Source organism: Rattus rattus, chromosome 12, assembly GCF_011064425.1.
Source record: "Rattus rattus isolate New Zealand chromosome 12, Rrattus_CSIRO_v1, whole genome shotgun sequence".
In the NCBI taxonomy this organism is placed as follows: domain Eukaryota; kingdom Metazoa; phylum Chordata; class Mammalia; order Rodentia; family Muridae; genus Rattus; species Rattus rattus.
The window spans coordinates 16,047,152-16,191,330 of record NC_046165.1 but is presented as its reverse complement, the minus strand read 5'-3'; positions in this window follow the sequence as shown (position 1 = coordinate 16,191,330).

Genomic DNA, 144,179 nt, shown 5'->3' with positions numbered 1-144,179 from the left:
CTGGCACAGTGCAGCTGCATAGAATTAAGCAATTAATTAATAGCACGCTTGGTTCCAAAACGGATTTGAGGTAGTTTATGGGAAATACATACCATAAGATAACAAAATATCAGGAAAAGTCTAAACACATTTTTGAGCAAAATTGGAAACTATCATCTGGACCCGCTACGCAGAGCATGAGGTCCGCAGAGGCGTGCTATCGTGTTTGCGTTACTACCCTTGAGCGACGGAAAAATGACAGTTTCTGCCACTGGATAGAAAATAACATTTCGCTGTTTTACTGAGCATGCTTATGTCGAGCTCTAATTCCATATTTACAAACTACTTGCAGCTTGTCAAAATCATAGAATTACTGTTACATTTCTTTTTGTTTCAGATTTTGCCCGTAAGCATAGCAAATTAAAAAATAAAGATGTTGCTTGTTACTGCATCTCATGCTGTGTCCTCACAACCAAACTACATCTTCCTTTTAGAACACCACCCCCATGGGTAATCACAGGAAAATCAGTCATTGCTGTTGTCATCGTTGTTGTCGTCGTCGTCGTCGTTGTTGTTGTTTTACAGCCTGCTAATGGAAAGACAAGTTTTGGGTGTAATTCATCTATAGAGTTAATATGTAGCATAACGTCATAGTTCAAATCTAAACTTTCTCTAAGAAATCAAATATTTTTGAAAGCATGGGATCAGAGTATTTTTAATATTGTCTTCCATATAGATAGATATGCATAGACTTTGGGGGAAATTTCAGAATTAAGTTTAAGGGCACTTCTAGATTTATCCTTTGGTATGCTCCTGCCATGCATACAGTATCAAGGTGAGATTAGTTACTAATAAATGGTTCAGCTTTTTGCTCTAATAAATGCTTTCCTTTTTGATTGTCTACAAATGTTCATGGACAGCAGCTGCTTTACAATTTTTTGTAATGTCTTACAGATCAGTATACATTTGAATTCTTTATGTAGCTAATAAAAAATCTTAAGACTACAGTACAACGGATGTTAAATTTGAATTATTTCACATGTACAAGTGGGTGAAGCACATACGACAACATCTTCAGTCACAGTTTATTGTAGGTTCACTATGTTTGCAATAGGCATCTGTGAGTTCTTTTAAAAAATATCTTTCCAGTGATCCGTTAGCTTGTAGAGGGTCTTTCAAGAGGTGCCTAATACTATGAAATTTCCATTTTTAAGAAGAAATAGATTCAATGTTCTATTAACAGAAATGTGATCATATTTTAGACCAATATATTTTATTCTTAAAAATCATTGTGTAAGCTTTATATGATCTTCCTACAAAAGCTGATATATGTGAAGTAGCATGATAACTAGGGAAATTTATTAATTATGTGAAAGATTTCAGAATGATATATTTTATGGCATATATAAAACATTTTGCTTGTATAGAAAATAAAACAAACATGAGACAGGAAAATAGGATATTAATATATGATAAAATGAGTGAATAATTGTACAGATTCAAACTTTAAAAACTGTATTGTAATTGGTGATCAAGAGCTGATACATAAAACATAAACCGGGAAAGGTAATAACAATTGAAATGTAAATAAGAAATACCCAATTTAATAAAGATGGAGAAAAAAAACATAATGGAGGAAAATGTGTCAAGTACAGTGGGAACAAAAATGATGATTAATATAAAAATACATTTTAATCTGCTTTTTATGAAATAGTGAAGATATTTAATTCAGTCATTTTCTTGAGATAAGAGTCTCACTATTTACCCAAGGTTTTTCTAAAATATGGTATACTTCTCAGGATCGTCGCCTGAAAAGTTTCTTTGGGGTTTGTATGTGTGTAACACAACACCTCTGATCTCCTGTCGGTCCATGAAGTTAAAGAGAGGTGATGTGTACAGAGAAGTTCAAAATCATAAGTCAAATCAAAATGGTTTAGTTTTCAAAATGGTCTAGTAGTTTACTTGTTTTTTGACTGTGTATCAAATGGTTAAAAAAGACAATTTTAAAATAGATAAACAAAGCCCATTTGTGTACCTCGAAACTTGGTTGGAGTTTCTAGCCTTGTTTATGATGAGAAAGTCTGCAATTTTTTGTGGTTAAGATAAAATCATGTTAGAGTTCAAAAAGTAAGTAGGGAAAATGTACAAAAGCTTAAATGAACTGAGCTCAGCGTTTTTAAAGTTAAATGTATTTAGTTAATTGTGTGTTTTCTCATGTGCCCATGCCACAGTGTGCAGAGGTCAGAGGGCAATTTGCCAGAGTCATTCTCACGGTATGCCAGGAGAGTGCCAAGGCCTTGTGGTTTGAAATTTAATTCTGCATATTTAACTTGGAGTGCCTGTGGATGCCATGAATGTACAAGGGACACATTATGGGGTAAGTTTATACCAAGACAGAAGGGCATTAACACAAATTGGAAACTTTTTTGTTGTTTCCCCCAACTTTACCTGAATTTGCTTCTCTATTACTGATTCTTACTCAATTGTTTTGGTTTTTGTATGTTTGTTTGATTTTGTTTTTGTTATTATTATTGTTTAAACAATTAGTTTGAAAATCCCAGCAGAGAGATTAGACAAACAGCCCTAACCCTAGAAAAGCACATATTCACGATTGATATCGACTGGCAAAGGAACAATCATTGTTTTCCAATGGGTGACACTGGGTAGATCATCCACATGCCAGGGAGGTACCAGGCCCAGGGCTGGTTGGCCAACACAAAACAAACTCCAACTTTTTTGTCTGCATTTTATTTTGGTCATTTTTGTTTGTTTTGTCTGAATGAGTTGTTTGTTTATTTTCTCTTTTGTTTTTGCTTGTTTTTTAGAGAGACAAAATGAAGATGGGGAAGTGTGGGGGATCTGGAAAGAGTAGTGGATTAAATACTATGATCAAAATATGTTATGCATTTTTATTAAAAAATGATAGATTTAAATAATTACAGTATACACACTATAGTAAAATCTACTCTCATACACACCAAGTTGTTAAAATAATATTAACAAAATAATATCTCCATAGATTGTAAGAAATATTTACAAAGTATTTTCCTATAACAATGCATGAAATAAATAGTAAATGAATGCTAAAACAATACAGTGTCTGCCCAAGAAATGCTGCCAGTTAAACTGAGAGTAAGAAATATATTGAGCTTCAGTGAATAAATATATAAAAACATTTAAAGCATGTTATGGGCTCCTCTTTATCCACAAATTGTCAGAAATCACTAAAGCATTTGTCAGTTAAATGTATTGAAAAATACACACTTAATGTTCCTGAGACTCATGACAAAGTACTGAAACAAAAAAAAATATAAACAGTATATGCTACATCTGAACATTGCGATATTTTCATATCATTTCACTAAGAATGTACATTCATCCTAGATTCTATTTTTAGAGGTATTCTAATGTTCAAAGCAATACCAGTAGTTTCTGGGATTCATTTGAGGATTTGGGTGGCACGCATGTCCTGGTAAAGAACACATGAATGAATTCAAGAGCATGATTCATGATTTAGAAGACAATGATGTTGTAGTGATTGCAAAGACGAAAGCTACAGCTGCTTTGTCTGGGATTGCTGTCTCGGGACTAATGAGCTGCTTTTCGGATTCTGTGATAGCTCGAAGTTTGTATAGTGGTGCATCTGCATTTTAAACATAAGGAGTTTCCTAAAAATGCTAAAAATGAAATGCCATATGATCTCCCCAACTCACTTCTGAGTATGTATACAACGGAAACGGAATAGTATATCGCAGAGGCAGCTGCGTTCTCTAATTCACTGGGAGCTTCATCTACCTGTAACAGCTAGAGTATGAAAATAATCCCTGTTACCATCAGTGAATGTCGATCAAAATATGGCATAATATATAATAATATGTAATAAATATTAGCATAACCTTCATAGAATACTATGCAGCCTCTGAAAAGAAATAAACTGTCATTTGTGATGGTGTAAATGGAGTTAGAGAAAAATCATGCTAATTGAAATACAGGGACAGAATGACAAGGACTGTGAGCTTTCCTCACAGTTCAGAAAGAAGAACACTCAATATGTGGGGCTGTGCGATGGCACAGTAGGGAGAATGTAGAGATACGGCCTAATTGTGGATGCCAAGAAGTGCATGCTGACAGGAGCCATCAGACAGCCATGGCTGTCTCCTGGGATGCTCGGCTAGAGCATGACAAATACAGTGGAGGATGTTTGCAGCCAACCATTGGGGAGAACAGGGTCCCCAATGGAGGAGTTAGAGAAAGGACTGAAGGAGCTGAAGGGGTTTGCACCCTCATAGGAAGAAAAACCACATCAACCAACCAGACCCTCCAGAGCTCCCAGGGACTAAACCACCAACCAAAGAGTATACATGGAGTACCCATGGCCCCAGCTGCATATGTAGCAGAGGATGGCCTTGTTGGGCATCAATTGGCCTTGTTGGTCCTGTGAAGGCTTGATGCCCCAGTGTAGGGGTATGCCAGGGGGGGGGAGGAGGGAGGGAGTTAGTGGGTGGGTGAGAGAGCACCCTGATAAAAGCAGGAGGAGGGGAATGGGATAGGGGGTTTACAGAGGGGAAACTGGGATAGGGAATAGCATTTGAAATGTAATAAAGAAAATATTCAATAAAAGAGAAGGAAAAAGCACGCAGTGAATGTTCTTATGAGTGTTCCTGAAGACAGTGGCCAGGGAACCACATATGTGCGGTGCATTCACTCCCTAACCGTTTGAGAACAAACCTCTCAGTGCACCTTAAGCTTGGGTTACGGCCAGCAAGACTGAGATAATCCTCCTTCTGTCTCTGTCTCTGTCTCTGTCTCTGTCTCTGTCTCTGTCTCTGTCTGTTTTCCACTTTGCTTGGTAATCAGAAATCCTGCTGGACTCTTCAACCTGTGTGCAAGTCAAAAGGACTCATCTCAACATGGCTGTATACAAACCATCCTAAGCCGATGAGTTGTCTCTGCCAGCCCTGAAGCATCATCGCGTTTTGTCTCCATGTGGGCTAATTGTAGTTATAAGCAACACATTGTATAGTCTAAAACCGCTAAATTACTAACCTAGTCATTGAAATAATTTTTTTCCAGAAAAAATGCTGGTTAGGTGACAGATATAGTTTATCTCTATCATTCCAAAACATGCAGGTCGAAAATGACATTTGTGCTCCTTAAATATACATACTTATTATTTGCCAATTAAATTTTTGAAAAATTAAAGCCAAGGCAAATGGCTTCAAGATGAGTCATTTGCTGCCCTCACCAGGATACTACAACATATGCAACTAAAATTCACTGAGAAGGATTTTGAGTATTTCTTTGGAGATAGTTCATTCCTATATGCATCCAAATATCATTTTATACTGATGGCTCTAATGCACGTTTAATATTTCTTCGTTCAATTATCCACTCATCGTTTTATACCATTTGAATCCAAGGGACCGGAAGTGTAAAACCAAACTATGTCAAAACAAGCAAACATTACTTTAAAAATGTGATAAAAGATATTTTGTAATAATTTAAGATTTATGGATGGAGATGTGTTTATTTTGCATAGTCTAATACAATAACATGGCACGTGCCATTAAATTAAAAAATGAAAATGGACATATATTTATTTCAACATCAGCATGTTAATAGATATGTCTGTTTTCTGCTAAATAATCCTCACCTATATTACACTTATTTAGTACCTGATACACTCCTTTAAGAAGAGTGTGGAGAAGTGTTGAGAGTGCATCTCCAGTTTTTTTTTTTTTTTTAATTCTTTTTCATCTTAGACTCTTATACAGTATAATGGGAAATCCATCATTATTTATACATTTTTCCTAAATGGCTCATTTTAAATCTCATTTTGTATGGTTGTTTCTTGACTTTCAAATTAGTAAGACCTCTCAGTCTCCTCCTTTTCTTTCTGCCTTTCTTTTGTGGTGATAATTACACTGCTTGCTAGCCATTGTCTACTAGGTCAGTAGCCTTCCTGGAACAAAAACATTTGTATTTTGTGTTACCGTTATTTGTATAATTGTATTTGTTTTTAATCTCCAGATACTGCTATCCAGCCCCTCAGGTCAGTGTCATTGAAAAGTAAAGTCGGACACTCTGAGAAGCATACAGTCCCTGGTTGCAGCCCTCTGATGCCTTGTAGAGTCTCCTCCTTGAACAATAAAACAGGAACAATGCAAATCTTTCCATGTGATACACCCACACAAACTGCAGCCACATGGAGTGAACCAGGGAAAGTCTTAAATCACATTTTCAGATTTTAAAATTGAATAATTAATAAAGAAAAGAACCGTATACAGTGGTTGAAAAGCAAAGCAGAATTTAACAGGCTAGAAAGAAATGATTCCTGAATTATTTCAAGAGCTTTACAATTCTAAACAGAAGATATTTCAGAGGGACTGTTAAGGAGTGAAAGATCTATCTTACAGTTACAGCCAATGTTATTACTGTCGAGTTGAAACTTCATTTTATTAATTACTCTATTCTTTTAATGATTTGCATTTTGTAACACTCACATGTATGTAAGAATAAAGAAATATGACTATAAACAAGTAAGTTATATGACAAGTTAAATACATAAAAATTAGGTTTGAAGCTTCAACAGTTGAACCATTAAGCTTAATTTCTTTGGTCAAATTGTAATTTTTCTTTAGAGTTACTAGTAATTATTTCCATTGTTCAGATGTTGTGTTCTATTGAGAACTAACACTGCCAAATAATAAAATTTAATTATCAAGTGGAGAAAGGATTACAAGCAGTTTTAAGTCGGAAATTTAAAAAGTGGCAGCATTTTGATCCACTCAGAGTTATAATGTTAATCAATTAGTCATATTCAAGATATTCATACTTCATAAACTACACAGAACTGTCATACTAATGTTCACCTTATTACATATTTTACTATGTAATAATATCTGTCTTTTCTTGCTAATTTCCCCAAATAATTTGCCTTTCTTTTTTTAACTCTGCTTTGAATTAAGTTTATTTTAACTGTTACATAAAAATACAAATTATATGGAAGTGTGTAGCAGTGAGGAATGGGGAATGGGGTGTAGTCACTAGAAAGTCCCAGATGCCAGGGACTCAAGATGTTCCCAGGACCCAACAGGGATGATATTAGCCCAAATGCCCAACAAAGGACAGATAGAGCCTGCAGAGACCATATCCAGTGGAAAGGCATGGCCCCCTGTTGAGGAATGGGGCCACCCACCCATCTCAAAAATATTAACACAGAATTGCTCCCGTCTAAATGAAATACAGCGACAAAGAGTAGAGCAGAGACTGAAGGAAAGGCCATCCAGAGACTGTTCTACCTAGGATTCTGTTCCATCTGCAGACATTGAACCAAGATTCTATTGCTGATACCAAGAAGTGCTTGCTGACAAGATCCTGATATAGCTATCCTCTGAGAGGCTGTGCCAGAACCTGACCTATACAGATGAGGATGTAGGCATGTAGGCCAAGTATCATATGGAGCATGGGGACCCCAATGGAGGAAGAAGGACTGCAAGGGTTAGCAATCCCATAGGAAGAACAATATCAAACAACCAGATCCTCCCAACCCCCAAGAACGAAACCATCAACCCAAAAGTACACACGGAGGGACCCATGGCCCCAGCTGTATATGTAGCATAGGATGGCCTTATCTGGCATCAATGGGAGGGGAGCCCCTTGGTCCTCTGGAGTCTGAATGACCCGGAGTAGGGAAAAGCTAGGGTGCTGAGGTAGATGGGTGTTTGGGGAGCACACTCATAGAAGCAAGGAGGAGGGGAAGGAGATGGGGATTTTAACTGGGAAGGGGGCTAGCATTTGAAATGCAAATAAATAAAATAAGCAATAAAATAGAAAATATAAATTGCAATACTAATTTGTGTGTCCTGTGATATTCTGACACATATGTATGTTGTGTAAATATTAAATGAGCTAATACTTGCCTACCTCCTCAAGTATTTATTTCTCTTCATTATGACAGCATTCAAATTTCTTTATTCCAGTCTTTCAAAATACATATCACTGTAATTTGCAGACAAGCTGCTGGGCAATGAAACACCATAACCACTTATTCCTATTAAACTGCAATTTACTTAATTTGATCAACATGTTCCCATTTTACTCTCCCTAGATTCTCTCTCTGATCTTTGGTAACCCCAGTCTACTCTGAACTTTTATGATTAGAAACAAATGAGTTAAGCCTCAGATATCTGGCTCATGTCACTTAGTAAAGCACTGATCTCTCTCAGAGTATGAGAAGTCTTTGTTCGTGTTTATAGATAGATAGCATTAAATTTGTACAAAGTATTTCACAGTTTTATTACCTATTCATTGGATGACAGATTCTTATGTTCATTTTCATACTTGGCTGTTGTAGATAATGCTGCAACAAATATGAAGGTAATGATATTTCTTTGACATATTGGTTTAATTTCCTTTGAATACATACCCAGAATTCTAGATCATGTGGCAGTTCTGACTTTAATTTTGTGAAGAATCTCCATATGTTGTCCATAATAGCTGTGCTAATTTATGCTTCTATCAGCAGTGCACTAAAGTTGAGTTTTTTCCTCCATTTTTATTTTTGGTTTTTATTATAATCAAACTAACTGGGATGAAGATGCTGTGTGATTTGATTTGAAATTTCCTAATTATTTTTTATGCTAGGCATTTTTTCCTATTCTCGTTGCATATTGTATTAGTTATTCTAGATTTGCTGTGGTAAAACATCATGAATAATGCAACCTATGGGAAGAAAGGTTAATTTGGCCTTTCAGTTTCAGAGGGGTGCGTTTTCATCACTATCACAGCTGGGTAGATTTCCAGCAGGCAGGTATAGGGGCTGGAACATCAAGCTATAAGGTCATACTTTAAGCAGCACAGTGGAAGCAAAATACAGAGAGCAAATTGAACTCTCAGAGCAAACCTCCAGTGAGTGATACATGGCTTCCAACAAAGGCACCCACCTAGCCTCACAAACAGCACCAACAGCAAGAAAGCATGCAGATCCCCTAGACCCTTGAGCACCTCTCATTGAAACCATCACCCTTATTGGCAGGTCTTTTATATGTAAATCTGCAGAGTAGTACTTTCACTATGCATGGGCTTACCAACATACCAAAGTCATGCTATCAAGTATCTTCCCAGGAGATACTATGTGTGCTACTTTTCTAAGGTAGATCATTATAGTAGGCATTTAATAAGATTCTCATTATTTTAATATTACACCAACTGGGAGGAAGTACAAATGGAGTAACTGTATATTTTTGGACTATTTTTATTCTAAAAGTTTATCTTCTTTCTTAAAAAATATAATTCCATTCATGACAGGACCATACAATAATTAATCAATTTGAAATGTCTTAGGCCATGACCTCTATAACGCTGGTTATTTTGTTGTAGTGATTGGGAGAGAATCCAGAACCAAACAGCAAATAAACCAATACGGCTAATGAACTACAAGATAGCCCATACTTTCTTAACAGTGTATCCAATATTCAATATACAATGACTAGGTAGGATACTCCCAAGTCAAGTATTTTCAGCTCTCTATTATTTAATTCATTTTATTGAGACATGGTGATTTTCAGTTCATCTTAACTACAAATTACTATCAAATATGGGCAGTATGCTTATGCAGAAGACTCAATGGTTAACATTCTTGACTCACAAGCTGGGGCAAAGTCCTCATGCCCTATGTCAACCTGGATGCAATCATGTGGTAGAAACACAAAACTTCAGAGAGCCTGGTATAAGTTAAGACTGGCAATAAGATACAATGCCTCAAACAAGGGGGAAGTCAAGGACTGAAACCCAGTATTATCCTCTGACTTCTAAAAGTGAACACTAGCATAAACTAGGCCCCTTTTACACACAAAAACATAAACGTCTGGGGTGGGAGGAGAGAAGGATAGGTAATATATTAATGATGTTGCTAGGTAATAGCACGATAAACTGATATTTTATTGCTATTGCAGAGGCAAGAAGTTTAATAATGGAAAATATGTCTCTGCACCATTTAGCCTCTATATCAGCAACCATATTCAGTGTACATAAATGTTCTATCATTTAGTCTTGTCCTATAATAGTGTACAATATGACTCAATGCTGGTTTGGCTCAGTTCACTACCTATCAGCTGGGTGTTCCTATTTTGGAACAATTTAAATGGATTGCAGTAAATGAGACTAATTAAGTCACCCATTCATGCAAAGAACACAGAGTACTGTCAAACTCTTCAGTCAATGATATGCTGTTATCATATTTCCTTGCCTTTGTAGATAATGTGAGGATTTGTAAAAACATGTATCACAATTAGAGATTTTTCCCCTGAAAGGGGCTGCTATACAAGTATAACGGCTTGCTATTATTACTATGTTTTAAGTAGGAGTAATAAAATGTTGCTTACACGAAACCATGTAACAAATTACCCTGGCAGTGTTAACAGTTCATTAGAGCGCCAATGAAGAGAAAATGGTTAATTTAATTTTGTATTTAACATTGTGATATGGGAATAAGTATAACGTGCTCATTGTAAAAAGAGCTGACTTTTGTTTTCATATGTAACTCTATATGTCTAAAAGTTTAATTTTCTTCTGTCTAAAGAAGGTTGAGCTTTATAAAACAGGAAAAGATAAAATTTCCTGGGGATGTACCCTTCATTTTCTGAAGTTATTGCATGTACACTAAATGTTCTAGCCTGCATTTCAAACCCATTCTTCATGGGATCTACACATTTATTTTTAATGAAAAGGCATACAATAGAGGCAGAAAAAAAAAGTCAATGGGTGATGCTTTTTCTTTCTTTCCAGTAGATTGACAGTTTTCCTTGGTGCCAATTATCTGCCATAGTAAATAAAACTCATGTCATATTGAGATGACTCATCCAATAATGTCAAACACTTGGAACATTTAAGTACATAAACAAATGAATTTAAGCCAGTCACTCATTTGGAAAAAACAATACCATGTCTCTCTCTAAAATGTGTTCAGGACTGCCACTCAGATTTCATGTACACTAATTTTAGATATAATGTTGACTGAATTATCTTAATTGCTGACAGAATTCGTAGTTCCTTCAAAGCTACAAATTAGAACTTTTATAATTGTATGTGTACATACAGATCAAATATTAGGAGATATGCTAAACCATTGTTCATCATATGAACAATGGTATAAATGGTATGAAGTCAATAATCCAATGCTGTGAAAAGGGAGTATTGTTCAAGTTCACAACGTGTTGTACAAGATGAGATAAGAGTAGCCACAGGAAACCTCAGACACACAGCCTTTGTAGAATGCTAAGAATTAGCAGGGAGATGTGGGGCGCTTTCCAGTTGGTGAGTGACATGGTATGACTTAAACTGTTAAAGAAGCATTTCAGATTCCAGACAACTGACCGCAGGAGCCTGGGGAGTTGAGATAGATGTTTACCTCCCTTAAAGAAAGTTAAATATGAGATGTTGTGAAAACAACATTATTGATATAAAAAATGGCAAGTGTATTACTTAGCATAGGTTATCACATATAATCCATTAAAAAAAAACATGTATTTAAATTTTAGAGAATATTCCCCAGAATATTGTGTGGCAAACTTTACTGCATCTTTTTTTTTTCTTTCTCATGCATAAGTCTATACTTCTTCACCACACACCATTAGGTATGCAAATCTTCACTCCCATTGATTCACAGTTAATTATTAAGTCATGCAGATTATGTGTGTGTCTCTGTATGCTTCTCGCGTGTGCGTGTGCGTGCGTGTGTGTGTGTGTGTGTGTGTGTGTGTGTGTGCGCCAGAGGTCAATATCAGTTGTCTTTTTCAATCAACTATCACATTGATTTTTGAGACAGAATCTTTGCTTGAACCCAGAACTCACAAATGCAGCTTGAAGAGCTGATAAGAGAGAATCGGATCTTTTTCCATCTCAAAAGCCTTGCTTTTGTAAACATGGTCGCTGAAGATGCAAGATGAAGTCCTTATGTTCTCAACAATGATTTTACTTACAGGGCTATCTCGTCAGATTCCAATTATTAGTTATTATACGCAACAGTAATACATACACATATACATACAACACACACACACACACGCACACACACACACACACACACATATATGTATGTATGTATGTATGTATGTATGTATGTATGTATGTATATATCATATTTGAGTTTGGTGGAGGTCTAAGTAAGATATAGGCATTTAATCTTTAACCAGAAAGCTATCTCACTACCCACATAATTGGTAAAATTGGAAAGATTAGTTTTCACTTGTGAATACTTTCCAGGATGGATAATTAAAGGAGGGTATATTTTAAAATAACAACATACAGTCCATAATATCAGTCTTTTGGAATGCAGCCACTTTCCCTGTATTAAAGTCATGGTATTTAAAAAAAAAAAGTTGTTTCAGTACATCAAGACTCAGCAGAAATCCATGGAAACTTAACTGATGTGGAAGGATCACAAGAAAAAATTTTTTAAAAAAATATGTTGCAAGTCAAAACCTAGAGCAAGTATGTAAATCACCCAACAAAGTAGAACTGTAGATGTTGGGTAAAGGAAGAAAGAGAGAATCAAACAAAGGGGAAAAAAGACACAGCCAAAGGCTGATAGAGTTGTATACAAGACATTTGGTACAGGCAAATAGTATTTGGATACCAATATAGTTAATGCTTTTGAACCCCAATTATGAAATGTGTTGCGCTATGGTAAAAATAAAATACATTCTGTGATGTCTGTTATGTATAATTGAAGAACTGGGTGATACATGTTAGATTTAGTATAAAGATTACAATTTACAAGTATGGAATCCTGGCATGTGCAGTATCTATCAAACACTCAGAAAGTTAAATACTGAATAGCCTGGTAAGAGAAATCACTCAGAACCAAGTCCCATCGTGCATGCCATTGGGAGATGATACCTGACTTCATCAAGTGTCACATTACCATTGAAATTTAAAATAGATACATAAAATAAACTAAAATACCATTTTGCCGACACTGATAATCTATAATCATAAAGATCATACATGACTGGACAGTTCTGGGTATTACCCCTATTATTTCAAAGACGAAGTGTAGGCTACAATAGAGTACATTCTGTCCTAAACTCCTTGCACCTTCTAGTGTCACCTAGTACTACTGCACAGTGCTTTCATCGCCCTGCCTGGATTCATTTGCTTCTTTCTAATGTGTGACTCCTCTATTTTTATGTTTGCTAATGAAAAATTTTTTTCCTGACCATTTCATTGGCTAGAAATATTAAAGTTAACCTGACTTCATTCAGTTACTACTCACATCTTTCCACAAACTAAATTCCCCCACTTTCCCCACATGGCCTTATCAAGGTTATATGACTTTCTTTTCTAGAGTTCCTTTTTGTTAATATCTTTGCTCAGACTTTTAGCATCAGCCAAACCTGTTATGATTCCCATCCAGCTGATATCCAGGGTATGGATTCTAAACTTATGAATCTGTTATTCAAGTATCTTCACTAAGGCAAGGGCAATTATATCATTTTCCTTTGGAGAAGTTTCTATGATGCCCTGTTATGTACAAAATACTTGCTCAAGTCCTTTATAGTATATCTCAATTACCAGAATCTGAAGCGATTTTACATTATTCTCTCTTGAATCCAAATAATCTTTCAGTGTGTACCTGTTAATCACTAATCACTGCATAACTGATTTCTGAAATTTGTGAGCTATTCACATTGCTCCTCTGACTCAAATCCAAAGAATTTGGAATCCTTCTATTTATTTTCCATAAACTTAACATTAAAAAACCTTCAAATTTCTTTATTTCAATTAAAGTATGAAAGAAAATTTAGCTTTCCTTTGCTCAAATATTACAGAAACATTTATGTATTTTCAAATGTAGTAGGACTTGAACTCTGGTCCTCATGCATGGTAAAACAATACTGTGTTCAGGAATTATAAATTCAGATGATTTAAACAAGAATTAACATAATAAATCTTAGATATTTATGTCTGTGACAATGCCAAGTAAATATTCTTTTAGTTAATAATTTTATGAGTTTGAATTATTCATAAAGAATATAAGATATATTATATAGTGGAATAAATTGGTACTTTTTAATATGCCTTTGTAACAGGACACAGTTAAAGGAATTACTCATTTCCAGGTCCCTCCCACCAAAATGAAACAGGAGACTTAATTCATGCCAACATTCACTTTAAGTTTTAACAGTGCTTCAATAGAAATGATATCATGCAGTAATCTCATTCTGCGACTACCTTACTTTGCTCAACATTTTGAAACATCACATGTAGTATTCTAAGTAGTTAAAACGTACTCATTTTTTCTGTGTCATTGTTTATCCATTATTGAATAGGTGTGCTACAATGAAATTTTCCCTTCTGATATTTAGAAATACTGTCATTGATCACAGTATTTATATTTATCCAAGCTTCTTGGTTTTGTGGAAATTCAGTAGTATTTGGATGGATTTGCTACATAGTAAGGAACAATACAGTGGAGTCAAGAGTGTGGGACTTTCTTCACTATTGTTTGACTTGTTAACAGATTGCCCAAATGCTTGTGACAGTATAGTCTTTGACCTCCTCCAAACTAGAGAAAATGGTGGTGACTTCTACACAACCTACTTTTATTTTAAATTCCTGTCTTTCCTATTTCCTATTGCATATCCAACGATATCAAATATTGTTTTGTTGTTCTCTTTATCCATATGAACTTCATTCTGTTATATAGTGAAATATAGTTGTATCAAAACTCTCCTCATTTTCCCTCAAGTGTATCATGCTACAATCTCCATACCTTTTTGTTGTTATTGACAACCTACTAAATTCAGGTAACGCTGCCTATGTATGCATGCTGTTTGTCCAATTACTACACCATGGAAATCCACCCACAAATCATGATTTCCCCCTCTCCAACCAAACCTACCAACAGTCAAACTTCCTCAAAAAAGATGGGAGCTGAGTTAATCTAGCCCATCTAGAATTTGGTTGGTTTGATCTTATGTTGTTCTTGTACATCTAACCGTAGCTGCTGTGAGTTTATGATTGTGATGGTCATGTCATAGCACCAAGAAAGTGTTTCACAGCACTAGTGACGTTGTGGTAGATCTTAAATTCCTTTGATTTATTCTTCAATGATAGTCTCTGAAACCGTGGTGATCGTGGGATTATGTCAGTGTCCCGATTATGACTAAGCATTCAATATCCTATGTTCATCGCTTTGCCCAACTTCTTTCCATTGACTGCTACCCGCTGTAAACAAGTTGCTTGATGAAGGTTGAGAGCAACAGACATATATATATATATATATATATATATACACATATTTTTAGAAGGCAATTTGGCATAGTGAGCATTTAGAAAACTAACAAGATCAGATTCTACACTAGGATCCATGACCTCCCCAGCCATAGACGTTGATCAGGATTATAACACCTGACTTAAAATTTTCTCCTGTGAAACAGACTTCAGATCCATTCAGAAAACACCTAGTTACTTCTTAACGGTCATGCCCATAGCAACACCAGTGTACACATTTGCCTGATTGGTCATTATTTTAACAAAGATGGTATAGTGTCTTATAAAATCACTGGTACCCTTTCTCTCCCAGCATTCAGCAGAGAACCAGACAGCACTATGAAAACTAACTGATGGGGAAAATTGTCCTGTCAGTTTGATATTTATTTCTCTTTGTCCAGCAGCCAAACTGTGAATTGTCATCTGAAATACAGTTTTACTATGTAGTAGGTATAGTGGGTAACCAAAGGTAATGGTAACAGTTTGCATTGTTTCAAACGCCCATGGTGTCTCCCTGAAAGAGTTAAGTATCTCAAACACTGAAATTGCCATAGCTTTATTCACAAAGAACACATAGGCAAGAAAAATTTGAAAATCCATCAAAGCCAAAGATTTTGTTGTTTGTTTGTTTGTTTAAGAGGCTAAGTTTATTAGACTTTAAAAGAAAATGCCAGGGCATTTGACCTGGAAATCTCGGCAGCAGGTTTGAAGAGAAGATTGAGGAAGGGAAAAGTGTCATGTCCTCTGAGTTAAGCCAAGATGAAAATCAGGCAAATTGTGCAGAACCAGCCACATATTGGGGAGGAAAGTTTCAGAGTCAGAATAAAGAAGGTCAAAGTTATCTTATAGAAGCTCTGTTCTTTTTTTTTTTTTTTTTTTTTAGCTCTGTTCTTTTTAAGTTTTCTTGTATACATCCACAATCATTTAAGTTAACTTAGGTAATTAGTGAAATCAACTGTGATATTTCAAAAAAGAAAGTAACAAGTTGACACAGCCCTGTGGATGTATAATATTATTCTTCCTAACTGCGTTGCAGTGAATTTTCTTAAATGGTTTGGTGACAAAATGAAGAATAATATTCAAGACCTCAGTCTGATACAGTATTGTTGAAGTTGATTCTATAAAAATTACCAAATTATAAGTATTATGAGATACCATGCAAATTACAAGAAATAAATTGCCAATATTCATTTAAGTATTTTAATAGGGAACACAAATAAAACAATTTCCTTAGTTTTCTTATAATGTCTATTTCATACTCACTAGCAAAATAAAAATATTTAAAGTTCTTCATTGAGTTTCTCTTATGGTTAATAATTAACCTGTCTTTATCCTGTTGTAAAACTAACAATAATAAACTTCTATTTACTAGTGGTCTGAACTCTTATAGTTGTTAAGAAATCATTCCCAACACATACATGCTTAATTCCAATTCCTTCATAACAAAATTGGAGCCAACTTCCTCAGTGTTTCTATCCCCTAAATTAGGCTCATTAGAAATTTTAAACTCAGACTTGAAATTAGATTCCTCAAGATTTTTTGATTATCATTTCTATGAATTACTTAATTGTTTATGACTTATTGTTTCCTATTTACACCTAGTATATTTAATAAAATACAAGCACGCATGCTCTGCTTATTCTAAAATTTTCTGGTAATATTTCCCTAATATTGATCTCATTTTTTTCTGTCTTTTTAAAAAAACCCACTTAACCAATTTTTACTATTATCAATGCCAAAACATTGTATTTTAGATCTATAAAGCTGAAAGTCATTTTAAATTTTTTCTAGTTGAGTTTATATGATTTGTACAGTTAAAGAATGCCAGTGTTTTAAAAAAAAGTCCATTCAAAAATATGCATTACATTGTGGAATAGAAGTAGGAAGACTGTAAGAATCGAGTGATCAGGGAGTTTCCTCTGAGATATTTGTGTCCTAGTAATATCAGAAGTTACACTCATAAATTCTCACTAACATGACTATGTAAACATGAACTACCTAAAGGCACCGTCAATAGACAAGCTAAGTGCATAAATGTATGGAGAGGGAGTGGATAGAAGTTACCAGCATTCACCTGTACACAAACTACATGCAACAAAAAAACAGTGAGAGCAAGAGCAATGTCTTCTCCATGGTCAATCTGCTTGTCCAATTTGTTAGCCCTAAAAACATTCGTACAATTCAGATTGTGCACACTGAGCATATGGCATGGATATGTTTTAAAATATACACATATGTGTATTTGTATTTATGTATACATATAGAATGATTAATAAAAACAAGAGGACATTGGAAAGAGAGAAAGGAGAGGTATTCGGGAGTGCTTGAATGAACAAAAGAGGGAGGGATATGATATAATTGTATTATTCTATCAAACAAAACAAGTAATAAAAAGAATGAAACACATAGATGCCAGCAGGTAACAAATACTACATACATCTGCATTTTTTCTACTCTAGCTTTCACATAATAGTGAACTGCATCTACAATATTCATTCTTCTAGTTTCCATTGATTTTTTTGAAAATAATAGTAAAACCATTATATAATGAACTACATAACATAGAATGTGGAGAATGCATCCATCTAATCTGTAGTTAGTCAACCAAATGGTTTTAATTTTGAAAGTAAATCTGCTCTATTTATCTTTAATCTTCATGTTTTTAAAAGGTTTCAGTGTCCTTAGATTTTGACAAGAAATATCTTTAATATTATAATTCTATCTTATTGATCATAGATACATATCTTGAAGTCAAACACTCTACTTCTAATTTTTGTGTATTTTGACCATATGTCAGCCATTCTGTAAGAAAATAACTTTGAAAATAAAACAAGTTGATACTGTCTTTAAGTCATGTCAATTTCTGCAATATCCTCGTAGTATTTCACAGCCCCCCCACAATGCTATCTAAGCTATCTCACTATTTATATCTACCTATATTTTATGTGTAAATAGCTAAAGTTCAAATCTACCTCGTGAATCATTTTTAAAGTGTTGCAATTATGTATCATCAAATGTTAGCAAATAACAAAATCAAAAGGAAGAAGAAATAAAAACACAAACACTAATGCATAATGCTTTTAATGAACTCATCAATAGAACAGAGAGCTCAGAGAAAATGCTTTTCCAAGAGTAATGCTAACATGGAGCCAAAGGTCAAATTGGGAGAAGCCTAGCTAAAACACAAAACAGGGAAAAAAGATTGGCTTGGAAACAAAAGGTGATTTCAAAAGATACAAAATATATGTATACAAATATGAAATGAATATACATTTCAAAAAAAGATAATGGTAAAATAGTAAGCCTCTGATCCCACAAACTTTAGAGAACTCTCTCTCTCTCCTCTCTCTCCCTCCCTCACTTCGTCTCTCTCTCTCTCTCTCTCTCTCTCTCTCTCTCTATATATATATATATATATATATATATATATATATATATATGTGTGTGTGTGTGTGTGTGTATATATATATCCTATTGTATATCTATCATATTCAGATGGAGAAAAACTAAATGCAAACTGAAAATCTTGAAATAAGTTAGACAACAGGAAGCCCCTAACAGGGTCACTATAGACCAGGTTCATTTCTCATAAGCTATGTTCAAAGGGTATGACTTTATCCTTTTCAAGAGCAGTTCAGAGGAAGTTAGAAGATGAAAAGCTCGTCTCAAGAAAGTGATTTCAAGATTGAAGTCAACAAACCATATCAATTCAAAATTCTAGAGGAAGTCTTCCCTTGGCTTTGTTCAGATATTCAATTTCAGTAACATTTCTATTCTGCACACTCTAAATCCACAGTAATAATATGATTAGCCTGTGGTGAAATCCATTCAAGTAAACATACATTTTAGTTCAATGTTGCATTCAATTGAGAATATTTGGCATGGTATTTTATAGTCTTTTGTATATATTTGGAAAATGTATTTATTTTTACGATTGAATTTGAACACATCATTGGGAGGGTGAGGAGATCATATGTTATTACCAGAAAACAAATCGTAGGGTTTGGTTCTCTCCTTCCAGCAAGTGAGTTCCATGATTCCACTCAGATTATCCAGCTTGGCACCAAGGGACTCCACCCACTGGCCTATGTGTGTATTATTTTAAAAATCAAACCATGAAATGAAGAGCTTTGTGGTTTCACCAAGCTAGAACCTTGGGACATCTAGAGACTTAATTGTTCTACTCTCTTGAGGGCTACTGAAAAGTAAAATTGAGCAAGAAAGTCAAAAGATATTACTTGAGAGCTAACACATAAAAGTGGGATGTTTTAAGACATATTTTATTTTCAAAGAACCATAATAATTTAATTACAGTCATTAAGGATGAAAAATTTTGATTTTCACACCTTGTCAGAGTGGAAGGCAAGGAAATAATAGGCCTATCATTTGTCAATTTGCCTTCAAAACATGTTACATTATAGATTTAAAAATAATAACATGTTATAAAACTGAAATTGGTAGTAAATTTTGAAACACATATTTTTTTCTTTTTAAAGAAAAAGTAATTGACTTTGTATCACTAATTAGAATACGTGTCTTTCATACTTGTTTCTAAGAGGTTATAATACTTTAAAACTGTTTTTTATTTTGAATAACAATTAGGGAAGATTTTCACAGTTGGTATGAATTATATCAAACTTCCTCACCTTAGCAGATGACACTGTCAAGATAATCTCCCCTTTCTGACTAAGAATCTACATTATCCGTTATCACTAATATATCAGGTAATTTCTTCACATTCTTTTCAGTCATTTGATGTTCCTCAGTTGAGAATTCTTTCTTTAGTTCTGAACCCCATTTTTAATAGGGTTATTAGGTTCTCTGGAGTCTAACTTCTTGAGTTTTTTGTGTATATTAGATATTATTCCTCTATCAGATGTCAATAAAGATCTTTTCTCAATCTGTTTGTTACCAATTTGTCCTATTGACAGTGTCCTTTGCCTTACAGAAGCTTAGCAATTTTATGAGGTCTCATTTTTCCCTTTTTGATCTTAGAGCATAAGCCATTGGTGTTCTGTTCAGGAAATTTCCCCCTGTGTCTATGTGCTTGAGGTGGAAGTGGGTGGGTGGGAGTGGGGGTATCCTCCTAGAAGCAGAAGGGGAGGGGTATGGAAGAGGGGGGAAAGGGGATAACACTTGAAATGTGGATACATAAAGTATCTAATAAAAAATTTTTAAAAACATATTAGATATAGTAGAAGATTCACGAGAGAATTATGGAGGACAATGGAATTGTAAAGTGGAAGTCTCCAGGAGTCCAGTATCATTACTTAAATGAAAACCTTCCTGAGAGACATTATAGTACGCTGGACAGTTTCAATAATGCAGAAACACACTAAATTAAACCACTATGTTGTATCACTGACATTTGAGAACCGTATAGTTACCTAATATTAATCACATTATCAAGACAATTGGTTAATATTCTGCTGGGAGAAGAAAAGGAATGGTCTTTCATTCACTGGCCATGTCGTCATGTGTAATTAATATAATTGAGTTTTTTAGATTCATTATAAAAACTGTTGGTAACAAAGATGAGAATGGTTAATTGAGGGGAGGGTGACTCTAAGTGACTAAATTATGATATATGTATGTGAAACTGTAAACAACATTTTTAAAACTCGAGATTCCTATGGTTTTGATAATTATTATTTAGAATCTACTATGTCTTTAGCACATTCTGAGAATTATTGAAAAAGTCATGAAACATTTTTCATTTTTCTTCTTATTTTTTTTAAATTCTTTAATCTATTTTTATAGTCCAGATATTATCTCCCTTCCAGGTTTGCCCTATGAATGTTCCTCATTCCATCCCTACCATACCCTCACCCTATCTCCAAGAGGATGTCCCCACCTCTACCCCATCATACCTCCCTAATCCCTGGAGCATCAAGTCTCTTAAGGGTTAGGTTCATCTTTTCTCATTGAGGCCCAGCCACGCAGTTCTCTGCTGTATATGAGTCAGGGGCCTCAAATCAGCTGCTATGTGCTGCCTGGTTGGTGGTTCAGTGTCTGAGAGATTCCTGGGGTTCTAGGTTCATTGAGACTGCTGGTCTACCTACAGGATTGTCCTCCTTTGCAGCTTCTTCCAGCCTCTCCCTAATTCAACTACAGGGATCAGCAGCTTCTGTCCGTTGGTTGGGTCTAAATATTTGCATCTGACTCTTACAGTTGCTTCTTGGGCCTTTCAGAGGACAGTCATGATAGGTCCCTATTTGTAAGCACAACATAGCATCAGTAATAGTGTCAGGCCTTGGAGCATCCCCCTTGAGCTGCATCTCAATTTGGGCCTGTCCCTGAACTTCTCTCCTCAGGCTCCTCTCTATTTTTATTCCTAAGTTATTTCAGACAGGAACGATTCTGGATCAGAGTTTTTGACTGTGGGATAGCAAATCCATCACTGACTTGATGCCCTGTCGTTTTACTAGAGGTGGACTCTACCTTTCCACTGAAGGGTATCTCATCCCTTTTAGTCCTGAGAATCTCACACCTCCCAGGTTGCTGATACATATTAGAGGGTGTCCCCACCTCCTAACTCCTGAGGTTGCCTGTTTTGATATTTTTCTGCTGGCCCTCAGGGTTTCAGTTCTGTTCCTCCCCACCCTGCCCCAATGCCTGATTATGTTCCTGTATTCCCTTTCCTGTCTCCTTTCCAATCCATATCCCTCTCTCCCTTCCCCTTTCTTGTGGTTGCTTTCTTCTTCCTCCCAAGTGGGACTGAGGCACTCACTTAGACTCTTCAGCTTGTCAGTCTTGTTGAGTTTTGTGGATTATAAGCTGAGAATTCTGTACTTTTGGCTGAAAAGCACTTAAAGAAATGTTCGAAGTTCTTAGTCATCAGCAAAATGCAAATCAAGAAGATACTGAGATTCCACATTACACCAAAAAAACGGATAAGATCAAAAACTCAGGGACAACACATTTTAGGGAGGATGTGGAGAAAGAGAACACTCCTCCATTGCTGGTGAAATTTTGCCCCACCATGCCACAGGGGCACGTGTTCTACTCTGTTTATAGTAGCTTTGTTTGTGGTGGCCAGGAGCAAGAAACAGCCCAGATGTCCCACAACAGAAGAATGGATACAGAAAATGTGGTTCATCTACACAATTGAATACTGCTCAGCTATTAAGAATGAGGACATCATGTGTTTTTGCAGGCAAATGGATGGAACTAGAAAATATCGTGAGTGAGGTAACTCAGACCTCAAAGGACATGCATGGTGTGTACTCACTATTAAGTGGAAATAGTTTGCTTTTTAAAGTACTAATTCACGGAACAGAATAATTCACAATGAAAGTAGAAAAGTACCAAAATATTTACAGCCTGTAAGGCTCTAAATTTTAATTCTGTATAATTTGACGATTGTATTGCTTCTTCTCACTTTGAAAATAAGAAAGAGATGGCCATAGAAATGAAGCTTTAATCACGAGATTTGGATTCTTAGAGGCTGATGGATGACAAAATTATCAACAGGTAACTTCTTATGATGTCTACCTTTTATCTAAATGAACAAAGACAGTCTTTCACCAGAGAAATACAGCAAGCAACCTGTGTCAGTAAAGTTATGTCGTAAGCTGTGCAGCTTAACATTTCAGGGTCAGTGTCAGTAGATTTACTTATTTCGGCTCTGGTCTTGGCAGTGTTTGTTTCCTCAGAGTTTGTGTCTATGATTTTCTACATAGAGTGAAAGATAGGTTTGGAACCAAATTTTAGTTTGCCTGTTTTTCTATTTTAACTTTTGGCAATGGAAATTCAAAGTAGGTTTTGACAAAATACTTTAGTTTTATGGATTAGAATGTTTAACTAAATTGCCTTTTATTTTAGATTTCATACGACCATGTTATAAATCCAGCCTCTACCTGTTTTTGCATAACCTATATGGATGTCACATGCTATAATGATTGAAAGTAGAAAAGAAAGAATTCAAATAGACACTGATCTGTCCTTAATTCTGTTTTTATTTGGGGGTGGGGTGGGAGGACACAAATAATTTAATCTACCCAGAAAATCGCACACAATTTTTTTTCCTTTTCATTCATCTCACAATGTTTATTAACTCTCCACTGGTATGAGGGAAGCTAAATTGTTACGTATCAAAGAATATAGAATGAAACCCAAAATTTACTGATATACTGACAAAAGATTGGGGCTGAGATATGTTTAGGGGATGCAATACTTGGATTTAGTTAAAGGGCAAAATAGAGATAAGTTGAAATGTTACATGAGATCCTAGGGAGGTGACCCTGTTGTTGTTTTATAACTAAAGCAGCTATAATCAAAGATCAAAGGACATCATATAATTCCCTAAATATGAACAAGTGAGATGATTGTCATGAGTGTCATGAGAAGAGTGGATTGGACTCCAAGGTAAAAGTCTTGGGAGGGAAAATCAGGTTTCATTCATTAGAATACTGGTTCATAGTAAGAGCACCAGTGGAAGGGGAAGCCCTTGGTCCTGCCAAGACTGAACCCCCAGTGAACGTGATTGTTGGGGGAGGGTGGCAATGGGGGAGGATGGGGAGGGGAACACCCATATAGAAGGGGAGGGGAGAGGTTTGGGGGATGTTGGCCGGAAACTGTGAAGGGGAATAACAATCGAAATGTAAATAAGAAATACTCAAGTTAATAAAGATTAAAAAAAAAAAAGAAGAATATTGGCTCATAGTCATCAGCAAACTGATTTTGCCCCTATCCGAGTTGGTGCCTTGGAAACATTTTCTTTTCCACTCATAGCAAAAGACAATTTCCTCAGTAAAAATCTTTCATCATTTTGCATCCTTTCCCCCACATTTCCTGTGTTGTCGGAGCTGTTTACTTTCACTGAAAATTGCCCTCTTCCCTGACCCATCTGGTAAATTCCTACTCACATTTAAAAGTAACTTTAGATGCTTTTCCCTACAGAGTCTTTATGTGTTTTCACAATACTTACTCTCTACCTCTACTCGCCATATTTTATTTACAATAATTTGTTCACACCTGCCTCTCATTTTATTGTGGGCTCTCTGAGGGAGGGTGACACGTTCTATTCAGCTTTTATTTTCCCTCTTCGACATCAAGCATAGAACCTGGCACATGGATTACATCAGTAAATACTGATGGTTAACAAAATGAAAACCTACTGTTCCCTTTCAATTGAAGGTTAAAGAACTCTGCTTAACCAAGAGGCCTCTTCTATAAATAGAACTGTTTTCATTATATATTCTGTTGTTCTCTGACCTCTGTATATTTCTCATGGAGCTTCTGTTTCTTGTTATGCATCGTTGGTTCTTTCTTTAGTATTAATATGCTTTGTCATATGCTGGCAATTGCTTTGTTGTAAAGAATGTAGTATATGACGGCAAAAATACAGAGACACAGTAAATGCTGTTATTCATGTAAGACTTTAATCTCTGTTCTTTTCAGAATTTTTTTCTGCTGTTTAAATTTTATGTCCTCTAAGAAATTATTAAGGAGGAAGTCTCAGTCCCTCTGTTCCCAAGTTCTTAACAAATACACATTTTCTTTAACAAAGTAGGTAGCCTCACTTATTTGAGTCACTTTTATGTGCGTGTGCTATTAGCACATTCTTGGTATTTTATATTACCTTCCATATAATGTAAACATCTGGTCAGATTGTTATGTGTGCAATTATTAACATTCATTGCACTTTAGAAGACATTACTGCATATCAAAAGTGAATGCTGAACAAGGAATCTAAATTTAAATAGCTTTCACTTGGTTTATTTTGTAGCACAAAAACAGGCTTTTCATGAATAAAATATTCTGAGGAAGTAGAATTGTAAAGGAACATACTTTTCTCAATTTGTTTTCATTCAAAATTATTTTCTCTTACTTTTGACAGAAACTACAATCAAGAGTGAGAAAAACATTGTTATTTAAAATCAGCAAAAATTGCCAAAGCAGCTATCTAAATATTATCATTAAAAATAAGGTATTAATGCAAAAATAATTTTAAAACAAACAAAATAGTTTATAGTTTATATGCCTAGATTTTTTTTTCAAACCCTAAGTTCACATAGGCAGAAATCCCATAGAAAGACAGAATTGAAAACCACAATATATGCACAAACGATCTTTAAGATTAAAAAGTAAAATTAAAGCAGATGAAGAACCTCCAAAAATGCCTTTGCGATTGTATTATGTTGGCCATCTACCACTGGGCATGGGGATAGCCTTTAAGACCTTTTTGTATACAGTGAGACTCTGCTGAAACTGACTGAGGAGAAACTAATTTTTCATTCAAGAGCAAGTGATCATTTGGAGGTAGCTTCTGGGGCAGAGATGGGAGTTGTGTCCACTCCTTTGCCAATGCTGGGGTCCCATCTAACACACACACACGTGTGCATGCTGTCACAGTTTCTATTAGATCAACATACATTCATAGGTTCTACTGTGTTTAGAGGGCCTTATTTTCTTGGTGTCCTCCTTCCTTTCTAGCTTTTACAACCGTAATGGAGAGGATCTGATATGGATGTACCCTTGAGCACTGAGTATCCCAAGATTTCTCTCAGGATGATGTCTACCTATGCGACTCAGTGTTTGTTCCCATTTACTACAGGAAAACGTTTCTCTGGTGAGAGCTGACCAAGATACTGATCTCTGAGTATATCACAATTAGGAAACATTATTGAACATTATTGAAACATTTCTTTACCAGAACAATAGTTTTTGATATTTCCCTAGGTGCACAGCACAACCAGTCTCAGGTTCTTAGCGAATCAAGCAGTAAAGCGTATGGATTCCTTCTCATGGAGGGAGCTTTAAGTCGAATCAGATGTTGGTTGATTACTTCCACAAGCTTTGTTCTGCTACTGCACCAGAACATAGTGCAAGCAGGTGACCATCAAGAGGTTTGTAGATTCAAGAGTTTGTAGCTGGTTTGATGTTTACTTTGTTCTTTGGTTCTAGGTAGTAGACAGCTCAACTTCTCCATATTCAAATGTCTGTGTAGGTAGGTGTTTTCTAGATAGAATGTTATCATACAAACTGCATGGTTTCTAGCCAATTTCCTGACTCTTAAGTATTCTATTTTTATTTTCAATTGTGAACATATGTAGACTGCCTTCATTATAGGGCCACTGCTTCTTAAGGGTATGCCTAAGATCACAGACTAATATATCTTAAGCATACAAAGAAAATGAGTAAATGTGAGTCAGTCTGGTTAGTTTGATATAAAGAAACCCAAACTTTAAATTTTTTTAAGGGTAAATTATTGCTGCTCTTAGATTTTCTACTATTTTGACAGTAAATTTAGGACAACAATTATATAATGATATTTTGATACTGCTTTGGCTCACTCTAATATCTAGACAATTAAGATATATTTTGGTTAAATTTTTAAACAGGTACTAAACTAACAACACAAGTAATTCTTTAAAAAGTGATTCCAATAATTTTTATTACATGTATTCACATTAGTTAAATATCATGTTTAAGTTTGTTTTGTGCACAGAGACATGCTAAATTTTAAATTTCAGCGTCTTTTTGTTAACATAAGAAATTGTTCTGGAGAAATTGGGTCAAGATGCATTATACAAGAGAAGAATCTATTTTCAATAAAAATTGCAAAATAATGTATAAAATATATTTCAATAAGTATTAAAATTATGAAAGAAAAAGTGTTTTTCTTTATTATATCCCACCCAAATCTCCAGCACTTTATTCCATTAATAAACCTTTTAATCATTCAAAATAAATACACATTAAATACCTAGAAATATGCTTGTGAATATAGGAGCATACAAAATATGACGTGGGACTTCTCCAAGTCACTGACTGCTCTACACCTATTCTATGTATAATTGACAGTGTCAGGAGAGCTGGCAACAGCCTTTCAAAGAGACAGAATGAGAGTCAGCTGAGATCCTGCATAGAGCTGGTGGACAGTGTCTCGGGTACATATTGGCAGTATTATTTCCAGGACATTTCCCTTTCAAAAAACATTGTCAATGGCTCATAAACACAGGCATTCCTCGGGGAACCATGATAACCTTAAATGACCATAGAGCGGAAGAAAACAGTGGAGATTTTAGAACTCTCATTTATAATATTGTCATTTTGTTCATGAAGCAGGATTCCCTCCCCCACCCCAGGCTTCCTGCAGAAATAGTCCTTGGTATAAATTATGAAGCTAAAGGACTGTATAAAAGATGCTATTTCAAATTTATAATGACCTAAATTTTTGATCGTTTCAAGCATAGTGTAGGATCATGTTGTTCAAACAGGTATGAGAGAGAGAAAATTCGCAGGTCTTTGTAATAATATCAGATTTAGCAGACAGAGGGTACATTGGCCCAATCTAAGCAAGCTAAAGTATGATCAGATGTCAGTTAGAGAATGCCACTTCTTTCCTTATTAAATTTATTTTGTATTCTTGGCATTTGCAGTGAATAATCTTAATATATTTTCAATATTGCAAAAAATTATATTAAACCTCATAAATGCTATAGAAAACGCCTTCTGCCAATTGTCAACAATTAGAGTCAAATGTGGTAACTTTCTACTTTTGAAGTCATTTTTTCCTTGTGATGTCTTTGAATGATAAAGATGCTCAATTTGTGAAGTATATGGCCTGAGAGACATGGATTTTAAGGATTATTTTAAGCCATTGATTAAAAGGCCGATATCTGTTCGTTGAAGCTGGTGTACTCCTTAGCAGAAACATATGTAAATCCCTAGGAAGGCACATCAGAAGGCTTGGCTTGTTATTACAGAAGGACTGCCTGTTTCTTTAAAAGAGAAGGGACACTAGAATGACTGTATGATGATTAGTTATTTGCAGCACTAAAGGGAATATGGAGGTGAGAAGGTGGGAAAACATAGACTAAGAGAAAGACTCAAAATCCCCGAATCGCTCTAAGTAGAGAGAAGCTGGAATCAGATTGTAAGGATGTTGGGGATTGGGTTGAATGCTTTCAATTAATCTCATCCCCCAAATCAGGGGTCTGTGTGCCCAAACGCTGAAGGTCCTTGTCCCCAGTTGCTTTTGATCATCAATAATGAGCCACTGGCCAATGGCTGGGCAGACTAACGTGGGACTTGGAGATTTGTTCGGGCAAAGAACCAGGGAAGAGGAAAGGGGAAGAAATCAGAGGTTGCTATTACTGGGAAGAAGAAAGACCTGACCTAAAGGCCCACTCACAAGGGTCACTTCTCCTATTGTGTTTTGGGTAGCAGAGATGAAATATAGATTTTTTAAAAATATGTCAACTCAAGAGTACTTAGAAAGGAGTGTTTACTAACAGGAAGAACGATTAAAACTACCCAGCCTTTAAGCTAGTCAAGTCATATTACAATTAACCGGTGTGTGTGTATGTGTGTGTGTGTGTGTGTGTGTGTGTGTGTGTGTGTGTGTGTGTGTGTGTCCATGCACTTTTCATTCGCGAATCCAGAGTGCTTTGGTGGGTGATTGGGAGCCCAAACCTCTGGGAGCACAGAGCAGTTAGCTAAAACTAATGCTACAGGAGAATGTTTGCAAAGTTAATACACTCAGATTTCTGTACAGGAGTACTAGAATTTAAATGATTGAGAATAAAATGATAAAAACATAGAACTTATACACAAAGTTGTGATGAAATGATTTCTGTAACAATCCTACACCCATTAAGATGATTGAAGTCTAAGAGGAGAAAATGAAGTAGTTGTAAGAACAGGAAGCTTCAAATTTGTTCAACGCCTATGTTTATGATTGCTTTTGTATTATAAGAAAACTTACATGAAACAAGTGACGTGGATGTCTATGTCAAGTTTCCATAGATCATACTTATATATTAAAGAATATAGACAATCATAAAGCTTCACTTGGTGGCACATGCCTTTAATCCCAGAATTTGGGAGGAAGAGGCAGGCAGATTTCTGAGTTTAAGGCCAAACTGGTGAACCAGCAACAGGGGCAGCACTACACATAAAAACCCTCATCAAAAGTCAAATCTGCACTTACTCCACTCAGCTACCATTCATACATTTCCAGCATTGTATATAGAGGACTTGCTTCTTCATTCTTAAAATATTTGGCTGAAAGAGATAAGTCTTGGTGCTTCCCATTTTCTAGAGAAATTATCACAATTATATAAGGCTAGTCAAAGATGAAAAGAAACAGTTGAAAAATTGAAGTACAGAATTACATTCACATGCCATGAAGTGAGGAGTCAGAGGCGATAGTAGTTTATGTCACTTTTCAATAATCACCTGGAACTCTTGTAGAAGATTATCTTAATTAAGTTAATCATGGTCAGGAAACCCACCCACTAAAGGGTACCATTGTCTGGACAAGAATGTTCAACTCTGTTAAGTGGAGAAAGTGAGTTCAGCCCAAGAACTTGTTCACATCTTCCTGAATGAGGATCCAAAGTGAATTCCTGCTGCAGACTCTGATGCTGGGAGTTCTCTGCTCTGATAAGTTGTAACCACCAGCTATGAGTAAAATGAATCCTTCCAGTTTTAACTTCCTTTGTATAATTATACTATATAGAAGAAAATTCACTCAGGATGTTCTGGATGGTTCTCAATATCTCTGTCTCTATCTCCCTTGGTCTCTCTCTCCCCTCTCTCTCTCCCTCCCTCTCTCCCTCCCTCTCTCCCTGCCTCTCTCTTTCTTTTTCTCTTCTTCTCTCCTCTCTTTCTCTCTCCCTCCCTTCTCTTGTTTTGTTTTTATTTCCTTTATCTCTTCCTCACTTCTTACCTGATTTCTTTCTTTTCTGTATTTCACTTTCAGATGTGAAAATATGATATGGGTAGTCTTTTTGTTTGAAGCTTGGCATTGTTTATATTATCAAGCAGCTCAATGTCATCTGGAGTCTTAATTTTAATGGAGACTCAGGGAGAAAAATTAGCCTTTAACTTTATACTTATGTTTGAGCAGATTATTTTCAGGAAATCATGCACTTGATGTGCTAGAAATCTAATCCCTTGTATATACAGAAAAAAGGTGCCATATGTCTCATTTTTCACAACCTGGATTGAAAGTGTTGTTGCTCTATTCGTTCTTTTACATTTCATAGAGCATATTGCACGGTATCCATCCAGCAATAAGCCATGCTGTAAAAAAAATTGAAAAAAAGCATTGCCATAGGCATTTCATTTAACTGATTAGGTATGAACATGTACATTTAAAGAGTGCTATGTATTAGGATGTGTTTTGAACATTAAGAGGTGTTTGTGGTACACAGCATGGAATCCTGATCTTTCTGGTTTCCTTTTCTCACCTTTGGAAATTAGTAAAAATAAGCCAATTAACAAACAAAAAAAATCCTTCAATTTACAAAGTATCTTCAAATCAATTCTTTTGTAAGCCACTGGATTCTATTTTGAGACAGTATAGGAAGAGATTTTTCTTTAAGTGTAGATGAAATTCATACTGTAGCTTTGATCACAGGATCCAGTTGAGTTCAAGACAAACATGTGCCCTAACTGATATCTGCTACAAACTTTTCAAAAGAATTAAAGAATTTTCCAAATTCAATAAATAACATAGATGTGGATCATTTAAGAAGTTTTATAAAACCAAATATTCTCTACAGTGGGGTTATGCATGTGTATTGGATTCAAGAGAATGTGAGAAACACTACATCGAATAGGAGGATAACTCCTCAACAAAGTCTGCTAAATGACCAATGGACTTAATTTCCCTAATCATCAAATAGATTGCTAAAGCATGTGCACTGTTCTCCTTCCTACCATCTCACTAGGAATACCTTTCACTTCCACAACTTTGAAAAGACTGTATGAAATTTCCCATTCTATATTCTTTCTTCTTCAATATACAGAAGAATAGAGGCTATCATTGTTTTATAAAATTTATTCTTAGGTAGTTAACACGATTCACAGTGTGATGACTTGACCCAGGGAATGGCACTATTAGAAGATGTGGCCCTGTTGGAGTAGGTATGTCACTGTGGGTGTGGGCTTTAAGACCATCATTGTAGCTGCCTAGAAGGCAGTCTTCTGCTAGCAGCCATCAGATGAAGATGTAGAACATTGAACTTCTCTTGCACCATGCCTGTCTGGACACTGTCATTTTCCTGCCTTGATAATAGTGGACTGAACCTATGAACCTTTAAGCAAGCCCCATTTAAATAATGTCCTTATAAGAATTGTTTTGATCATAGTGCCCATCCACAACAGTAAAACACTAAGACACACAGCACCCCTTTTTCATTTATTTATAAAAAAAAGCAGAACTATCAAGTTAAGTCTAGCAGTTTCCAGGATCTAAATCATTGTGATGGCAATAACAAGGGTGAGATGGTACAGAATATATCTTATGTAGAAATTTCTCATGTAGCTCAGAGTGATATGTAGAGAGTATAAATGGATGGATTATCTCATGTTTTACTACTTTAAGTGATAAATTATGTTCAAATGTTATGTCTGAACTATTTTCCTTTATAAAATATTTTATTCATATGTTACTATTTAACCTTGATTATATGAAATGTTTGAGTTCTTCTTTGATTCTCTGATGTTTCAGAGGAAATAAAAGACTGATTCTTCTTAAAATCTTTCCCAAGATTTTGTTTACTATGCCATTCTATATAAGGCTCCTAGCCACCTCTGCCCTAAAACCTATGTCTTTTATTCTTGACATAGAAGTATAACCAGGAGAGAATGGAGAAATGCTTTCTCAGTGATGAGGAAAGCATGCTGGTCTTTCAGAGGACTTGAGTTCTGTTGCAAGCACATGTTGAGCAGCTTTTGTGGAATAGAAATTTACTTTTGGTTTTCTCAGTTATGTTTTCTTACCTCCCCACACACACACACACACACACACACACACACACACACACACAGAGAGAGAGAGAGAGAGAGAGAGAGAGAATAACATTGCTTACAATAACAAAATGTATTTGATCACTTTCATTGTTTTCTTAATTGTATTTAGAATTTTAAAGATCGTGCTCTTAGCCATTTAACCATAGGCCTCCATGCTCTAAAGAAATACTTCCAAAAATGATAATATCCTATATCTTCTTAAAAATGTGTCTCTGAATAGAATGTGCTGCATGGCCTAGAATATTTGGTAAGAGCAACATATACTTCTGTCTTCCAGTGTAGGTGTAAAATTTTAAGAAAATGCCACAATATTTTGAAATCATCTGTTTTGTTTTTATCTTTCCTAGAAAAATTCAAACTTATACATACATTCTTTCTATGATAAATACTGTTTCTTGTCTGTAAATTCTGTAGAGTGTTACTAGAGGAAGTATTAAATTGCCCCATGCATTTGCACACTAAAATTGCTCTGTAACCTTCCCACCAATTGTCCTTTCCAAACACTGACAAAATTTAATGAGTCAGCTGATGAGAGGCAGGGCAGGGTTATGCAGCATTTCCAAAATGTGGTTTATGATCTAATATTCCTGGGTCATAAAATCAATTATGGGTGTATGTGACCTATTTTAACAAAATTAAATCTAACAGTCTCACATAGAGTAGTCCACAAAATAACACAACACAGAAGCATTCGATTATAGAAAATTCACAGTACTGAAGCTCAATGCTGGACCCCAGGACCAGATAATGTGGTTTGTCATCTGGAACTAAGGAAGACTTATCTAGAGGCAAGATTTGAATGAATGAAATTTTATCTTCCTAAGTATTTTTGATGTGTGTGAGAAACGGTGAAATCAGAATGTGTTTGTTGACATTTTAGTTTATATAGTATTTTCCTAAATATGATGATTTAAAGGCAGCATTCTATTATTATTTTCTTCAAATACTTAAGCTTTATTTTTATTGTTCCCATAATTATTACTCTGTTTTTGAGTGTTTTTTAGTAATGTACATGCATATTTATAATAATACTAATTTTTAATAATAATTATTATTAATATGATAATCATAAACAAAATACTGTTGAAAGCTTTTGTTTGTTAAAAATAAAGAATTTGAAATGGCATAAACAAGCACAGGTAATAACCATTTTTTGTAATTTGTCATTGCAACCTTCTTACTGATTTGAGGATTTGTTCTTGGATAGTCTCTTCTGTTCATCTTCTGTTAGCCTCATAGCATGTATTCACCCAACTTCAACCATTCCCTCTTATCATTAAGTGATGTGTCTCAGCGAGTGTTTTTAAAAATTTAAGATTTGCTTATTTTATATTTCCTCCCATGAACATTTTGCTTCCATATAAACAAGTGCAGCATTTCCAGAACTCTTAACTGAAAAGAAGACATTAGAAGATGAGGGACAGGAGAAACAGAGAGATGTATGTGGGTGTTGGAATCAAATTGGAGTCTTCAGAAGAACAACGGTGTGCTTAACTACTAAAACAACTCTAATCCTTACTGTCCAATTTCGACTATGATAATAGAGGGTATAGGCATAAAATATTTCATGTTTTACAAATTGGCCATCAGTAGCAATATATGCTTTCTATTAATTATGAATTCATAATCATGAATTCATTATGTTTAAGCAGCTACTATCATTCATGACTTTCCTGTTACTGGCAGCCTTGGGGTCCATTATTTTCTGCCTCTTATACTTTCTTATTTTGTAAGGTTTCTGAGAGTTATAGAATTACCTCTGTTAGAGTCTATTAGTCGGAATATACAAGATAGCTAAGTTTCTTTACAAACTTACCTAGCATATAGGGGAACCTGTGTTCCATTCTAGCACCAGAATGGGGAAAACAATAAACAAACAAACACAATCAATATTTCTATTTGCCAAAACAAAACTCAGGTCGAGTCTATATTTAAACACAGAGGAATAATAGTCCCATGTTTTCACTAGAAAATTGGGACAAATTATGACCATCTTTAATTTACACAGATTAACAACAAAACCAAAATGTGTCTTATCTTTTCTAGAGGAATGGACAGAACAACAACTACCTTATAATTTGTCGCAAGAACAAAATGATTTAATTTACATGCTTAAGTTGAAGTCTTAGGATTACAAAAGCCGAGAAATTCAAGATAGTTGCTGAGAACAAAAGTATTGTAAGTAGTGATGGAATAAACCAGATTGTAAGGTAGCCCAGAGTTTAACGTAGATAAGTTAAAATATTACTAAAAGACAAAAGTGCTGGTGTAGCTTCCAAAGGAGATATAGTTGAAAACAGAGAGACAACATTCAGGCAGGAACTTGAAGTTAGCATTCTAGCCTAGTCTTGATCAGAGGTGGAAAAGGAGATTATTCTTCATCTTTGTTCCATCCTTGTTTTTTTGTGTCCTGATAGAACTACGTAGGCCTGAGCCTAAAAGGGAAACACGTTGGCAAAGTAACCTAAGAAATGTCACCTTCAGAATATATTCTGCTTTGAAGAAGAGCCACCTAAGAAAACAGTAGAAGAACAAACAAAATGTCGCACAGGAGGAAAAAGGTTAATAACACAGAGAGTGTGAATCAATTATTGACTCATGTTTTGCCAGTCATTTATTTCAATCAGTTGCTTTGTTTTTGTACAGTATGCTAAAACTTTAGCTCTTTTGTATTTGCTGTGAGTGAATTTCTTTAGAACACCTAACATAAAAGACTATCACCAGTACAACCGATTACTCTCCAGAAGTTGATGGTAAGAACCTACGGTTAAAATCGCCATATATTTGAGTCACAGGCCATAGAGACAATCTTATATGGATCTAGAAGCTTTATCCTAATGGCAGTCCTTCAAATGGTTGAGAAGTGCTGTGTAAACAACAGGAAGGGAAATGCAACCATCAAATTTACTCAACCGTATCCCTAGTCAGCTTCAATGAGGTCTGGCTGGGCAAGACATTTTTTTTTTTTTGATGAAATAAGTCATGCACACAATGGAGAAATGGAGTACTCAACTTTTTTCCTGACTACAGTTAAGGCCTACTCCACAAGATATAACCCAAACCTGATGTCATTGTAAGATCAAAAATCTGTAGCTAGACATGTCCTTCTTCTTAGGGGTGAACCTATTACTATCATTGTGTGAAACTGACATACTATCAGAAGTGGAAGCTTGATCCACTTGCAAACACCATGCATGAATCAGCAGTGGCAAATCAATCTGGCCCAGGTCCTCGGAAGCACCAAAATGCCACAGAATACCACCCGAAGGTCTTCGGTGGCATTTCTATCTACAAAGTCACAACAAATGACTAGCAAAGAATGGGAAGGCAAAACTATACTATACAGCATCCTTAGTGAAGATCAGCACCAGCAAAGTCCAAGGATGATCAGCAAAGAAGGTAAGGTGAACCAACACCACGCAGCCTTGTCCATTGTCTGTTGAGTTATATTTATACCCTTTCCAAACAACACATATTCTCTCAAGCCGTCCTCCCTAGCAAAACATCATGTGCCCCCTTTCCAGGCTGCTTCTAGAAAAACACCACATGTTTGTTCTCAGCAAAACATCCTCTCATAAGACAGTTTCCTGAAACACATCACATGACACAACTGAGTCTCCAGAGAAATCAGAAATTTCCACTTCACTAACCATTTTGTTCCATGCCAGCCAGCTACTTCATATTGTGACTCTAAGATGTCTACTTATCATTGACAGAGAAGTGGCTTGGCTTAGAACAAAGACAACTGTACCACATAACCTGTTTTGTTCAGCATGAAAGTTCTGTATGAGGTTTGCTAGTCTTAAGAAATCCCAAAAAGCTTTACATAAGACCTAGAAAATGAAGGACAATATGAACTATTATTCCTAAACTATCTTGAGTCAGATCTGACCAATAGACAGCCCTTCCTATACCTATGTATGCGCTCGCTCTGGTTTTTGTGTCTGACACTGAAGAACGCTACTAATAATCCAAAGGTTATTATAATTCCCATGCTTTGTTATGTCAATGTTCTGAAATTCCCCTATTCATCACAATCTATCACCTCCCTTACCTTTCTCAGGACCAATTAGCTTAAAGGTTAGTTAAAAATACTTTGGCTTGTGAGCCAACTGATCGCCTCCTTGCCCTTTCAACATTTGAACCTGTTTTTCCTATAAGATTTCTACCCTGAGAGTAAAGTAGTATCTCAATTAGGCTTCTGAGTCCTTTTGTGGCCCTAAATGTTCAGTATTAAGGTGTGCATTCAGTAAACTATTCTTGCTTATATGGTTTGATGAGTGGTGATTCCCAGCCCCCAACATTGAGGAATGTTCGCTATGAAAACCTTAGGTCCAAGCATGGTGGTACACATCTTTAATCCCAGAAGACAAAAGCAAGTAGATTTCTGAGTTCAAGACCAGCCTGGGATGCAGCAATCTAGATGATGAAAGCCTAGGTCTTGGCATGGTGGAACATGCCTTTAATTCTAGCGTTCGGCAGGCAGAACCATCTCTAAGTTCAAGATGTCTCTCTCTACAGCACAAGTTCCAGGATAGGCAAGCTTAGACAGTGAAGAAATAGGAAAACAGAAAGCTGGTGTTAATAGAATACTGGGGCCATGTCCAGAGGCATAACTAGACAGCTTCAGCCATGTGGCTCTGTCTTTAGAGTCAAGCAGCTAAGGTCATGAGATACTTATTCCTGTGATAATCAATAGGGAGCATGGGGGAATTATTGTATTAATATGCAAATCCTCAGAAAGTAGTTCATGCAAAATAAATGTCTGGGCTTTGGTCTGCAGAGAGCTCTCTTGAGCAGAACAGAGAACTATGAGCTTGCATCCATCATTGTCTCTCAGCCATTTCTCCATTGCTCTCCAACACCCTTACCTCAGGACTGTTAGGGTGCATGACTCACCCCACAAACCACACAAACATCAATCTCAGTCAGACAGGGATGGTTTATTGAATGCACACCCTAATACTGAGAGATCGGGGTCATAGCTGAGGCTACAGCAACACACATTTCTTAGAACAGGATTATAAAGGAAAACACACACATACACACACACACACACACACACACGCACGCACTACAGGAACAAGAAGTGTTGTTGGTTAGTCAGCTCTGATTCAAGATATTTTAGCTAGCTAGAGAGAACAGTTGTATCTGTAACCTTTATTCAGGTTGACAGTAAGTGGAGCTTATGGTTGTGGAATTTATCTATCTATCTATCTATCTATCTATCTATCTATCTATCTATCTATCTCTAGACATATACATTATATATATATATATATGTATATATATATTTCATTCTCTTTAGACATACCAGGAGAGGGAAGCTGACTTCATTACAGATGCTTGTGAGCCACCATGTGGTTGCTGGAAATTGAACTCAGGATCTTTGGAAGAGCGGTCAGTACTTTTAACCACTCTTAACCATTGAGCTATCTCTCAAATCTTAGAACATTCAGATCATAACAAGGTATGTAGTCATCCTAACCCTGCTCTGAGTCAAGTTAATTTTCTGTCAGTGACTGACAGGCATACGGCAGCAAAACTTTGAGATAGCTGACAGGCATGGAACAAAATGACTACAGCTATGCTGGAGGTGGGGCACACCTCGAAAAGGAGCCTCTCTTTACCTGAGGCTGGTCCGCAGCAAGAAAGTAAATTCTTTGAAAAACCGATCAATTCACAGTAGTAGCAAGGATTTAATGCTTAGAATTATTTTTAAGAAATAGTAATCTCTCTGTAACTTGGTATATATAAGTTATAGAACAGATACATCTTTTCAAGTACAAAATATTGTGTCTCACTTTTAGAATTGAGTTGAGAAGGGAAGGAGCATGCTAATATCCTTAACTTGGAGGAATGCTTTCTAAATCTCTTTGAGAAGCTGATGTATGTGGATGTATTAAAAATGACAATCAAGTACTCTGGATACCAATGATTAAATTCCCTGATTAATCTTAGAAACATTCTCAATCAGTCTTTAAGCAATATGAATATAGATTAGCTATTACATTTTATTGCAGTCTGTAAGTATAGAACATACAAATATATACATATATATATATCACTGCCTGATTTTACATAGATAAGTATATATTAAAGTGTATAAAATACATTTTTTCACTGATATAAGTATCATCTCAGAGGTTTATTGCTTAATAAGCTCACTCTTTCTACTTCTTTCTCAACTGACATAAATTGGTTCAACTCAGCTGTTCAGGCTCAAACTGCTTTCCAGGGTACATCGCTTAATCTGACTGTTCTCAGCTTCTCACTGCTTGACCTCAAACTAACTCTGGCTATTTCTAATCTTCTGCTTCCTTCTTATTCTCTGGCTTCAGCTGTCTTTGCTGACCTCCACGGAACTGTATGAACTCACTAAGGAACTCAACTGCACAGCACTGCACTCACTGTAGCAATTCCCAACTCCACTGTGCTGAACTCAGCTGACTGAACAGAAGTGCCCTCTGTTTCCCTGTGCTGCTCTTCAATCGCTTTCCTCCTGAGAGTAGGGCGTATCCTATCTGACTCATTCTGTCAGATCTTTCTCTGATGTTACTTTGTGTCCTCTTCAATTAGAAGTCATTTGTGTGTGTGTGTGTGTGTGTGTGTGTGTGTGTGTGTGTCTGTGTGTGACATTAAAGTTATGTACTTAAGGATTTAGCCAGACTGATTAAAGGTATATACTAAGGTTGTGTCTGAATACCAGCAAGATCACACTGTCCTACAAGGTCTTCGGTTGTGATCCAAGTAGTCTGGATTAAAAATTCCTCTACACCAGTGGTTTAAATTTCTTGCCATATACACTTCGACAATTTTATGCATTTTACTCTGACATATCTGTATAAGCTGAGTATTTTTTGGTCTATGTGTAATTTGGCTAAGTTCAGTTTTATGCAAAATTTCAGAATTTGGTCACAAACACTAATGACTATTGACACATTTTAATCAACTGAAGAGTCAAAGCATTAATTGTAAAATGGATGTACTAGATGTATGAATTTTCCATGTGTTCTATCTAAAATTTTTTGACTTTATGACCACTCAAAGTATTTATGGTCATTCAGTCAAAATTTTAGAAAAGAGAGAACTTAAAGGAAAGAGAATAGATTTTTCTGTGAGGGGTAAAAACTGCAGGACAAGTAGGCCACACCATTAAAGGGAATCTCAATGAAACTGCATTACCAGGTTTGTTACAAGACCATTGTAAAACCACATGTTTATCAAAACTTAAAAATAAAAAAGATTATCACAAACTTAAAAAGCAATACATACCTTTCTCTGATAATTTATAAAGAAGAAAGGGCACATATTACAGTAGAATACAATTGCCACAAAAGAAGCTCTCTTCCGGTTTCTGCTCAGTGAATGACAAGAGTGAAGTTATCACATGGAAATGAACTATAAATAAAAAATACTGTCAGATTCAACAAAACATAATTTCAAAGGGAAACATTTTCCTTTTGCACACATAAAGTAGAAGATAAATCTACCATTGTTATGGTAATTGCAGCTTTATGCATCAAACTTCCAGATAGGGTTATCTGTAGGTTTAAGAGAGTTAATGTTGAAGATATTAAATGCAAGCATAGCTTATATTAACCTTAGACCTTTAAAGGGAACATTATAAATGTTTATCCTAACAATACATACAGACAACCCCATCAGACATTTAACAATTAGAATGTTTGCTCTCTCTCTCTCTCTCTCTCTCTCTCTCTCTCTCTCTCTCTCTCTCCATCATTTTCCTGGAAAGGGTTGTAATTAAAGGGATCCTTTAGGAGTAAGAGTAAATCTAAAATTCTGATTATGGCAAAGTTAGGAAATAAAATTATTTTTGTACAAATAAGCATTGAAGCACTTATTTGCAATTCTGAATGATAAGGGGATTATTATTCTTGATAAGATGAGGATCATTTGCATAACTTGTATTCAGGAGATTAATATTTTATCTCTTCCAGTATATTGTTTAAGAAAGACCTGCATTTTCCTATGTCATTTCTTTTATACTCATCAGAAGTAATTTTTGATTCAAGGAAGAAAAAGACACTAACTCAGACACTCAACTAGTATCTAAATTAATTACTTTTCTCTCTTTTCTTGCCATTATGTCAAACCTTTTTGATGAAAAAAAATACCAGTATTCTTTCTTCTTCTTCTTCTTCTTCTTCTTCTTCTTCTTCTTCTTCTTCTTCTTCTTCTTCTTCTTCTTCTTCTTCTTCTTCTTCTTCTTCTTCTTCTTCTTCCTCTTCTCCTCCTCTTCCCTCCTCCTCCTCCTCCTCCTCCTCCTCCTCCTCCTCCTCCTCCTCCTCCTCCTCCCTCTTCTTCTTCTTCGTCTTCTTCTTCCTAGGAACCAGGTGGTCAGCGTATCTGACTCTGATCTCAAGGATCTTCTGTACCAAGTAATGGCACAATGCATAAACAAACGCTGTGCTCTTCCTATAGGTGAAAATCCGAGAAATGTTGTTAGTCTGGTGTAGTTGTCAGGTTGGACTTTGTATTATCCTTCAGTCTGTATAATTAATACCACAGTGTAGCAGCCTGCTGTCTTACGATGTCCTAGAGTACACTAAAGGAAGCTATCACAGTGGACATCTCTTGGTCAGTGCTGGACTATCATGTATCTCTGTAGAGAAATGTGTAAGTATGTTGAATTTGCCTAAGAAGAAAAATATTATCCCCCTTAAAATGTAACTTTTTGGGTGCTTTTCTTTTTCTTTGACTCAGAAAGAACTCTTGTATTTTAACAACGTCCTTCCTAAGACCTGAAATAATGATCCCATTAATCTTTTTCTGGTATTGCATATCCATTGTTTGACAAACTTGAGGCAAGCCCCAGGCCCCAGCTGCCTTAATTCTGTATATGTATTGCCTCCTTGAAGCACCTGCCATGATTTCAGTGGTAGATAGAGATTTATAATTGAAGATGTACTAGAAAAAGTCTCAAAATGAATGAGACCAGGTAAGGAAGGTAATCTGATCAAAACAAGTTACATACTTGTTCATATAAATAGTATAAGATTGTCACAAATACAATTCCAAACATGTTTTAGAGTTTCAGATGCATGGAAATCAAAAACAATGTCCAAAGACAGGGTTTTTTTGTTAACTGTGAATTATTCACAATTTGATGATATACGTTGGCATACTTATACATGTAGGCATGGCATTATATATTTACTTATAATACTGAGTCATAATTGATTGAGCATCCCTTGTATTTTATAATTTTATTTCATGAAAATTATAAAAATATAATAGTTAAATGTAATTTATAGAAAGGATTAAACTAGAATTTTAAAAACACTGAGCTTACATTTCATTGGATATCTAAAGATTACAAGTAGAAAATGTATTTATGTATTTCATCAATTATGTAGGTTGAGTGATATAATTATAATATAAACATGTGGCCCACTGAGAAAATTGATATAATATTTTATTTGGAACTGTTATGGAAGAATTTTATTATTGTCATATTGGTAAAGAAACTACTAGGTTCTAAGTAAAGCACAAGCACAAATTATTAAAACACAATATCTGAATCTCTTGATTAAAAAAGTAATCAATGTTAACTGGATTATTTTTAATCAAAAACATTAAAATTTTACTATAATTTGATTCTTTTTGTGTGTTCTCAATCAAGATTATGATGTGAAAAAAACTGAACCCCTTATACATACATAGGTGACATTTCCTAATTAGATGATATGTAATTAAAATGCCGATTGTCCTGTGACAGCAATACTTGTAATTCTCTTTTCATAAGCACAGACAACAGGTTTACAGAAAGTCATAAATTCACTTGATATTTGAGAAACCTGACATCAGCGAGACTCGGGAAGAATTCATTCCAGTGCCAGATAGTTGGTCACCTGGCATGACGCTCACACAACTCTTGACATGACTGAAAACTACTGTACAGAAGATTAATTGTCATGAAAAATTCTAATGTTATCACTAATTTTCTTTGGATTCTTAGTACAATTTCATCCCACTTTATTCTACTTTGGTTCAGCTACACTAAGTCCTTAATGGTAATCTGAATTTTTCTTCTAATGAACTATGTAAGTACTATTGATATTTCTTTGTCTTTCTAGTCAAAACTAAGCTTTGCATCATACAAATATGTGGCTTTTCTCTTGTAACTTCAGTGTAGAATGGAATGATCAACATCATTGTCCTTTCGACTGACTTTTTAAATCATCATTCTCCTGATGTGGCTCCTCCCATTCCAGTGACTAAAAACCTATAATATCAACATTTAAAACAGGTAGCAGGTACGGCCTTAGAATAGCAAGATATTTTTAGCATTAAGGAACAAATATATAAATCTAAATTTATATAAAGTAGTTTCATCCTAACTCATCTTCAGTTGTTTAGTACACGAACTTGCCTTGTATTTCCAGAAAATGTTGACTATATATGCCACAATCTGTGAAAAAATGGCCATGTGGGAGAATAAGAGGCTTCTAATTGCTTAAAATATATTTTTTTCTGTTTATTGATTAATTAAAAACTGGTATCAAGTGGCCCTAGCTTTTTAATATATAGCCTTTCTGCATTTGAAATGTATCTGCACATAGACATAAGTCCGTTTATTTTTAAAAGCACCTTTCCAAACCCATTTCGGCAGAAAGTATCAGGACTAGAAATAGCACGTCAAGCTGCCAAAGCCATTCTGTGGAGTCATCAATAGGACAGTCTGTGGCACCCCTAATCTACCCTGGAGGAAGTGAGCTGGCATTTGGAGATTCCCAGAAAGACTAGGAATCACAAATGTCAGGGTGGCCATGCCTCTGCATACACCATCTTCTCTCAGGAAAGTCAAAAGGTCAAAGAATGCTTTTTTTTTTTCATTCTGTAAATCCAGATTGTCATAATTCCTTCCACTTAGAGCAAAAAAACAAAAATATGTGAATAGTAAAACATTCACACTTATATTTCATATGTTTTAAAATATGAAACGAAATTGACATGAAGGAAGAATTAATTTTTAAAATCTATTCCAAACATGTTGTAAATTTTACAAATAGCCAGTCTGAGCATCATGAAAGAGACCTCCTTTCTCTAAGTCAGCAGAAGGTGTTATATATTTTTCTCTAAATTATTAGATTGTCTGACCTTGAAATTGTCAAAATACTTTCCAATTAAATGAGGGTGTTCATATGATCAGTTGTAGATGATGTATCGTGGACTTGATGAATGCTAAATTATGAATGCATGTTGGAGGAATGATTTCTGGGGTAAAGCTAGAAGCTGTATAAAAGTCATATTGAAGTGATGACATTTAACAAACTGAATGATACAAAGAGGAAAGACTATATTTAAAAATAAATATATGTGTGTGCATATGTGTGTGTGTGTGTATGGTAGAACTGCAACACACATACACACACACACATATATATGATATACATATACATACATACACCTACATACATGTATACATACATACATCATACATGTCAATCACCAAAAGCAAAAGAAATGACTGTGCTTGAAGTTTTATGTAAAATCTCTCACTAATGAACACACATATCTTGCAGAAAGATGGAAAATATTAGAATATTTAGGATATTAAATACTCTAATAACATATCAGAAATTTAATTCTTGAAAAATTCAAATAAATACTTTTAATTGAAATATTTGACAGTATTTTATTTATTTAGTAGATCTTTCTGCTTATAATGCTTTTCAGCAAAGTAAAATATATATTTTTTCATCTTTGTTAACTTGGGTATTTCTTATTTACATTTCAATTGTTATTCCCTTTCCCAGTTTCCAGGCCAACATTCCCCTAACCCTCCCCCTCCCCTTCTCTATGGGTGTTCCCTTTAAATCTAAAATATATATGGATTTGTAAATTTTTCTTTTATATATTTACTAAGCATGACAGTTAAAAGAAGATCGATTGTCCATGTGGTAGAATGTATGTATTTACTTGGGATCACCTTGTAATATTTCCATAGTAATCGGAGGAGTATCCATTTGAAAAATTTCTGAGTAAGCATAACATAGTCTGCTCCATTTTCTATGGCTGGGAGAAGAAAGGACTCAGTACTAGGAGTATATATTTTATATTTATATATAAATAGATAGATAGATATGTAGGTATATAGATATCTATATCTATATCTATATCTATCCACTCTCAAACATGACTGCTTCCTTTTGTATGTATATATATATGTGTGTGTATATATATATATATGTATATATATATGTATATATGTATTTGCCTTTTATACATTTGGAAATGAAATGATGTTTTATTTCTTCAGTTGATGGGATGAGAGGATGAGAGGAGAGCCACCCAAGCTGTGGGGATACATGTCTTGGACTGAGTTGTGAGCACTCCAATCTCTATTCTAATAATCTCTAAGCCTATTCCTTGAAGCTTCTAGTCTCTGTACAATCTAATCTTCCAACTGATTCAATCCAGCTTCTCTTGGCTTCTCATCGACTTGCTCTTCTTGGCCTCATACTAACATGAGCAGTATATTCTAATCTTCTGGTTCCTTTAGATTCTCTGGCGAGCTCTCTGTTAATCTATGTTCGCTTGTTCTCATCTCTCATGGTAAAACTGTCCTTATAAATTGCCACGCATCACACACCACTGTCTCGCTGCCTCTATTTCCAATGGGGTTCTCAAATGAGTTGGGTGTATCCTATCTCCGACACATTCCGTAAATTTTTCCTTTGATTCATCACTTTGTCTGGCTCTCAATTAGAAACCACTTTCAAGCATGAGTGATTCCTTCTGCAAACTAACCCTTCCTTTACTGTTAGGGATTAAAGGTGAATGCTAACTGCATGTCTGTATTCTGGCCAGATGATACTGTAACCTATGACGTGTCTGCATTCCGGTTGGATCATATAGATCTGCAAGGTCTTTGGATGGGATCCTGCCAGAGAGAACAATTTGCCAGATTAAAATTCCTCTACACAGAACCGAGGAGATTTCATGAAGCTCTAAATTCATAACAAACATTGGACAGATACAATGAAATATGAGGGATACTTCTTAATACATATACATTTTCAATGATTTTCTCGACAAGTCTATACATTTCTTTCATAAGTAAATAAATTAGATCACATAAATTACATCACATCAGAAGCTAGTAAATTGTCTATTTATTATTCAGACAACACTTTCTCCTTTTTGGATACCTGGTTTCACTAATTAGCCAAATGGTGATTCCCCCCTAATATTCCTGGCTGTTTATTCCGAGTATGATACTGCAAAACATTTAACCTGGGCTGGCAACCAGCGCCCAAATCCACACTGTCTGGTTAAGTTTCACCTCAGTAAGGGACATCTTGGATGCTCAGTGTTATATCGTCTGCGCTCACATCTGATGGCACATTGAACTTAATGTTTCTAATTGTGACTCACTATTCACTGGGGTTACTGTTTCTCATGTCAGCTTTGAATGTTGAAAACAAATGCAATTAATTTTGATAATGAACACAGATAAGTTTGTGAACAATTACACTGTGTAATACACAGATATAAACAACAGCATTTCTACCTTGCTATTGGGAACTTAATGACTAGCATTGTTTCCCATTCTAAAACAATTATCCTAGGAAACAATTCTCAAGAAATTAATATCAAATTTTCAGTACCAATTTCCTTATGCAATTAGATACCTTGGATGCACTCATACACTTCTACGCCGAAATCTTAATTCTTTTGGATTTCTTTGTACTTGCAGTTGGCTTGCTAGCTAGCAGTTGCTCTTAGCCTGAGGGCTTTGTAGAAAAGCTGCGATGCTTGCATTTTTTTTCCAGAGCAGAAAAGAGAAAGCACTGACAGTCATTTCTGTAGTTTCAACACAAAGTTATGCTATTTTATTTATTCAATGTCCTCTGGCCATATAATCCTCAATTTTCATTCATCTCCCATAATGACTAGTTGTACTTTACACAGTTCTTCTCCTACCCCCTAAATAGCTGTAGAGATCAGTACTGAGAATGAGGAGCAAGCAGTTATTCACAGAGAAATGGAAGACAGATAGTTTAGTTGCCTTTTTTTTTTGAGGTGAAGAATAAAGGGAAGGACCATTGTGGGTTGTTGTGACAATAATGTGCCTTCATGTCTATGAAACATTACATTCTGTCAATGCTTATGCCCATAAATACGTTTTTGCTATATTTATCTAAAGAAAGAGACTCATTCCCAAAATGCCAAAAATAATGAGAAAACGGTTTTACATTTTGGTAGCACACAGTACATTCCTACATCTGAGACAATAGAACTTAAGGGAGAAGGCTCTATGTAGGTACCAGTTTGAATTTCCTATGTTCAGTGAAAGGTGTAGCCTTGCTGTCAATTTGAGGAGAACAACCTCTATTATCTTGGCAAAACCTGGTTGTTTGGGAATTCTCATGAAACCCTTTTAGCCAACAACTCTCTGATATGTAAACCAGTTCTTGTTTTAGAAGCTTCATTTGATGACCATGGATAGAGAGTTGGTGCTCTGTCTCCCCCAGTATCTAGTGATTTCATTCGGACCACCTTCATATATGTATACATTTTAGGAAAAGTTGGTTGTATTAGATTTGCATACTACCCATGAAATGGCCTTTAATTTCATCTCATCTCTCCTTGTATTCTCGCACTAGTCCCTACTTCCTCTGCCTTCCAAATTTGAACATCCCATTCCAGTCCCTCTGTTGATTCATAAAAATCTATCTACTCTATTTTCATTTCTTATGGAAATATATTTTTGCCAACTCAGTCCTTTAATCTACACCTAAATTCTGGGGTTCTACAGATTGTAGCTTCATTATAATTGACTTATCAGTGTTTTGTAAGAGAATACATATCATATGTGCCTTTCTGGGTCTCAGATACCTCAGAATGTTTTTTTTTCTTGTTCCAACCTTTAACCTTCACATGATTTACTCGTTCTGTAATGGGTAATATTCCACTCTTTAATGCACCCTACTTTATTAATTTCTCTCCAACTTTAGAAGGACATCTAGTTTTTATTGTTTGTTTGCTTGTTGTTTTTTTTTTCTGGCTATTGTGAATAGAGCATCAATGAACAAAGGTCCATTATCTAAGTAAATTCTGCATGAAATATTCAAGGGTAAATATATATTTGGGATCATTTTAGATGTCTTGGGTTAGTGTGTTTCCATGTGAAGGTGAAAATTGCCCCTTAGGACTTGTGAAAAATTGTGCTGAAATTTTGATGTGTGTGACGTTGAGTTTCCAGATGCTTTTGGTAGGATAGCCATTCTTACTGTATTAGTCCTGACAATATGTGTGCATTGGAGAAATTCCCTCCTTCTGATATCTTCTTCAGTTATTTTTTACAGTATCTTAAATTATTCATCATACAAGTCCTTCACTTGCTTGATTAGAGTTACCCTAAGATATTTTATATTATTTGAAGCTATTGTTAAAAGTGTCATTACTCTGATTCATTTGTTCTTTGTATTTGGAAGGCCACCAACTTTTGTGCATTAATTTTACATTCAGCTACATGTTGAAAATGTTAATCAGCTATATGAGTTTCCCAGCGATCCTTTTAGGGACATTTATGTATACCATTCTATCATCTGTAAGTAAGGGTACTTTAACTTCTTCCATTTCAATTCATATTCCTTGATCTCCTACAGTTGTCTTATTCTGGGAAAATTTCAAGTACTATATTGAATAGGTATGAAGACAGTGAACAACTTTGTCTTGTTCTTGATTTTAGGGAAATGTTTTTAGTTTCTCTTTGTTTAAGTTGCTGCTGCTTATAGGCTTTCAATAAACTGCCTTTATTGTGTTGAGATATGCTCCTTGTATCTGTAATCTCTCCATGACTTCTACTATGGGTGTTGGCATTATACTCATTTAAAGAGATGATCTTATGGTTTTTGTCTTTATGTGGTTTTTGTTGTTGTTGTTTCTGACATGATGGACTAAAATATTGATTTTCATATATTGAAACACCCCTCCATCTCTGGGATGAAGCATATTGATCATGGTGAATTATCTTTGTGAGGTGATCTTGGACTCAGTTTTTAAGTATTTGATTGCTTATTTTTACATGTGTAGATCATAAAGGAAATTGTTCTATAATTCTCTTTTTTTGTTGGGTTTATGTTGTTTGGGTATTCAGGCAACTGTGGACTTATAAAATGAATTAGACAATGCTCCTTTGATTTTTATTTGGTGGATTAATTTGAGTATTGACTCTAACCCTTTCAAAGTTTGGAAGAGTTATGTACTAAAACTCCCTTTCCCTGGGCCTTTTTGTTTGTGAGACTTAATTTCACTGGTATTTGTTTAAACAACATATCTTTCATTGATTTAATTTTGAGAAGCAATATACATCGAGAAAAATATTCATTTCTTTTAGGGTTTTCCATTTGCTGGAAGATGCATTTTAAAAATGTGTCTTTTTATTTCTTTTGATTTCCTTTGTGTCTTTTGTTATGTCCTTTTTATTCTAATGTTAATTTAGAAATGCTTTCTGTCTTTTAGTTAATTTAATTAAAATTTTCTGAATCTTATATTATTTTTTCAACATTCCTTTTGTTTTACCAATACTTTATAGTGTTTGTTGTTGTTTCTATTTTATTGATTTCATCCCTGAAGTTTAATTATTTCCAACTCCTTACTGCCCCTGGGTATGACTTACTTGTTTTGTTCCCAAGTTTTCATATGTGTTGTCAAGTTACTAGTATGAGATCTCTCCAGTTTTTTAAACTTGCCTGTTAGCTGTCTTCATTGCCTCCCATAAATTTGTGTATGGTGTATGTTAATTCTTCTTTTAATTCTAGGAGATTCTAGAAAATCTTTAATTCTGACTTTAACCCTTTCTTTCTTGCTTTTCTTTTCCTTCCTCTTTCTTTCTTCTTTCTTTCTTTCTTTCTTTCTTTCTGTCTATCTGTATGTCTGTTCTTTCTTTTTCCTTCCTTCCTTCCTTCCTTCCTTTCTTTCTTCTTTCCTTCTTTCTTTTTTTTTAAATGAGTACTGGTTTCTTCATTTTCCATGAGTTTCTAAGCTTTGTATGATTTTTGGTATCTTTCATATCTAGCTTTGTTTTTTGTATAGGATGCAGGCTATTATTTCAATTTTCTTTTATTTGTTGAAATGTGCTATATGTCTAAATATGTGCTAAATTTTGAAGAAAGTTTCCAGAGGAGCTGAGATGAAGCTATATTTTTGATGTGTTTGAGTGAAATATTCTGTTACTACTTGTTGGGTCTGTTTTTTTGGTGTGTAATATAAGCTCCATCATTTCTCTGTTTAGTTTTTGCCTAAATGACCTATCTGTTGGTGAGACTGGGGCATTAAATCTTTCCCACTGTTCATATGTGAGTTTGAATGTCTGATTTAAGCTATTGACATGTTTCTTTTACAAACGTGGGTTAGGAACCTATAAGTTCAGAATTCCAATGTCCTTTTGGTGGATTTTTCCCTTGATGACTGTTTATTATTTTTTTTTGTTTTAGTTTTGTTGTTATTGTTATCTTTCCTGGTAAGTTTTGGTTTGAAGTTAAATGTCACTATGCCTATATTACCTTTCTTCTTATGTACATTTGTATGGAATATCTTTTTTCCATCCTTATCCTTTTTTTCCCCCAGAGGTGTTGTCTGTCCTTGATGCTAAGGAATGTTTCTTGGATGTAGCAGACAGATGAATTCTGTTTCTGCATCCATGGTCTTAGTTTTTGTCTTTTTATTTGGGAATGGAGACCATTGCTATTGAGACATATCAGTGCGTCTTGAGGCTTCTTATTTCACTCTGGGGGTGTTTGTATGTCTGCCACTTCTCTTGATTTGCTGGTCTGGAATCTTTATTTCTTCTGATTTTTTGTGTGTGGATAATGTGTTTAGGTTGGAGTTTTCCTTCTTTAGTTTTCTTTATGGCTGAGTTTGTAGACAGATATTGTTTAAATTTGGTTTCGTTATAGATTATCCTTTTTAATTTTGTTTATTGTATTATGGAATTATCTGGAATCTGTGATTTCTTAAAGTTTGTAGAACATTCAGCCATGCTCTTCTGGCTTTTAGACCTTCCTTTAAGAAGTCAGGTGTTGTGCTAATTGGTCTACTTTCACATTTAACCTGGTGATTTTCCCTTGCATCTGTTAATGTTCTCTCTTTGTTAAGTACATTGAGTGTTTAGATGACTATGCGTTGAGGAAACATTCTTTTCTGGTCTAATCTACTAGATGTTCTCTATGCTTCTTCTGTCTTTATGGGCATCTACTTAGGTTAGTCAATTTTTCTTCTAATATTCTGGTGAAAATGTTTTCTGTGCCATTGATCTTTGATTTTTCTTTCCTCTACTAATATTCTTAGATTTGGTTGTTTTGTAGTTGTCCAGATTTTCTGCGTGTTTTGTGTCAACATTTTATTTATTTATTTATTTATTTATTTATTATTTTTAGATTTATCATTTTTATCAGCCATGGTATCTACTAGCAACTGACACTAATTTGCTTCTGAAGCTTGAGAGCAGATGTATGTGTCAGGGATAGTGAAGACATTGACCAACTGTTGAGTTTCTATCAAGTGGCCCTGAACAACTCTAGCTGTCTTGATTTACACAAGCGTAATGTTGTTCACATGAGCAAGATGTCATTGATTATTTTATTTAAAGAAATCTTAAGAAAAGCATTATATAAACATCCTCAGTGCAAAAAAAGCTCCCAATTGTTTATCTTCCTCCTTATGTCCTCCTGCTGGGTCAATCACTCCCCAACCTTATTTTGCACTACAAAGCACAAACAATATAGACAAGCCAAAAATAAATGTCTAGCCCTTACCTAGCTGAGACTACACAGTTCTGAAAGGTGAGAGACTGATTAAATATTTGTGTGAGAAGTTCAATCACCAAATAAAACCCTTCTGTCATAATACTGTTTTAAAATTGCAGAGAAGTGTTCATTTTACCCAGCAACCTTTCCTGATATGCACCCATCAATTCATCATACCATCTTTCTAAGAACCATTCTTTTTAAGTCTCTATTGATCAGACACAGCCTCTCTATTCCCTAAGTTTCTCTTGATCAGACATAGCTTCCCCATTTTAAGTCTCTGGTGATCAGACACATCTTACTCTGAACAGATATGCAAAAAGAACCCACTGCTCTGGACAACTGCCACAGGCTTACTCAATGTAGCTATAGTTGTCCCTCTAGCGACATGATTACATGTCCCAAAATACCTAGGATTAATAGTCACATCTGGAGGATTAATAGAAGGAGATAGAAGAGAGAAGGGTTTTACACCTCAAAAGAGTATTGAGAAAAAAAAACATGAAATCCAGAGGACTTACAGCCAGCATTGTCTGTGATATACAAAGGGAAACTAAATGACACTTTGAATATAAAAAGCATAGTAAACAGAAGGAGATGTTAGAGCACACACGTGTAGATAATGAGCATAGAGGCCACCAAATTCAGGTCTTTGCCAAGTGGAAAGGCATTCCATGGGCCTTGGCATAGTAGAGCTCCATCATTGAAGCAAGGAGTCATACACTGTTTCCTCCATTTGCTGCATGGCCACTCTTGGGTATCAATTTGTTCTATTATGTCTTCACTGCCTGATTTCTCACCAATCTCTTGTATTCCACTCATGATGCTTTCCACTGAGGTTCCTATTCCTTTGTGTGAGTTTTTTTATTTCTAGATGTTCTTCAGTTTGAGTTATTTTATTGATTTTATTTGCACTTTCGGCTCTTCAGTTGTTTTATTCATGTCCCTATTTCCTTGTGCTGCTTGTGTTTTCTTTGACTTCTTTCTATCCATTTCCTCCTGAAGGACCTCTAAACATAAAGGCTGTTCTAGGGTCATCTTCCTGTCCCTCAGCTATTTTTGAGTTTTCAGGTCCTGCTGTGCTAGGGTTGCTTGACTTTAGCATAGATATATTTTCCTGGCGGTCTTTGATTGTGTCTGTACACTGGTGCTTATGCACCTGGGTTTTTGGGAAGGTTGTAGTTCTTTGAGGTTCTGAAATCTGGTCTTGTCTTAATCAGATGGGTGTTTGTTGTTGTATTGTTATGGTTTTGTTGTTTTGTTCATTTGCTTTGTTTGTTTTTGTCCCCCTCCCTTAATTTTGTGGCTCTTTCTGATTGTTAAGAGAGTATGAAAGCCAAATTGGCTAGTGGGAAATTCGTCTAGGATACTTATTTATGTGATCTTTGGAGGCTCCAGTTAAAACATGTTTCCTGGGACTTTGGATATGACACTTAAATATGAGTTTGAGTACTGAGGGAATCCACAGAAACAAGGAAAGCAGTATGTTGTAACATAATTTTCTTTCTGTTTTTTTTTTTTTGTTGTTGTTGTTGTTTTTTTTGTTTTTTGTTTTTTTTTTAGTGGATAACTGAGCATCTATGACCCCTGTGTGACAGTGGCAAGGGAATCTCCTTTGAGATGTTTTCTCATTTCTTTTCTCTATTTTTAACATTTTTAATTGGATTTACTTTTTATTTACATTTCAAATATTATCTACTTCCCAGTTTCCCATTCATAAACTCGCTATCCCACCCCTTTCTTCTATGAGGGTGTTGCCTGACCCATCCACACACCCCTTCCCATGTCCCTGCCCTGACATTTCCCTACTCTAGTGGGTCAAGCCTTGGCAGGGCCTAGGGCTTCTCCTCCCACTGATGCCCAACAAGGCCATCCTCTGCTACATATGCAGCTGGAGCCATGGGTCTGTCCATGTGTACTCTTTGGATGGTGGTTTAGTCCTTGGGAGCTCTAGTTGGTTGATATGGTTGTTCTTATGGGGTTGTAAACCCCTTCAGCTCCTTCAGTCCTTTTTCAAACTCCTCTATTAGGGACCCCATTCTCAGCTCAATGGTTTGCTGTGAGCATTCGCCTCTGTATTTGTCATGCTCTGGCAGAGCCTCTCAGGAGACAGCTGTATCAGGCTTCACAACAGGATTTTCTTAATCCCTCAGACATGTGGGCACATGTGGAGAAGAGGTCACAAACAAGGACTGCTACAGAACTGGAGATGAGTCTTGAGGATTGAATTTGGAAGAGCAGAGGGAGAAGTGAATCTCTGGACTCAGCTTCCATGCTTCCCTGACCAGAAAGGCCTGTGGAATCCCAGAGCATGCAGGAAGTAGCTGGGGACTGGAATAAAGCAATGGGTAAGCAGAAAAAGAGGCTGCAGGGAAGATCTGCGTGATTAATTAGAGATGGGCATTAGGGCAGAGATCCATCAGCAAGTGTGTTGTCCTGCACAGCTAGAGATAAAATAGGAGATTCAATTCTGAGGTTTAGAGTGAAAGGTTAAGCTTCCCAGCTTATCTATTTGTTTGTCCGGTTGGAGAGGACTGGGGTTCCTAGGGAGGGAAAAAATTTTCAATTTTGACAGCTTAAAAGACAGAGACCAGAGCAGTGATTCAGTGCTTCAAAGAACTCACTACTCATGCAAAGGACCTAGGTATAATTCCCTGCCCCCACATGGAAGCTCAGAACCTTCTAGTTCTATTGCCATAGAATCCATTGCTACTTCCGACTGAACCTTCCTTTGCACCTCTGAGCACACTTACAGACACTCAAGCACATACACATACATTAGATAAAGAATATCTTAAAATGGGTAGAGAGTTTCCATTAATTATATGTGAGTATACATATGCTTGGTTTTATGCTTGTTTGCCTTTTACAGAAAAAATGAAGTAACCTCTGTTTTCCTCCTTCCTGGACCCATGTTAGAATTGTGTTCTTTACAGTTTTATAACCAGGGACAGACACCATGACCATGGTAACTCTTGTATAGGAAATACTTAATTGGAGCTAGCTTACAGTTCAGAAGTTTAGTTCATTATTGTCGTGGTGGAAAGCATTGTGGTATTCAGGCCGACATGGTCTTAAAGATGTTGCTAAGAGTTCTACATCTGGATCCTCAGGCATCAGGAAGGAACAATGAGATACTAGGCCTGGATTGAGCTTCAGTCATCTGAAAGCCCACACCAAGGAATACACTTCCTCTAATAAGTCCATACCTACTCCAGCAAGGTCACATTTACACCAACAAAGTCAGAGCTCATTATACTGCTACTCCTTATGTGCCCGTAGTGGCCATTTTTATCCAAACCACCACACTAAGAGCTAGCAAACAGAGTTGGTGGACAGCCAATCACAGTGTTTCTTATTCAGGACATTCCTTGTACGTAAGTTTGCCAAATACTTTTGGGAAAATATGAAATCTTTATCTAGTATCAATTTACGGTTCTCAAATTTCTCAAAAATCATAACTGAGGATGTTCTCTTCTAAGAATATTTTTATATTTTTTTTCAGTTTGTTTTTCTCCATGTATACCTTTGAGAAAGGATGAAAATATAAATTTTGGAGATAAAGAAATGGATATTCTATCTGATATCAGGTTTATTACAATCTAGTATAATTTGTAGACTACGCTTTCTGAGACCACAGATCAAACTGAAAAAAATGAAGAGTGCTTTTTTATTGATTTTTATGAATTTAAACAAAGCAGAGTCTGTAGAATGTTGAGATTATAAATTAGAGAAAGTATTCTAGAATTTCAATCACGGGCATTATGTCAAAGAGGAGAAAGAAGGAAACATAAATCCATCATTGGAAATGGAACAGAAACCATCTAATAAGTAGTAGAATGACCAATACATATTCCTGGGAGAACAATTATCTAAGAGAGGATTCTAATGGAGGATTCTAAGGTATCAGATGAAGATGAGGTGGTTCTGGTGAACTCTACTGAACTAACAGATCCAAACCTGCTCTACAGATGCTACATACATGTTTTAAAAATAAAAGTATTATAAAATTGGAGATGAAGAAATTGACTTTTGAGGACAAAACTTCTTTTTGGAGATAGTGAAAGCAATAGTCATTTTTTTCAGTGTGATTTTAAAGAATTTGCCAGTATCTCTTCTCTGTGTTCCATCCCTGGGAAATGTAATGTTATCATTTTTTTATATTAATTAATATATTAAATGTTCTGTATTTTGGTCTAAATGCTTTTATGTGTTGAAAAGATGCGTTTCTATAATATACATTCTTCAGCAGTTCATTCTTCCACAATATTTTTGATTAGTTTTCTTTCTTAGATAATATATATACATATTTATAATATTACATATTATACTCTCTAAATAAATGGCCTATGCCTCTTCACTCTTTGTGGTCTTTGCTTATGTTCACAAACTAATGTTTATGGTAGAAGGAAGCAGGGATTCACCCTAGATGCATTTGAATTTAAACATCTTTATCTATAGAAAATTTCATACACTCACACACACACAGAGACACACACACACACACACACACACACACACACACACTCAAAACTGCACAAAAGATAAATCAATGAAGTTACTGCTTAATGCTTGCAAATAAACATAATCACTAAGAGTTAGAAAAGAAGAGAAATAAGTAGAGGCGAAAACATAGACTTTTCTTCCCAAGTCCTAACCATCATTTTGTTCAGTACTTTATAACAGGCACTAACAGTGCCAAAATTGGTGATTTCTTCCAAGGGTCTACAAAAAAGAACCAAAAAAAAAAAAAGATATTGAATGCTGAATGTGACTCTTCCATTTGTGTCTATGTCCTTTATTTTTTGCAACAAAATAGGCCAATTTATGTTTACAGAACCTCGTGTCTATATGATATGGAATGTGTCAAGTAAAATTGGATGACATCAGAGGAACCCCAAAGTAACCATTAATGTGAGAGGATTACTTTTGTGTGATACTTTATGGATTTGGCCTCTTTGTCAAATGTTTTACTCTTTTCCTTGAACAGTGCATCTATATATGTCCATCTGTAGTTATTTGTACTCACCATGTGGTCTGTATGCAAACTGTGTGGGCTGTCATGTGCCTGGATGCCATTTTGTGCCTTCATGACTAGCTAGCCTTCATCTGGAGTGAATAAAATATGTCTACTAATTTTTTTTCATTTTTATTGGCAAATTTATTTATTTACGTTTCAAATGTTATCCCCCTTCTCAGTTTCCCTTTCACAAACCTCTTATCCCCTATTCCCTACCCCCTGACACTATTAGGGTGCTCCCCCAGCTGCACATCCTCAGTGCCTTGTCATTCCCCACCTGGATCATCCAGCTTCTACAGAACCACCACAGCTGCCCTCCCAGTGAAGCCTGATAAAGTAATCCTCAGCTACTTATCCAGCTGGAGCCATGTGTCACCCCAAGGTTACACTTTGGTTGGTGGTTTAGTCCCTGGGAGCTTTGGGGAGGGGTCTGGATCATTGATATCGTTTGTTCTTCCTATGGGGTTGCAAATCCTTTTAGCTCCTACAGTCCTTGAGTCTTCAACATCTCACAATATTTTCTGCCTCTATGTCCTACCTCCTTTCTTGACATCAGGGCATGGACTTCACCACCATCTTCTTACTTGCAAGTAAAGAAATGTCTGTCTAAAAATCAATGATACCTAACTCATTTCATTTTCCCTCCAGGCTAAACATACATGGATAAGAATATCTGAAGAATTATATTGTCAGCTTTGTATAATGTAGCACTACAATCCTCACTAAATCGCATAAAAGCCAAGTTATTTCCTTACATTTGTGGTCACTTTGGGCTTGAGAAAAAAGCAGAGCCTAAAGGAACAAAGTAACTAGTAAGAAAGGCAATGACATGATGGTAAGATTGCACCCTAAGTGTGAGACATCGTCACCTATTAGTTTCTTGTTCCCTCAAGCAAGAACGACTTCTCTAGCTCACCCTGATGAACCATAGCTGAGAAAATAAACTGGGTGACTTACTTATAAACACTTTGCAGTTTTTTTGTTCATATTTTTAATGTTCCTGTTCATATCGGGAAGAGGTAAATCTCTTTATTCCCCATCCCAAACTACACATTGACTAAATCTCTCGTCAACACTGACTCTTCAATTGGTATTTAGAAGAGTTGGCAGGGTGTAGGGAAGTACAGCTCCTGGAGTCAGGGCTTTTGCCCTTAAACTTCAGTTACACAAGAGTGTGAGTTTGTACAGCTTGTATCAGGGAGAGAAAATTATTCAATTATTGTCATAATGCTGAGTCATTTTCTTCCTGAGACACATCGATGATAATGATTTATACATTTATCCTTTAAAAAAAGGACATTTTAAGAACATTTGGTAGATTCTGAAAAGAAATTCTTTTCATAACCCAGTTTAGACAGTCCATCAAATATTATTGGACTTGGATGTAGTCACAGTGAGATTTACTTGTCAACTTAGCACACATGGGAAGACAGAGCCCCTTTCTAGGAGAGGCATTCCTTCCAACAGATCTTCCTACAGATATCCCCACACCGCCTCCTCTTTTTCCTTCTTCCTTCTTCTTTTTCTTTCTCTAGGAAATCCTCCTGTTTGCATACTTACATTAGACCACGTAAGGTCTTAACACATCACCTTGTTATTGAAACAAAAGTAAACATGTTTTATATTTTCCTCTCAACACAACTTTTTCTTTTATTACTTCCCCCTTTTTGTTTTTTGTTTTTGTTTGTTTGTTTGCTTTTTGGACAGTCATTTCTATTTTGTCTATTTAGTGATATTGATTCTAAGTTTTATGGGTTTCTAGGATATGCATTTGCCTTCCCTCTATTAGATTGGCTTCCTCCATTGTCACCATGTTTTCCTGCTATGTGACTTGTATTACTATAGAAACCAGGAGGTACTTCCTTGCCATATAAGGAAGAAACATTGTTCTTATATTTCAAGACAATCATAAAACCTGGAGTAAAGTTTTGCCTTATCTTTTATCCTAGCCATCACATGAGATTTGTTACTGCAGCTACTTCCGCTAGAATATTGTGGGGTCCATTTTAGAGTTAAATTGCTGTACCTGTAACAACTCCTTTCATATGAATCTCTACAGTAGGATCTGTCTAGTTTGATGATACAGATAGTCATCATTCCAAACCTATCTATATTGATCACTATAACTTCTTCATGGACAATCAATAACTAGCCTGGAATGATGAATCCCAGTGAAGATGACCTTTTTGTGGTCCTGAATAATCTCTTGATTTGGCTAATATGAATTTGGACAATTTTTCATTGAATTGCTGTCTTTAGTAGACTATTGTCACTTAGCAAAAAATTTTAAGAGTTCTTCCAAAAGGTGGTGTGCCGGAAGGTGGGCCACCACTATAATGTGGAAGGGTCATCCTTCTAAAGGATCCATGACTCTATATCATATGCAAGAGATAGTGGTAAAGGTTCAATACCAAGTATCTGACATCTTTACATTGACAGAGTTATAGGAATTTTCTTGATTGTTAATGGCTATAAGAGGGTTCAGAACATTTTGGTTAGTGACACCCTTCAACAGGTATGTCTAAGCAACATAGGAAATGTATCCAGAAATGACAAGGGAGGCAAGAGGGTATGTCTCTTGGTCTCTGCTTCACTTCTTATCTGGGTTCCTGGTTGAGTCTGTCATGTGTTCCCTCAATAATGGACAGTGAGACAGAAGTGTAAGCTAAATACACCTTTTCTTCCCAAATGTTGCTGGTGACATGGTATTTATCTTAGTAATGGAAAGGAAAGTAGAACCGAAGTCATTTAAAGACATGGACTGTCTCTCACAGTCAGTTAATGTAGGAGAACCATACCTCCAGTTTAACTCACAGTATGCTAATTTAATAGAAAACATATACAGCAGCCTTATTTAAATTTTATATACCACATAAAAGGGGGCATCATCAACATTGGTATTCCTATATATTAAAATACCTTACTACAAGGACAATTATCAGTGTTTTATTAAATCTTTGAGAGCATGTCTGATTCCTCAGAAATTATGTCTATATTATCAATCACTTCTTTCTCTTTTTAATCTATACCATTATATTATTTGTGATCAAAATAATGTGGTTTGAGTTCTGTTTTTTATGGGGAGGGGTGGAGTTATGGCATTTCTAAAACTATGAAAAAATTAATTTTGCAATGACATATTCTTCTCTCTTCCCATAAAAATGAATTCATATAAAAATGTCATTCACAGGAACAGCAAAACACATTTCTATAACCTAGAGCCTCAAGAAACATAACTCTCCTCTAAATATAGAAAAGAATCAGAGGAATTACTGTTCCTCTTATAAAATCTGTGCTTTTACATACCAAAAGCCTCTCCCTTCTGGTGACTGCTCAATGTCTTAGGGTTACAAATCCTATGATGAGACACCATGACCAAAAGCAACTTGGAGAGCAAAAAATTTATTTGGCTTATATATCCAGATCCATGTTCATCATTGAAGGAAGTCTGGACAGAGACTCAACCAATGAAGGACCATGGTTCAAGGGCAGAGACTGAGACCAGAGAGTTCTGTTTACCTCATGGATTGCTCATCTTCCTTTTGTAAGAAACCGAGGACCATCAGCACAGTTTCAAGCCCAAGCACAATGGGTTAGGTCCTCCTACATTAATCAGTTATTAATGAAATGCTCTGCAGTCCTATCTTGTGGAGATGTGTTTTCATTATGGGACTTTCTTCTCTAAGACTCTAGCTTGTATCAAGTCTTCATAAATTTATCATCAGTGATGAGTTTGACCACTTTTTTTTTGGTTCTAAAATGGAAGGTCTGTCTTGTTTTCACCCAACATCTCCCTTTTGTCTAGGTACATGACAAAATTGAAATCCTGCTTGCTTAGACACTCTTTACATTCTCACTACTTTTTTTCCTGAAGGCACCTGGTATACCATGTAATAGCTTAGCTTGCTTTATTCTTTGACCTTTAACTAAGAAAGCAATTTCCTTCCTCTTATCCATCTACCTCCTGGAAGTGACCAGGATCCCAATCTTGTCTGCCATGTGTATTTCTGTCGATGTCTAATAAAGTTGTTGGCAAGTTTTCTTCTGAGTCCATTTTAGAATTATTTATACTACAACACCAGAAAGCATCAGTAAAGAACCTGTGTTCTCTAGTAACACTGGGAGTATGATTTCTGAATTCTGTGAATCAAGATAGGAAGACTGGTTTATCTGAAAGATGTGGCCTTCCAAAGTCCCTGAAAGAAAATACAGAATTTACCCCTTTTGTATGGAAGTAAAAAAAAAAAATCCTTCTGTCCTTTATGTGCTGGCTAAATATTTTCACCTTGAAAAATAGATTTTACATTTATTTTAATGGCATCCCAGACCTCTTCTCACAGAGCAGGAATGAGAGGTAGACAGAATCCTGGTTGTTCAAGTTTCAATAGTTTGCATTCTTCTCTGAGCTTTGTAGCTTCTCTGATTATGTAGCATTGTTGTACAGATAATAATGGAGGGCAAAAGATATGGTGACAAGGACCTCAGTCAGTAATGCACATTTTTTGACTGAAGGCACTGATTCACATTCCAGATTACAGTCAAGATTAGCTTGAGGCCAAGTGTTCCAGAAAAGCTCTGCCCAGGATACTGGTTTGTGTCATAAACCTAGCCCAGCCTCGAAGATGAAAAACTCATAAAGCCCTGTGAGTGGGCCATGTGGTCTTAGAAGCTCAGTTTCTCATGCCTCAGTCCTGGCTCATAAATTGACTGAATAGAAGTCTTGTGGGACGGTGGGTTTCCAGAACATTATCACTTGAGTTGAGTCCATTTGAGAAAGCCTCAATAGCTATCAAGGACATTGCTTTTTTCTAATTTCTATAACAGACTTGACAGAAGTCCTTGAAGATAATATCCACCTAACGTTTAAAAGCAGTATGAGAAATGAGAAAACTATCAGAATAATTTGTTTTTATTTTTCCCTTAAATTCCAACTTCAACTTTGTTCCACAATTGACCATAATAGTTTACTAAGTGTTTACTTTGCACTCTATAATTCTTTCTCAAGTCTCTTATCGTCCCATTTACATGGTATTCTAAATGTACTCAGCTTACATGATTTTTTTCTTAAAAAAAAAATAATGTGTATACTTGAAAAGTAAAGACAGTTGCTGTGCCACGTATTGGGTTCAGAAGGGAGAAAGTTCCAGTAAGAGGGATCCATCCCAGCATAGGTCTTTTCTATTTATTATCTCAATACATCATTTCTGTGTCCTGTAAAGACCTCCAACACCCATTCCAAACTGGAATTTTTTTGGCATAGTTCTCTGTATCTGAGGGCTGGATTTGCATAAATCTATTTCCTTCTGTAAGCTGAATATCAGCACTCGGTATCATTAAAATGAAGACAGCAGAAAACAATAATCGATTACTACATTGTTCTTCATTCCCAATGTTGTCAATCTGACAGGGCAGGTAACAAGCATCTTATAAATAAGCAGAGAGACAACAAACACAGATACTCTTCACCCAGGCAGGTTTTACTGGAAGAAAGTAAGGTAGGAGGAAGTGGTAAGTCATTTTGCAGCTCATGCATGCTTTTTTTGGTGGTGGTCAGATAGGATTCTAAGGCTTCTGTTTTCTCTCCTTTAACACCATCTATGTTTTATGCCTTCATCCTCTAGATGTCTATGTTTACATAATTCTGGAGGACACCAATTATAATTATTTTCTGTGATTATAAAGTTTGTACATCTCCAGGGTATCTGGGATGTATGAATTGCAGTTAATTTAGGACTTACTAATCTACAGGCACGTATGAATCAAGTTTCACTAAATGAAGATCAAATGTTTCTGGATGATACCAAGTATAAATGTCCCAACCTCTCCTTCCTGCCCCCTACCTCTTCACTAACTTCTTCCTGCAAACTCTTCGGTACAGTAATACAGAGGTCTGTATATGAATTCCAGATATGTTAACACTGTTTTCCATATCTGTCTTCTACATTCCTTCCTGGTCTCATGCAAAGACCTGTCATCATTCCTTGCACTGAGCACATACCAGATAATATTTAGAGTGTATTCTGATTTGGTGTTCATCTATGGTCTTCAAAATTAGATGATTTCAGTAATAAATTGCTGGTAATTATTGCTCCTCCCTTCCAGCCATTATCACTAGTAGTGTCATTCACTAACAAAGAAAGAAAATACATATGCTTAAATAGACATGATATTTACCATGATGCAAACATGCTTTATCATACAACATGTATGTTATCCAGTATGATTACGCTGAATGGGTTTTATTGTTGCTGTTGTTTTGATTTTTGCTGATTCTGAATTCATTAATATTTTTATCTTAAAATTTGTCTCAGGAATATTATCACTAAACTAAATAAAATAGACAAAGGATTCCTCTTGCACTCCAGAGAGGCACAGATGTTCAGATGTTCTCTTGTGTTCAGAGCAGAGGATACAGTATTCTTATTACTACATTAAAGTGCCCATTGAAGCTAGAGTCTGACCTTCCCACAATGGGGAAATTGGTGTGAAACATTATCCTAGGTCTTTTCACTTCAAAGAGATGGCCCGCAGGTCATGGATTAATACACACCTGAGACTTGAAACTAGCAAAGATTTTTCATAAATTTGGAGCAAATTTATGCTCCAAAATGGGGCAAGGAAAGAATTGTTAACTCCAAGATTTCTCAAGCCAGTGCTCTAAGAAAATAGCGGTTAAAAGCTGAGAAAAAGTATAAAACCCTTCTAAAGTTTAGTGAAGCCAAGGGGAAGATTAAAGCTACTTTGGTCAAGTGCTATAGATTTCCTACTAGATTTCATTAACTTCCCTGCTAGACCTGGTCAGTAGGTAATGATTAAGGAAACCATTTGGTGGAAAATGCTAAAGACCAAGACACCTTTCCTAATTCATTGCATTTGCTATACCCTCGACAGTCACTTTGCTTTTATTATAAAAGAACTAAAGTTCAGAGGATGAGATGAAGTTTGGTTTAAAATGGCATTGTTTACTGATTTTCCTCTCCAAGCCCCTGTGTTTGTCCTTCATATAAACTAAAGCAAGCATTATTCTTCTTCTTCCTCTTCCTCCTCTTCCACCTCCTCCTCTCTAGTTTTCTTTCTTCCTTCCCTTCTTCTTTCTCCTCCTTTTTTTTTCTGCAGGCTGTCATAATTCACTCTATCAGAAAAATTTTGGTAATTTATACAGAGACATACTCAATGTCAATGAGAATCTCAAAGACTGTAAATAAATAAATATGCCTTGGTGGAAATTACTACATTAATGATAAAAATACAGTGTTAATCTCAAAGAAAAAAGATCATGTATTCTAAACCAAATTTGAATGGCAGTAACATTGTCCCAACGTATGGATTAAGGTGTCTGAGTAGAATGTTACTATGTATATTAGGGTATATCAATTTATAGTAGTTATAGTACAAAGAATAATCTTAAATTGATTCATCTTTTCATTACAATGGGAAGCAGCAGATAAGAGGCTTATAACAAAATTGGAAATTCTAAAACTTAGACTTGATCTAATGAATTCATTAGCTTTTGGATTGGTAGAACCTAGTGGTTTATTAAGAATGTACTGCACATATAAGGAAGACAAGGTTATTTACATTTCAAGGTAAGGGTTACCTCTCTAAGTATATGTTTTACTTTCTTCCATTTACCTATAAAATTCACAATTGTGTTGTTATTTATAGACGAACATAATTTCCATGTTTTAATTGCTCACTTATCACTTGAAGAACATTTAGGTTGTTTTCATTTCTTTCTAGCTGTTAATGATGAATATGACTGAGCAAGTTCTGTGGAGTAGCATGAAGTTTACATGGATGTTTTGTTTCCGATCGCTGATCCTCACAGTATGAGAAGGTGCCCTGTGTGTTGCCAAGGGGAAGAAACACCCATAAAGTAATTCAAATTATCTTCCTAAAATAAATTACATTTAATTATTTTCATATATCAGTAAAATATTAAATAACTGAAGTTTAATGTAACTCATATTTCCTCTCAAATACTGTAATTAGCATCTTCACCCTTTGCCTTGAGGATGATTTTATATAATTTTCTATCATATACACAGTCTTCCAGAAATCATGTTTTCCATTTTTAACAAATTTTCAGAACATGAATACACACCAGAATAAACATTAAAATATTAAAACTGAAAAGGGAATGGAGAGTTCTTATTTACTATTACAACCCACACAATAGCTCTGTCTTAGAACAGAGTTTACTCATCTGTTTTATTATATCCATTTTACTGGGCTGTAAGAATTAAATTTCTTAATAATACCATAAAACATTTCCTGAGATATAAAGGTCCATAAATATCAGTCATTGTTATTAAAGTTTAATTTACTGACAATAAGCTGCTGAAATGAGTCTTTTATTCATCTCTTCCACTGACAAATCAAAGTTGATCAAATTTACAAACTTATGAAATTAAATGTATGAAAACAAACCACAGACACTTAGCTAATGACAGTCACAGCTAGTTATCTCACTAGCCATTTCCAAGTAGTACATAGTTTTTGAAAACTTAACCTACACGAAGAGTTTATAGTATAATTAGTTATTCCTAGGTCTCCTTTGTAGGGTGCCCCCCATGTCTAAAGATGCATGATTGTTGCCAGGTTCATGAGCGCCCTCACCTAATGACACAGAGGAAATGCATGCCTAATGGGCACCTTTCTGTGACTGCAAGATCTGGCAGTGAGCAAAGGAAACACAGGGCTTGAGGTTCTCCTGCAGGTTCTCTCCTGCAAGAAAGAGGTTTACATGCAATGAGGTAGAATGACTCAAACTGAAGGCTGGAAGGATCACTTTTCTTAATGACTCTGCTTATCTACACCATTGCTAACAAGCTGCTTTTCTGTGAATGTCTAATCCCTGTAACAGGAAGAGAAAGGCAAAATAAACGTTTGGGTTGTCTTAAGGCAATGGTAAAATATAGTACAATTGAAAACCCTTCCAAGGAAAGATGCTTCCATTTTAGTGTATGTTTAGTTATTTATTCAACTGAAATCTTTATCAAAGGTCATATTTGTCAGCTGTTAATACACACACACACACACACACACATATACATATACACATATAAATATATTCATTACATATATATACACTTTACCAAGTGCCTCTCCCCTAGCATCTCATTTTGATCAGTACTGTGTAATAATTCCTCCAGACTAACTATGCCTTTACCAATTAACTAGACTAGTAGATTTTTCATTACTAATGCCTATCACTAAGTGCTGTGCTTAAGTATGAGTAGCTACCAGGATGACTGAAGGTTTATTGTTTATTGGTTTTTGAAACTTTATTTGTCTTTAGCTGACTCTGTGTACCAGCACTGTTCTTGAGAGTATGATGTACAAGGCAAAAATAATTACAATTATACAATGGTCCTTCCCTAATATGCTTTATTTTAAAACATTCTCTTCCTCAGCTCTTGAATTAATTTTGACATAAGCCAGTAGAAAACAAAGACAAGCTATTTCTACACAGGAGCAGTTGACTATAAATAATATTTCACAAAATCTACGACCTGCCTTTGATTCTCTTCCAAAAATCTTACACTTTCGTTAATGGCATCTAAAATATTTTAATCATCAAATTTCTGTTGATGGTTTTCAGGGTAGTCTGGGAGTTTGGGCTAATGAGTCCTTCAGTTGACCAGAATCAAAGAGTAGCACTTATTGTTGGCTAATATGAGGCCACACTAGTGACTATGGATATAGATGTTTTCTAACTCAAATTTCCAAAGAGCAGATAAACAATCAGCTTTGAGATGTGTTAACTATGGGACTGTGAAAGGTAGCCTGGTTCCTGGTTGAGCTAAGGCTAGAAACCCTGAAGACTCTGAAGGGATAGTAAGGCTTTTGCCTATTCCCAGGCACCAGGACCCTATCTCTAGCTGCAGCCTCCCATAGATTTGTGGCCATCAGTCATGTCAGGGCAACTCCCCAAGCCCCTCCAGGTACAGAGGATGTGACCTTTGTTCCCATAGGCTCAAGACAAATCTACATTTTAATGAGATACCTAAAGGCCTGGAAGGCTTAGCCAATAAGCTTTCCTTCCCAGACACTCCTCCCTGCAAAAGGTACTTAATCTCAGTCCCACGCTGAGAAGTGGGGTATGGTTTTACATATCCACTTTCTGCCATGACAGTAAGTGTCTTAAAACCATGGACTGCCTCTTTTCATCGGATCCGCTGTGGGAAGTCTTGCCTATAGAGCCGCTGTCTAATCTTCTGTAGAAGGCCTTTCTATGCTCCCACAGCAGCCATCAAGCCAAACCAAGTTCACCTGCCAAGTCAAGCTAAGAACTCTCCCTGCAGGACCAACTCCTCTCTTTTTCCCCCTTGGTCCAGGGCTAGATCCTGCTTCCAGGCCCCCACTCTGTTCCTACCTCTTCTGTGGCTTTCAGTGGTGCCTGGGTATCTGACAGCCAGAGAACTAGAGGCCCTGGCCCTTGCAGGCCCAGGTAATCTTCCACCCACCCCACCTCCCAGCTGTCCCATGCCCCAGACTTCACTTCCCTGAGCCGTTTCCTGGGCCTTCCCTACAGGCCTAATACCGGCCCAGCAACTGTGGTAAGTAAGGTCAGTCAGTTTCCTGTGCCTCCCCTAGTGACCAAGCCCTGTGGCAGAGCAGACACCAAGCTGTCCCCAGTTTCTATCTTGATCATTGACTGCAGTTTTCCACCTGGAGAGTTGGTTCCATTGGTCATACTCTCCTTTTCAGAATTCTGTTTCATTGTGAGTTCCTCTGGCATTTCCATACTTTCATATTAAAGTTTTCACATATTAAAACACATTCTAATATGACATCTTGCAATTGTTTCTTTATTAGTCTTATCATGGGACTAGGACTTTACTTATAAATCAAGATTAGGGGAAAAAAACAAACACAAGTTCAAATGAAGATACGCAGAAATGACCAAATACATTTGAAGTTATAAATCTGAGATTCATTGCTATAACAATGAATCATTTTAATGTGTGTGGGTATGTGTGTGTGCATGTGTGTGTGTGTGTGTGTGTGTGTGTGTGTGTGTGTGTGTAGATTTCTGTATCGTGTTGTATGAGTGGAGGTAAGAACATACAGGAAGTTTGACAATCGGTTTCCTTATATCATGGACTATGGTTTGACCAGAGTTTGCCTCCATTTTAGTAGTAACATTTTGTGTGATATGTAACCTCTTAAAGTAGTAGAATATTAGGTGGTATAATTAACTGATTTCAATTTATGTTCTTGAAAAGGGACTTTTATGCTTAAGTCAGTAAAAAGTTATTGACATTTTTGGTTAACAATAATTGCAAAAATAGACCAGAATTCTCACTGGGGATATATAAGTGATATCACAGTATTACTAAAGCATCTTTCAATAGACAAAGAAAGTAAATTTGACATTCACATTTGAAGGAGTATGCTGATCCATTCATCAAGGGAACACAGAGCTGAGATATAGAGTTTATGCATATCTGTCCCATGAAAAATGTAGCATCACCCTTCCTAATAGGGTAGCAAGTTGCCTGATTAAAATGATCTAATCAGATGTCCTGTAGGCACCAAAGGAAAAGCAAGTTCTTCCCTGAAGCAAGGCTCCATGTATGCAACTACGGGCAGAGAAAGATTTTAGTTTTAGCATAGGTACAGTCTCTTCAGGGAAGAAGAGGCAGGTAATTACAGCTTTCAAGCAGGAACAAGAGTGTAATAAGAAGATATGATTACAGTCAATGAGCACCTGAAAGCCTACTGTTTCCAAAAATACAAAAAGTAAGTAAATCATTGACCTGTTCTCTATGCTTTTATCCACACAAGCACAAATGTCATCATAATAAGGTCACAAGTAGTCCCATTTCTTCATCCACTGAACAAACAAACACATCTTCTCTGTGTCATGCCCTGTGTCATGTAAGAGGGGTAGAGGCATAGTGACTAGAGCACATGAGAGGATGAGAAGTTGCTGAGGTGAAATGATGTGGCGTTAGCAACCGGCATGAAGAGGACAGATGCTAAAGAGACACACACTTACACAGAGATGTGTAGTAATTGTGTGTTATGGAAGAAGGATTCCCAGGTTTGTTCAGAAAAGAAAAAGACTCATAACTAGAATCTCAGCACGGAAGCAAACAACAAAAGAAGGCTTTCCGAAGGGAGAGGTCAACGGTAGTGGATATTGAATTTGACAAAGTATTATGTGCAGTTGGAGTGGAAAATGCTGATCTTGGTAAAATGGAAGGCACTGGTGACCTTGTCCAGATTGGTTTCTATCCTGCGTGGGTCTTTGTACTTGATTTTCCATAAACTTGAAGTTGAGATAATTTATTTAATTTTTTAAAGAAGGCATGATTTGTTCTCTGGCATCATAAACTGAGTAAAATACTCAGATATTCAGACTCTATCTTAGGCCTGCTGGAGTCATTGTGCATTAACTAATTCGCCTGGACGCAATTACTCAGCTACTCAATCTCGGAGGCCATAATTTTTTGCATTCCCTGTAAGTTAGAATTTGAGAAATCAAGTGCTGTAGAGGGGAGAAAAATGTGGAAATGGGTCTAGATTCAAGTGCTGGTATGGAGATGTGATTATATTCGTTCTCCATAGACTTAGCCTTCCTGCAAAAAGAAAGAGAAACAGGAGTTTCATTAGAGACATGAACCGTGATTCTTTTGTACAGAGTTCTCCGCAGTAGGAGAATTGCTTTCTCCTCATTAAACTTAACACATTCTTTTTCAGATCTCATGATATCTGTCTGATGCGCTATCATTCCTCTCCAGAGACGTTGATAACATCACAATGACAGCAATCAGATCTCGTTCCCTTTCCACTTTGCATGTGCTTGCTCTCCTGCAAGCAGGCAGCATACATTACTTTGTACTGAATCAAGCAGTAGATGGAGAGATTATAAAAAAACAAGTGTTATATGTAAGAATTTCCATCCATGAAAGGTTAGAATTTGGTCATTAAAGTTCACACACATGCTTCACCATAGTTTTGTCAGAGAGCAGGATAAGCAAAACCTCCCTGTGATCAGTTCCCCATACTATGCTTAGACAATTTGATTTATACTTACCGCATATCTCGCTATTTAAATATATTTGAGTGATTTTTGCATATAAACTGCTAAATAATTTTATTTTTTATTGGATTTTTTTGTTTACATTTCAAATGTTATTCCCTTTCCTGGTTTCCCATCCATAATCCCCCTATCCCCTCCCCCAACCCTACTTCTATGAGGGTGTTCCCCCTCCCCAAGCACCCCACCTTCCCACCTCCCCTGACATTTTCCTGCACTGAGGGGTTCCAGCCTTGGCAGGACCAAGGGCTTCTCCTCCCTTCAGTGCCAAACAAGGCCATCCTCTGCTACATATGCAGCTGGAGCCATGGGTTTGTCCAGGTGTAGTTTTTGGGTAGTGGTTTAGTCCCTGGGAATAATTTTACTTTTGAATAAAATTTCAACCATGTGAAAACGGAAAAGTAACCATGAATGTTTCCCAGTTAAGAATATGTTTGCAGTTTTTAATGCACATGCATACATGTGGTACACCAGTACACAATCACAGAAACCCTTCAGGATAACGTTTTAATCTGGAGCATGTTACATGAGCAGTAGGACTTAAAAAGAATCAGCGTTTCAACCGTCTTGATCTAAGATACATGGAAACAAGATAATAGTGTGAAACCACATGCCTGTTTCAAAACGGAATTTCACTAAATGTCATACTGAAGTTCTCTGCCATTGTCCTGGCCAGGATGTTGGTTCCCAGAAGGAAATGTATTTATGGAAAGGCATCCCTGTAACTCAAGGGTAGAGTGTGCTGGCTTTGAATCTGAAAGATCTATATCCTGGAGCACATAGCCTTTTGTAATTCAAATGCAACCAAGTGCAAACAACTGCCCAAGAAACAGATGCGTGCACATGAATTGTCTAGTTTACTTGGCATGTGCCTTCTGCATAAGTATAGTCAAATGTACTCTGGGATTTTAAGCAGCTACATTCTTGGTGAGAAAAATATCACGCTTACAAATAAGAAGACATAGATTGTATATGTGCTTGTACACTGATTATTTCAGAATAAAAATTTTTGATGCATTTAACATATTTAATAAATATAAATTTATGATATCACAACTAATGTATAAATATATATATATATATATATAATTTATACACTTAGTTACTCAGAAAGTCTGTCCATTTTCACAGGTGTTATTAGTACAAATGGCCTAGCAATCAATACATAATCTGTTAAGCTACAGGGTAGATAAATCCACTTGGGAGCTCACTCCAAAACAAGAAGTGAGAAATGCTAAAAACATACACTAAGGAAAACCGTTCAGAAATGGAGGAATAGAAACTATTTGAAGTGCTGAGATAGTCCACAATATATGGGGATATCCAGGAAAATTATTCCTTTCAAGAATGTAGGAAGTAAATAAAATGCAATTTAAAAGTAGATAAAATATGGATAAATTTATTGGTTTACCATTTTTCCAAAATCCAGGAAACGTTAAATATCAAATGAAGTGTTGAAGTCAGTTAGGAGATTTCAGGATTTGAGAAAGTGGAAAGTGAAACACAGAGGGAGCATGGAGATTAGCATTTACTAAGAAACCTTGTTGTAAGGACGTTACAAGATGACTTTACGTAACAGAATTATACTGCAGGGAGCATAAACGCAGTAGAAAGAGACATCATCTGAGGCAACACAGATTAGTCACCTGGCATTTCCTCCCAAATTAGTTAGCACAGGCTAATTTGAAGAATGTTAATTGAATCAGCCAAGGGATAGTCACATGTTCGAAATGTCAAAGAATGAATGTTAAAAGTTAACTTTTATACCTTGGCAAACCACATCCACATGGCTGAGACTGGAGGAGGCCATTCTGTTGGAAAACATGAAAGCAATATGGAGAAATTAAGCTTAAATTGCACTTTTGCTGAAGTTTAGTGTCTCTTAAAATTTTCAAATGAAATTTCATTTACAAATCCTGTGAAAAAGACACTGCTGTTTAGCTCAAGAGTTTCTCTCCCATTGAAGTATAGGGTGGCCTGAGAATTCTCACTTTTAATAAACTCCTGGATGATGTTGATAGCCTGGAGGCTGTAGTTTTGAAAAAAATTGTTGTACGATATTGATTAAAATTATCAATTTTTTTTATGTTCCTCAGCTTTGAAAAAGGAATGGGAATAGTGAGATAAATGGAGAATAATAGATCAGATAGTATTACAAAAAGACAATATGTTCGACTATATTTAGATATTTTTCCACATGCAGACTTTTTTTTTCTTTTTCTTTGCATCCAAGACTGATGTAATTTTCTGTAATAAAATCTCATTTGTAAGTGACATAAATCGAGGGTGCTGGCTCAATGGTTCAGAGCACTGTTGCTGACCTCAAGGAATTTCTCAACACCCACATTGTGTGTCTCCATAGTGCCCTTAACTCCAGGTTCAGTGTACCAATCCTGGCTACTGGGCTACTGGGGATATGACACTAGTGCGTGTGTGGGGACACACACACACACACACACACGATTTAAAAATAACTTAATTAAAAAAATGTGAACATGAATACAGTTCCAATCCTATTTCATGTAATAATTAACCATGTGTTACTTAATATTCAGTATCTTTAGGTAAAATTGTCCAGGTTAACTTTTATATTTATTTAAAGAATCAATTAAAAAAGAATATAAATTTAAACAACTTATGAAGCCATACTCGTCCCTCCCGCTCACTACCTGTACGTTGTTTAGGGGTCTATTGTAAGCTGCCTACTGATGGGCATAGGCGTTATACAGCTGGCACTCCATGTTAGTCCTGCTCCTTGCAAGAGCCCAGAAGTCTTTGACTGACTCGCCTATATCAATCTGTTATATTCAATATGGTTTGCTTCATTCACCTTTTGTAAGATTCTGACACCTAACTTGTCTTTTCCTCGTCTGAACCATGACATTAGGTCACTCAGCTCCCATAATATTCTCAGTCTTTCTAATTTCTGCAACAATCCCCATACTACGTGGAATTTCCAAGCCTGTTCTATAGCAAGAACAGACAGCAACTTGAGCTAATGTTGATAGTTCATTAAGTTTGGGCTCAGGCAGAAGAAGCCAATATTTCAGAGATCAGGGCTGTCTTCCTCGGAACTCTTTTCTTTATTCCTGAACAAGATTTCTCAACCAAAAATGGTGGATCAAAGTCGTCACATCCCATTTCTTTCATATCCTCTTTCCTTCTACTGGTAAATTGGCTTGGTGATATTTCTTGATGGGCTAAAAATAGGAAGACAATTTTATATGACAGATTCTCATTTAGGTATTAATTAGGTTTTAATTTAGATGCCCTTTTGTGTGTCAGAAATTATAACTCTCTTCCTTTGCAAGAATATTAGCATGATCTTATCTTTTTCAACTTTTTTCTTCAACCTACATTGTAGAACACCTTCCGATGACTACAAAGAAATTACTTATTCATAATTGGAAAACAACAACAACAACAAAAAAACCCTCAATGGTAATAAATTAAAGGATTGACTACCTTTAAAGGATAAAGTAATGAATCAAGTTATGGGTATATCAGCATCTCTTCATCATTCAAATATGTTCAAACATACCATATTTAACTATACTGTAGAATATGAATTTTATATATGGTAGTTTTCCATATATTATATGAAAAGATATGTAGGATATACTATGATACTTAACACATACTTTAATATCTACTAAAGATACTGAGTTTGTATCCATGGGCCTACTCTTATTGTATTATTAAGGTATTCAGAATTAGAGCAGAATTAAAGTATTCTTAAACTATGATATATGACTGAACTTATTCATTTACATGAGATCTTAGGTATTTTCATGTGTGTACTATAGGAATATGAAAATAACATGTTTTTATTGTTTTCACAAAATTGAAATACTAGGTCTAGTATAGATATTGTTTCCATTATTAATATTCCTAAGTAAAGCTAGACTTTAAATTACCCCACCTTAAATCTGTGTTGTATTTAAATGTAGGTAAGCAAAACAAAGGACAGAAATGTTATACTCTAGAACCATTAGAATTAGATTATAAAATTTTTGTATCATCTTGCTTCCCTGAGGTTTTACAATACGAAGCTCGATATCATATATGATGGTATGGTTGTTTGAGATGACCTAACTCTAGGACAGATCACTGAAGCTATTTGAAGAGACCACGTAGAATAAATTTGTCTACACTTAGCTGTTCCAGCCACACTAACACTGGTAGCAGCAATGTGAGTGTAGAAGTCACCTTGAACATGACAGCAAAACACACATCACAGAGAAATTGTTGGAGCTGCTCCAACAAAGACTGTATCTAGGAAAATGTGATCTCTCAAGTGTGGACTAGAAAGCTTCTATTACTCTCTTTGTGTTCTATGCAATCTCACAAAAGACACATGAAAATATTTATCTAATGCCACAAAATTTTAGAATGTTATGTACAATTTTGAAAGACAATACAGCAATTTATAAATTTGTTATTTTCAATAAAATATCACATTTTCTCCTATATTCACGTGTAAGAAAAGGGAAATATGATTTCTTTTGAAAATCCTTAATTTCCTTTTTTTTTTTGCTAAAGTTTGAAGTAACATTTATTTCCTTTTGAATGGGGAAAGCGGATAACATTTTAAATGTAAATACATAAAATATCCAAGAAAAATAAAATTGAAAACAGTAACCATTACTGTGGGTAATTTGAAATTTAAACCAAGACTACATTAGAAAATCCTTATTTTCATTGAGTGAATTTCCTATTCATGTTTTAAAAATGGCAGTATCTGGGACATATTGCTGCCACTATGTCATTATGATAGTTTAGCAGTCTTCATTTCCTCCTAATAATAAAAGTGTGAACAACTCTTGTGACCAGTATTTTTATTTATATTCTTTCATCATTTTTATTTTAAAACTTACTACAAATTTGTCATGACCTTGTAAAAAATGTAAGTTTTAATTTCCTTAAAATTAAAAAATATTTCCATTTTTTAAATGCGTGATTAACAAATATCAGTTGAGCTCTTGCTTCTCCTGAATCAGAATAAATATACATAGAACACACACACTGCATTTGTTAGGGTTTCTACTGCTGTGAAAAGAAACCATAACCAGGGCAACTCTTACAAATGGAAATATTTTATTGGGGCTGGTTTATATTTTCAGAGGTGTAAAGACTTATGGTGAGAAGCATGGTGACACACAGGCATACATGATGCCGGAGAAGAGCTGAGAGGTTTACATTTTGATGTACAGATAGCAGAAGACTGTGTGCCTGTGTGGTATACTGGGAATAACTTGAATTATAAGACCTCAAGGCTTGCCCCCACTGTGACACACTTCCTCCGAAAAGGCCACATTCGCTTGAATAAGGCCAACCCTCCTAGTAATGGTATTCCCTATGGGCCAAGCATTCAAACACGTGAGCCTACAGGAGCCCTCCCTATTAACACAAACACACACACACACACACACACACACACACACACACACACACACACACACACACTTCAGTTTCCTTTCCTCTGTAATTTAAAATAACATTGCTATTAAGTTCTCATGTGTGTGTATTTGTATACTCAGGGAGACTTACCGTTTGATCTTTATGTTTGGGTGACAATGAAAAAATTTGTTATTCAGCTTTTAATCTTTAATATATTAAAATTTACTTTGTATCATTACTCTCTTTCATATTTTTCCTGATTACCATATTATTTTCCTCAGATAAATGTTTCATTTTACAAAGTAATCCCCTGCCTTCTCCTGCTGTTATTTTAATTGAATTTCCTCTGATTTTATAAATGAAAAAAATTTCAATTTTACTACTTGAGCTTTCCCTTAAAGGGACACATAATATTTATTACTAATTTTAACCCTTTTTAATGTCTTTCCATTCTGTTTCCTTTTAATAACCATTTTGCTGCACATAGGGACATATATAATAATGCGACTATAAAAACAGATGCTGTACATTTTCTGTAAGATTTGTATACTAATCTTTGGTAGTGACTATATCATTTATTAGGCATGTGTTTATTTCAATATGTATCTGATTTAGGTATGTTAATTTAACCATGTTCCCTATTACTGAATATTTTAATTTATTTTATGTGTATTTTATAGTAACTTTTCTGCCATATATCCTTTTACTTGGTCTGGGTTATAGATAATTTTTAAATTCTGTTTTATCATTGAAAGTCTTATTTTCTTCATCTACTACAACAATTCTGAACAATTGGGTTGCAACCCTTTTGGGGGTTGAATAACCAGTTTCCAGGGGTCACCTACAACATCAGAAAACAAAGATGTTATGGTTCATAACAACAGCAAAGTTGTAGTTGTGTGGTGTCGATCAAAACAGTTTTATGTTTGGAGGTTACCACAACATGTAGAGCTGTGCTAAAGTATCACAACATTCAGAAAGTTAAGAACCACTGAGCTATCGTGTTTCTTTTTTCATTACATTTTTTCATTCATTTATTTATTTATTCACTCTACATCCAATATAAACCCTGCCTCCCAGTCTGAGGCCAAAGAAGTCATCACAGCCAGGGGAACAAGATCTTCAGGGAGTTAGCAAGTTCAGGGACAGCCCTCTGAACCAATCCCTGACACTATTAATGGTCCTCTGTTGTGTTTGGCTGTGTGTCTCTTCATCTGTTTCCATTGGCTGCAGGGTAGAGCCTGTCAGATGACAGTTATGCCAAGCATTAGATGAAGCTTGGGGAGTCTTGTGGAAGTGGTCGGGGGAGGATATGGGAACCTGAAGAAGAAGGGGATTTCACAGGAACACCTACAGAGTCTACTAACTTGTACTCTTGGGAGCTCCCAGAGAGTGAACTGCTAAACAAAGAGGAAGCAAGGGTTGGACCTAGGCTCCCCACACATGTTTAGCAGATATGTAGCTTGGCCTTTACGCAGGTCCCCCAACAACTAGATGGGGGTCTGTGTTAGTGATCTACTCTAATTAAAGTTTTGCTGGATAGAGTCGTCTGAGCTCCCAACTCTGGTCTCTCTAAGTGTGCAGCACATTTGTCAAGTGTTTGCATTTATGCGTCACTAAATCTTTTTTCCTGGAAGTTTTTAAATTCTTTCTTTGTTCTATATCTTTAATCTTTTGATTATCTTGTTTGGAGAGGTCTTTCTTTTCTGCTGCAGTCCATTAAATTGTTCTGTATGCTCCTTCTATGTTTTTAGTCATGTCTTTCCTTATATTAAGGAAGTGTTCTTCTATGATTTTGTTGAAAATTCTTTCTATGTTATTTTCTTTCCCTTATTTCTATTATTCTTAGATTTGGTCTTTCTGTAGTGCCCCCAATTTCTTGGAATTTTTGTTCCAGGGAAACTTTAACATTCTTCAGCCAAAGGACCCATTTTTACTACCTTTTTTTAAATTTCAATTCCTGAGATTGGATGCGTTGAAAGAGAGGTGAAAATCTGGGTTTAGTCATCTATTTTTCTTGTCATAGTGAGGCTAGCATTTAACCAATTATTTTGATGCACTTACTACTTTGTGCAAATGCAATACCTGAATCATATAATGAATGTCATTAGAAGATGCATTTTGATGATATTTTTAGTATTTCATTGCTTTGCTTTATACACTCTCCTGAAGTACTTTCCTCTGTTGGTGTAAGGATGTTAACATTTGCCTGGTATACTTTTACTCATTTAATTTTACTTTTAGATTTTTTATTTTAAAAAAATAGCTTCTTCTCTTATACATCTCAACCACAGTTTGTGTTTCCCTCTCCCTATTCCTTCTAGCTTATTCCCACTTCTCTTCTCTCACAGACCCCTTCTCTCCCATTTCCTCTTCAGAAAAGGGCTGTAAGAGATGAGAGAGACAGGCCAAATAAAAGATGAAATAAAACAAGTTGAAAGCCTTCATGCCTAGGCTTGACAAGGCAGCCCAGCAATGAAAACAGTCTCGAGAGCAGGCAGAAGAGTGAGAGATACCCCAGGGTTAGGAATTTCACAATAACACAAAGCTAACAGTCATATCACAGATGCACCGGACCTGGTGCGGACCGTGCATGCTTGCCAGTCAGTCTCTGTGATCCCATAACAGCCCCGCTTAGATGATTAGTGGTCCAAATTCTCCCAGTGTCCTCTATCACCTCTGACTCCTAGAGTCTCTCCTCCCCCTATTCTGTGCAGTTACCCCTCTTCAAGGAGAAAGACCCAATGGATACCTCCAATTTGCACTCTCTCTTCACATAATCTGGCTCTGAATATCCATACCCACTCTGTCTGCAGACTTTTTGATGAATATTGGACACATCACAGCTCTATGAGTATAGCATAATATACTTTGAAGTCATTTTATTAATTTTTTCATCAGTCTTGTTTTGTTCTACCACAGGTCTCTGTTTGGTCCCTGTCCATACAGATAGTGTAGGGCATGAGATCTCTCTTGAGTCATGGGCCTTAAGTTAAACCAAATATTGGTTGACCACTCCCATGTGATTCATGCTGCCATGGCCTCAGCACATCTCACAGGCAGGATATATTGTGAGAGGTTTTGTGGCAGGGTTGATGTCCAGGTTTCTCTTTCCAAAATCTGTAGAGTACCTTATCAGGACAGAAAATCTAGAATATGAGAGTAAAGGCACACCCATTCTTCCTCTCTAAATTCAGTGAGCTGAATGAAAGTTATCCTCACTCCCAGGACCAAACAGAGATGAAATTAACTGAAATACCAAAAAGGGAGAAAGAGAGAGAACCTGAAGAGACTGTATCCAGAGGTTAGACATGGCCCCTGGTTGAGGGATGGGGCCACCCACTCACGTTTGACCCAGAATTGCTCCGGTATAAAGGAAATACAGGGATCAAGAGTGGAACAGAGACTGAAGGAAAGGCCATCCAGTGACTGGCCCACCTGGGGATCCATCCCATATGCGGACACCAAACGCAGATGGTATTACTGAAGCCAAGCAGTGCTTGCTGATGGGACCCTGATACAACAGTCTTCTGAGAGGCTCTGCCAGAGCCTTGCCAATACAGATACAGACGCTGGTAGCCACCCATTGGACTAAGCATGGGGAACCCCAATGGAGGAATTAGGGGGCATACTGAAGGCGATGAATGGGTTTGCAACCCCATTGGAAGAACAGTAATATCAACCAATCAGACCCCCCAAAGCTCTCAAGGACTAAACCACCAACCAAAGACTACATATGGCTCCAACTGCATATGTAGCAGAGGACTGACTTATTTGGCATCAATGGGAGGGGAGGCCTTGGTCCTGTGAAGGCTTGATGTTTCAATGTAATGGAATGCTGTGGTAGAGAAGTGGGAGTGGGTGGGTGGGTAGGGGAGCACCCTCATAGAAATAGGCAGAGGGGATAGGGGTTTTGAGGAAGGGAAATTGGGAAGAGGATAACATTTGAAGTGTAAATAAATAAAATAACCAATAAAAAATAAGAAGATAAAAAAGAAAGTTGTCCTCAAAATAGGGTCCCTCTGTCAGTTTTCAGAGAGCAACCTCCTGTCCTGGCATCAGCCGTGAGACCTCCTCAGAAAACAACTCAATGGAAAGTCTCACCACAGGAGCCCTCGTATGAGATGGCTAATTGCCAGCCTTCTCAATTGTCTCATTTTAGATGGTTTCTTTTCAATGAAGAAATAAAAAGTGGTTTTTAGTTATTGTGTATCCCCATGTTCCAGTGACAATACAACCTTACTACTTTTTATATTTCTTTATTTACCCTTTGTTAAACCTCTTAGGTGTTCTGTGTCCTTGCTTGCAGTTTTTGCTTTAGTTTTGACTATTTCCTATATGTACAAAAGAAGATATCATATCCACATCCATTTCCCCCTTTACGTCCCTCTATATTCCTTCTAAACTCTTATCTGCAGAGATTTTTTTTTGCACCCCACTCAGCCTAGTTATTGCTGTCCATATGTGCATCATGCTAGGGCTGTCTTTTAGAGCATGGGAAACCTAACATTAGTCATCTCCTTCAAGAAGAACCTTCAAAAATGAATGATCTTCCCTGCCCAGGCATCTACTAGGTTGGTTTGATCTTGTGTAAGTCTTGTGTGAGTGTCTTAGTTAGAGTTTACTGCTCTGAACAGACACCATGACCAAAGCAACTCTTATAAGGACAACACTTAATAGGAGCTGCTTACAGGTACAGATGTTCAGTCCATTATCATCAAGGACGAAGCATGGCAATACCCATGGCACTGGAGGAACTGTGAGTTACATCTTCATCTGAAGGCCACTAAGAGAAGGCTAGCTTCCAGGCAGCTAGGAGAAGTATCTTAAGCCCATGCCTATAGTAATATACTTCCCCAACAATGGCTCACCTACTCCAACACGGCCACACCTCCTAAGAGTGTCACTCCCTAGGTCAAGTACATTCAATCTTCCACAGTGAGTCAGTCCAGTAATGCATATTTTATTGTGATAACCATGTCATATCTAGAACACAGCCTTTCATAAGCTCTCCCATCCTCCAGTGTTTATATTCTTTGTTTTATTCTTATCTTCTTGTAGCATATTTTTATCTTCTTTGGTTATTTGAACACAATGAACAGTTCTTTATACATTTGTCTAAACATTTTTTTCATGTCATTCTCATTGTTGTCCATTAGTACAGTATTATTAAAGGAGTACAGCCTGATTTCTATGTGGTTTATGTTTCTCTGCTAGGACTTAAACACAACTAGTGGAATTTTGGTCCTGGAGCTGTTTGTATGGGAGAAACTTGCCTGTCATTGTTCCAAGGAGGGGATATGAGGACCCTTTATTTGTCAACCCCTACAAAAGATAAACTAGGAAAATCTGAGCCCATTGGTCAGGTCATGGGAACCTGTAACTTGTTAACACTGGGTTCTGGGTATTATTGGAAGTTTGGGCTTAGTTCTGCCTGGGTTTCCCTTCAGTGTTTTTGCTTAGAACTTGATGTATTGGAAAAGTTTGGGTTCATAGGTCTAGGTATTTGGGCTCTTTACCTGTCAGTCCATAGAGGTTTGTAGGCTGAAATACTATCCTTTTACAGTACATGGCTCATTCTTGTTAAGTTATTTTCATAAATATTTTCTTGTATCTGCATAAATTATTTGTGTTTTATTTGGGGAACATCATTTTGTAAAAGAGTATAGTTGTATGATCATTTCTTACCACTGCATATAATATGGATTTAGCTAACTTTTTTTCTACAGAAGAATTTTTGCTATTTTTTTTAAGTTTTAGACATTCCCTCCATTCTTAATACTAAACTATTCATGTAAGATATTATATGGAAAAGTCTACAGGTAATATGTGTACATAAGAATCATCAGTGGAATGAATATATGCATATATAAACCTTTATTTTATTTCATTTGTAATTTACAGATACTTATATGTATATTTGTGCATTTACAAAATGAACTAAAAATATGTCATCATCTTGTCCTAGTTACACTTTTGTTGCTCTCCTTCCCCTTTGTTTTTTTGTTTGTTTGTTTGTTTTGAGTTTTCTCACTAGTCATATCCTCTAGCTTTTAAATCACAACTAACTTCTGCTCTGTCAAATATTTGAAAGAGAACAATATATCTTTCTGAAGAACCTTATCGATCCAACTCTATAGTATGAAGAGAAGAAAACCACCAACTTTATCTTGTGTTATTCCACATATATAGTAAAACATTTATCTATGGTATTTTAAGGAAAATGTGGGTAATTTCAGGCTTATTTTGTTTTTGAACAAAGCTTATCTTTTTCTAAGAAATTCAGAAGTTCAAAAAACAGTTTGACTAGAAGGAAATACTCCATTGCTCTGAAGTTTTGCTAAAGAATGCCGATTTATATTTAAAAATTTTAATTTCCTAATCAGTATCTCTTTTAAAGCTTTTTATTGATTCTTTGTGAGCTTCATGTCATGCACCCCAGTCTAGCTTCTCTCCAGATCTCATATCCAACCTTCACTCTCACAACCTCCCTCCCTAGTAAAACAATCTAAAACCATTTCCCTCTCCCCACAAAAACAAAGCATAGAAATCATCTCATCGTGGAAGCAGTAGTAAATCACAATGTGTTCCACAGTGTACCCCTCTATCCATCCATCTTCACTTATAAATGTTCATTTCAATGATATTAATCTGGTTCAAGATTCCTGGCTTTCCATCAATACTGGAGCCTCACCAGAGCTCCTCCCTATTATCCTGTTGTTGTCTTGTATCATAGAGATTTTGCAGCTTTGGATCAGCAACACTGGTTCTTTCATGGCCCAAGTATTCATAAATTATACAGATTTGGGGGTGGGACAATCCAGAGCTGTGGATCTGGGTCTGGGTTGGTCAGCCCACTAGTTCTTCCTTATCATCACTATCTGGGTGGGCTCTCCAATACTGCTCTATCTAGGTCATATGATGCTGTCATTGCCAGTAGGCAGGCTCAGCTGTCATTCTTTCAGTTCACAAGTGCACGAGAACCCTGGCAGCTGTAGCCAGCTCAACTGGGATGCCCACTCAAGGCATGGAGCTCACTCTTCCAAGTGCAGTAGCCTATGATGGGCTGTGTCAGCTCTTGTGCTCTCATACCCTCTGGCCTGTCTTACCTGTGCTATCTATTTGCTTGCAAAATTTATGATGTTTTCATTTTTAATAGCTGAATTGTATTCCATTGTGTAAATGAATCACAATTTCTGTATCCATTCTTCTGCTGAGGGTCTTCTGGGTTGTTTTCCACTTCTGGCTAATACAAAAAATGATGATATAAACATGGTGAAGCACATGTTCTTGTGTTATGGTGGGGCACATTTTGGGTATATGACTAAGAGTGATATAGTTAGGTCTTCAGGTAGAACTATTTACAATTTTCTGAAGAACTGCCAGATTGATTTCCAAAAATGTTGTACCAGTTTGCAATCGTATCAGCAATGGACGAGTGTTTCTCTTTCTCTACATCCTCAACAGCATGTGCTGTCACCTGAGTTTTTTATCTTAGCCATAAGATAAAAACAGTTTGATGTGAGGTAGAATCTCAGAGTCGTTTTGATTTGCATTTCTGATGACTAAGGACTTTGAACATTTCTTTAAGTGCTTCTCGGCCATTCGATATTCTTCTGTTGTGAATTCTGTTTAACTCTGTACCCCATTTTTAATTGAGCTATTTGGGTTTTGGGAGTTTAGACAAAATGCTCAATATTGGAGAAAGGAAACTTGAAGGGTCCACCCTTAGTACATAGACATGACCTTAAGTGGAGGGAATTGTTCCTGTCTAGAAGAACTGCAGGGAAAAAAATAGAGAAGTGATCAAAGGAATAGCATTCAATGACCTGCCCAACTTGGGATGCATCTCATGGGGTGACACCAAGGATGACACTACTAGGCTGTGATATGATATGATTATGGATGGGATCCTGCTATGGCTGTCATTTAAGTGGCCTTGCCAGCAGCTGGATGTTACAGAAGCAGATACATGTACCCAACCGTTGGACTGAAGTTGGGAACATCTATGGTTGAATTAGGGGAAGGTTTGAAGAAGCTGAAAGTGAGAGTGACCCCATAGAAAGACCAGCAGTCTCAACTAACCCAGATCAGGCAGCTCCCAGAGTCTGAGCCACCAGTGAGTGGCATATAGGGCCTGATTCAAGGTCCTTGGCACACATGTAGCAGAGATGTGCCTGGTCTGGCCTCAGTGGGAGAAGATGTGTCCCTCTAGAGACTAGAGGTCCCAGGAAAGGGGGAAGGCTAGTGATGGTGGGGGCACACCCTCTCTTGGAGGCAAGGGGGAGGAGGAATAGGATGAAGAACTGTAGGAGTGGGGACTAAGGAGGGCAATGACTTGAATGTAAGTAAATTAAATAAAAAAAAAACAAAAAATAAAAATATAATTCAGTAACCTTGCTTGCCATAAAAAATAATATTACTATCTTTGATTCTTAGTTATACTGGGGACAGAGGCTAATTGTGTTTGATGATGAATTATCACCTTTTGCTTAACAGTGGGGGAGATTAGGTAAAGTTTATTGCTGATGCTCCCCTTTTCAGGCCAGGCAAGCCAGAAGCCTTTCACTGGCCCTGGGTGGTTAAATGTTTATGAACCAAAGAGAAAAAAAAAGGAAAAGAATTAAGAAGTTTTTATACAGACAAATATGCAGAGACACATGTACAACCATACACTGTCTCAATCAACTCCACAAGTATTCACAGATAGATAGATAGATAAAAACATTTGGATAAATGGTTGCATGAACAGATGGATGATGGATGGATGGATGGATGGATGGATGGATGGATGGATGGATGGATGGATGGATGTGGATGGGTGGGAAGAGTGCCACAGGCCACCACAACACAACACAACACACCACCTTTATTTCTTTTTTTCTTGCCCTTTTGTAGACAAAAGTTCTTAGAAAATTGTTTCATAGATAAAATGTTGCATAAAATGGAAGTTATAGAAGGATGTAGACAGAAGTTCAAAGAAGTGTTTTGTTTTTTCTATATGATCATTATAAGTTCAAAGCAATAGTTTCTCATGGCCTTGTCTTATCTTACATGCCAGTGGTTTCATCCATGGACCTGAATGCTTTTCTTTGAACACAAATTTGTCCCAAACATATCACCTTTTAATGTAATTACAAAAGCTCATTGTAACTCTTATTATGCAGCAGTTACTTAATATTATGAGGAGTGGGAACATTTTAGTTTTAATTCTAAACTTATTACATCTTCCTGGTAAAACAACCAAAATATCCTTTTAAAACTTTTTTCTACGATTATTTGAATTAAATCAAGAATTCTGTAAAAATCCATCTAAACAGATTAATTCATGAACTTTCATCTTTATGTTGATCTGCAGGAAATCTGATCAATAGTCTAGGCTAATGCCCAGAGATTATTATAGTAACATAAACAGTGATATAGTGATATTAATAATGACAGGAAAGGCATATCAGCTGCAGGAAGTAATCCTGAGATGAAGTCTCTTTGGGACCTTGTCTCATGACCCCCTCCCATCACATGCCATGAAAAAGAAAAGACTAGGCCACCTCCTGGAAGACCACCTTCTTGGTTTAGATGGCTGCTGACATTTTCCCTACTCTCATCCTATTTATTTCTATCTTCAAAACTCCTTTCATGTACAATATATGTATGTTTCTATCTAATCTACATTGCAAATATGAAAATGGATTTGTCTTTTTGAGATTGACTTATTTCATTTACAATGAGGAGTTCCATATCTACACATTTTTATAAACAAAGTAATGAACTTTTACTGACAGAATGAAACTTGCTTGTGCATATATTGCATGTACTTTTGTACTTCCAACTACTGATGGACATTTTGGCTGATTCAAATAGTTGCATTTAGCATAGCAAAATAATAAACACAGATATGTAGGCATTTTGTACTCTATTCTTTCAGGAGGAATATACTTAGAAGTGCTGTTGTTGGATTTTAGCACATTTCTCTCATTGATTTACGATTTTGGGTTATTTTATGTGAATAAACGTAATATCTGTATGTGGGCATGTGCCCCGTTTATATGCAGGGTCCATGGATATCAGAAGAAGTCCTGGAAGTTCTGAGTGGTTTTGAGCCACAGTGTGGTTGTTGGGAACAGAACCTGTGTTTTCTGAAATAGTAAACAAATACTCTAAAATATTGAGCCATATCTCTAGCCCCTATATGTAATATTTGAACAATCCACCATACTAATATATAGCTATAGTTGTTATACTATTTTAAGCATTTTAAAACTAATGTAGAAGCATTAATATTATTCCAATTTGCGTGTATCATTTATTAATACGTCCCTGTAATACACATGGAATCTATTCAATCACCACTGTGTCTTCTCTTCAGACCTAGAATTGTTAAATATTTCATTTTTGACTTTTGGAACCATCTTGATGTTAAGATGTCTCGGAAAATAAACAAAGTTTCCCCCACATACACACACACACTCATATGCACACACACACACACACACACACACACACACACACACACACACTTCTTTTTTCCATTGTTTTATTAGATATATTTCTTATTTTGCATTTCAAATGTTGTTCCTCTTTCCTGGTTTCCCTGTCCATAAGCCCCATCCCTTCCCCCTCCCTATATGGGTATTTCCCCCATACATCCCCTTGCTGCCCTCCCCCTTATTTTCCCCTGCACTGGGATCCAACCTTGCAGGACCAAGGGATTCCTTCCACTGGTGCCCAACAAGGCTTTCTTTATTCTACATATGCAGTTGGAGCCCCTGGGTCAATCCATGTACAGTCTCCTCAGTGGGTGGTTTAGTCCCTGGAAGCTCTGGTTGGTATTGTTGTTCTTATGGGGTTGCAAGCCCCTTCAGCTCTTTCAATCCTTCCTCTAATTCCCCCCAAGGGTGTCCTGTTCTCAGTTCAGTGGTTTTCTGCTCACAAACACACTTCTTTAACTCTATCTTTCAAATTTGTTTAGCAAACTATATGACTCCTTGTATCTTCTATCTTCTGCAGTCCTTACAAGACTGATTGTAAAAAGAGAGGTTTTGCAGATAGCCTTGTATAAAACCTATTATTTTTCAGAAGGAACACTGTAAGTTATAGATGAGAGCACCCATTAGATTTGGTCAGTTAGAAGGAGTATATGTAAAACCTCAGAAGCTATAGATAAAGACATCCCTTAACCGTTAATTGGGGGAAATATGGTTTTAAGAGGAAGAACTGACCATGGCATTCTTGCCAGATAACGTTTTTATTGAGACTTTCTCAGAAAATATAATTTTATTCTGCTTGTGCTGCATGATGGATGTGTTTCCATTTCAGATATGTCACAAGTCAAAGTAATGCTTTATTTTACTTCTATATCCAAGGTGTCGTTTCTACAAATCTTAAACATGTTGTTTGAAGTTGAAAACCAGTTTGGTATAACTATTTAATGAACTGTGAACAAATTTCTGCAGTGAATTATTTTTTATATAGAGAACAGTCATTTGTGCATACGTGAACTTTGAAGTCTGATGATAAGGTATTGCTAGAAATGAAGCTTATATATAATACAGACCTTCAGCATTCTGTCCTCACACAAATCTCCAGTCAAATTTGTTATTTTATTTACTGAAAAAAAAAAACCAGTACTCTCAACGCTGATGTGGTTTAACAGTTTTTAAAACATAGAAAGGTCAACAGTTAACATTACACTCATTAAAGGAGGTACTATTTATTTTCATTTTCCCTACGTGAGTACTAACTTGACCATGTAATTTGAATATTCTTTCTTATGGGCTTATACACAGTTGTATACTTATCCTATGGTTTTTCTTGTGATTTATTAAATGCAGCTCTTAGCTATTTGGGTCTTTTCTGAGAGCAATTTTAGGAACCAATGTAGTTAGTGATATCCTTTCCACTCCTCTGTACATGTAACAATGTTAAAGACAGAAACTAAACTGGAAAGAAATAACTATCGATTATGATTATTATTATAATAGGCACTACACAGCTTGGAAGACTGGATGTTGATGAAAGCAATTTAGTCACAATTTTATGATGAAAGGATTAAAAAGAAGACAAAATCTTGTAGGCATGTACAAAATAAAAGAACAATAATGAGACTAACAGCGTAAATAACAAATTTGTCGTTATGGGTGAAAACAAAATAAGCCAGGAAGTTATTATAAATATGTATTTGTAGGCACAAAGTCTAAAACAAACGTAACAACAAAAAGGAGTGGGATGACTAGAGCTTACCTAGCATGTAAACAGTTCTTGGCCTTGAACTTCTGCATTTGGAATAATTTCTCATAGAGTTGATTTCATAAAATGGTCAAATGTAAAATAAATAAACACTAAAAATGCAATGAGTGAAAGAAATGATTTGAAAGATATACATGGTTTCCAAAACAATCATTTTTTAACTAGTGTATATTTATGTAAAAAAAGGGTGGGCTTTACTGAAATAATTTTACAGAATTATACTACTCAGTTTATTAACATTCATCTTTTATTTTCATATTCACCCTCTCTTGTTCCTGGTGGAATCCTGTACAGTATGTGTGTGTGTGTGTGCGTGCGTGTATATATATATATATATATATATATATATATATATATATTACATATAGTTATATATATATTACATATAGTTATATATTTATTATATATAATTCACATGATGGAATATCTATTTTTATGATTCTGATTTTGTGTAACATGAATATTAGCAGTTCTATCTTATTTCCTCTACTGACACTAATATTCATTTTATGGTTGAATAAAACTTAGTATATTATTAAAAGAGCATGACTGCTTTAAAACGGAATCAGTACTCCTATGACAGGAGGAGCTATACTAATAAAAAGCAAGGTTACTTCAGATGCACAGTTACTAAAGCTGCAATACAGTGTCGAAATCCAGAAATATCATAATTACCTACAACCATGCTCAAAAAGTAAAACACCAAATATATAAAGAAGAATTCTAGTAGAAAATAAAGGCGTAACTCAACAATTAAGTAATGAGTTGAAAATTGTATTTCTCCGAATTAAATAATGGATAAAACATTTGAAAAGAAGATAAACAAGGAAATAGAATTGAAAAACACTCTAAGCCATCTAAACATGGGAGAACCTATAAAACTCTTCATCAACCAGCAGAATATACTCCTTTAAGAGCACATGGAACATTAAACAGGATTGCCCATATTCTGGGCCATAACATGAATCTCAATAAACACAGAAGGTCGGGATGAGAGAAAATATATTCTCTGCCCAAGGTGGAATACAACCTGAAACCTGTCACCCAAGGTAATTCACAAGTGGGAGGAAAATCAATAATGCATCCCTGTATAATTTACAGATCAAAGTTTTAAAGACGCAAGTACTTTGATATAGAAATGAATACAAGGTAAGAAAAACTTTGGAGAAAGGCAAGGATTTAAAAAATTTGGACAAGAGGCAGATTCTCTAAAAGAACACTTAAAGTATCAAAACAGTAACAATCAGCAAACATTAGTCCAATTGCTTTTCTCTGTTTTTTTAAAACTGTAGCAATGGCCAGCTGTAGGCATTAACCTGAACAGAAAACTAAGAGGTAGACGTAGACTGATTATAAGAATTATCCTGGTCAAAAGATATCACCACTCAATGCTTGATCCCAGGAGGGGAACATCAGAATTCTAAATACTCATCCTTAAACTTGGGCAACACAAAACAGCCTTTAATGATTCAAAGTTAAAAAATTAACAGTTATGAATTGTAGTTAATTAGTTTGTCCTATATGGGTCATAGATTATATAATGCATATTTTACAACCAATATAGGTATCCTTGGTTGAATACAATTTTATGTGCATCCTATTAAATGCTTCAAGAGACAATGGGACAAGACACCAGCTTCTTTGTTTTGCTTTGTTTTTTTAAGATATGTCTACGGGGCATACCTCCTTTATAACTCGCTGATTTATTTTACTTTTTGGAGACCGTGTTTCATCACCATATATTCCTGAAAAATTTAGTAGATAAACCAGACTGGCCTAGAAATCTTACAAAACCCTCTGCCTTTGCCTGGTAAGCACTGAGATGACAGACTGGCACATGTACATCGTAGTCTTAAAAAGAATGGCATCGTCTGCAAAGAGGCTTTAAGAAGGTCCCTAAGTCATGGGCCGCTTCGCCCATGAAACAGGGAGTGACGTTCCAGTTCTCTTTGACGTTAATGTACAGCTGTGGCTCGACTCAAGTTCTTGTTTAGTTTTCTTCTCTGTTTGCTCCTCTTCCTCCCTATTACTCTCCACCTCCTCTCCTCCTCCTCCTCCTCCCCCTCTTCCTATGCAACTTCCTTTTCTCCCCTCTTCCTTTCCTGCTCTTTTGTTCTCTTCATCGCTCACGTTTTGCAAACCCCGAAACAATCTTAAGGGTAGCAGTATGGATTATAATTTGGGTTTACTTTGAACCAAAGTATTTTATGCTTTTGCATTTTTCACACGGTATAATTACAATTTTTGTTACAATTATGATTTCAGATTTTGTTTCTCCTAATCTTTTCCCCTTGTCTCTCTCCCATCACCCCTTGGAGGAACTCAATGAATGTTGTCATCTGGGTACTTTAAGGCAGCCAGAATGTATTTGGATACTGGAGATTATTTATGTATCGACAGCACTAAACGCAAAGCTTTGGATACTACGTATGATTAGGAATCAAATTTATTACTATGCTCTGAAAGAATAAAGGGAGAAGAAAAGATGGCCATAAAAATTGAAAAGAAATTAATGGTGAAAACTCAACAAGTATAGGTGTGCTGTCAGAAGATATGAATGAATGCTTATTCTAAAATATTTTTGAAAGGTTCTCAAAGACAGGAGAGGATCTTTGTAGGATATTGTAATAGACAAATAGGGTATTCTTAGAAGCATCCATCTAGGAAAATCAAAACAAAATTATGTTGATTAAAAATAAAACTAAATATAAGTCACCTGAAATTATTAACAGAAAAGAAATAGTATTGTAATTCTAAAAGTAAAATTAAAACTTTGTCTATACTAAAATATGTCTACTATGTAGAAATGAAATTTAATTACCTGTGGAAAATGGACGTATAAACTTTAACCAAAGCCGAATATTTCGACTAGTACATGTAAAACCTTTTGGAAAGGTATGTTGCCAAAAATTTCCTTTGTGGTAGGAATAAGGGAGCAGAATACATGAAAATTAGATATTTCTTTCTATTCTTCAAAGTAGCTTCTCCCTTGAACTAAGATATGGAACATTCTGTTTCTCTGTCCCTAACCATCCATTCACTGCCATATCCTGTACCTCTTTCTTCATCACAAGCTTTAAATAATCTACATATTAGACATTTCTTCTTAAACCTTAAGAGAAAGGAATTTTTGTTTTTTTTTTTTTTTTACAGATAAGAGTTACCGAAGTTAAATTCATGTAGTGGAACATATGAGTGTTCCTGCTTTGACCACATAAAAACCACTGTATTGCTTCTGTGTTCTACATTTCATCTTGTTTGCTACAATTAAGATAATTATTTTTACTTTGCTATATTGTTATACAATCTGCATTATATGTGTGGTGTTTGTTTGCTTCTGGGTAAACATACACATGTGATGTGATAAATACATCTTAAATTTTCGCATGGAATTAGAGATTGTCTGGGCCGTATCTCAATCTGAGGTTTCAAATTAACCTAGTGAAAGCATAATCTGAAACTAGTAATTAACAAGACAATTAAATAGGGAGAGTCCTATAAGGCATTCAATATAATTACAAACAGAACATTAACCTTAGACAGGTAATAAGGAGCATTTTTTATTTCTTTTGCAAGAAAGTTTTTTAATCATTAAAAATTTTAGAGGGGGAATATAACTCTAAGGATCTTTGAGAACTACCATGTGATAAGCTTCTCATAGTCTCATACAAATAAATTTCTATTATATAAAATGTGTAACTATCTATCTATATTAAATTTTGCAATTCAGATATTGAATAAAATTTATGTATATATTAGCCACCAGAATTTAAAAAAACCTCCATCATAGATTTTGTAATATAAAAAGCAATTAGCCTTTAACTTCTCATCATTTATTTTTCCTCCTTACAGTCTGTCCTTCCTTAAGTCTTGAAATTTAAGGTAAACCTCCACATTTTTATTCTTAGTAGTTTTCTCACTTTGGAAAAGAGCTTTGAGTTTCAAAGTCTTTTGTTCAGGTTAGGTTTGTGGTGTGCTGTTGTTACTTTTGGTCTGCAATTCTTTTTAAGATAAGGTTTACTTATGTGAAACTAATTAGAATTGACCTATGTAAGGAAAAATGTTTTTTTTTGAAAAGCCATAAGTTATCAAAGTAAAAAATCAATATCCAGATTTGGAACACCTCTCCTTGAGTTGTTGATCAGGGGTGTCCCAGAGATCTCTAAATAATGCATGTTATTATTGATGCTTTTGGCTCCTAACCAGGTATTTTATGATTATGAACTATTATCATAAAATAGACAGCATGAACTTTGGTCATAACACACTGAGAAATGGAGTTGAAATTTCCATGCCTTGGCTAGTTTTTCTAGTATTGGAAGGTACCACTGGGAGAGCAAATTCATCAACAGTCTTACCCAGAATCTATAATCTGTAAGCTGCAACAATAATGTGTCTGGCATGGTATATTTTTGATTGCAATAATGAAACAAAGGTTATGAGTATAACTAATAATTTCTGATTTGCTATATGACCTCCACATAGGAGGAAACACTAGAACTGTAATACTAGAACACAAACAGGGAGCACATGGGCCCTATTATTCTGATAAACGAACATGGTGCCTAAATGACAAACAAACTCAGAGGGACAGAGAGAGACAGAGAGAGACAGAGAGAGTAGAAGTTCCCATGCTCTAAAAATGTTCAGTACCAAAATTTTTCCATGCATCACACAATACAAAGCAAAAGAAAAAAATTTGATTTTGCAAAGCAAAGAATGATGACTATAAATACCTCTTCTCTGTGGAAGAGGCAGGCTTAGGGGATTTTAAATTTGGTATTTAGTATATTTACATGTTTCATACTATTGAAATACTCCAACTCTGTGATAACACTGTTAATAAAATGTGAAAAACTGTCTTTGTCCCTTCAGTGTACAGTGCTGTGCAGCAGTAAGGGATTATAACCCCCATTCTAAGGGCAAAGGAAAAGAGGCTTTTCATCATTACCTATTGTACAATATCAGGGCAAAGAAATAGAAATGCTTCAAAGGGCAGAAAAGACTATAACCTTGGGTGTGCAATGCATCTATTAGATGTTTGTAAAATAACATAATAATCCGCTGACACCTAAAAGAATATACCAGATTGTCAAGGTGATGTTTTGCTTCACAATGACCTGCTGTTCAGTTTATTTGGCTTTACACAACATAAGATGTAAAGGATATTGCTAAAGCAGATGTAGGGTAAGGTTATGTGTAAAATTCCCCATCCATCATGCTTTGTACTTCCTTGATTTCTTTCTCTTTTCCTCTTTCTTGCTTCCTCCTTCTCTCTCTGTCTCTCTGTCTCTGTCTCTCTGTCTCTCTGTCTCTGCCTCTCTCTATTTCTCTTTCTCTTACACACACAGACACACACACACACTAACTCACATGCACACACACACACACACATGTTCATGTGCACACAAACACACACGCTAAAACAAGAGACAAAGGACAGAAGAATGTGCATTGTATAGAGGAAAGCCTAGGTATTGCTTGGATTGAACATGTGAATCATTTCAAAGACACAGGTGTGCATTAAGGCATATAATCATCATATGACTTTAAATAAAATGCATAGAGCCATGGAACATATTACTGCCATCATCCTATATTTTCATTTTTTTTTTAAAAAAAATGTATTGCATTTATTATGTATTTCAGTTTGTCATACAACTCGGCACATAGACAAGTCAGGGCTGAAGAACCCACAACGCTCGTGCCTTCCCAAATACCAGAACGGCAGGTAAGAGGTGTCCTGCTATGCCTTTTATCTTTTTCTATGTAATGGATGATTTTTCAAGTTTGTAACACATAAAGAACATTACAAATTGCCTGCCCTCAGTAATTCCATGTCAAGAGATATCAACAAATGTTTAAGAATCTCACACTAGATTAAAATAGGGCTCAGAAAATCACTTCACATTCAATAAAGTTTGACGCCAGAACATTTGTATTAACTCTATGTGGAGTTCATGATAGCGCTCTTTTTCAAAATCGACATTGGCTTTTTGGTGTCCGGGAGCATCCATAAATTACTTTAAAAATAGCTCATGCAGGGAAGTTTGACCTTTAAACATTTTAAAGGCTAATGCTGTCTGTGCTTATTTCATATTACTAACCTTTTTTCCATACTTAAAATGAGTTTTCAAAAGATATTATGTATCTCATACACAAAGATTGAGTATCCCACTCTTTGGGAAATATAAAGATTTATAAGGAGAAAGCCCTTCTCTCAAGAAATTTACAACCATGCTTAAAAGGAAAATTAAATTTCCAAATAAAACTCACAAAATACAGTATTTCACTAACAATGGCACAAAGATTTGGATTTTCAAATAAAGTGTTGACATTTTTTTTCTTTTTTATTGAATATTTTTAATTTACATTTCAAATATTATCCCCTTTCCTGGTTTCCGGTCCATAAGCCCCTTATCCCAACCTCCCTCCCCATTCTACTATGAGGGTGTTCTCCTCCCCAACCACCCACCCCTTCCCACCTCCCTGCCCTGACAAAGAAGCATTTTAAATTGGGACTTGACAGATGTACAAGATTGGATATGGCCTTGATAAGTAAATTGATAATGGCAAAGTTAAATTTATTTTAAATTGTTGTATTTAGCAGTAGAAGTGACCTATCAGTGTACCTAAAATATTTTGTTACATAAGTTAATGATAGCATGGATCTGGGAAAGAGCTGAAAACTATAGCCTAGATATTTCTATAGCCACTGTCAGTTCATCCAATTCTAATATATTTTTTTTTTCAGACAGAAAAAGGTACTTTTTTTTCATTAACAGAATTATCTTTTATTTATTTTATTCATAAATATATTTCTTTACCTATATTTTAAACGTTATTCCCCTTCCCGGTTTCCTGTCCATAAGCCCCCATTCCTTACCCTCCCCCTCCCTCATACGAGTATTCCCCCTATGCATCCCCCTTATCTCCCCCATATTCCCCTGCACTGGGGGTCCAACCTTGGCAGAACCAAGGGCTTCCCCTTCCACTGGTGCTCTTACTAGGCTATTCTCTGCTACATATACAGTTGGAGCCCTGGGTCAGTCAATATATAGTCTTTCGGTAGAGGTTTAGTCCCTGGAAGCTCTGGTTGGTTGGCATTGCTATTTTTATGGGGTTGCAAGCTCCTTCAACTCTTTCAATTAATTTTGCAGTACCTTGCAAAATAAAGTTGTCTCTCAAAATCGTTTGCAACTAGCATAAGAAAACAAATCTACATTTTTTTGTGAAATTATGAAATTAACGGAAAGAAATTTCAGTAAGAAATAAAGGGCTCGTATTGAGGTGAAAATACACAACAAACTTTTTATTTACAAAACGTATGAAATACAAATAGCAACGATTAATTTCAACAAACATAGCCACGTACAATAAGGCTGCAGTTAACAAAACTGAAAACAGGAGTCCAAAATATTCATTTCCCACAATTGATATAATTTTATTTTTCTTTATGGTTAAATAGGACTACATTGCAAATATATACCACATTAAATTTTTTACTAAGATGCAGCTAAGTTGTTTCCATATCTTGCTTAATGTGGCTATTGCTCCAGTAGGATAGATGTACAGAAGCTTTGCAAGGTACTTATTTAGAGCCATGGCGTCTTTGCCCAGGAGCAAAGCAGCTGGACTTGCAAGCAGAAGAGTGAAAATCTCAAAACTTTCTGCTCAACTGAAGAATCAGTTACTTGATGACAGGTATATGACAGGAAAAAAATCTAATTTACCTTTGTTCTTCCTTTTTTATTTTCTTTTCCTTTTTAAAATTTACCTTAAATAAAAGCAGACTCAAGTCTAGATTATATGGAAAACCAAATAAACACATCAGGAGGTAGGCTAATACGTTACACAGAAAATTCTCAAAAGGTGACACACTAATGACAAGAAATCAGACAAAAGTAACCAACTGAGTTTGTGTGAACGAGACTCAAATACTAAATGGACAGGATGACGCCTGCAGTGCACACTGAATGCTGAGGCCAGACTCAAATGCAGACTTGCTACACTGTTCACCTTTTGTGACTATCTTAACGTTTTCCTACTGCAATGATGCGCCAGTTGACCATAATGTAAGGACAGGTGAGTTCACAACCGTATTTGTATTTATTGACGGTTACAACAAATATTTATTTTATACAGAAATTCTAGTAGACCACTACTACATAGATAAAATGGAGTATTTTTGGCAATTACCAATTTTCATGCATTTATGAATGAAATGTGCATGAAGATGATTAATATGCTTTGGATCGCAGTTGAATTTTGTGAATTTTTTCCTTTTTCTCTTTTCTCTTCATCTTCTCTCAGCTAGCCTACCTAGAGTCACTCCCATACATAGATACTTTCAATTTGGTGTTCTCCTTTTTTATTATTATTGTTACATGTGCTTGTTTTGTATATTGTTACATACACATACATACATACATACATACATACATACATACATACATACATACTCATGTTCATATTATTTCAGTACCTCTAAGGACCTCTACATAACCTATAGCTGTTTTTCTCTATCTGCAGATCATTATCCCCTTGGGGGTTGAATGACCCTTTCACAGGTGTTATCTAAGGCCATCAGAGTGACAGATATTAACTATATAATTCATAGCAGTAGCAATAGCAAAATTACACTGATGAAATATTAACAAAGATAATTGTATGGTTAAGGGCTCACTATAACATGAGAATCCAGAATTAGGAAAGTTGAGAATCACTGGCCTTGTGTGACAGGTAAAACATGTCTGAAGTAGAGTAAACTTTTGAGGGAATGTCACAAATGTCAACGTGAGGCTAAGCTGAAGGGGTCTAAGAAGCGTCAGTGATTAATTAGAGCTTCCTTTTGTGCACTCTCACTGTACATAGCTGGCTCTGAACCTGTAATTAAATCCTATTATTGTGTGCTGGACTCCACATTTGTCTGTCATATATTGAAGTGGTTATTTCTCAGCTTTGTTAATTGCAACAGTCTTCATTCTGAATGTCATTTTGGGTAATTACATATGCAGCTTTCAGCAACTGCATTTAACTTTTCTCTTGTGAATATGACTTAATTTTACTTCAAAGTACATACTAAATGACTGATGCTTTGAAACGCTTCTAGTTTGAATGTTTGGTTACAAGTGGCTTACATGCTTCTTACTTCACATTCATTTACACAGACACAGACACACAGCTCTATCATTTTAAAGGATGTTTACTGTGAAAAATGTATGAATATATTGATGATAGAAAAGAAAATGGAATTCTTATTAATTCATCTCCACATATTGCAGTGTGGATTTTCTTTTTTCTTTTTTTGTTTGTTTTGTTTTGTCTTTGTTTTTTATTTTTTAATAGATGTATTTCTTTACTTACATTTCAAATGTTATTCCCTTTCCTGGTTTCCTGTCCATAAGCCCCCCATCTCCTCACCCTCACCCACACGGGTATTCCCCCATCCATCCCTCCTTACCCCCCCCCATATTCCCTGCTGGTGCCCTAATAAGGCTATTCTCTGCTACATATGCGGTTGGAGCCCTGGGTCAGTCCATGTGTAGTCTTTCGGTAGTGGCTAAGTCCCTGGAAGCTCTGGTTGGTTGGCCTTGTTGTTCTTATGGGGTTGCAAGTTCCTTCAAATCTTTCAATCCTTCCTCTAATTCCCCCCAAGGGGGTCCGGTTCTCAGTTTGGTGGTTTGCTGCTAGCATTGACCTCTGTATTGGACATGCTCTGGATGTGTCTCTCAGGAGAGATCTATATCCGGTCCCTTTCAGTATGCAATTTTTAGCTTCATCAATCTTATCTACTTTTGGTGGCTGTATATATATGGGCCACATGTGGGGCATGCAGTGTGGATTTTCAATGAGGCAGTATTAATTATGTGAATAAGTATCACATATTATTCATATCATTAAAATATACACAGCATTACTAAGAAAAGTTACCTGATTTTATTTCAAACATATATAACTTCATTTCAAATGGTAGAGATTCATGTCTGCTTTAGAATTGTTCATCTGTCTAATTATTATGGCCCTCATTAGAATTAACACCGGTTCTCAAAAGTTGTGCTAACTGATACTTATAATTGCATACGATGTTAGTTATAATACTCAAATACTTTGAAATTTTATTAAAATGAGATTCAACTTCATCTTAGAATGTTATCAATCAACTTCTATCACATAAGCCATGGAAAAGAAATCAAGACATGAAGAATTATTATTTTATTGTGGTTGAACTGATTAAGACTGACAAAAATACTAAAATAATTAGAAAAGAAAGGGAATAGAAAAGTACTGAACTACTAAATAAGTAGTATTCAAAATCCTTGCATTCATTATTATAGAATTGATTCTGTTTCCATACAAAATATTTAGACACATGGCACTTATCTTGATAATATATATATACATATATATATATCTTGATATATATATCATATCAGTACATATATTGCTATATCTTCCTATAAAAATGCGGAAAAGCATTTTCATGAATGTAGGAGTCCATGTAGAATCCATTTTAAAATTTTTGTCTATGATCAAAAATAAGAAAACATAAAATAATTCTCATGACAAGAAAAACAAGCATTATTTCCAAACCACAACAAAAATATTTTGGTGGATTTTTTTATTTAGAATCATTTTTTTCAGATTTATAAATGAAGAAAAGTGACTTTATAATAGAAAAATTTCATCTTATATAGGACGGGTGCATATTAACAAACACAAAACTAAGGAACCCTAAAAGAGATTCCAGCAGCTACAACACCATGCAGTTTAACACCTTTTAGGTCAGCTCTGAATTGTATATTCTTAAGTGGAAAAATATTTGAGATGTAAACGGGGCTAGAGCTCCTTATTATAAGCATGTGAAGCTTATGAACATTTTTATATACAAAAAGAAAGCAGAAACTTGTTAGCATCAACAGTATTTAAGTTTTATTCTGGTTTATTGTCTGTGATAGTAATTGGAATGTACTAAAAATGATTCCTATCCAGTGATGCACATGAATAAAGGTTACATTCATAACATATACATTTTAAGATGTATAAATGGTTTTCAGTTATATCTTGATCAAATAGTGGACACACTGATAGAGTTTGAGATGGATCACTTTTCTCCTGACTCTTATTTATGCATTCCTGTTTTAGGTAGATGATCCACTCATATCTAAGAATTGTATAACTTTGTTAATGCTGCATTATTACGTAGAAATATTAGTTTATCTCCTCTTCTGCCTGGCTTATTTGCTTTATTAATACTTTTGAGATTCATATATACTTTGCTTATTCAGAAATATGTTCAGTATCATTTCTGAATGCCATTCCATTAGATATAATGATTTTTCTATATTTGCATAATTTAGTAGAGTTTATGTACCATTTGAAGCTGCTTTCAAGAAGGCTACTTTAATAATCTAGTATCAATTTAGTATAATATAAATATTCATCTTTAAATGCTATTACTGTTGCCAAAGGTTATCCCCTAATTTTGAACTATATATTTTTGTCTTCTGTAATTAAAATGAGAATAATGTTTATCACAGTGGAAATGGGTTAATAGTTTTAAGAAAAGTTCACGGGAAGAATTAAACCTGTACTTGGCGAGATAAGGGCAATATTCCTGAAAGGCAAGGCAAGCATCAGAGTGGCTTGGGGTTGGTGGTCTGGTGCGACTCTGAAGGCAAGTTTGCAATACTCTGAGCGCTTCCCTCAAAGCTGCTCATGGACTTTTGGGACTGAGGGTCCTCTACCTTGTGAGGTCACTGGGTAAAGGAAGTCCTTATAAACCAGGGTATCAGCAGTTATTTCTAAAATATCATGAAATCCGGAGGCAGAGTAAGTTTTATATATTAGGGATAAAGTGACAAGGGAAATACAGATGTACCCTCTCTGGGAACTCTCACATGAATATTGATTAGATTTATAACTAGTATGGGCAGCCAAAATTGTATTTGTACAATCCGTTAGAAAATAGGGTGGCACATTAATAAATAGATTGTGAGGATTATGTTTTCCCTTATGAAGGTTTCTAATAGACCTGACCATGACAAACGTGTCTCTGTCAGGCCCTACCCTCTCCCTTTCCCCTTCCTTCCTCCTTGCTAAACCTTTAAATCATAAAATGTGGTCTTGGTTTGCCTTGTGCTGATTGCTGCCCTTACATTTACAAGTAAAATATACCTCATTTTCAGATTATGTTTTGTTGACATGCTATAATTATAGAAAGCAATAGCAGTCCATGTCAACTTAGTGCATGCTTTTTTTTATTATAGATAACACACACATTTCATTTACAGCTGAAATTTATCAGCAAAATAATTATGACAGCAGAACTTATGATTTTCTAAGACTACAGTGGTTTCTCACTTTAACTGTTTTAAAATTCTTTCTGTGCATTAACTTTTATAGCGTGCAAACCCTGAAGACCTTAACTGCCAGCTAGCGTATGAAGGTATCAAACAGAAATAAGGACAAAAGAAAATTTGTGGAATCAGGTTAAAAGTACGCCAAGCCACATTACCCAAACTCACCGTTTTCAATATCATACCTGAAATAAACTTGAATTACTGTCTGAAGTGCAAAATTAGCACTTCAGGCATGAAACAGGACCAGGGACAGCTCATGCTCCAAGTTAAATGGTAAGATTCGATTGTGAGGGTTTGATCAGCGTGTGTGGTGCCTGTCACCATCGCAGCGATGCATATGAGGGTGAAACCGTATGAACCAGAGTAAGATTGAACAACAGCAGGTTCTTCCAAAATTCTCACAATAACGCCAGCTTCGGAGACCAGGAACAATCCCAACCCTGTATACAGGAGACCGAGAAGTACAGAGCATCTTCCTTTTAAGTTCAGTACATAGAGAATTAGGACTGAGGATCATTATTCACAGAACAGTAGGAAGTTGTTCTTAGGAGAGATTGGTAATGAGTTTGCAGTTTTCCTCATAGTACTGAACGGTGAAAGAATCAGTACTGCTAGAGCACACAGTGCCAGCGAGTATTGCTACAAAAGATTTTCCTTGTTATTTAAAAAAGGACATAGAGTTGTACACTACATAAACATGGTATATACAGTTAATACAGATTCTCTCCTTTAAGTTTTCCATTTATGAGAACTTCTCACATGCATTCAATCAAATTTAATCATAGCTACCCCGACTCCTATCTGCAATTCCACAGCATATCCTCCAATATGGCTCCGTCCCAACTGCATGGCTTTGTTTGTTTAACTTTATTTATTCATTTACTTTACATTCCAGTATCAGCCCTTTTTTCCCTCCCAGTTCCCCTTCACGGAGTCATCTGACCATTCCACCATTCCACCTTCTGTGGGCCTAGGCGCATCCTCTCCTACTGAGGGCAGACAGGGCAATCCATTTAGGGACAGAAAATACTTAGGTAAGAAACAGGACGAGGGGCAGCCCGTGCTCCAGTTGTTGGGGAACCCGCTTGAAGAACAAGCTGTTCATCTGCTACTTGTGGTCAGGGGACTTAGGTCCAGTCTGTGCTCACTTTCTGGTTGGTGATTCAGTCTCCTAGGGTTCAGGTTATCTAACTCTGTTGATCCTGTGAGTCCCTTTCGTCTTTGGGTTTCTCAGTCTGTCTCCCATCCCTTCTGTAAGACTTTCCTAGCTTCATCTAATGTCTGGGTGTGAGCCTTTTCGTCTCTTTCCATTAGCGGCTGGGTGGAGACTCTCCAAGGGCAATTATGCTAGTATTATTAATAGTGTCAGAGACTGGTTCTTAACCAAGAGATAAGTTTTAATTTGGGGCAGTCAATGCACGGTATGCACTCACTTATAAGGGGAAATTAGCCTTAAATTACAGGATAACCGTGCTGTAATCAACAGACCCAAAGAAGACAAATAACAAGGAGGACGCAAGGGAGGATGGTCTTTGTTTCAGAAGAAGAAACAAAGTAGATGTCGGAGGTCAATAGAAGGAACAGGAATGGAGAGGGGCGTAGGGTGGATGGAGTCATATGTAGAAAGGGGAGGGGAGAGAGAAGTGAGATCAGCAGGGTGGGTGAGAGAGGCAATCTATAGGACGTGCCAGAGACCTGGGATGGAGAGAGGGCCCCGAGGGTTTATGGTGGTGATTCCAGCTGAGACCCCTAACATCTGAGCAATAGATCCTGAGGCGATCAATTCCTGTAGCCAGGAAGAACTTCCAGCGGAGGAGTAAGGACAGAAACCTACCCACAAAACCTTCCACCCAAAGTGTATGGCGCCTACAAGATGTGCAGGGACAGAGATAGAGCAGAGACTGAGGGAATCGTCAACTTCATGGCTTTCTATGTATTACTTCCTACTTTCCCAGGAGGCTCAGAGAGTTTAAGCTGAGCTTAAACTTCTGAGCTTCCAAGGTTACCTAGTGAAGTCCTGGAGACCTGGACTGTCTCTCTGATTCACGTGACTCCTATTTTCTTCCTTTAAGGAAATGTCTAGATATTATACACGGTCATCACCCACTATGAAGCATAGTCTACTCGAGAGTGTGAAGAGGGTGTGTTATGTGTCTGTTTAGCTGCCTAATGTGTCCTACATCTTCAGAGAAGTTTCAGGCTTATCTCTGTTAAGTGGTATGTCAAAGAATGCACCTTAAAAACTTAAAAATTATCCTTTACAAACCACTTATGCAGCGTCTTGCTTTTGAGGAACATGTTTCAGGGGCAAATATTTATTTTCAAATCAAGTCATTCATTCATTCATATATATATATATTTCTTTAAATTATCAATTCAAATGCTATTGATATGACATTTATTCTTTTTTGTGGAACTATAAATTAATTACTTGCAGGGAGAATATTAGCATATGCAAACAGAAATAAGATGTCAATTACAACATAAAGGAATAACCAATGTGTATGAAATGTTTTACTGAGTATTTTTGATGGTTTATGTGATTCATTAGGAAGAATTTCATATGTGAGAAGCACAGAGACCGTGATCTTCATCTTCCTACTGCAGATGATCCCTCGGGTTTTACTTCCAATGTTCATGTTAACAACTGTGCTTAGGTTTGTAACTTCTCATTACTTAGTGAAAGTACACTAATTTTGTTTCTCACACATTGAGTAAAGGATGAACCTGAGAAAGTTCCTTAAGTTACTCACAGGAGAAAGAAAGCTGATCATTTTAAGATGCTGCCCTCCAGTGAGTTGTTGATTCACACTTGAGGAGCTTTTCCTCATACTAGTAGATCGCAATATAATTACCCCGTAGAAATGGCCTTCGGAAGGAAAAATGCTTAGCTATGATCTGGTAGCCTTTCCCATTTAAAAGTGTAAGTCGAATACAAGAACTTACAAGTGTGCTTTTACTCTCATTTATTCCAAACCGTAGCAAGACATTGTATTCTTCAATTAGTGCTGCGTGTTTATCTTCTCCTTAAGTTCCACTTAGTCTTATCTAAAACATTACCTTCCTTAAACCACTTTGTCTCCGCTTGATTAAATTTTCAGCTAAGAATGAGGGCCAGGATGTAAGAGATACTTGGAAGAAACAAGCTGCAAAGTACATAATTAATTTGGCCATCGAAGACAGTTTACCGGAAACAACCGTATGCCATGCATGGTTCTTGAAATCTGAAAGAGCTGACTGCTGGCTAAAGGAGGAAAGTTAAAGAGGAGACAAGTGGCAGAAGAATGTCACGTGCGTTCAAGTACAAACCATTTACACTGTAGACTTCAAACGTTGAAAATGTTGGTTAAAAATTACTTGAGAACATTGCAAACTATTATTTAATATAAATGATGTTACAATGCTATAAGGAAAATATATTGTTATGTGGAAAATGCTTGGATTGTAATAAAAGTGTAGTGGGAAAATAAGTATATTAATACTCTGTGTTACGCACTGTGAATGAGTACTTAAAGATACTTTACGTTTTGGAATTTCTATTCCTGAAATGAATATGAAGTCAAATAGTAAATTATAAGAATAATATTTATGTCACTGCTAAATTGTGATGAAGCCTGCAATTAACATTTCCTCTACTGTGAATTTAAATTGGAGACAATGAATTTTGAAAGGATTTTTAAAATATAATTAATGTTTCAGAGGGATCTGAATTTAGTCAAGGAAATATAGAAATAGATGAAATATATTATAATCATATGTAATGGTATTGCTTCAGTAAAGGTATTTGTGGGATTTAATTTTTTTGAAACAGTAAGATTTCTATTGATTTTAATTTTGTCAATTATAACCATAGCTTCTAGGAATGTATGAAAGTTAGAGTTTGAAAGTTTGATTTCCACCCAGAGTAATACTAAGAAAAATACTGGTGAGTATATGGTAAGAAAATATGATCAATGTAGCTTCGTAGACTAAAGTACTGAACGCTCTACCTAAGTGACTGAATTTTTTTATTCACATCTTCAGTAAATGGGCTTTTCTTGGTTTTTGTTTGTTTGGGTTTTTTTTGTTGTTTTTGTGTGTATTTGTTTGTTTGTAGGAATTTATTTTTGTTTGCACACCAGGAAAGTTGATTGAGATCCGATAGAAGTAAATGGCTATTTTTCACAAAGCCATATCTCCACAGAAATATTCTATTTTGGGATTCTAAACAACTGTGTTTGTTTGGCTATGCAGAAGTTATTTCTATTTATACATCTCCAAAGACATCCAATGCAGAATATCTGTCTGTGTGTGCTTTTTCTTTTACTATCTTAATATCTTACATATTGAGACATCTGAAATATATTTCATCTATTTTTTTATAATTAGGTTGAGTGGTTAATCTCATGTTGACTTCATGTATTTTAGCTAATCAACGTTTACAAAATAAATATTGACAAAGTTTTTTTGCCACCATGTGTGCCATTTTCTTAGCATTATTGGTTTTTGTATACTAATAATTATGAAGACTAGATACTAAATACTTTTTTGATAGAATATAACTTTGATATTGTATATAATTAATCCCAAGGTTTATTGTCACCTGTATTTTTCCTAATGCATAATTTTACAATTTTATTTGCATCTGTGATCAATTCTAAATTAGTTTTTATCAAAGAATACAATGTCTGTGTCTACAATCATTTTTAACACATTCATTCACTTGGAAGCAAACAAGATGTCCTTTAGAGGTGAATGAATAGAGAAGCTGTTAATTCCAGATGCAAGAGTATTATTTATCATAAAAAGATGTATGTGAACAACCATAAATACCTTAACATATAAAATGCATACCATCAAATAGAGAAAGTAAATACAACATGGCCACATGTCAAATGATTTAAACATCAAGAAGCCCTTCTAATAAGAAATATATATAAAGAAAGTAAAACTCATTATTTTTTAATTTTATTATAACTTTTGTTAAATTTGTTGCATAACAATTTCAAACATACATACATATGTATGCATATGGTGCTCTGATTACTGTCACCTGCAAGCTCTCTTAGAACCTTCTTCACTAATGTTTTACCTCTTCTTTCTCTTTTTAAGTCCCTTTTACTACTAATTTCTTATTTTTTAAAAATTTATGTTTAAACTTTTTATGGTCCAGTCATTATCCCTTTCCTGGTCTGCCCTTTGATAATTCCTCATCATATTCTTCTTCCTCCTGTCTTCACACCCTGCTACCCCACCAGACCTCTTCTCTCTTTGGGGCCTCAAGTCTCTCGAGGGTTAGGTGCTTAAAGGGAGTGAGAGTTGAGTAGATCAAGTGTGGAGAATTCTTAAAGCATTAGAAAGCATTTTCCTGATACTATAAATACAATACTATATGTAATTGTCCAAAACTCATAAAAATACAATACCATTAATGAGCTTACATGTAAAGTATTAGCTTTGGATAGTTTTGACTTGTTTGTGTGTGTCCATCACAAATGTACCACTTAGCGGGGTTGGGGAGGTTCATAAGATGTGCATGGACTCTCATGTGCATGGACTCTTATGTGCATGGGTCTCTGTAGTAGCCTCTTGACTTTTCTGCTAATTTAAAATTGCTCTAAAATATAATGTTGTCCTATTTGTCATGTTTTGTGGAAAAATAGCAAAGGGCATACCATCCATGTTTAGAAATGCAGAGTTAAGTCAGGTACGGCGACTCAGGTGTGTCATCCTAGCACTTGGTGACTACAAACAAGAGGTGTGAGAATCCTAGGCCAGTCCTGGATATAGGAGACAGATAATATGACACAACACACTGATGGAACAACAAATGCAGTATAAAATACTCAAAATGACACTAGTTAACCTTTTAGATGCAAGTCAAGAAAAATTGCAAGAAGAGTCTTCATAATATTCGCAAACAAGAAAACAAAGCAATGAAACCCCAAAGAACAATGAAGAAACAAAACAAAACAACCAAAATTCACTAAGTTAGTTCCCAATGGAAACTAGAATTAAAATGGGACAGTCATTTATCATTTAATTTCTACCAATAACAGTTCCAGTTTCAAAACTTTCCAAAACATAAAGCTCAGAGATGTTTAGTTTCACAGGGCTCAAACCCAGTCTTAGAAAAAAGTCTCTTAAGATGGAAAGACAGGGTTTTTAACCCCCATCAAAGGGAGATTTAGACTCCTAAACTATGCCTAGAAAAGAAACATTACTGGTTTGGGTCCCAGCTCCCAAAAAAAAAAAAAAAAAAAAAAAAAAAAAATCTCTGTGACAATTTCTTGGGAAGTATCTCCGTGAAGAAACATTTTGGTTTCATATATAGAAGTAATGTACACATATATTTCTGTTCTTATTTTAAAAGCTGTATTAAACACAATATCAGCTTAGAATATGTCTACCATAGAATTTTCTTCTGCATTAAACATAGATAATTTTTGTCATATAAGGCAACATGAATACAGTTTCCTCTTTATTCCTCCCAGTTCATCCTCATCTTCTCTCCTATCTGGACCTATTCCCTTTCTGTCTCTCTTTAGAAAAGAATATGCTCCTAGAAAATGACAATAAACCTAAAAAATAAAATCTTTTAAGATAAAATATTCTTATTGAAGTTGGAAAAGACAAGTCAACAGAAAAATAAAACACCTGCAAGAGAAGGCATGAGAATTGGTCAGCTGCAAGTTTATATGTTGCGTAGTCCCCTAAACATTGTGTGTGTGTGTGTGTGTGTGTGTGTATACATTATATATAGTCTCCTCTTTTTTATATGTTCACCCAATGTAAGTTAGAGGATTTGATTGAAGCATCATCCTTTAGAGCTAAGAGCATGTTTCAAGATCTCTCTCTCTCTCTCTCATCTCTCTCTCTCTGAAAGAATTTTTTTTCTCAACACTCTCTCATGATAAAAGTCCTCTCTCATTAGGTCTCTACTATATGTAATTGTCCAAAACTCATAAAAATAAACTTTTGGAGAGAAACTATTTGTTCCCATCTGCTTCAAGAGGAAACCTTTTGATAAATGCTGACTATGGCATGACTCTATGAGTATAGCAAAATATTATTCGGAATCATTTCATTGTTATAGTGTTTGTTTATCAGTACATTTCATTTTACATTAGCCCTCTGAGCAATCTATAATCTCATTCTGAGTAATGTAAGCAGTTTAACATATGGCTTTATTTTCATGAGTTGGGTCTTAAGTCAAAGCAGGCATACACAGGTTTATGCCTCAATTGACATAGCTTAGTGTATATGCTGGATGAATCACAATCAAAGGTTGTATGCTATTTATACTTCTCTCTTGTTAGTCTGTAGAACAATTTTCTTTGTCATGACACTTGAATATGGGATAAATGTTCTATGTAGGCATCAGCTTGCCCTCTTCATGTTCATTGAGTTTTGCCACCATTGTCTTCAACAATGGATCTTCTTGTCAATCTGTGGAAAGAAATCTATAGTCTTGGAGTTTGGGTGGGGATTTCCATGGTCACAATATGGGAACTGGATGAAATCTAATTGAATTGTTGGCCCAAATGGATGTCATGGAATTAGAAGCTTCATTTGGTGACAAGATATGACCAGGATGCATTTTGTCTCTGTCATTATTTTTAGTCTTCATTAGGATCACCATGGAAGATTCCACTGAATACTGACCTTGAAATGCCTTCAAGTTCTTTCCAATTTTAGCTGTTTCTACCCTCATTCCATTCTTCAATCCCATCTCCACTCCTACTGTGTCCTTGATTCTATGTTTTTTATCATCCTACCATGGTTGTCTACTTATAAAATCTATGCCATTTCTAACGCCCAAGTAAATCCATGGTTCCATGCAAGTTTCCTCCACTAATCACAATCTCTCTGGATATATAAAATGTAGCTTGGTTCTTATGTATTTAATGTTCAATAGCCAAATATAAGTAGATACATATAATTATCTTTCTGAGTCTGAGTTCCTTCATGAAACATGAATTTTTCTAGTCCATTGATTTGCCTGAAAATTTCGAAATTATTTTTTCAAGATATGAGTAATATTACTTTGTGTAAATGCATCACATTTTATTTATCCATTCATCTATCAAGGGACATGTAGGTTGTTTTCAGTTTCTGGATATGATGCATAGAGTTGCTGTGAACATGGCTGATCATGTGTCGGTGTGGTAGGTTGAAGCATCCATTAGTTATATGTCCAAGATTGTTTAAGCTGGATCTTGTGGTGATTGATTCCTATACTTCAGATAACCTGCCATTTTGATTTCCATAGTGGGTATACAAATTTACACTCCCAAGAGAAAGTCAGCAGTGCTCTCTTGTTCCACATCCTTGTCGTTGTGATCTATCAATTGTATTATTGATCTTAACCATTTTGACAGGTGTACAATGAAATCTTGAAGTAATTTTAATTTTAATTTCCCTAGTGGCTAAGAATGGTGAATATTTCTTTATGTTACTCAACTATTTGTGATTTTACTATTGATAATTCACAGTTTAGATCTGTAACCTATTTTATTGGTTTTCCTTTTATTATATAGGATGTTTCTTGATTTCTTTATACTTTTTTATATATATGCCCTCTACTATAAATGGAGTTGTTCAAAGTCTTTTCCCCTTCTGTAAGATACCACTTTGCTTGAATGACAGTGACCTTTGTGATTCAGAAGCTTTACAGTTTCATGAGGTCCCATTTATCAATTGACCTTAGTGCGTGCAGTAAATATTTTCTATTCAGAACATATTCTCTTGTCTCAATAGTTTCAAAACTAGTCCAAATTTCCTTTCCATCAGTCTGAATGTACCTGGTTTTATATTTAGGTCTTTGACTCATTTGAAGTTGAGTTTGTACAGGGTGATGGGTATGGACTTCTTTGTATTAATCTACCTACAGACATCACTTTGACTAGCACCAATTGCTGAGCATGCTTTCTTGTTTTCTTTATTTTTTTTCACGTCAAAATCCATTGTCCATAAAAATGTGTATTTATGTCTGGATCTTTAATTTGACTACATTTATCAATATGTTTCTTTTTATGCCAATACTAGGCTGTTGAAACAGGTATAATTTATTTAAAATATAAAGTAAAAAAAAAAACTTTTGTTTGGAAAATAGGGAGATTCCTTCTGCACAGACATTCTATCATTCCTGTCTTTCAAAGGAGATAAATGTTTTTCATGTTATACAGCCTTAGAAAATTCTATGAGTTACAGTAAAGTAGCTTTTATGACTATTTAAAATGATTAATTATCTCTTTTAACATCCTTACCTAGGAGAAGTGTATATTTTTGCCTATTCTTTAGTTCTTTAATATTTTGATTTCTGTCTCTGGGATAAACAAGGATTCCTGCACAGCTCCTAGGGATTCGGGCCTCAGAAATAAATTGAGCTGTTAATTGAAACACCGGGAGACAGTTCAAACCTTCCAAACTTGCATGGCTAATGCAAACAGCCCCAAGATCTCATCAGTGACAGTGGCAAGGTAACCAGTATGCGAGCTTTCTTCACTGCTGAGAAAAGCAATAATGAACTCCTGGAAAAAATGTCACAAAACTTAGCCATTGAGTTATAAAGCTCACGCGGAAAATGATATATTTTAGAAATAGTTTGTTCTTTCATTCAGGAATATTGAAGACTATATAAAACTTACTCAGATGCAAAGTATGCCACTGTTTGAAATCACAACCTCTGTAATAAAAAATGGGAATGCTTAAATTTTATAATATTAAGTATTTATCCAACTTAAATACTGTAAATGTATTTAACTTATTTTGCTTCTGGAAGCATTTTTGTCTTTCCCAAGAGTTGAACCTTAATGGTAGCAGAAATATAAACAAATCAGTTTAAACTCTGTGATATTATGACAGAAAGTTCTTGATAGTTTCTTTTATAACACGTCAGCAGCCATCATAGGACAAGCTAATAACTAGCAGGTGATCTTGCTGAGATGCTTTCCCCTTAGATTAAAATCTATGATGGACCTCTGGTAGGCAAAGCCCAGGAGAAAACCATTTTAGGAAAGATTCCTGCTATTAATATACCTATCCTGTCTAATGTACATATATATGTACATATATATAATAGTCACTAGGTATTAGCTCACCCTTTTGAGCAGATCTCTGCAGAGCTATGGAAATGTTGTGTCTTGTAGGGATGCTATATAGACAAATAAATGACCTCTTAATTCTATAAGAATTCCTAAAATTATATCAGTATTTATTAAGCTCTTTTATGGTGGGACTGCTACTAGACCCTTTCTTTTTTTTTTTTTTATTAGAGTAAAACATTTGAATGAATTCCTTTCGGTTCGAACAGTATCCCCTCCCCTCCCTTCCTTATGGGTGTTCCCCAACCCTTTGCTGCCTTTTAGTAAACAGTCATTCACTACAGTCTGAGAGCACATTCCCCCCTTCAGAGTGCTCATAAAGGATATTCATTAACCTGATTTATTATAGGGTGGAAGGACATTTGGTTGGCATTGCTGTAAAATATTGACTGGCTCCTTCACAGAACTTTATTCTATTCCTTCAAAAACTTCTCAAGTGGTTTCCTGCTGGCAACATAGTATTTTAATGTATTCTGTTTTCTCTCATAACTCTTCATGAACCTGTCATCCGTCTTGAGTTTCTTTGACAGGCATCTAATGTTTTGGAGCCCCCAAGATTATCAATTACCCATGTATGTCTTTTGTGATATATATCAACTCAGGATGAACTATTCTCCATTTTCTAAATTTCTAAAATCATTGTTTTTAAAAAAAAAATAAATTTCCATTTTGTATTTGTATTTTTACATTTTTCTGTATTTCCTTCCTCTGTTCCAAGGGCATCTGATTCTTTCCCCTTCCCCTGGCTCCCCTAAATGTCCCCATGAACATAGTGGAGCAGACCTCTTTTTAACTTCCTTTTGGGTATATGCCATCAGAGGTCTCTTGGATCCTCAGGTGTTCAATGTCAATTTTCTGAGAACCCAGACTGATTTCCCAGAATGGTTGTATCAGTCTGTATATGTAATGGAGGCCCCTTTCAGCTCAGCTTTGCTGTCACCTGAGTTTTGATTGGTGATTCTCACTGGTGTCCGGAAATCTCAGGGGTGTTTTACCCTTTCTGATTTAAAACTACAAGGAGAATTCGCTGGTCCTCCAATGTGTCACCAGTTAATTGCCTTTTAGTAAGCAGACATTCTACTACTCAGAGCACATTCCAGAGGTCATAAAAAGGAAATTAATGATTTATTATAGGTGGAAGGACATACGATAAAATATTGACTGGGTTTATCTATACAAAACTTCTAATAACATAGTAGTGTTTTCATAACTCTTCATGAACCTGTGGAGCTGTGACAGGTGATGAATGTTTAGCCTGATAATTACCCTTGGTGGATATACATGTAACTATTCTCTATTCCTCTAAACTTTTTTTTTTTTTTTTTATTTATTTTTACTTTTTTTTTCCCTACCAGTCCACCCCAACATCCCATACCTTCTCCTCCCCCTCTCCTACTCCCAAGGATGTCCCCACCCCATGCACCCCACCAGACCTCCTAAATCCCCTTCAGTCTCTTGTTAGGTGCCTTTTCTGAAACCCAGACTGAGAGTCCTCTGCTGTATGATTGGAGGTCCAGCTTTTTGCTGGCTGGTTGATGATCTACCTCCGAGTCTCAGGGTTCCTGGTTTGAGATCTTGGGGCATCCTTTGACAGGATTGATCCTCAGTTTCCCTAGCTTTCCTTCTTTCAACCAGGTTCTTCTCATTGGTTGGATGCATCCTGCATCTGACTCTTTGAAACAGGAAGGATTTTATGGGTCAGTTATGATAGGTCCCTTTTGGAACACACTAAGTCTCCCAGATCTTGGGGCCTCCCTTGATGGATCCCTGTCTTTTTTTTTTTTTTTTTTTTTGGTTCTTTTTTTTTTTTTTTTTTTGGTTCGGAGCTGGGGACCCAACAGGGCCTTGGGCTTCCTAGGCAAGCGCTCTACCACTGAGCTAGATGCCCTGTCTTTCTGCTGGAGGCAGGTTCAACAAGTTCCCTCTACCCACTGTAGGGCATTTCATCTAGAGTCTCTCCCCCCTTGAGTCCTGAGGATCTCTCACTGCCCAGATCTCTGGTACATTCTAAAGCATCCTCCCACCTCCTTCCTTCGGAGGTTGCCTGTTTTGCATTGTTTCTGCTGCCCTTCATGTCTTCAGTACCCCATCCCCACCCTCGATAGCCCCACCTCCTTTCCCTCCCCTGTCCCTTTCCCTTGTGGTTGATTTCTTCTCCTTCCCAAGTGAGACTGAAGTGTCCTCACTTAGGCTCTTCAGCTTGTTGACCTTAAAGAGTTTGGTGGATTGCATCTTGGGTATTGTTTTTTTTTTTTTTTTTTTTTTTTTTTTTTTTTTATTTTTTTTTTTTTGTTTTTGTTTTTTGTTTTTGGCTAATATCTACTTATTAGTGAGAACATACCGTGGATCTCCTTTTGGGTCTGAGTTACCTCACTCAGGATGATATTTTCTAGTTCCATCCATTTTCCTGGAAAACTCAGGAAGTCCTCTTTCTTAGTAGCTGAGTGGTATTCCATTATGTAAATGAACCACATTTTCTGTATCCATTCTTCTGTCATGGAGCATCTGGGTTGTTTCCAGCGTCTAGCTGTCACAAATAAGGGCACTATGAACGTAGTGGAACCTGTGTTCCTATAGCATGGTGGGGCATATTTTGGGTATATTCCCAAAAGTGGTATTGCTGGGTCTTTAGATAGGTTAATTTTCAATTTTCTGAGGAAACTTCAAATTGATTTCCAGCATAGCTGTACCAGTGTGCAATCCCACCAGCAATGGAGGAGTGTTTCCCTTCCTCCACATCCTTCCCAACGTACGTTATCACCTGAGATTCTTTTTATCTTAGTCATTCTGATTGGTGTAATGCACAATCACAGGATCATTTTGATTTGCATTTCTCTGATCAATAGGGACCTTGAATATTTCTTTAGGTAATTCTCAGCCATCCAGGATTCCTCTATTGCGAATTCTTGGTTTAGTTCTATATCCAATTTTTTTTTGAGTTGTTTGGTTTTTTTTGGTGGTTAGCTTCTTGAGTTCTTTATATATTTTAGATATTAGCCCTCTCCCAGATGTGGGGTTAGTGAAGATTTTTTTCCCAATCTGTAGGATGCTGATTTGTCTTACTATGTCCTTTGCCTTACAGAAACTTTCCCGTTTCACGAGGTCCCATTTATCAATTCTTGATCTTAGAGTGTGAATCATTGGAGTTCTGTTTAGGAAATTTCCCCCTGTGCTAATGAGTTCGAGGCTCTTTCCCAATTTATCTGCTATTTAATTCTGTGTATCTGGTTTTATGTTGAGGTCCTTGATCCACTTGAACTTGAGATTTGTACACGGTGACAAATATGGGTCTATTTTCATTTTTCTGCATACAGACATCTAGTTAGACCAGCACCATTTATTGAAGATGCTTTCTTTTTTCCATTATATATTTTTGGCTTTTTTGTCAAAGATCAAGTGTATGTAGTGTGTGGTTTTATTTCTGTGCCTTCAATTCTATTCCATTGATGAACCTGTCTGTCTCTGTACCAATCCCATACAGTTTTTATTACGATTGTTCTGTAGTAGAGCTTGAGGTCAGGGACAGTGATTTCTCCCAGTTGTTCTTTTATTGTTCAGAATTGCTTTTGCAATTGTTTAGAATTGTTCTTTCCATATCTTTGAAGAATTGTGTTGTGATTTTGATGGGGATTGTGTTGAATCTATAGATTGCCTTTGGTAGGATGGCCGTTTTTAATTTGTTACTTCTGCCAATCCTTGACCATGGGAGATCTCTCCATTTTCTGAGATCTTTGATTTCTCTCTTAAGAGACTTGAAATTCTTATCATTTAGATCTTTCACTCATCTGATTAGAGTTACCCTAAGTTTTTACGTTATCTGTGGCTATTGTGGAGGAGTTGTTTCCCTAGTTTCTTTCTCAGCCTGTTTATCACTTCTATAAAGGAGAGCTACTGATTTATTTGAGCTAATTTTATATCTAGCCACTTTGCTGAAGTTATATATCAGCTGGAGAAGTTCTATGGTAGAATTTTTGGGGTCACTTATGTATACTATCATATCATCAGCAAATAGTGATATCTTTAATTCTTCTTTGCCAATTTGTATACCTTGATCTCTTTTTGTTGTCTTATTGTTCTAGCTAGCACTTCGAGTACTATATTGAATTGATTTGGGGAGAGTGGGCATCCTTGACTTGTCCCAGATTTTAGTGGAATAACTTCAAGGATCTCTCAATAAATTCAATAAATTGAATATTAGCTGTTGGTTTCAATAAATTGAATATTGGCTGTTGGTTTGTAGTAAATTGCTCTTATTATGTTATGCATGGGCTCTGAATTCTTGATCTCTCCAATACCTTTACCATGAAGGGGTGTTGTATTTTGTCGAATGTTTTTTCTGCATCTAAGGAGATGATCATGTGATTTTTTTCTTTGAGTTTTTTTATATGGTAGATTACATTAATGAATTTTTGTATACCGAACCAACTTTGTATTCCTGGGATGAAGCCTACTTGATTGTGGTGAATGATGGTTTTGATGTGTTCTTTGATTCAACTTGCAAGAATTTTATTGATTATTTTTCATCAATATTTATTAGCGAGATTGGTCTGAAGTTCTCTTTTTTATAGGGTCTTTGTGTAGTTTAGATAGCAGCGTAATTGTGGCTTCACAGAATGAATGAGATAGTGTTCCTTCTGTTTATATTTTATGGAATAGTTTGAGGAATATTGTTATCAGGTCTTCTTTGAAGGTCTGGCAGAATTCTGAACTAAATCCATCTGGACCTGGGCTTTTTTGTTTGAGAGGTTTTTAATGACTTCTCTTTTCTCATGGGATACGGGCCTGTTTAGAAAGTTTACCTGCTCTTGGTTTAACTTTGGTATGTCTTATCTGCCTAAGAACTAACCCAACTTCTTGCTTTCTCTTAAAAATCAAAACAAAACAAACAACAAAACTCATACAAATGAAAACCAAAACAAACAAAACCTCAGTACCACTAAGAGACCCAAACAACAACAGAAAATCAGCAGCCCTCTCTTCCATATACACATAAAAACATGAAATTCATTCAGTATAGGAGAATATCAGCCTTGTCCTAAATTGTGTTTTACATATTTAATGATATTTCACTAGCAAAACTTCTAGATACAATAGAATGAGTCAAAATAGGAACTGACAGAAATTGTGGTTGCACACACAACACACACACAGGTTTAATACAGCCTTGAGAGGAGATAGAGGGCAGTGATCTCAACCACAATTAAGAAGCATCTGTATTAGACACCATTTGGCAAAGAAAAAAATCTACTTTCATATAGTCATATTGAAGAGTATCCACATAATTTTGCTAATTATTGAATGTGATAGACACTGCAAAAAATATTAATGTGGCTTTAAGTTGAGACTGGGTCTTAAAAGATTTCTATGAAAGTTGTCAGGAAAGTTCCCATATAAAGTATGCTAATAGGTGAAAAAACATGGGCAAGTTATAAAGTCAAATGATATTCTGGAAACCAGGGAATATGTTTGTTTTGTTTTGTTTCTTTGTTTAACTTTCAAATACAAAACTGCTAATACCCATGGGTAGCAGTCCCAGTATCTTCAGAAGAAATTTTAAGTTCTGGTTCAGTGGCATGATACTTTGCTTTATCCCTTTGTCTCTTTGTTCTATCCCTCCTTCCCTCTCTTCTCCATTTTATCCCTCCCTGCATCCCTCTTTTCTTTTCTTCTTTCTTTCTCTCTCTCATCCTCCCATTCTGTATTCCTTCCTCCTTTTTCTCTTTACTTCCGTCTTCTTCTGTCTTTCTCATTTATTTATTTCTAGAGATAGAGTCCCCACTGTGTAGTATGAAAAATGCAGTGCAAAAGGTTACAAAGGCTCAGGCAGAACTGATAAATGGCACAAGAGACTTGCATTTCATTAAATGAGAACCATATGGCTGGGCAATCCCCAAGTTTGCTTCATGTGGAACCAAAATTGCCTAATATTAGTAAAGAGAAGCGTTTCATCTTTAGGTAGCAGAAGCATAAGAGCATCATTCAGAAAACAAGGCAAATAAAGAAGGTGGGCCAAGCAAATGAGTAGTAGTCATTGTGTGTTTGTCATTTGTATGACACCACTTAGTATTGTTTTTAAGACTATTGTTTATGAATGTGCTCATTTGAAAATGGCCAAGTGGAATACTTTTAATAAAATATAGAATGTCCCTACCCTACAATAAATTACAAAGAGATCATATCTCTGAAGTAGTTCTGCTTTGACTGTTTTTCTCTATACATTGAATGCGGGAATTCATTTTTCTCATTGGTTTGTTTAGTATGCTGCTCACATTTCACTCTTTAACACTAGCAATGCCTCATCTGGATGATTTTCCAAGTGGCAGCAGGCCATAGTCTGTTTGGAAATTCTTGTTCCAGTATACATCTTTAATATGAGCACCCCTCTTGTCCTTGAAGTAAAGTGCTAATAGCTATTGCATCATAAAAGGGTCAAAATATAGAAAGAGATTTTAGCATATATTAAAGTGATTCAGAGGGGAATCACATACTATGAGATAAGACCAATGCTGGAGATAGCAAGCCCATCTCTGATGACTATAGTGTATCTCCTCACATAAGCCTTCACAGTCCTTGACCAGAGGCTTGCAGGCTGTACCTGTGGTGAATGTTGAATTTTGTTACCTTTTGTCCATTCTTATTCAAGTAAAATCTCATTGAAAGTCTAATATATAGCATATTTACTACTATATTTTATATATTTTCTTTTTCAGGTTATCTAATCAATAACAATATGTTTTTGCTGAAATTGTCATTTATATAAAAATGGTTCTTCCTGATACTTAAATTTTTTGTTCATTATTTGGCAAAAATTTCAACAGCTGAAAATTTTGACTAATAGATTATGCACTACTACAATTTTATATTTATAAAATATATAATTGAAACATACATTAACAAACATATAAATAATATATACATGGACATACAAAGCTATGGTATTAATAATTAGTCTAAAATATGTTATTATGATTAATATTTTAGTGCTATGTATAGTGATGAACTTTTTAAATTCTATTTAAAAATAAAATGTATAATTTAAATTCTTTCAATTATTTTGATCTGCAATTTTATAGCTTTATGTCATAGGGGTTTATGATTAAAAAGGGTTGTAAAATATTTCTAGAAGCAGTAGCTTATGCTAGATGTTAAACTATACAGTAAAAATCTGTGCATAAGACTAAAGCCTTCTGTTTTATGAAGGGAAATAGAGAAGTGAATTGTGGGGAGGGACTGGACCTAGGAGAGGGACTGGGAAACAATGGCCAGGATGTAATGTATGAGAGAAGAATGAAATATATATATATATATATAAAAAAAGAAAAAAGAATATAATTATTAACTTAAGGACAGTGATATTAAATAATAAGTAAAAGTAGGTTCTAAAAAGCCATAAGCTGTTTAAAACGTCAACTTTACTCTATTATAAATGTCACTTTTGAATCCAAAAATATTTTATGCATCATGTTAAATTTGTTTAGATATAATACAATGAATTAAAAATTATGTTTTCATCTAAAAAGTCCACATACATGTTTTGATTATAAAATAGTATAAAATAAGAAGTTTGGTGTGGTGGCTTGAGTATGTATGGCCCACACAGACTCAAGTTTTTGAATGCTTGACACTGTCAGGAGATGTGACCTTGTTGAACCTAGTGTGACCTAGGTGGAGGAAGTATGTCCCTGTGGGGGTCACTTTTGAGTTCTCCAATGCTCAAGCTATGACCTAGTGTGACACACTTTCCTTTTGCTGCCTATGGATCAAGATATAGAACTCTTGGCTCCTACAACACCATGTCGGCCTGCATGGTGGCATGTTTCCCGCCATGATGATAATGCACTAAACCTCTAAGAGTTTAAGACAGCTCAGGTTGAATGACTTCCTTTATAAGTGTTGCTGTAGTCATGCTGTATCTTCACAGCAATGACATCCTAACTAAGACATTTGGATAAAATAAAATTTTAGCGTTATAAGTTACATTTGTGATTATGTATATACAAAACTCCTGTGAATTATTATAAAAATAAGATTTCTCCAAATTAATTTGCTAAACTTTTTATATCTTTATACTAAGCATGGCTTTATTTTTAATAATTATATTTAGTTCTGCAAACAAATATTTTAAATATCTGTAAAGTAATTCAACTCTACAGATTTACACTTCTCTTCCATTATAGGATATGTATTATAGTTATATCCTTAAAAATAATATCAACAATAATTGGTGAGTCTAGGAAGCCTCATGGATATGAATGTGTGAGAATATTCCCATCAAGGGAATGAAGGGCTGAGTCTGAATCTTCAAATGTAAGTCAACCTCCTTAACATCCATATGTATTGAGATGTCAGTTAACTTGTTTTAAAATTTAGTTTGGTAAATTTATGGAAGAGTACAAAGTATACACTATGCAGATAAAGGCTCTGACTAGGACAGCATTTCGTGGCAAAACTTTACCTGTAGAGATATAACACACAAGTCTATTAACCCCAGATAAAGAGCCCAGGACAGACCAATGTATGAACTCTTCAGAAAGTACAAATGGGCAGCCAATGAGTGTTACTGGGGTTAACCATAGGAGTTCAAGAGACTCAGAGACAGCTGTGTCACCAGAGCCAACCCCAGCTCGGGACAGCTCACAAAAGCTGGGGACCTGGATTATATTGGATGGTTTGCAGGCAGCTCAACAGGTTGGAAAATGTCCTTTACAAGTGACTTTGCTTTAAACTTCTTCCAGGCAGCTCTGCTGTTTTCTGTCTAGGAAGCTAGTCTAGTCTTAGGCTCCTCTTTGCAGCCTGGACTCTCTGAGTCTTTTTTGAGGTTTGTCTTGTCGGAGTCACGTTTGCAGCTTGATTTATCTAAGAGGGACTCTTGGCTTTTATTTCTTACTCTTGCCTAGTGAATCTTGTCAGTTTTGGGGACTTCCTAAAGCCATTTTGCATTTCTATTTTTTATTGGATATTATACTTATTTACATTTCAAATGTTATCCCCTTTCCTGGTTTCCCCTCTGGAAACCCTCTATCCCATCCTCTTTCCACCTGCTTTTATGAAGGTGCCCCCCCACCACACACACACACACACACACACACACACACACACACACACACACACACACCTGCCTCCGTATCCTGGCATTCCGCTGCACTGGGGCATCAAGCCCTCCCAGGCCCAAGGGTCTTTCTCCTATTGATGTCCAGCAAGGCCATCTTCTGTTACATATGTGGCTGGAACCATGGGTCCCTCCATGTATACTCTTTGGTGGGTGGTCTTCGTCCCTCGGACTTCTGGCATGTCTGGTTAGTTGATATTGATGTTCTGGCTATGGGTTGCCAACCCCTTCAGCTCCTTCAGTCCTTTCTCTAACACCTCTATTGGGGACTCTGTGCTCAGTACAATGGTTTGCTGCAAGTATCCACCTCTGTATTGGTCAGAATATGGCAGAGCCTCTCAGGAGACAGCTATATCAGGTTTCTGTCAGCAAGGCCTTCTTGGCATCCACAATAGTTAGTGTCTAGGATTGGTGTCTTTATATGGGATGGGTCTTCAGGTGGAGCAGTCTCTGGATGGCCTTTCCTTTAGTCTCTGCTCTACACTTTGTCTCCATATTTCCTCCCTTAAGTATTTTGATACCCTACTAAGAAGGATTGAAGCATCTACACTTTGGTCTTTTTCTTGAGCTTTGTGATATCTGTGGATTTTAACTTGCATAATTCGAGCTTTTGGGCTAATATCCACTTATCAGTGAGTGCATACCATGTGTATTCTTTTCTGACTAGGTTACCTTACTGCGGATGATATTTTCTAATCCCAACTATTTGCCTAAGAATTTCATCAAGTCATTCATTGTAATACCTGAGTAGTCCTCCATTATGTAAACATAGCACATTTTCTCTCTTCATTCCTCCTTTGAAGGAATCTGGGTTCTTTCCAGCTTCTGGCTATTATAAATAAGGCTTCCATGAACATATGGACCATGTGTCCTTATTTTATGTTGGAGCATCTTTTGGGTGTATGTCCGTGAGTGGTATAGCTGGTTCCTCAGGTAGTACTATGTCCAATTTTCTGAGGGACCTCCAGATTGATTCCAGAGAGGTTGTACCAGCTTGCAATCTCACCAACAATGGAGGAGTATGACTCTTTTTCCACATCCTCGCCAGCATCTGCTGTCACCTGAGTTTTTGATCTTAGCCATTTTGACTGGTGTGAGGTAGAATCTCAGTGTTGTTTTGATTTGAATTTCCCTGATGACTAAGGATGTTGAACATTTCTTTGGGTGCTTCTCAGCCATTCGGTAGTCATCAATTGAGAATACTTTTAGTTCTGTAACCCTATTTTTAATAGGGTTATTTGGTTCTTTGGAGTCTAATTTCTTGAATTCTTTGCTTATATTAGATATTTTCTCTCTATCAGATGTGGGATTGGTAAAGATTTTTCTCCATCTGTTGGTTGCTCTTTTGTGATGAGAGTGCATCTTTTGCCTTAAAAAAGCTTTGCAATTTTATGAGGTCCTGTTTGTTGGTTGTTGATCTTAGAGCATAAGCTCGTACCTGTGAGGCTGGAGGTTAATGTTGCATACAATCCTCAATCACATTTCATCTCATTTGTTGAGACCTCTCACAGACCCTGGAATTTATTCCCTGGCCGGGTGTTCATTAACCTTAGGTAATCCATTGTTCTCTACCTCCTCAGGGTTTCAGGAACAGACATTTGCCAATGTGCACTCTTTTTTATGTGCATCAGGGCACAGTATCTTAGACCTTCATGCCTGTGAAGCAAGCACTATATCTAAGCTACCTCACTAAAGATATCATATATGTATGTGTATGGGTATATATGTATATACATATATATATTCAGTTTAGTAATGTATTCATATATGCATACATGTGCTTATGTGTATATGTACATATATATTTATATTTTCATATGTGCATGCCAATCTGTGTATATTTGTATCTCTATTTATCTACCTATCTATGTATTATCTCTATTATACATATGCATGTGTGTGTATGTGTGTATGTTTGTACTGTCTTCTGACGCCATTTATTGTTCAGTGTTGTGAACCTTTATGATTGAACAAACTATCAGGGTCTCATCACTGGAAAAAACTGATTAACTGTAAAATGACTGGAGCTTTTCATCTTGGGGTAGGATCTTACATGATTTCTACCATTGTTGGAATGTCAACTAAGATTGTCATTATGCAGATTTTAAAGGGTATTTTTGCATCAGATGAAGAATATTAGAGAAACTGACTGCTGGTAAAATACTTGACACACCTACCAAGCAACTTCTATATCTAAGACTCAAGGAATTTCAAGGAAGAGGTCAATACAGTAAGAATGATAGGACCAGGCCATGTCTGAATTATAGCATCTTCTACATGTGATAAGGAACTGCACCCATAAAATCTTCACTATGCATTTTGCAAAAGAACACATAAACAATTGAATCTAAAATACTTTTTTGTAGAATTGCTTATGTATCCTTTGCATAGAAATAAAAATTAAGTTTTCTGTCTAGTGAATAAATATGTGTAATGTATAATCTATAATTATACATTTTTACACACTTTTTCTTAGTTGTGCTCCATATGAACGTACAAAACAAGCATTAGCTGAGTTTTCATCACTAGCATAAAAAGATGAGGGAATGAATTTCATATAGAAACTTTAGAGAAGGATTGCGAGATTTTTTTTCCATTAAGGTATCTATTAAAAGACATGTAACTGAGGAAATTAATATAGCAAGTGCAGAAAAATTTAGGAATGAAACGAATGATTAAAATAAATTGGATCTTATTATTACTGATTTTTTTTGCCCTTAGGTTAAAATACTTGACTAGATAAAATTTCGTCTTCGCCCCGCTAACCCTCCTCTGTTGTCAATACTCCAGAAGTTCAGTTATCCAAAGGAGTCTTTTTTATCTCTGGTTATCACATCATAGCAACTAGAAGCTGACATCGGAGGGCTAGTTATCCATCTGAAGAGTTTACCCCCAGCTGGCTTTCTTGCAATTTAATTGGTAAGGTAGGGGAGCAATTAGAAACGAGTTGCTCCAACACCAGAGATAGATCCTGAAACCAGCTGTGCTGTGTAAAAACATTTCCCATGCATTGCAATTAAACAGCCATTGGGAGCCTATTCCCAGTACGTCATGAGGAGACACTGTGAAGAAGGTGAATAGAGTGTGAGTTAACTGTGTCACAGGGAAGGTACAGCTGCTGGAAGTGCAAACAATTGGGAGGGGTCAAAATTGGTATAAAACTTAGATTTATCAAATTGTAAAAGAACCACTAATCTGTATTGTTGCATGAAAACAAACAAAAAACAAACAAACAAACAAACAAAAATAACGGTTGCATTACCTTTTATTTTGGCATTCTACTGTTTGCTTTTGTTCTGGGAAACCAAGAACCCCTATTATTTTGTCTCATTCAACCATTTCCATGCTTTGTTGAACTCAATTTGTGTGGTAATATCTGGACTATTATGGCAAATAGTGAGCTGCAATGATGGCCGGTAATCTAGGAAAATGCTAATACCTTGGATGCTATAGTTAGCATGTGCCATATATGTCACACACAGCCAAAGTCCTTCTGTTTTGGAATAGGTGGCTGAAGTAGTACAAAAAGAACAAACTAGGTATAGGTCCCTTTTGAATGGAAATTACTTCACTTGGCTTTATATATTATTAAGAAGACTTATTAATTTTTAATTTCTATTGTGTTGCAGAAGCAAAGATCTTTAAAATATATGTCAAGACACACAGTTATTTTCCCTTCATGTAGCAGAATTCTTGTTTTCAAAACAGATAAGTTGATTAGTTTAGGATTCATTACTTTAGGTTTAGATTCTTCCATGAATGATTGCTTTGAAGAATTTAAGAGTCTTATATCTGGATAAATAAAAATTATAAAATGCAGATATGCTCATAGTTTATGAACAAATTATGCTATGTTGAAGATTTTCACAAAAACTAGTTATATTGCCAAATCTACAGGATAGAGTCTGGTAGAGAGAAACATTGTCTTGGTCATGTAGTCACCTCATAATCAAGAATGCCCAGAGGATAGAGTTTACCAAATTATCCATCCTCAATGTCTCATCCTGCTACAGGTAACAGAAAGTTTTAACTGAAAAAAAAAAGAGTCAAAAATGTGGGTTAAGGAAATATATAATAATATAAATAACATTCATTTCTTATGAATTTGCCAAACTTTTAAGATTTTTTTTTATATTATCACCATCTGTGCCCAGAGCTAAGGCTGTCCTCTCTTGGGCATATACCCAAAAGATGCCCCAACATATAACAAAGACACGTGCTCCCCTATGTTCATCGCAGCCTTATTTATAATAGCCAGAACCTGGAAAGAACCAAGATGCCCTTCAACAAAGGAATGGACACAGAAAATGTGGTACGTTTAAGCCACAGAGTACTACTGAGCTATTAAAAACAATGACTTCATGAAATTTTCGGCAATGGTTGGAACTAGAAAATGTCATCCTGATTGATTTAACCTAGTCACAAAAGAGCACACATGGTAGGCAATCACTGATAGGTGGATATTAGCCCAAAAGCTGAAATAACTAAAAATAATAATAATAATCACAGTTCATTTGAAGCTCAAGAAGAAGAAAGACCATGTGGATACTTCTGTACTTCTGTTCTTATTGGAATGGAGAACAAAATACTCATGGGAGGAAACACAGGGACAGAGAGCAGAGTAGGAACTGAAGAAAAGGTCATCCAGAGACTACCCCATTAGGGATCCATCTCATATGTAGCCACCAATCTCATTGATCATTACTGATGCCAAGAAGAGCTTGCTGACAGAAGTCAGACATGGATGCCCCCTGAGAGGTTCTGCCAGAACCTTACTGATGCAGATGAGGATGCTTACAGCTAACCATTGGACTGAGTCCGGGGAGTTAGAGAAAAGACTTTAGGAGCTGAAGTGGTTTGCAACCCCAAAGGAAGAACAGCAATATCAACCAACCAGATCCCACAGGAGCTCCTAGGGACTAAACCACCAACCAATGAGTATGCATGGAGGGACCCATGGCTCCAGCCACATATGAAGCAGAGGATGGCATTGTCCAGCATCAGTAGGAGGAAATGCCATTGGTCCTGTGAAGTCTTATTTCTCCAATGTAGGGGAATGCCAGGGCATTGTGGTGGGAAAGGGTGGGTGGGAATAGAGGCCTTCTCATGGAAGCAGGGCAAGCAGTAGAGAGTATGTATGGGAGACAGTACAAAGGGGATGACATTTGAAATGCAAATACCTAAAATATCCATGACAAAAATAAAAAATGAAAACACTGAAAGGAAGATTGCTTTATATTACTTTATATGAGAAAAATTATAATGTATATCTTATTGTCTATATCACTTTAAAATGCTCCCCAAAGTAACAAAATAAATTAAAATGTCCAATGATGTGCTTACAGATACCTGAAAGGCCCATCTACCAAGTGAGACAGATCCAGATATTTATATACAACCATTGCTCTGAAGTTGAGGTCCCATATGATTGAGTTATGGGAAAGAAGGTGACCTCTTCCAGTACATATAGAGCAGAAGACTACCTGGTCTGGACACAGTGGGAAAAGATGTGCCTAGCCCTTATGAGACTTGAGACCTGGTAGGGGCAGGAGCATCCCTTCAAATACTAGGAGGAAGAATGGAATGAGGAACTGTGGATTTGGCGGGGGGCGGGGGGGGATCTGGGAGAGGAAGCAAGAATAAATATATAAAATTATAGAAAAATGAACGTAATGATTTAGAAAATGCACCATTGGATAAGATTCAAACAAATTTACAAAGTTTTTATTAGAGGCACTGTAATGAATGTTTTCCAGTCTACAAGCAGGAATCACTATATATTTTTATATTTTAAGAATTCTTATTCTATCTGTTTAATGTATCTAAGTACACTGGGTCTGTCCTCAGACACACCAGAAGAGGACATCAGATCGCATTACAGATGGTTGTGAGCCACTATATGATTGCTGGCAATTGAATTCAGGGCCTCTGGAAGAGCAGTCAATGCTCCTAAACACTGAGCCATCAGTCCTTCTTAAAAGGCTGAACAGAAATATTCCTAGGAGGAAATACGGAGACAAAGTTTGAAGCAGAGACTGAAAGAATGACCATTCAGAGCCTGCCTCACCTGAGGATCCAGCCCACATACAGCCACCAAACCCAGACAATATTGCTGATGCTGGCATGCTGACAGGAGCCTGATATAGCTGTTTCCCAAGAGGCTTTGCCAGAGCATGACAAATACAGAGGCGAATGCTAGCAGCAAACCACTGAACTGAGAACGGGGTCCCTGTTGGAGGAGTTAGAGAAAGGATGGAAGGAGCTGAAGGGGCTTGCAATCTCATAAGAACAACAATGCCAACCAACCAGAGCTCCTAGGGTTAAACCACTACCCAAAGACAATACATGGACAGACCCATCGCTCCAGCAGCATGTGTAGCCTTGTTGGGCTCCAATGGAAGGAGAAACCCTTGTCCCGACAAGGCATGACGTTCCAGTGTAAGGGAATGTCAGGGTGGGGAAGTTGGAAGGGTGGGTGGTTGGGTGAGGGAACACCCTCATAGAAGTAGGGGGAGGGGAGATAGGATATGTGGTTTATGGACAGGACACCGGGAAAGGGAATACATTTCAAATGTAAACAAAAATATCCAATAAAAATAATAAAATAAAATAAAAAATAATTTTTATTTTATTTTTGGGGAATACTTTTGTTAATATAAAACTTTATTCACACAAGGTTTGGATTTTTAATGTAAAGTGTTCAGTAAACTCATTCATGATGAAATTGATATTTACCATGGGATCTTAGGTCAGTCATTGCTTCAAATGCTTTAGATGAATTTATTTATTTAGACTTTTCTTTAATTTTTTATTAGATATATTTCTTTACTTACATTTCAAATGGTATTCCCTTTTCTGGTTTCCTGTCCATAAGCCTCATCCCCACTCCCTCACCTATACGGGTGCACCCCCAATTCCACCTCCCTTAACCCCCACCCCGACATTACCCTGCACTGGAAGTCCAACCTTGGCAGGACCAAAGGCTTCCCCTTCCACTGGTGCCCCAACAAGGTTATTCTCTGCTACATATGCAGTTGGAGCCCTGGGTCAGTCCATGTATAGTCTTTGGGTAGTGGTTTAGTCCCGGGAACTCTGGTTGGTTGGCATTGTTTTTCTTATGGGGTTGCAAACCCCTTCGCCTCTTTTAATCCTTCCTCTAATTTCCCTAAACGGTTTCCTGTTCTCAGTTTAGTGATTTGCTGCTAGCATTGACCTCTGTATAGACTTTTAATGACCCAATTACACATAAATTATATCTTCACTCATCATACATATTCATGTATAATAGAAATTTTTCATACTCATGCATATATGTATATTTCTCATCTAGGATGAGATGAACCATTATATTTACTGAAGCCTTTGAAGCTTTATTCTAATAAGACTATTTAGACAACATGTTAAAAATTTTTGGAAGCAAAAATCACAACTCTTTGTCAAATAAGAAATCACAGTTAACAATTGACCAATAATGTTGTAATTAGAACAGAACATCGATTTATTTCATGTAAAGTTAGTTATTTGAAAATTAAAGTAAGAAACATAACATGATTAATAATGAAAACGTGACTACATTTATATAAAACTTTTTGGAAGTTGTTATTCAAAAATGGGTATGGTGACTACTTTTGCTATTCCCTCTGAGTCACTGCGTTAGAGGCAGGAAGATTGCTAAGAGGTCAAGACCAAGCTATGCTACATAGGCAGTTTCATGTCTTTTTGGGCTATAACATGAGTCTTTAACTCAAAATGCAAAAGGACTAAAAAAAATCAAATAGATACAGAAAATGCAGGGAATAGAGCTGCAATGAATTGTGTGTTTGTGAAGGGGGGGACATCTTGGATAAACACTGTGTGCCTATTCACCGACATTACATTCCATACAGTTTAAATTTATCTTCTTACTACTTGTAAAGTATGAACCTATCTAAAGGTTTAAAAGTGCATATTAATAGAAAGTATATCATTATACTAAGGATGGATTAGAAATGTCTTTCTTTCATTAAGCACTAATTTTACTTCTTTCTACTCTTTTAAAATATTTTCAGAAAGAACTGTAATGTAAGTCTTTAACGTTCATAATAACCATGAGACACCAAGCCTAAAACTTCACTTAGAGCATTATGTTACAATAACACAGAAAAGTGTAATAAGACATTAACAATATATTTCCATCCAAAATGGAAAATATTTTATTCCTGCTCTAGTTTGTGGTATAAAGAACAAGAAGTTCTATATGATAATGAGGCTCTGTACAACTCCTGATGATTGCACTCAGGGAAATGTGGGAAATTTCTAGCAAATGAAATTTTAAATCATCTTGTGACAGTTCTCCAGGGAAACATAACACATTCTACTCTGTTTACTGAGTTTGAAGTGCCCGTGGGAAATCCAGTTGATGATGCTGATCAAGTAATTGGAATTATGAATATGAAGCTCATTAAGCAAGTTCTAAATCAACATTTAAGTTATTTGCATAGTAGTCAGGAAGTAGTGAGACTGGGAAAATCTTTCAAAACACAATCACATTGTACTTATCTAAGGATAGATTGACATTAAATGGCAAAGTGCAGCATAGAAAATTCAAATACATCACATCCTCAGAATTCTCATTTGAGACTGACAATCTAAAATGTTGAGTGGACTTATATTAAGCATAGAGCTAAATCCATAAAGTTCAACTGGCAGTTTTAACTCACTGAACCATCTCATGGAAGATCACAGAAGTGAACAGGAAAAAGAACACAAGAAGTGAGATTCGGCAACTTATTAACTGTATTGTAAATTATGCCATCAGGTTTTTATCTACATATGCTAAAGAGATTAGTCTAAATTAGATTAAATATGATGAAAACGGTCATTCGTATGATTACACTAAATGTTATTCAGAATTATTTGGTTTGTTCACCTGTGTCTGGTTCCTATGATAAAATAATTACATTTAAATGTTCAGCGTTGCTAGGCAAAAATGTTTTGCTGGACAATATATACAAATAATGTGTTTAAAATGTAACAAATTTTATAGTTCATTTTAAATAGGAATGAACACTATTATATTGAAAAGTAAGAAAAGTCATCCAATATGTATTAATTAACAGAGAAAATAATGGAGTATGCCAAGTTCAACATAGAAAACATATGAATACACACATGTATATGTGCAAGTGTATTTGTATGTCTGTCTCTCTATATATAATATATATATATATATTATTTACTTGACCTATAAATTATTTCCTAAGTAGATTAACACTTTCTGATATTTAAATTTACTGTTTGTACTGGAAAGTTTTGTGTGTCAACTTGACACAAGCTGGAGTTATCACAGAGATAGATGCCTCAGTTGAGGAAATGCCTCCATGAGACCCAATTGTAAGGCATTTTCTCAATTAATGATCAAGCAGGGAGGACCCAACCCATTGTGGGTGTCGCCCTCCCTTGCCTGGTATTCTTGGGTTCTATAAAAAAATTAATCTGAGCGAGCCAGTAAGAAGCATCCCTCCATGGCCTCTGCATCAGCTCCTGCTTCCTGACCTGCTTGAGTTCCAGTCCTGACTTCCTTTGGTGATGAACAGCAATGTGGAAGTGTAAGCTGAATAAACCCTTAATTCCGTAACCTGCTTCTTGGTCATGATGTTTGTGCAGGAATAGAAACCCTGACTAAGAAAAATTGGTAACAGGAATGCGGTATTCCTGTGACAAATTGACCATGTTTTGGGAGGACTGTGGAGGGACTTTGGAACTTTGTGCTAGAAGAGCCATTGGGATGTTAAGAGCTCTGTGGGATGTTCTGTAGGAATTTGAAAGATAATGTTGAGAACAGTGCAAAACACAGAGGCCTGGCTTGGGAAATTTCAGAGGGAAGATTAAAGACTCTCATCAGGGCAGCTGCTATTTTGATTGTGAAGACTCTGTGGTTTTGTTTAGCTGGGGCTAAGAATCAGCTGTGATTAACAAGATACCAGAACTACTAAAGCAAACCTTTTACATTACTGGGACTATTGATGCTAGTCATCTGTAGCTAAGAAATTAGAGGTGATTAAGAAGAGACCAGCATCACTGAGGTAAAATCTTCTGGGAAGTGTTTTCTGAGAGCCCAAAGAGCCTGTGTTCCAGAGATACTCGAGGTTGTTCCTCATGCTGTGGCTAGACATGGTAATGCTTAAGAGTAACCCAGGTGGTGCTGATTTTGAAGGTGTGAAGGGGTCATGAAGAACAGCTGAGGCTGGGCACTGTGAGAGGTCCGTGGAAGGCCATTAGGGAAGGTGCAGCCTCAGTTGCAATTGATGGCCCAGGACTGAAGGAATCATACAAAGGAATTGAGGGTTGGCACCATGAAGAGAGCCTGTGAGAGGCTATTGGTGAAGCCTAGTTGCAGCAGAAGGGAACAGTGTTTTGGAGATGCCAATACCATGAGATGACCACCAAGAACAGCAGCAGCAGTGGAGTACGGGCATGTGGAGCCTAGAAGACAAGCTGTGTGCTACAAAGGGCAGAGCTAGAGAAGTGACCCAAGCCCTTGGAGGAGCCCAGAAGACTGAGTGGATCCCAAACATTGGACAGTTAGAGTTTGATTTTGCTTTTGATTGGGACTGTGTCCTGATATTTTTCCCTCCTTTAAGTAAGAAAATATGTTATGGAGTCCACAGTTAAGGCACTTTTCATTTTAAAAAGAGTTTGAATTTTAAAAGATATTGGATATTTAAAGGGATTGAACTTTTAATATGTAAAGACTGTGGGACTCTTAAAGTTATTTAGATCTTGGGGATGAATACAAAAGTAAGGGTTGAGGCTTGACAGTGGTGTGTTTGTGTGTCAAGTTGACAAGAGGTCAATTGTACTGACTAGTTTTGTGTTTCAACTTGACACAAGTTGGAGTTATCACAGAGCTAGAAACCTCAGCTGAGGAAATGCCTCCATGAGATCCAGCTGTAGGGTATTTTGTCAACTACTGATCAAGGGGGTTGGGGGATACCAGTCCATTGTGGGTGATGCTGTCCCTAGGCTGGTAGTCTTGGGTTCTATAAGAGAGCAAGCTGAGCAAACCGGAGGAAGGAAGCCAGTAAGAAACATCACTCCATGTCCTTTACATCAGCTCCTGGTTCCTGCCCTGTATGAGTTCCTGTCCTGACTTCCTTTGGTGATGAACAGCAAAGTGTAAGTGTGGCTAAATAAACCCTTTCCTCCCCAACTTGTTTCTTGGTCATGATGTTTGTGCAGGAGTAGAAACCTTGACTAAGACACCATTAGACATTATAAGAGATAATTCTTAATTAGGTAGCTTTATCAGTTTTGATTTTTGTCTACTGTGCGCAGTGAGTGAATTCTGGCCTCCTAGCCATGCTTTGTGGGTATCAACTTATATGCTTCCAGGAATTTTCTGGTAGAAAGTGGCCTCATAGGTAGCAATGAATGGCCTAGTAAGATTACTAGTGGAAGGGAAAGCCCTTGGTCCTGCCAAGCAAGACTGAACCCCCAGTGAAAGTGATTGTTGGGGGGAGGGCGGTAATGGGGGAGGATGGGGAGGGGAACACCAATAGAGAAGGGGAGGGGAAAGGGTTAGGGTGTTGTTGATCTGGAAACCGGGAAAGGGAATAATAATCGAAATGTAAATAAGAAATACCCAAGTTAATAAAGATGAAAAAAAAAAAAAAAGAAAGAAAGTGGCATACTATCTATTTTGTTTTCTAAATGCAAAGTATCTCCTATCAAATAAAGGATATACCACAATGCTTATGGGATCAAACAGTGATAAATGTTGGGCTGGGCTTCCCACTGATTATTTAGTCTCTGGTTCTATAACAAGGTTTTTCTGTTAGTTTGAGTTTGGAGTTTTGACCAAAATGGTTACAATCAAATAAGCTATTGCAGAAGTGTTAGTTGATGATGATGATGAAGATTTGATGAATGAATTAGTAAATACAATGTGTGTTGAATGTTCAGTAACCTTCTTGTTACATAGAAACCCTTTTTCATTACTTTTATAATATTTGTTATCTTGTATACACACAACCAGTGTATAACTATTGGTAAGCATAGTTAGAGATGTAGAGGTATAAAAGCATGGAGGTGCAGTGATCATTTGGTAAAACTATCCTCCAGGAAGAATGGGAAACAATCATGCTCTTATCATGAATCATACAGTATCCTAAGAGTCTCTCTAAATTGAATGAAAATAGCACTTCCATAATTGAAGCACCCCAAGTCCTCTGCAGATCATTTTGTTGCTACAATAAAGCCCTCTGATTAAAGGCAACTTAAATGAAGAAAAGATTCATTGAGCTTACACTTCTCAGGTCACAATCCTTCATTAAAGAAGTCAGGGCAGGAACACAAAGGGGATTGCCAGTATCTGGTTCCCTTCCTGGCTGACTTGGTAGCTCATGTTCAGTTATCCTGTTGGTATATACAGCTCGGGCTTATCCTCTGAAGAATGATACCAGTCACGATAGGTTGGGCCCAGCCACATCCATCATCATTCAGTGCTGTCGTTGTTCACAGACCACAACAAGAAATCTATTCTGTATAATCCTTCAGTTGAGAGGTCACCAGATGAGTTTATCCTGTGTCAAGTTGACAGCTGAAGGTAACCAGACATGCCCCTACAAACACAAAAGAAAATCCCTTAAGATTCTTTCATTCCAATGGCTAGAATAGGGGCTCAGCTCTTCAAAGATTCTGTATTCTTCCAAGTTCAATTTATAGTCCTCACATTGGCCGTATCTCAATCACCTGTAATTCTCACTGAAGGGTACTGGTCTTCCGTAGCTTCTGTAAGCACCACACTCACATGTAAAGAACCACACATATAGACACATGAATAGGTAAATAATTAAACAATAAATGCTATACTTTAAAATGAAATAAAAATCACATCAAATGAATTTTGTACAATTAAGGTATTAGTTCTGCCAAGGTGGAATTCCTGAGGATTACCATAATACCATCAGAAAGAGGATTTTGTTGTGTTCTTGTCAGAGACTGTTATTACTTACAAACGAGGGCAGTCATTCTCAGAACAGGTCTTTTAAGAAAGTGCTTTAAACAAAACTAACCTGGCATTCTTTAAAGTCATGGTTTACTGTTCTAATTATCCACCACTGTCAGTAGGTGGAAAATAAGCTTAAGTATTAAATGCAATTATTTTCTTGTATGAATATGTTAGTGATAAATTCTAACAAATTCTGTTGTCTCAAAATATTTATCCTCCATTTTTCTTCAACAGTATTCTTTCTAGAGAAAAAAAAAATTAGGTTGAGTTTTTGTCATTATGCACTTTAAGGGCTTAATTTCTATCCTTATTTTTTCTTTCATCTGTGTTGAAACCAGCTTTAAAGGAAGATATTTTTCTTCTGTAAATGTAAACTATTGCTATTTTTCTACTTCTTACATCACAAATTCTAATTTGCCCTTTCAATACTCAGTATTTTAATCACATAAATGTGTGGGGTTTTTGCCGATCATCTCAAAAATTTTGTTGACTTTCTCAGAATATTTTATATAATTCTCAAAAATCATCATTTGGTAATTTTTTATGATTTTTTTTGTAAATAAGAATTTACTTATATCTCTGCACTTACTGTTAAAAGATATTTTAAATAACATTCTTTATTAACTCCATAATAAGGGTTATTTATTTAAAATTACCTTTGTTCTCTTATTTTCCCTTTAGATATTATGATAGGTTCATAGATTTCACTTATTTTTTTAAATTGACCACTGGTGTTTGAAATGATGCATAATACTATATGAGTAGCTAAAATCCTATGTTGAGTTCTTCTAGAGCAGTGGTTCACAACCCTCCTAATGTCCGACCTTTTAACATATTTCTTAATGTTGTGGAACTGCAAACTATAAATGTATTTTGTTGCCTCGTCATAATGAAAATTTTGATACTGTAATGAATTGTTACATAAATATATGTGTTATCAGATGGTCTTAGGCAGCTCCTGTGAAAGGGTCTTTCAACCACCAAAGGGATTATAAACCAGAGTAGAAAACTGCTGTTAAAGAGCTATTTCATATCAGTTTTTGAAAGTGAAAAGGGATAAAATAAAGACACATCTAGTTCCTCTTTAAATTAACATTAAACTATTTACTCAGACCCCGTAAGTGTATTTGATGTCTCAGTCATGCGAACACCTAAGTTATATCTTTTCTGTGTCTTAATAAGAAAGGGTGAGAAGACTTAGACTCTTTTCTCAGTTTCTCACAAATAGTAAAATAATTCAAAAAATAAATATATTTTTAATTTCTTATCCCCAACTCCTGTTTTAGATTAACAGGAAAAAAAATTTAAAAGAAAACAGTTATTCTAAAACCTCAATCTAGGTTGAGTTTTAACTTCACTTAAGTGATTAAGTTACACTCAGTTGTCTACTGGAGTATTATACCTAGATGATTAACTATCTTAGATAACAAAATATACAACGATGCCCTTATTTTTTCTGTTGCAGTCTTTTTAATATTAATTCATTGAAATTTAAAAAAACTGATCCTTCTTAATAAACACTTAGAGGCCTTCAATTTCCAATTTTTCTTTAGAGGAGTATGCATTCACCAGGAAGCTTCTAAAAATAAACACAACTCAACAAGCCTTCTGCAATTTTTCCTGCTACCACTTGAACTTAAGCTTCTACATATTCTTTTTTAAGTATCTTATCTTCTGAATATATAATTTTAGACATGATGAAGTGAAGAGACAATCAGAAATGGTGATGAGCAGAAGTCTGGGACTAGAGTGCCTATGAAAGGCATCTAGAAATAAGTTAGTAGTTCATTCATTAATGGAAATGGAGAATAGTTTTATATGGGTCACAAATTGGTAAATTTTTATATTTGTATTCAAAGACTATTTCACTTCTCAATCCTCATTAGAGAAAGCTTTTCTTTTATCAGATAATGAATAATACAGAGACACACTACTAGTCAAAGTTAACAGAAGAAGACTCTGGAGTGCTTAGCTTAGATAATTCATGTATTTCATATCTCTAGCTCTAAGGCTCAATCATGGGAAAGGGGTAGAAATTCTAAGATTAATAAGTAGCATACATTTGCTTGACAACATTTGTTTTGCAGAACATAACAGATCCATTCTATAGATAAACTCACAGTGCCTGTGACTCTACCCTTATGAACTGCACAGGATCATGCCTACCAAAATCCCTTAACTGGTAGCCAGTGTCTTATTAAGTCTTATCCATAACTAAAAATATATTCATATTGGGGGCTTCTAAGGGGATACAGTTCCAGAAAGACAACCAACACTTAACTAGATGGTCCTACTCAAAGCACAGCATGAACAAAGTACAAGAAAGGAAAACTGATGAGAGGGACAAGGGAAGCCTCAGGGGACAAAGGACAGCATGGTTTTTATCGTCTATTAAATGCATGCATAAAATTCTCAACTAAAAATGCTCATGATAAACCAAGGGACTATTTGTAAAACAGCATAGTCTATCAAATATTAAAAGCCGTGTGTTAGCAAATATAATGGCATGTACTACTTGGTTTTATTTGATTCTTACTGCAGAAAGCGATCCTGTCCAGAAATATAAGAATATTGACCTTAATGGCTGTACAACTTGAAAAACTAAATAACTTTCAGGCCTAAGTATATGATTTATTTTTTACACTGGAGGGTTTAAATACAGAAGTATTCATTGTCTGTATTAAGGTTTAAAAAGTAAAAATTATCATTATTATTATTGATTTTTTTCAGTCTATAAAAAATAGCTCTTCTCTTTGCTCACCGAGCACCATATGTAGCTTTCTCGCTACAGTCTAAGGTACTTGAAACTGGCTGCTGTCAGGGGTGAAATTTTGGGTAATTTTTACCATTTTATCCAACTCAGTTTAATCACCTCTCATAGGCAGTAAAAATTTTCAAATCCTCAGAAGAAAATTAAGGAAAATAAAATCTAATGGAATTACTTTGTGTTTTCCCTTTAATAAGCCAATTAATTAGTATATTTTAATTTTAAAGAAGTACATTTATTCACATATAGCCCTCTGTAAATAATATACACCTCTCCAACATATTCTTTACTTATTACTAAGTACCTAGTGGTTGTATTCAAATTAAAACACTAATTGGCAAGAATTAAGGATTTTGGAATAACAGAAAAATGTGATAAAAGGAAATTTCATTTAAAAAGCTAAGCATCCTTCTTTTATACATAGCATTTTAAAAGTAATAGATGAGTGTTTTTATTTCACAGATTCTCTTAATAAGTTTGGGGCATAGAATAAATGAGCCTAGGGCTGAAATTGTCTCTGCATTATACTGTAAGAAGAATTATGGTTTCTGTGAGGCAAGTGGCTGGTACAGTCCCTTTGTTCACTGGAGTAGAAAGGGGACTTTTAGAAATGTGTTTGTGAACTACTGACTTTAATTTGCTGCATGATTCAGCTGTGCAGCCAGCCCATTCTGGCCCTCCACCTCACCTCAATCCCCGGTCTCTATACACATTCTGTGTGCCTCAAAATAAAAATTAAAAAAAAATTCTGTTAATAGGTCTGTGTAGGGATAGGTAATACATAGAAGCTCTTTACATTGTTGACTCTAAGCACTGGGTCATAAGCTTACTAGAGAATAAATACTTTGAGTTAATTCAGGGTAATAAAAATTGAGAGACACTTTAGCTAAGACTTAAACGTGCTTTTACAACTTCAGAAATCATTAAGACTCTTGGACAGGCATTACACTCCACAGAAGTCATTAGATGTGAAAGTTAAGCTTAATCATATATATCCCGAGAATGAACGGTTTAATTTCAGTGACTGAGGCAAAAGTCATTTACCAAGGGATGTTACTATGCCTACTGTGTGTGTGTGTGTGTGTGTGTGTGTGTGTGTGTGTGTGTGTGTGAGTTTTCTCTTTATATTACATACATGAAGAATGAGTACGATAACTTCATACATGGATGAAAAAATCATATAAAGGCTCTATAGTACTTGAGATAATCAATCATGATGAACTTTGAGAAATGTATATTCTTATTGATCTTTAAACAAGAATCAAAAATCAAATATCTGCATCAATGTGGGACTAAGAAGAGGTGGATTATAGAGGAGAGTAAGAAATGTAACACTTATCACTCTCTTGACAATTTTAATATTAAAGTATTAATAAAACATAATAATGATGCCACAATGCATTTTCCATTTGTGAAATAACCCATACACTTGACATTCTTTTACTGTATACATTTTCAGAAAAATTATGTGAGTTTCATATAATTCTCTTGCTTGAACAGAAAGGAAATTCTGGCTTTAATGGTATAAAAATTAGCATATAAAAATTTAATATTGGCTCTAGATAAGTAAAAAATCTTGAAGATAATCAATCGAATATATTCATTCTTACAGAAAATGAACTTAAAATTATGTATATTTTATCTTTTAGTTTGGGCTAATTCTTGCTGAAAGATTTGCATGAATAATTTTCTTTGATAGTCTCAGGAAATCCAAGAGAATAATCTTAATAATCTCATTTGTATTGTTTTAATATAGGTATAGAAACAGACAAGTTGATCAGTGGAATGGAATCAAAGTCTGAGAAATAAACTCACACAACTATAGAATTGATTTTTGACAAAGAAGGATAAAAATATAGGAAAAAAAAAGAAACATCAACAAGTATTGTTGGTTTAAGATTATACTTCTAGATGAAATGCAACATATCCATATTGTCACCCTGCACAAAAACACAAGTGCAAAATGGCAAAGAGCTTTAATATTAATAGGAAGAAAAAGTAATTAATAAAACATTTGGTATTGGGAGGCAGAGACAGGCAGATTGGGTTCCATGCCAGTGTGGTCTAGAGCACATCAAGGGGACTTAACAGGACTACCCAAAGAAACCCAGTGTGAAAACAAACAAAACAAAATAATACAAAAGAAAAACTTATTTAAACAAAATGTTACCATATGTTTGTAATACAATTCTGACCCATTTTAATGGGATAAGGGTTATTCATTTTTAGACATGGATGAGGTGAAAGTCCAGAGTCATTTGATACTTACATGGCTGAGTCTAGAGGAACAATGTGTGAGCAATCTCCATGTAAATGCATTTAGATTCAGTATCATTAAAAGGCAATGGTATGTATTTTCCATGAATTGACCAGAAGATAACATGTCCTTAAGTAAACAGATTTTTTCATATAAGTTACATACATGTACACACATATGCACTATCCACATAAATATATATATATATGTATATATATATCAATCTACCAATAGTCTATTCTAGACACCATATACATACATATATACGTACATATATACATGAACAAACATATGAATATGACATGCTGAAAGAATTTTTGGTTTTTGTGTGTATAGGGTTTCAGGATTGGTTTCATTGTACTGAAAAAGGGAAAAGGCTCATCCCTGGAAAGAAATTCGCTTGCTCTAATTTTATAGTAGTTTTTTATCTCAGTTGGGAGTTTCTAGCCTGCTTTAGGACATCCAGTTCCCTCCAATAAAGCTGGGTAGATATCTGCCCCCTATGTTACTATGTCTACTTCCATGCCAATAACCCTGAGATATGAATAGCCATGTTCTGCCTGGGACACTCATACTCTAATTGGTCAGCCCTCATGGTCAGGTTTTCATGACTCACCTATCCCATGATGTCTTCTCCTCTATCCACCTTCTTCCTCTCTTCCTGGTCTCCTGCCTCAGAATCTTAAGCCCAAGTCACCTCCCTCTCTTACTCCTCAGCTATAGATTGTCAGCATTTTTCTTTAACCTATGGTTTTACTAAAAGGAGAAATGTCACTTAGCATCCGTTTTTGTAAGTGAGGATTTTCTTGCTCCTAGGCACAACCAGGCTTGGGTCCCTGTATTTATCATTATAACACATAGCAAAAGGCCAAACCTCAACACTCTTAGGTGTCATTACTTTCCTGTAGTACTTTATCTAGGAATGGGACGTTGTCAGATATTCCCCACTTACATTAGCATATTGATTTATAGTATCATCATTTGCAGCATGTTGATTGATAGTGTCATCATTTACAACAGACTTTCCAGTATTCTGCCTCTGACAATATTTCAGCATCTTGCCCCCAAGATCTTCTGTTATCCATACATCCAGAATGTGTGTTCTAGATGAGTGTGTTAAGACTGAACCAAAAGCCACTGATCATTGTATCTCCAGAAAGAGAAGCTTCTTTGAGAAGGGATGGTAGCTCCATTGATCTATCAGTATAAGGATAGAATTTAGAATGTGGTTAAGGAGGTATGCTAGTCTAGCAAAGATAATATGAGAATCAACATTGCTGAGAAAGTGTCTTGAAGAAAGATAGAGTCCGATGGTGTAAGCCATGAGTTATATATGGCTTATATGAAAATTTATTTTTAGTTTTGTGGGTATACTCCATAAGGTTTCCAGATTGGCTACAAAATTTGCATTCCTACCCACAATAAATCATGGCTTCTCTTTCTACGTAGCTACTCAAGAATTTGTTGTTAGATATTTTGCTGATCTCAGTCATTCTGATTGCAGTGAGATAAAAATACCAATGCTGTTATAACTCGTATGTCTCTAATTGCTAAGAATAAAGAACACTTTCTGAGGTATTACTTAGTCATTTTATTTATTCTCCTTATTCCTCTAGCATGCCTCTTCGTTTTTGAGTTCTTTGTATATTCTGGATATTAATCCTATGTCAGTTGTATATATGGTAAAGATTCTCTATTCTGTATCTTTCCTCTCCATTCACTTGATTATGTCCTTATATATACAGAATCATTGCTCTTACAAGGTTCTAGTTGTCAATTGTTGGTTGTAATTCCAGGTCTTCAAAAAAATCATTTTTTACACTTAAACTCTATATTTTCTTCTAGAAGTTTTAGTGTAATATCATCTAACTTTCCTTTAACAGACTAATGGTGAGTGAAAATGTGTTATATGTACACAATGAGATACTACTCATTTTAAAAAATATAATCATGAAATTTGTGTGGACATAGATATGCCTAGAAAAGATTACATTAAATGAAGCAACCCAGCCTCAGAAAGATAATCAGTGCATCTTCTATATCTTCCGCCCTTCCTATGTATACATGTTCAGAAGTTAATATACAACATAGAGCAATCACACAAGTCAGGCAAGCATAAGAGGACCATGTCAGGAGTTGGAGGTGGACCTGAGGGGGAATAGAAGGATATAGATTACATGAAATGAGAAACAGTAATGTGGGAGGGAAACTTCAAGGGTAGAAGAAGGAAGTTAATAAAATGGAGGAGGGTCAAGGACAAATAACACCAAGGTAGTTGGCTAAAGCCTTAAAATATCACATTTTATATTTTCCTAAATTACATATAAATTACACACACACACACACACACACAGACACACACACACACATACACACACACACACACGTGCGCACGTGATTAAAACACATGGTCGAATACTATAGTAACAGGTATGAAAAACTTCTTTTCATGGTTGGTCAAGGCAGTCCAATGACTTGCAAATCCGCATAGACTATTGATGTAGTGCTTGTTGGCTTCTCAGTGATTGAGAATGGGCTTCTATTGATAAATAAGCCAAACTTTTAGGACAAAACGTGTGGATTATTAGAGGTCAGTCTGACCTATTAACCTTCTATTGAGATCTAGCTTCTTATGTACTAGAAAATATTATGCAGGATGCCAAGCTAAGGAAGTGACTAATCCAACAAGTGACCAAATCGCAACATGTATGAGCAATGTCAAAGACCACCCCATCAGTATGTCTTCAAAGGTGCATTAAATCAAACACCTATGTTGGTAGTAACCAACAGCTGTCTAATTGGATGTAAATTGCACCTAACTACAGTCATGCCTGCCTCCCTAATCTTAGCCAGATTTCTATGACTAATGAGGTCAGGAACAAAAGCAATCTACTACCTCCTATTTGCTGCAGCAGCACTATGTATTACTGTATTTTAAACCTTATGTTTATACCCATGGATAAGTATACCTACCACCTACCCCTCGGCAATGTTGCCCTTCCTTTTAACAAATGGACACCATCTCAGATAATCCCAACTAGACACAATATAGAGATAAACAGATTGTGGGGAGCCCAGCACTGGCAGCTCCATCTACATCATGACTCCTGCATTTAAAACACAGGCAGGACCATGGACAGTGGGACTGAAAGAGCATAAGACATAAATCCAAAAATTTGGTAATGAAAAAATTATTTTAGAAATAGTTTCATAAGGAAACCCAGACCACCTATGGCAGTATCAATAGACATTAGCATGTATGCAGGTCTCTGGCAACTATTGAAATGGGAAGAATTTACCTCATCTAGGGATAAGCACCTTTATAGGTATTTCAATTCAAAGTTGGCTTCCGTGAATTCATAAACACAAGCAACAATGAGCTCAACAGGTGGTATTTATATATTCGTGCATAGACACATATGTAGAAATAATCCAATCAATAAAGAGCTTCCAGCTAGAGAGTGTATGCGGTACAGCAGGGGCTTTATTTTTAATTCAATTAAATACACATTCTATAAAAAGGAAATGAACTGAATATCTGAAACAAAGAAGATGGAATGAGTTGGAACACATGCAATGCAAAAGACCTGCACTGTTAGCTGCATGTCAGTGGAACAAACAACCTTGCATTTATTTATGAGTTAAGAATCAAATGTACAAATCCATAAAACAAGGAATGCTTTCTCTTCCCTTCATTATTGCCAATATAGATGTAATGGTTTGCTGAGATAAATTGTGTTATTTTTCTTCTGATCCCCAGGATCTTGTTTTATGTAATTACAGTATTTTTTCAATCTGAATTGAAATACTATGGTAGTAAGGTCACTGCTATGCCTCTTTATTAATCCAGCATCAAAAATATGTAGGGATCAGATGACATATTAAATCTCTGATATATTTAATGTTTTATAAAAACAAACATATATTGGTATGTTCCAGAGACTTATCACAGGAATCTACTATTATGTTTTTTTTATTTAATTGCTAATTTCATTATATTAACTGGCTTTTTCTTTTCCTTTTTCTTTCTGAGACACGGTCTCTATGTATATAACGAAGACTTGCCTTGATACCAAAATCTTCCTGCCATATTCTCCTTAGTGGTGACATTACAGACATACGCTAGCATAACTAAATAATTACACGTACTTTAAATATATCTATGAGAGTTGAACATACTAATTTTAAACTGTTATATGGAATTAATGGTATGATGGCCACTTTTACTATGTGAACTCTGTCAATCCATGATCATGGGAAATCTCCCCATTTTCTAAGATCTTCTTTGATTTCTTTCTTGAGAGAGATGATGGTTATTGTCATACACATCTTTTACATGTTTGGTTAGAGTTACTCCAAGATATTATGTATTTTGTGGCTATTTTGAAGAGTGTTTCTCAGTACATCTATCATTTATATAATGGAAGGCTACTAATTTATTTGAGTTAATTTTATATCCAGCCACTGTGCTGAAGTCTTTTATTAGCTGTAGAAATTCCTGTTAGAACTTTTGGGGTCACTTATATATACTATTATGTCATAAGCAAATAGTGATATCTTGACTTCTTTTTTGCCAATTTGTATCCCCTTGATCTCATTTTGCTGTCTTACTGCTCTGGCTAGAAATTTGAGTACCATACTGAATAAAAATGAGGAGAGTGGGCATCTTTTTCTTGTCCCTGATTAAGTGGGATCGCTTCAAGTATCTCTCCATTTAATTTGATATTGGCTGGTGGTTTGCTGTAAATATCCTATAGTTACTGATGCTATAGTGATCTCAAAAAAGGGGGGGCTATCATGACTGCCCTCCAAAAGACCCAACAAGCAGCTGAAAGAGTCAGATGCAGATATTTACACCCAACCAATTGAAAGAAGCTGGAGACTCCTGTGGTTGAATTAGGAAAAAAACTGGACAAAACTGAGGAGGAGGGTAACCCTATGGGAAGACCAGCAGTCTCAACTAACCTGGACCCCTGAGGTCATTCAGACACTGAGCCACCAACCAGGCAGCATACATCAGTTGATATGAGGCCCTTAACACAGATATAGCAGAGGAGTATTTGGTCTGGGTTCAGTCAGAAAAGATGCATCTAACTCTCAAGGGACTGGAGGCCCCAGTTAGTTTAGAGGTCTGGTGGTGTGGTTTTGGTGGGTGGTGACATCCTCTTGAAGACAGGGGTGGGGGATGAGGAATGGGATGTGGAATAGTCAGAGGATGGACAGTGTGAAAGATGAAGACTGGACTTTAAAATATGATTAAAGAATGAAAAGAAAGACTCTCTTCTTATATAATAATTATATATCCTGATTACACTTTCCCCTCCCTCAATTCCTCTCAGTTCCTCACAATCTCCCCTTCCCTCTGGATCCACTTCCTTTCTGGCTCTCCTCTTCTAAGAGGTAACAGCCAAACAAAATATAGTAAGATAAAACAAAAATGGTTACGTTTTGTCTGCACAAAGCAAGCCACAGGAGAAAAAGAGCCTGAAGAACAGGCGTATGATTTAGACACCCAGTCATTCGCACATTCCCTTAATAATATTAAACTTAAAGCTATAATATAAATACAGAGTACCTCGTGCATATCCATGTCAGATCTGTGCTTCATGGTTAAGTCTCTGCGAGTTTATGAGAGATTTGCTCATGTTGATTTATAGATCCTTGTATCCCTGATATCCTCCATTCCTCCTGGCAACTATACTTTCTGCCTCCTCTCATGAAGTGTTCCTGAACTCTGAGGGAAGTGATTTTATGGATATATACTGTTTTCAGCTGCCTTTCTCCAGGACATACATTCTCTCTCTCTCTCTCTCTCTCCATAATATAGCAGAATACCTACCAGTTGTGTTTGGTTCTAACCAGGTATCTGGGTTATCTGGTATAGTCTTTAGTTCATGATCACTGAAGCAGTATCAGGTATGGCTTTTGTCTCATGGAGTGGGCCTGAAGTCAAATCAGAAATTGATGGTTTCTCCACAAGTTCTATCCAACATTTCTGTAGCATATTTTCAACCAGGACAAATTATAGGTAAAGGTTTTGTGGTGGGGTTGCTGTTCATTCTCTTTTAGTAGCTTGAATATTACTTTCCTACTCCACAGGGACTAGCACACAGTTCGTGATGATGGCTCCATATAGGACGATCTTGGCTTTTCCATGGTCAATGGGTGTGGTCCTCAGCATTGGAGATTGGGATATAAAGTGAATAAACAAATAAATTATTGGGAAAAATAAAATGTTATCTGAGACTTAATATGTGTGAAGGAAGTACATGTGTTCTTCGCCTCATGGACAAAACCAAAGTTGACACTATATACATGACTGAAAGTAAGATATGTTTAAAATATACATAAAAGTGTCAAAATAATAATAGCACAAAAGTTACAATATATGTTAAAATACCCAGTATCTGTATACAAATATGTAATTTGACTTTTTTTATGGTTACAGGAATGAATTGCTATCCAATATCTCATATGCTTCAGAATATTTTGTTTTATTTAATATATAATAATATGCATATATTTATATGTACACACATGAAAAACATAAGCTGAAGTAGACAGATATTATTAATAGATATTCAATAGATAGTTGGTAAATGTATGATGTTCAGAGTCAAATATAAAAAGGAGTAGAAAATTATACAAAATATAATAGAAAAATAAGAAAAAACTTATATGAAAATATTCTCACATAAATCACAAAGTTAAATAAGTCAGCATAATTAGAAAATCGTATTGTTAAAATGGATGGTTATAAACAAGAAATGCATGTAAAATCGATATAATGTCATAATGAATTTTAGGTGAAGATAAGAATTTCTCAGATATAGTTTACCACAAACATGAAAGGAAGAAAAACATAAGGAACATTTTTGCAGGAATTTACAGTCTCAGTACAAGTTCAGTTGTGAGATGTGTATATTGAATGAAAAATGAGAATGGCTCCCATGTTTAAATGACTCTGATGTTTAAATGCATAGGTCAGAGTTGGTGGAAGATGTTTGGTATGGAAATGGAGTAAGGTGATTCCTGGAAATGAAGACAGTTTCTTATTAAAATGGTGCATCTCATTTTCATGACAAATACTGAAAAATCCCCATATTTAAAACACTGTAATTTAATTCTACACAAGTGTGGGATTAATCTGATAACTACTTAGAATGATCTCCCAATGGTAGGTAGCCTTATGATCCATAAGGGTGGAATGACATATAAACCAGTTTATACTACCTGCTCTGCCAAAATTTTGGCTTTTTATAGCATAGTATTTTTCCTTGGGGGAAAATGTTAGGTAGGACTGATGATCAACCCGAAAACTAGCAAAATACTTCTGGGCACTGGGTATATTTCCTGTTTATGAGCTATCCAGAGATATTCATGCCCTCCCTGGCCACTCAGAAGTATTTCGGCTCATGTACAAATAGCTCAAATTATATTTTGGGTAGCATTCCATTCTCTACCCTACCAAATCTTAATGCAGAATCATCTCCCTTAATGTTTATTGAATTTAATTATTTTTCTCACTGTAACAATTACCTTCTTTTCAAACATTAAGTTTTCTCTAAAACCAAACCTAGTATGTAAACGAAGGGTCTAGTTTTGTTTACTTATGTGCACCAGAGCAAATAGGAGCCAGGGACTTCAGAAATTCCATTACTACTTATATGCTTATATGCCATTTTTACTTTCCTCTCTCAAATAGGGAACATTTTTATGTTAAGGGTTTTTGATAGTATAATGTATTTATATCATTTCCCCCTTCTGCTTTTTTCTTTTAGACCCACCTATATGTTTATGTTTGCTCTCTTTCAAATGCATAACTACTTTGTCATTAATATGGTTATATTCCTAAATCCATAAATAAAACCTGTTCTGTCTGTTTAAAGTGACTTTTATATATACATTTTCAAGTCTAATCATTTGGTATTAGATAGCGAATTGGCACTTCCCACAGGGAACACTATTACTCTTGCTTTTGGAATTTCTTAATTTCCAATAGTTGTTTGACTAATGTTGATCCCTCATGGGTAGGTATTTCCCTGCACATTTTTTTTAAATTCATATGATCCTAGATACTTGTT